This window comes from Vanessa cardui, chromosome 8 (genome assembly GCF_905220365.1).
Source record: "Vanessa cardui chromosome 8, ilVanCard2.1, whole genome shotgun sequence".
Classification (NCBI taxonomy): domain Eukaryota; kingdom Metazoa; phylum Arthropoda; class Insecta; order Lepidoptera; family Nymphalidae; genus Vanessa; species Vanessa cardui.
This window is the reverse complement of record NC_061130.1, coordinates 13201966-13346144: the sequence shown is the minus strand read 5'-3', so window position 1 is coordinate 13346144 and position 144179 is coordinate 13201966. Positions and strand designations below refer to the sequence as shown.

At 33.8% G+C, this 144179-nt stretch overlaps 6 protein-coding genes across 7 annotated transcripts in view; 4 read left to right on the top strand and 2 right to left on the bottom strand.

Moving 5' to 3' along the window:
- LOC124531873 (gamma-aminobutyric acid type B receptor subunit 2) overlaps positions 1 to 37253 on the top strand; it is a 164324-nt gene extending 127071 nt beyond the window's left edge. Inside the window, exons 3-17 of the mRNA XM_047106436.1 lie at positions 13785 to 13966; positions 14438 to 14581; positions 21486 to 21598; positions 22797 to 22959; positions 24270 to 24335; positions 25415 to 25591; positions 25855 to 26094; positions 30296 to 30356; positions 31189 to 31417; positions 32170 to 32305; positions 32744 to 32832; positions 33784 to 33973; positions 35296 to 35614; positions 35775 to 35998; positions 36159 to 37253. Of these exons, the coding sequence (XP_046962392.1) occupies positions 13785 to 13966; positions 14438 to 14581; positions 21486 to 21598; positions 22797 to 22959; positions 24270 to 24335; positions 25415 to 25591; positions 25855 to 26094; positions 30296 to 30356; positions 31189 to 31417; positions 32170 to 32305; positions 32744 to 32832; positions 33784 to 33973; positions 35296 to 35614; positions 35775 to 35998; positions 36159 to 37067 (3242 nt within the window). The 3' untranslated portion in view covers positions 37068 to 37253. The remainder of the gene's footprint in view (positions 1 to 13784; positions 13967 to 14437; positions 14582 to 21485; positions 21599 to 22796; positions 22960 to 24269; positions 24336 to 25414; positions 25592 to 25854; positions 26095 to 30295; positions 30357 to 31188; positions 31418 to 32169; positions 32306 to 32743; positions 32833 to 33783; positions 33974 to 35295; positions 35615 to 35774; positions 35999 to 36158) is intronic.
- Positions 37254 to 39265: 2012 nt separating this feature from the next.
- On the bottom strand, positions 39266 to 43521 carry LOC124532051 (probable ATP-dependent RNA helicase DDX28). Its single transcript, XM_047106679.1, has 5 exons — positions 42950 to 43521; positions 42273 to 42544; positions 41622 to 41794; positions 40174 to 40450; positions 39266 to 39554 (listed from the first exon to the last, which is right to left on the bottom strand). Exons 1-5 carry the CDS (start codon positions 43455 to 43457, stop codon positions 39303 to 39305), a joined length of 1482 nt encoding a protein of 493 aa, XP_046962635.1. The 5' UTR covers positions 43458 to 43521; the 3' UTR covers positions 39266 to 39302.
- A 14300-nt stretch (positions 43522 to 57821) lies between these two features.
- Positions 57822 to 60975, top strand: LOC124531797 (ecdysone oxidase-like). The gene is made up of 3 exons (XM_047106324.1): positions 57822 to 57828; positions 58692 to 58822; positions 59467 to 60975. Exons 1-3 carry the CDS (start codon positions 57822 to 57824, stop codon positions 60973 to 60975), a joined length of 1647 nt encoding a protein of 548 aa, XP_046962280.1.
- A 4578-nt stretch (positions 60976 to 65553) lies between these two features.
- Positions 65554 to 80837, bottom strand: LOC124532054 (transcriptional protein SWT1). Its single transcript, XM_047106683.1, has 12 exons — positions 80645 to 80837; positions 80331 to 80478; positions 79258 to 80060; positions 78493 to 78625; positions 77706 to 77864; positions 76393 to 76496; positions 75313 to 75498; positions 73979 to 74165; positions 71183 to 71396; positions 69277 to 69414; positions 67255 to 67389; positions 65554 to 66220 (listed from the first exon to the last, which is right to left on the bottom strand). The coding sequence occupies exons 1-12, from the start codon at positions 80771 to 80773 to the stop codon at positions 66130 to 66132; spliced, it is 2427 nt and encodes an 808-aa protein (XP_046962639.1). The 5' UTR covers positions 80774 to 80837; the 3' UTR covers positions 65554 to 66129.
- Positions 80838 to 83564: 2727 nt separating this feature from the next.
- On the top strand, positions 83565 to 91696 carry LOC124531937. Of its 2 annotated transcripts, XM_047106516.1 has the most exons (11): positions 83565 to 83852; positions 84400 to 84558; positions 84751 to 84870; positions 84946 to 85083; positions 86951 to 87144; positions 87549 to 87739; positions 88016 to 88244; positions 88956 to 89105; positions 89188 to 89256; positions 89668 to 89791; positions 90826 to 91696. In XM_047106516.1, exons 1-11 carry the CDS (start codon positions 83821 to 83823, stop codon positions 90992 to 90994), a joined length of 1575 nt encoding a protein of 524 aa, XP_046962472.1. In that variant the 5' UTR covers positions 83565 to 83820; the 3' UTR covers positions 90995 to 91696. The 2 variants fall into 2 exon arrangements, with proteins under 2 accessions (XP_046962472.1, XP_046962473.1); XM_047106517.1 differs by lacking the exon at positions 84400 to 84558 and having other exon boundaries at positions 83601 to 83852.
- An 833-nt stretch (positions 91697 to 92529) lies between these two features.
- Positions 92530 to 123380, top strand: LOC124532033 (histone acetyltransferase KAT7). Its single transcript, XM_047106659.1, has 12 exons — positions 92530 to 92700; positions 93246 to 94124; positions 94520 to 94686; positions 95422 to 95549; positions 96170 to 96363; positions 98233 to 98429; positions 99044 to 99221; positions 102100 to 102294; positions 117139 to 117232; positions 120085 to 120338; positions 121739 to 121922; positions 122690 to 123380. Exons 1-11 carry the CDS (start codon positions 92686 to 92688, stop codon positions 121829 to 121831), a joined length of 2394 nt encoding a protein of 797 aa, XP_046962615.1. The 5' UTR covers positions 92530 to 92685; the 3' UTR covers positions 121832 to 121922; positions 122690 to 123380.
- Positions 123381 to 144179: the final 20799 nt, after the last annotated feature.

The following is a 144179-nucleotide window of genomic DNA, read 5'->3' as shown; positions in this document are numbered from 1 at the left end:
ACAGCGTGGTGGAATATGTCCCAAACCCTTAACGGAAGAGGATGCCTTATCTCAGCAGTGGGAATGTACAGACGGTTACTTTTTTTGCTGTTTGGCTGTAAAATATACGATGGTGTTACCGAACCAGATTGACTTGATTTGACACACAAAGAATACCTACGTGGAGCACAGATTCTATAAAATTATTTTATCATAGTTTTATAATATTATTAACATCCGGCTCCGCTGAATGTAAGGCATCACATGTACGACCTAAAACCGTGCACGGGACAGGTGTGCTTCACTTTAATGTTGATGGTATCACCAGATATTCTTTTGCAAATAGCAAGGTATTAACAAGAAAAATAAACCTTATCACCCTTATCTATGGATATTATAAATACATTTTCAGAATTAAAAAATAATATTATATGAGTACAAAATGTTTCCCAAAATCAGTGAATTTTTAGAATTGGAATATTACATACATACAAACAGACTCTTTATAATATTAGTATAACACACTTTGAGAAACACAATCACCTAAGGGTTATTTCTTTTTATTATTGAAAATATACACTTACTTTATATTACAATTTCTAAAGCAACTCCATATGTTACCATATTATGCTTGAACCCAGACCCCTCTATCCCAGTGGGCACTTTGGGCAAGTGCGCAGGGCCCCTTGATCAAATAAAAATATCTGCATATTTCCAAAGTTAAGATTCTGGTAATAGATTAGTAACTAGCTATATATATTGTACAATAAAGTATTCGCAAATCGAAGCATAAAGTAAGTAAAGTAAAGTAAAGTAACAGCCTGTAAATTTCCCACTGTTGGGATAAGGCCTCCTCTTCCATTAAGGAGAGGGTTTGGAACATATTCCGCCATGCTGTTCCAATGCGGGTTGGTGGAATGCACATGTGGCAGAATTTCGATGTAATTTGATACATGCAGGTTTCCTCACGATGTTTTCCTTCACCGCCAAGCTTGAAATGAATTATAACACAAATTAAGCATATATATATATATATATATATATATATATATATATATAGGTGCTTGCCTGGGTTTGAACCCGCAATCATCGGTTAAGATGCACGAGTTCTAACCACTGGGCCATGTCAGCAATTAAAGTTTATCTATTCATATTAATATGTGGTAAATATTAATAAATCAGGTATATTTAATATACGTGATTTAGAAAAGATTTACAATCATTTAAAGTAATATTGTTGAAAAAATAGTAACTACTGAGTTTCTTGCCGGTTCTTCTCGGTATAATCTGCTTTCCGAATCAGTGGTAGCTTCACTTAATTGTTAAATGACGACTCAAAAGTACTTATAAAAGCCTACTTGAATAAAGTTTATTATGATTTGATCTGAAAATTTAAAATCATTCCATATCAATAAATAATATATTATTAACAAAACAAAATTACTTTTATAACAAATTTATTACAAGGATATAAAATAATAATAATTAACAACAAAATACTTCAATCAATTTCTGGTTTTCTAATAATATTACAAAACAGTAAAACAATGATACGCCTGACCGTATTTCGCGCCACCTCTCGCCAGTCCCGCCAAAAAGAGAAAGAATTTTAAAAGACATCCGTCAGCTTGACGCGTGACGTTCGGAAAGTCACACTAATTCTCCTTATACGGCCTCTCCTGACGTCCTGGCGTCCTCGCCAGTCTGAAGTCCATCTTCTTTATTAACTCCATCATTTTTGCTCGAAGGGGTCAGTTCATCTGTTTGGTCTACACCTGTGAAATGTATTATTAGAGCATGTAAATGTCAATAAGGTCTAGTAGACATTTAAGCCAGTCTAGACATAGCAACTTGAAGTTCTAGCATTCATATATGACTAGGCATACAAAAGTAGGGTCCAGTAAGTATTCACATAAGACTAGACATAACACAGCAAGGTCTAGTAGGTATTCACATAAGACTAGACATAACACAGCCAGGTCTAGTAGGTATTCACATAAGACTAGACATACAAAAGCAAGGTCTAGTAGGTATTCAAATAAGACTAGACATAACACAGCAAGGTCTAGTAGGTATTCACATAAGACTAGACATAACACAGCAAGGTCTAGTAGTTATTCACATAAGACTAGACATAACACAGCAAGGTCTAGTAGGTATTTACATAAGACTAGACATAACACAATAAGGTCTAGTAGGTATTCATATAAGACTAGACATAACACAGCAAGGTCTAGTAGTTATTCACATAAGACTAGACATAACACAGCAAGGTCTAGTAGGTATTTACATAAGACTAGACATAACACAGCAAGGTCTAGTAGGTATTCACATAAGACTAGACAACACAGCAAGGTCTAGTAGTTATTTACATAAGACTAGACATACAAAAGCAAGGTCTAGTATCAAAAAGAAGGAATAACTTACTATCAAAGAAAGCGGCACACTCATCAGGTGTCCATTCTCCTCTCCAAGGCACCATATACTGAGCAGCAGCATAAGTCAGCTTGCCATAGTCTCCAGCCACAAGTCTTAACTCATATCGTCCATTTTCAAGAACTCTTGTCACCTTGTAAGGACCACGCATTCCGGGATCTAATTTTCCTTTAGATTGAGAGTACTTAATGACAAATACGAAATCATTAACTTGAAATGCGCGAGGTGATTCACGTCCCTTATTGACATATTCATTTTGTTGCTTTTCATTTTCTTTGAGACGTTCGGCCGTCCTTTGCCTAGCTAACTCCCGTAAAGACTGGCGATTTGATCCCGAATAATCAGTAGCCACATCACGAACTAAAGCTTGTATCACAGGAGTAGTCCCTTCAGAACCAATTAAAAGATTCAATGGAGACATTTGGGTCGTCTTTTGCTTAGTAATGTTGAGCACCAATTGCAGGCGCCATAACTCTTCAGACCACTTATTCTTTTTATGACTGACCTCTATGCGTAGCATATTAAGTACAGTACGCACGTATCGCTCCACCTGACCGTTAGCGTGGTGCATCTCGGGTGTTATATGATGTATGTTACACCCGGAACTATTCATCCACTTTATGAACTCCGAGGACTCAAACATTCGACCCCTATCAGTGACGACAAGACGTGGCGTACCAAATAACGAAATAACATTTTTAAACACACGCTTTAGTTCATCTAGATCTTGTTTGTAGAGAGCGTACATGAGACAATACTTAGAAAAAGCGTCGATCACTATCATTACATGTTTATAGCCATTTGATTCTGGCAAAGGCCCTAAAATATCTACATGAAGCGTGTGGAAAACAGTATCCGGCTTAGGCCATGATGAGATAGGTTGTAATGGTGCTCGCGGGATTCTCTTATGGGATATACAAGTTAGACAATGACTTATGTATTTCTTCACGAATGTGAAAAGACCAGGGAACCAGAAGTGATTTATAATTAACCCAATCGTTTTCTCAACGCCTCCATGACAATTTTCGTCATGAAAAATTCTAAGCAAACTTAATCGATAACCTTTGGGTATGTAGCACAATAAACGCGGTTGTTCACCCACAGGCGTATATTTGCAATAAAGGATGTCGTTCTTTATTTGATATTGACTAGCATCTAACTGACCTTCACCTAACTGTTCCATAAGTTTTTGCATCTCTTCATCACCTGATTGCGCTATCCGTGCCCAGTTGCGTGGCCTATCGATGCTATTTACTACACGGATGGGATTGCGACTCAAGTAGTCGGCATGAGGCATTAAAACACCTTTTCGATAAACAATCGTAAAAGAAAAATCCTGTAAGTAAACCCACCATCTTGCGACGCGGGGTAGGAGATCCTTTTTATTTTGTGTTGCTTTTAAAGCGTTACAGTCAGTGATAACCTTAAATTCAATACCTATGAGATAATGACGAAAATGACGAAGAGCTTTGAACACCGCTAAGGTTTCTAATTCATAGGAATGATAACGTATCTCTGCCCCCTGCGTGACCTGACTATAATATGCGACTACGGACTTGCTGCCATTTTCACGAATCTGAAGTAAAACAGCACCATATCCAAGACTGCTAGCGTCTGTGTGAACTTCAGTTACTCGGTTAGGGTCAAAGATAGTGAGCACTGGTTCACTTGTCAAACATTTAATAAGATTTTGTCGTAGGTACTTGTTCCTGTTCTATACCCCATTTAAATTCAACATTTTTCTTTGTTAAACGAGCTATACACGCTGTTTTAAGGGCGTAGTTTTCTATGTATTTTCGAAAATATCCAGCTAATCCTAGAAACTGTCTAACCTGTCGTACATTTTCAGGCACCGGAGATTTGACTAAAGCAGTTATTTTTGACTTTGATGGTCGTACTTCACCATTCGAAATAACACGACCTAAATATTCAATTTGAGTGCTTAAAAACGAACACTTCAATAAATTTAAAGAAAACCCAGCATTAGTTAAGGTACGCAAAACGTCGTGCAAAAGCTTTAACCCTTCTTCAATGGTATCACTTACTAATAAAATATCGTCGATATATACCATCACCTTATTATCGTTAATAAATGAACGCAGCGTGTTATTAATATTACGCTGAAAAACTACTGGTGCATTAGCAAGTCCGAAAGGCATTTTTAAGTACTCATAATGGCCCTCGGGCGTGACAAAACCTGTTAACGGAATTGACGCATCATCTAAACGAATCTGGTGAAAGCCAGACGCCATATCTAAAGTTGTAAAATAACGTCCTTTACCTAAACGATCTATATGATCCTCGATTAACGGTAGAGGATACCTATCCTTAATCGTCACCCTATTTAATGCGCGGAAGTCTACACACATTCGATCTGTTCCGTCTTTTTTCTTAATTAAAAGAATTGGGCTGGCATACGCAGATTCGGATTCACGAATTATACCTTTTGATAAAAGGTCTTGTATTATTTCTCGGACTTTGAGTTTTTCATTAATTGACAATTTATAAGGTCTATAATATACAGGCGTATCACTGTTCAAGCGAATGTGCATGCTACCTGTAGTTACAGTAGAAGTAGCAGTTCCAACAATCATAAATTTTGAAAATTCCTTTAAAATTTTATTAAGATTTTCATAATCTTTACCAACCAACGGAGTTTTAATAGATTGCTCATTCGCTTTTACATTTGAAACATTTGTGGAGGCAGGACTGTAAGATAAGCGCTGAAAATATTTTGTACGCACGTATGTTACGCCTTCACGGTTGAGGACATCGATACCAATTATAATAGGTGCGTTCATACTGTCACTTGGCACAACCAATAAATCAACTTCAAGAGTGATGTCTTCAAATTCAATAAAGAGAGTAACATAAGAATACACTCTAGTGATACCTTGTCCGACACCTTTCAATTCACGATAAATCGGCTTCATAGCGCATGCTAAATGACTAACCACGGAGGACGAAATAAGTGACACGTCTAAAGCACCGCTGTCTATGAGGATATCAATAGGTATACCTTGAACCACTCCAACCATTACATCCCTAGAATTATTTAATTTAGGCAAAGAACAAAAATTAACGTGACCTTTTCTCTGATCGGAACGTTGCTTAGCAAAACAAATACTAATATGATGACCGAGTTTCTTACAATATGCACAAGTTATTTTTGTATTCGGTTTTCATCGTTATTGTTTATTGGTGACTTTTTATTCGTCGGAAAAACGGCTTGTTTGTGGCCCGTTTGACCACATGTAAAACACTTATATGATGTAATAAGGGGCATACGCTTAGTTGAATATGATTTTATTATGTGTTTGCGCGTTGAAGAGTTGTTTGACAAGAAATTCTCATTTTTAACTAATACTGGTTTAACGAAAGTTGACAAGAAATTAACTAAATCACAGGGCATAAGTTTTCCATTGCTAGCTGAGGCTTTTACATGTGGTTCATTAATTCCCCGTATCACAATTGCGCTAATAAGTTCCTCGCTTAAACCTTTACCATACGCAAACCTTACCATACGCAAACGTAGTAAAGATCGACGAGCATATTCGGCATATGTAGGATAATCATCCGAATTTGTACTCATGACGTCATACAATATATTAGCCACATCAACATTTTTAACACATAAGGATTTAAAATCATTTTTAAAATTACTCCATGAACGATCCGTGGTGACCCAATCGTCTAACCAAGACTTTGCGTCACCTTTTGACAGTTCCCTACGCGTGACAAACATTCTATATCACTCCATTTATTAATACTTTGTGCACGATCGACTTCATCAAACCAAGAATCAATATTGTGCACATTTGGATCAAAATTAGAAACGTAATAGTTGCGAGAACTACTTTTTAAATTATGAATAGCTTCAACTATCTTAGTAGCAGTATCACTTGCCGTATTATTATTTTCAACATTAAAATTAGATGATACGGGCACTGAGGATCTATCCTCTAGCGCATTAAGTCGAGTAATAATTGTATTCAATGACTCACATAATTCCGAGTTATTAGAAATACTACTAGATCGTGAACGGTGCGTAGAACGACTACGGGAACGATGACGACGCTTCGGAACGTTATAATCTTTAGAACGGCTACACTTGCGTTTTCCCATAGTTACAATTTAAATAAATACACCAAACAAAAACTCAAATTATGTTTAAAAATAAAAGCTATTAAGAATTATTAGAACCAGAAACCAATTAAAAAGTGAGTTTGAAATCCCACTTCTGATATTAACAAAACAAAATTACTTTTATAACAAATTTATTACAAGGATATAAAATAATAATAATTAACAACAAAATACTTCAATCAATTTCTGGTTTTCTAATAATATTACAAAACAGTAAAACAATGATACGCCTGACCGTATTTCGCGCCACCTCTCGCCAGTCCCGCCAAAAAGAGAAATAATTTTAAAAGACATCCGTCAGCTTGACGCGTGACGTTCGGAAAGTCACACTAATTCTCCTTATAATATAGATACAAGTATATGTCGCAGCATCAGTTAATTAAATACTTTGATTATAATCACTAAGCTTGGAGATTTGATTCTTAATGGCCAACTGTCAAAAATGGATACGAGATATAGTGTCGTGGCTTATAAAATATTGTAAAAAACAATATACGATAATCTAACTATACATTTGTTGTATTATTTCCTGAATATGTATGTCGAACCTTGCCGGCTCCCCTTCATTTATCTTATTTCGAAATTATATATTGTTATACGAGAGTAACCCTAGCCTTCAATACGGTGTTATGACATTTGATTCTATATCAAAATTAATATCACATTATTATTGCATATTATGAACATAGCAGGGGCTATTGAATATACTTTATTATATACAATTATTATTGTAATTAATTGATCAATAATTTGTAAAACTGTAATTAATATTATTTTATATGGCATAGCATTTAAAACTAGCATGTAACACTATTTCTTATTTTAAATATGATTGAGCTGTCATTAGAAAACAATTGGACGATAGCCTGGCATTCTAACAAAAGATAGATTGAAGAATTATTGTAAAACGATAATATTATTTTGGCCATCCTGAACTACTGAAATTACAATATCTTACATCAAAATTCATATTGTATTTACAGGACTTAGGTCAGTCATGTATGTACTACATATATATTGTACTAGTCGCCTCAATAATGCTCATGCCTAACATGTATATACCTAGTGTCATATGTTCGAACGGAAACTACGAAACTCCACTTGAACCACTTCGAAACCAATTGACCTAGAATCCTTCCTCACAAGATCGCAAAACCAATAAAGGTTTGCTATAGTACGAATTTATATTCGAATATTCAAAATATTATAAGTTAGTGTTGTCTGGAGTTAAAAAGAAAAAGACGCATCAAAGAAAGAAAGAGTCGAGATGGCCCAGCGGTTATAACGCGTGCATCTTAACCGATGAATGCGGGTTCAAACCCAGGCAAGCACCACTGATTCATGTGCTTAATTTGTGTTTATAATTCATCTCGTGCTCAGCAGTGAAGGAAAACATCGTGAGGAAACCTGCATGTGACAAATTTCATAGAAATTCTGCCACATGTGCATTCCACCAACCCGCATTGGTATGGCAACAGCATGGTAGAATATGTTCCAAACCTTATCCTCAAAGGGAGAGGAGGCCTTTAGCCCAGCAGTGGGAATTTACAGGCTGTTGTTGTTGTTATTGCATCAAAGAAATGTGACCGTAAAGTGTCTGGAAATAACTTTGTGCTGGGAGACCGTCTAGTTAGGTAGGACACTCATTGTAATGTTCACAAGATCGATTTACCAAATAGATTAAATAGATATTATATGTAAATATCAGCTCGCTTTGCACATACACCGTCTTTACAGCGCGCCCATTCTTTATATACTCGTATGTATTCTCTTTTATCGAGTGTCTCTCGAGATGACAGATCACAGATGCATAATTATACAGATAATAAATATATTTATGAAAAATATAAATCTAATATTCAATCATATGTTAGTACAGATCTGTGTACACTACATCCCTCCTTTGTTAGGAATATAAAATATTTACTTTAATTGCTATACAACCAAGTAACCAAAATGAAACCATTTTACTGACATAATTATACAGATAATATACGAAATATACATCGAATATTCAATAATATTTTAGTACAGATCTGTGAACACTACACTCATTACAAATTCTACCGTCAAACAACAATACTCAGTATTGTTGTATTCCAGTTTGAAGAGGCAGAATTAAAATAAAACAAATCACATAACATTAAATGATACCACTATATTAATTAACCAATCGATGCATATCTTAATTATCACTTTTAGCCAATCTCAGAACTTCGTTTTCAGTCCTCACTCCCCTTCAAAATCAACCGCCATTTTTTCTCGTGCCAGGCAGTACCATCTACCACGCCACGAGAGGAAGTGACGGGAGTCCCGCTGTACGGTGTCGATAACCGAATCAATAATCATACTGGTAAATGTTATTTCAATTAAAATTATATAAAGATATTTAAAAACACAACATCTCATTTCTCAAGGTTGTTGGCGCATTGGTATGTTGAGATAGATGGCGCTATCTACTTATAAAAATATTCATCAAAATTTATGAAAACTGTCCATAAATTTTGATTAATTCCATTGGTAGAAAAAGCATATTATTCGATCCAAGATTTTAAAGATGATAAAAAAGCGTGGAGTTACCTGTTGACTTCCAAGCAGGATATATTAATTTGAATAATTGTATGTAACTACCATGACTGTATTTTTTAAATCCGAACCGGTGGTAGCTTCACTTAATTGTAAAATGACGATTCAAAAGTGCTTGTAAAAGTCAACTTGAATAAAGTTTATTTTGATTTGATTTGATGTAAAATATTAATAAATATATGATGAAAAGCTTGAATTTCGTTACAAAAGTGTGTAGGTAAACATGTGTTCCTTTCACTTACAAATCAGTAGATAGCAGCAACAACAACGAAGACGGTATAAGAGAGCCGTATGCAATAAAAAATGAGCTGAGATGGCCCAGTGCATCTTAAAAGATGATTGCGGGTTCAAGCCCAGGCATGCACCACTATACATATATGTGCTTAATTTGTCTTTATCATTCATCTCGTGCTCGGCGGTGAAGGAAAACATCGTGAGGAAATCTGCATGTGTCTAAACCCGCATTAGAATAGCGTCGTGGAATATGTTCCAAACCCTCTCCTTAACCCTTTCACCGCCAGACTTTTTACCGATTGGCGTGCCCCCAGAGCCCGGCACATTTAACAATAAATAATACCTACAACAAATAGGGTTGTGGGTACATTTTTCAATGTTAATGTCGATATTTCGCTATAATAATGATATTGTATTTACGAGCTTGGTTAACCAACAACTACATCTATACTTACCTACTACAGTATACTACTACTACTGAATGAAAATTTTAAAAATGATACATTACTATTATTAATATAATTTTTATACAACTAAGTCGACAAACAAGCGTAGGGCTCACCTGATGGTAAGTGACAACCGTAGCTTGTAACACTAAAAACTAAAAGCACCGCAAGCGCATTGCCGAACACCCCCCCAGGAGCTCTGGTCACCTTACTCACCGTCAGTCTACTCCATATTTCGAGGAGGATATGTCCTGCTGTAACCCTACCTCAGTTGAAATAACACAAAAAAATAACTAAAAAAAATTAATACAAATTATAACAAAATTCATCAATATTGAATTTTGTCTAGAATCCGTATTAATGCTTCAGCAGTCGTCATGGGAATTAAAACAGGAACATAAAACTATTACAAAAACTCGCGCAACACTAATCGAAAGTTCCATACGGTTCAACTCGGCTGTGACGTCATGAACGGTCGTGTTTATCCGACACAGGCGCTGGCTATATTAGCAAAATGGACACAGTCTAGGGATGGGAATTTTAATTTATAGTTATCCATACATAAATAACTAAATCGCTAATTTCTTAGAAAATTATATATTTACACAGATTAAAAACCACACGTTATTAAATAACAATAACATAATGTGCTTTTTTATTAAATTATTATTATTAACTTGGTATTTAATACAATATGTTTGTTTAAAAATATTCCATATCTTATAAATTCTAACATTATGTCTCCTCACTACGGTCGGATAAATACGACACAGGCGTTGGAAGTCAATGCATTTTCTCCTGAATAATATTAGTAAATTTACCGTAATGAAATAGTATTTCATTTTGTTTCTTGATACAGTAAATGTGAATTATAAGACTAAATAAAAGGTTGAATAGATAAACTTTCGAAAAAAATATGTATTTTAGGCTAAAACATCATAATACCTTTAGAAATTGAACATATAATAGACAGGGTTTTGTGTCGGATAAATCCGACTCAGGCGGAATGAGCTCGAATTGTTTTGTCGGATAAATCCGACGCTGGCGGTGAAAGGGTTAATGGAAGAGGAGGCCTTATCCCAGCAGTGGGAAATTAACAGGCTGTTTCTTTTTTTACTTTACATTATGCAATAAAATAATAAAAATATACAACAGAATCCAATCTCAGTCAAATTTTTTCGAATTAATAGGTATGACAAACACTACTCCTGTCCATATATCTTTAAAATGTTCCACAATAAGAAATTACCTTAAATGTAAAGTTTACGAATTTGATAGGTAATAAAAACTAAATTGAAGGAACATTTTTTTAGTTAAATACATTTTCCAACGCGTAATTTTCCATTGAATGCTTTTGTATTCATTTCATAACAATCATTTACGGGCCATCTTTTCTTGTCATTGTTCAAAAACGTACACATTCAATTCTTTTTGACGGCTCAAGTGTTTGAAAAAAGAATGAAATCTCTCTCAATAGAGGCATTATTCTTTTATCTTAAATAAAAGAAGTTGATTGATAAAACAAGTTAACTAAATAGATTATCTATACATATAATAAAATTGTAGTGTCAGTTTGTAATATTAAAATAGCCCTTTTTGTCTCAATGCATATTATGTATGTATTCACGGTACATATACCAAAATAACATTTTCTACATTTTCTTTTTATCCGTCTGTTTGTTTGTCTGTCTGTTTGTTCCGACTAATCTCTGGAACGGCTGCACCGATTTTGGCGGGACTTTCACTGGCAGATAACTGATATAATATGGATAAACTTAGACTACAATAACATTTAGTTTTGTTAAATTTAAACGCGTACAAAGTCGCGAGCACAGAAATAGTTATTAATAGTTATTAATAAAATTATAAAATATTCTTCTGTAATGTGGGTTTTTTTCAGTAAACTGGTCAAATACTACCTAAATTTATAAAAATAGCAACTAGCTACCCGCCTCGAACTGGTTTAATTTATGAATAAAAAACTATTGTATAAATATAATTGTGCTACAACACTTACCATTACTTCCGAAGACCTGCCCCAACAAACAAAAAAATATTACATCACTCCCCTAATCCAATTGAACCAAACCAAACAAAGTTAATTTCCAGTTTCAAACAAAATAAATTTTCATTTATATAACTAATTAACTATATAATCTGATCCAAAAGTATTTAGGAGTGAAAAGTTTAAATTCAAAGCTCTAGTGGAATTCTTATTAGACGTCCTTTACAAGAAAACTTCGCAGCAAATACGGTCAGAAAATTTAAAACTATATATCTCTGGCTTCAAGAACAACAACAGCCTGTAAATATCCCACTGCTGGGCTAAGGCCTTCCTCTCCCTTTCAGAAGAAGGCTTGGAACACATTCCACAACACTATTCCAATGCGGGTATACACATGTGGCAGAATTTCTATGAAATTAGTGACATGGATGTTTCCTCACGATGTTTTCCTTCACCGCCGAACACGAGCATGCTTAAACACAAATTAAGTACATGAATATTCTGTGGTGCTTGCCTGGGTTTGAACCCGAAATCATCGGTTAAGATGCACGCGTTCGAACCACTGGGCCATCCCGGCTCTCACTTTCACGCTCTTCTTCAACAAAATATACTAAATTCGAGTAATATTTATCATAGCAATATTACTTTACCGCGTTAAGGTACAGACTTTGAAACTGCATTCATACTTTACAAACTACAGCTTAGACTGTTTTAAAATTTCGTCCTCCAGTTTAAACAGGAGCTTAACGACTGTGAGTTTGCTTACTTAATTTTTCTTTTATCCTGCTCAAGGATTGAACACAGCTGCGAAAGGAAGTGAAAATAGTTACGGTAATTATATGTAAGTCTACAGTTACATCATTGCGACAAAATTATTTACCTTTTTTTAAAATAATGTGATTAAAAAAAATAAAGGTCATATCATGAAACCAGAGATAAATGAAGCATACCAATCAGTACAAGTTTATATTAAAGAAAAGAGAAATGGACTAAACAGTGTTTATTGAATTCTAGGCAGGATAAATGTATATAATGTAAAAAATAATAGTGTTGTTTAATGACGTACCCTGTAAATGATGGAAAATAGAAACTACTGAGATTCTTTTCGGTTTAATCTTATTTTCGAACCGGCTTTTTTTTATTCTATAGGTTGGCGGACAAGCATATGGGCCAACTATTAGTAAGTGGTCACCATTATTTATAGACAATGACGCTGAAAGAAATATTAACTATTCCTTAAATCGTCAATGCGTACTAACCTTGGAAACTAAAATATTACGTCCCTTGTGCCTGTAGTTACACTGGCTCACTCACCCTTCAAACCGGAACACAACAATACTGCGTACTATTGTTTGGCGTTCGAAAATCTGATGAGTGGGTGGTACCTACCCGGACGGACTAGCACAAAGCCCTTCCACCAAAGTTGTAGCTTTGATGGCGATTCGAAAGTTTAACTTGAAACCAGAATATTTTGACTTTGATTTAGATTATGGTCATAATCAATTTAAGATAGGCAGTCCCATTAAATTGTAGTGTTGTTGTCCAATAGTAGCGCTGCTTTTATAATTTTTATTTGTTCGATGTGTTGTAGGTATCTATCTCACTTGTAATAATTTATACTTATTTGTTATTAATTTTCTAGCGTGGTTTTCTTTATTTACATGTACAATTCGTCTCGTGTTCTCAGCTTCGGTAGGTGGACATAAATTTATTTTTTATTTTTTACCATTTGTTGCTTTTTCCGACATGTTTAACAATTGTAGTTTTATTTCAACAAGTTTACACAAAAACCTGGACAAATTATATACTTAAACCTTCCTCATGACTGCCTCTGTCAATTAGTAAAAAACCGCATGGAAATCTATTCAGTAGTTTTGAATTTTATCGCGAACAGGGGGACTTTGTTTTATAATATGTAGAGATTATGATCTAAATAGAATCTTTCTCATCAGATCACCAAAGAAACACGAGTCGTATCGTCTCAATACTGGGACTTTTCGAGCTGTCGGTTGGTGACCACCCAAGAGCTGACGGGATGTCGGAACTGGCCGCTGCAAAGCTAGCCGTGGACCATGTCAATAGAAGATCATTGCTACCTGGGTACAGGCTTCATCTGATAACCAACGATACTAAGGTAAGAACTCTGAGAACCGCTCAAACCATACCAAGCATTTTAAAGTTATTATATATACCCTTAACAGACCATTACCTTATGGGGCCAATACTTTACGAAAAGTTCAAATCCTGTATCCATGTTTTGTGGATACAGGATTTGAAATGATTGATGTTTCACTAGGGAGTTTTGTATCAGTTTATAAATAATAATTAATTTGTGTCTATTCTTTTAAATTAAAATATATTTCATAGGTCCCAAAGTGGTCTGAACATTGAAGTTCTACAGTATTCTGATAGTGTTTATATGTATGGAAAGTCTGCTACAAAATAATTTTACTGTTTTGCGCTTCTGTGAATTAATTAGCTACCCAAAAAGGATGATATCATTTAATCTTTTATGAAACTCATTTGTATCCTCTTACGCCAGATTACCACTTGTTCAATCACGATCACTTAATAAAAGATTAAAAATAATTACACGTTTGTACAGTGCGATCCAGGTGTAGGCGTGGATCGATTTTTCCACGCTCTCTATACGGAAAGGCAGTCGAGACTAGTTATGCTCCTCGGCACTGCCTGTTCTGAAGTCACCGAGAGCATCGCTAAAATTGTGCCATATTGGAACATTGTTCAGGTAAGACTTTTGCAATATTAAACTGTTTATTATTTTTTCTAGCGTTCTAGAACACGTATAATGTCCGTTTTGAATTTTAGGATTGGTTTAATTTTATGACATTTTTTTACAAATCTGAAGTCAGGGGTATGTTTGACTCACCAGCGCCAATAGCGCGGCAATACCACTGAATACCCAGTAGTATCTACTCCTTCTTTTCTGGGGGCGTCACGGGATCTCTTGCGCATGCTACCTTACCGCTCCAGCCCATGGATTGCCTGTAGAGGCCAGTCTCTTAGATGGATATATACCTCGGGACAAAGAAAACCCCCTCGTCCCGGCGAGATGTAAATTATGTATGTGTATGATGAAAATCTTCTATGTGTGTATCAACCAACCCGCATTAGAGCAATGTGAAACTAAAATACGAGGTATTAAGCAAAAGATTTCAAACATCAGAATTTCATTCAAGAAAGAAAATACTTTTTCTTGCTACGCTAAAACACATTTTTATGAAAGGGTGCTATTTTCGCCATTCGTGCTAGAATAAGTCACTGAGGTCACTAAAAATTTCACGCCTTACAAAAGAATGTTGTAGTGCCTGCAGCGAATATTAGCGGGGTCTTTGAAATGCGCCACGCTTTTAAACGTCAATGCAATGCCTCATATACATTATACAATCCCCTTAATTCAAGTCTTAGCTAATGACTTTAATGTATAAACTAATGTGCTTTTCTATTATAATATAATCACTGGGTTTTTTCACTCTTTGCGTGATAAGTGTATAAATTATAAGAAAAAAAATGTTATTTTAATAAAATATGTTTAGTGCCCAATTCTTTAAGGATTCTTAGCTATTAGGAGCCTAACTAAATAAAATTAAGTTTGACCATAACAATCCAAACTAGTCGATCTCACAACGAATCTCATAAGATATTTAAAAATTATAATTTAAATAAAGCAAATTAATATATACATAAGAATTACTAACATTTAGGCCTTAAATATATACAAATATGGATTAAAAATGGATACTGTATAAATCTTGAACGGGTAGAATGGTGGCAAGAATGTTAGCAGCATTTCACCGTTGGATCGTAATTCCAATCTTCTTAGCAAAAAACAAATCAGCCCTTCTGTCACCAGTGGAGGCAATAAGGCGAGGTGTTATACTTTTAATAAAGCTTTGTGCACTACCACTCTATCTAGATCCAAGTGTTTCGATAGCAAATGGGACAAAAAAGTATATGTGTTTATCAAAATTATAAAATAAATTATGAATTCTAAATGTAGTATGTATATATCACGATAACATTACAAAATTCTTTAGATTAAAATCTATCCCGTCAGATTGTAAACAGTCGAAATATTGTGAACCGTGAAATATGATTGCAATTTAACGCATTATTTTTCTCTATATATATCGAAGTTAAATCGTTAGATTACAATCTGCCCCGCATTAGATTGTCAACTGTCGAAAGCTCTTTCTGATTGGGCGGTCTGTAAGAGCGGCCAATCACATGTCACCGTTATTAATCGGTAGTTTACAATCTATCGAAGTAATTACGGTGATATATATATCATTAAATGTAATGAAAGTATTTATGTGTATATAACATAATTGAAAATAATTACTGTTAAAATCAAGACCGCCCAGAGTAATGGTTTGTAGACACGGAATCTCGATTTACTCAGCGATAAATTAACCAGCCTTCCTGTCACCACTAAATTATTTCCTTCTGTAACAAAATATATACTAGATGATTTTCCACCCTATACATCCTAATTGTTTCTCTCGAATAATCGTGGTCTAAAATTTTATTTGTTTTTATAGCAATTGCCTATAGACCCAATTAAGAACCAGTCTAAAGGGTAAGCTTGCTTGCTAGATATATAAATTCGTTCAATTACCTTGAAATTTCGCGCAAGTTAAACCACAGAGTGTAGCTGGTCTTTCATAATCATAAATAAAAGTGTTAATCATTCTATAGATATCATTAGTTTGATCTCACAACTTATCAGTAAAAAATTGAAGTTTTTTAAGGTCCGTTAAAACCAGGGTTTGTTTCTGCAATTGTATGCTGACATCATTTTTCTGAAACTGACATATACGCCACGATACTAAGCCGAGGTCACCAACACACCGACAGATACCCACAGGAGATCGTTAGTATCGAAAATGCAGAGTGAAAATAGAGTTTCAAAATCGACACCTACGTAATAATAATACTTCATGTACACCTATGTTATAAATGTATATATTTTTACTAGCGACCCCCGGCTTCGCACGGCAATATTAACCTCTATATTAAATTCACAATATAGTTAAGGTACTTAATTGGTTAAGGATTAATGCTCTATTGAAAGCAAGCCGTTATTTCTCGTAGTTCGTTAGTTCTCGTATTAAAAAGTAAATATTAAGAAATGGTAATTGTGGGTTAACCATAAGTGATAAACTATTGCGGACTTTTTAGAAAATCTTCGTAAGGTGTACAGTGCTGTAGTACATCATTTTCATCTATCTCGTAGTTTTTGCGAGGTAAACGCAAAAATGACTTGTACCAATGACACAATTACACAAAGCGGCAGGCAGGAGCTGGATGCGAGTAGCCGGAGAAAGGCAACAGTGGCGTGCACTTGGAGAGGCCTATGTCCAGCGATGGACAAAAACGGACTGATGATGATGACAGGACTGATCATTTTCGAAACCTCTAAAATTATCTGCGTTTCTCTACTACATATATCGACATGTATTATATACATAAACCTTCCTCATGAATCAATCTTTCTATTAAAAAAACGCATCACATTCCTTTGCGTAATTTTAGATATCTAAGCATGCATATGGGGAGGCAGCGGTAAAAGACTTTGTTTTTTACATCTAATGATGATATTCGATATAAAAGATACAGATATAATATAAGATAAGATAAAGAACTCATAGTAAAAGCAACCGTTCATTGTTCTATCGAATAAAGTTATACTTTGACATTCGTTAAAAGTTATCGGTACGTCGTTAGTGATACGGGAAACTTATACAAAGTAGTTATTTAAGAGGAAAAAACGGTGAAAAAGTAAGATTAGACGAATTGGAAAAAATGTTGTTGTGTTAGGTTTTTTGATGCGAAACGTCTATTGGCGCGGAAAGCGGGTAATACTGTTTCACATGGAGGGATGTCTGACGGCCGTGACGACAAATAGCACCATATTCAATATGTATAGATAAAACCATAATATATGTATGCATCTTTCCTTCCTGACTCAGCAAAACCATCATAAAAATGTATAGCATTTTCTTTACCTGTAACTAGTAGGTGCGCGGCTTTGCTCGCGTTTTAGCGTATTGGTTGTTTTGTGTTAAGCAAAAAAAGTAGCCGATGTCCTTTCTTTTTAAAGATTGCTTCATACCAGATTTCATCAAATTCAGTTCAACGGTTTAGTCATGACAGAAACTCAGACAGACAGAGTTACTCTCAAATGTATAATATTAATATAGATAATAAGATTGTTCAATTCAATTCTTAGTTTAACAGCTTTTAGTTGTGCCGGGCACACATACAGGGCACAGATTATTTCGCCAATTTCACTTAGGATGGAGAAGACACGAAAGAGATTGATTGTTACGACTGAGGTCTGTAATTGTTTACATGATTGGTATTATGACAGCATTTTTTTCTTGTCGTTGTCCAGAAAGATATGACACCAAATCATTTTGACTAAATAGTATACAAACACTACGTATAGTCTCGAACGCAAAAAAGTTTCCAATTTTTCAGCTATCATTAAATATAATCTGTTCTTTAGATTATTTAAAAAATATATTGTTAATAAAATATTCTTAGCAACGATATCAAAATAATATATTCACTTAACGTCGCTACCAAAAAACAGATGTAAAAAAAACTAAAATGGAAATCGATGATTCTTTTGCTATACAAAATCTTCTCTTATTTTGGATCGAAATAATATATCTCAAAACTTAATTTATTTGACAGAAAAGCCTTACTGAAAGCGATTCATACCGTCTAAAACACGCCAGGAAACCGTTTACGTGCAAATAATCCGACTGTGCGAACTGAAATGGGTTTGAATCATTGAAATACCCAAAAGCTGAGGGAATGTGTTTTCTGGTAACCTTGCTGCGAATTAAACTTGGACACGTTCTCCGAATAAAGAATCTTTGCTATCTTCGTGACATTTCGATAAACACTTTCCATCAATCTATGTAAAACAAATCGAATCGAATAGAGTATTCGTTATTTCTTTTGGCTTATCTATAATATTGAACAACATCACATAAATTACTCTGATCCCAATGTAGCTAAAGCACTTGTGTCATGGATAATCAGAAGGAACGACGATATCACAAACACCAAGACTCAAGACAAATTTTTATGCATCGACTCGGCCGGGAATCGAACCCGGGATCCTAGATTGAACCGAGGTGACACTGTGATTGGAAGTATTCCAGTAGGCCAATGCCTGTAGGTACTAAAACACCATTAAACCTCTATAGGTTAATTTGTGTTTATGATTCATTTCGTGCTTGACAATGAAGGAAAATATGAAATTCTGTCTAATGTTTATTCACTAATCCAACAACGAAAATTGAAGTATAGTGGCGTATTTTGCTCAAATCTTCTCAAAAGGTAACGAAGCCTTAGAAACGGGATTCTTCCGCGCTCTTAATTTACTTTACTTCATTGAAATATCTCGTAATATTTCTAAAATTACAAATTCAATTAATGTGCTATGCATGAAAAGCGAAAAATTGGACCGTGTGTGTAATATGATGTCGTAAATAATGAAATTCTGTAGTATATTTAGTATCAGTAATGCACCCGTATGAAGCCGGGCCAGGTCGCTATTGATATTTATAACAAAAGTTTAGTGTACGATATGGCTCACTTTACTGTAGATATTTTGTAGAGCTCCAAGTCTCTTAAACAAAGTTTTTGTGAATCAGTTCAGTGCAGTTTGACTTCGAACAAAATTCTCTTCGATCAAGATGTCATATTAAACTACGATTATAACTCATACAACACATGTTATATATTTTTATCAATCCTTTTTTGTAACATAAATATTATCTTTATATATTCTATGTATGGTATTTTAAAAATCCATACATTAATATGACAATGGCTTAAGTAAATTTCATGGACCTATTTGCAACTTCAGCAAATCTGTGCAACGTTATTTACAAGAGATGTCTTCCTATATTTCAGTTTTGTTTTGTTTTCGCCCGCAATCTAGTTGCCTTAAACGCACTTGATTTGGGATCGGTCGACGATAATTGACTCATGTGGACGCTTTGCAACCAAAACATGTATCTTGAAAAAGTAACTATAGTCTAAGATTATATAAGACAATGTATTACAATTCTATTTTGGATATATAAGACAATGTATTACAATTCTATTTTGGATATAATCAACCATATATTTAAAACAAGCTGTACCCGCGACTGAAATAAAAGACAAACAAAAATTGTAAAAATGTTATTTTGGTATGTGTGTTTGTGTTGTGTGTGTTTGTATACATTAACATACATATGCATTCAGTAAAAATTGATTATTTTTATGTAACAATCGGACACTCTAATTGTATTATAAGTATAGATGATTTAACGAATTTATTTTTCTACAAGTATTTTTAAGTGATAACTTTGTATGGAAGGGTAAGTCACTTCGTTACGTAATGCGTTACGGCGTCTATCTGACTTCCCTTTCTCTTACGCATACGCAGCGGTAGGCAAGTCTCTCACTCATATTCACGGTGCTAGCCATGTATATGTAACCGTAAGATTACAAACATCATTAGATTACAATCTATCCTGTGAGATTGTAAACTGTCGAAATATTGTGAACCGTGAAATATGATTCACTTGGTGGTAGGGCTTTGTGCAAGCCCGTCTGGGTAGGTACCACCCACTCATCAGTTATCTATTCCGCCAAATAACAGTACTCAGTATTGTTGTGTTCCGGTTTGAAGGGTGAGTGAGCCAGTGTAACTGCAGGCACAAGGAACGTAACAACTTAGTTCCCAAGGTTGATGGCACATTGACGATGTAAGGAACAGTAATTATTTCTTACAGCGTCATTGTCTATGGGTGATGGTGACCACTTACCATCAGCTGGCCCATCTGCTCGTCCACCAACCTATACAAAAAAAAAGAAAAAGAAAAAAAAAAGATTACAATTTAGATTATAATCTATCTAGCGAAATTTTAAACTATTAAAGATTGTGAACCGTAACATATTTTACAATTAACGGATTACTTTTCGGTAGATTATAATCTATCGAAGTAAATTTCATTTATATTGTAATCAAACGGTATATACAATTTGCCTAAAAAAATAAATGCCTCTTTGTTGGGCATCCCTATCCGCAGGCGTATTTGTTTTTATTCAACACCAAATATCGTAGATAATAAATTCCCTTAATTCACATACGCATGCGTAAGTTGTTATCTTAGTCCCGCTCTTGAAAATAAAGTAACTGTCAGGAGGATTGATTGACATGCGATGCTTTGTTTCAGCAAAAAATCGTTTTGCGAAACACTACAATTTCGTTTACGTTGGGGTTTTTTTATGAAATTATTTTCGGTTGGCTATTTCAAGCTGCAGCAGCTTTTCAGCGGAATTGGCTTTTGTTTAGAACATACATGTTCCTGTCAGTTGGTGTCGAATTAGAGGCTCCTTGATTATTATAAATAATAATTAATATTTCTAATAGTCCGTTGGCAGTGGTCACCACCATTAGGTAGTCTATTGGCCAGTACGCTAACTTATATTTCATAAAAAACAAATCGCAAATCTTAGCGTTAGCGTCGAATATATTTCCCAGATGGAAAGGTCTTAGTCCAGCAGTAGGATATACAGGAAAGTGCTTCTTTATTTAATAATACCAAACTCTGTTGCAGGTATCCTTTGGTTCAACATCACCAGCGCTGAGCGACCGTTCCGAGTTCCCATTATTTTGCAGAACAGTTGCACCTGACTCCTCACATAATCCCGCGAGAATAGCTTTTATAAGGTAACGATTTAAAAAGACACCCAACTATCGATTTGTGTCTAAATATATTTTACATTGTAAATTATAAATGCGGAGCCAATAATGATCCTTTATTTTAACGGTCTTGCAATTGAATTTCGAATAAGAATATTTCTCCTTTAGCATTATAAAACCCTTAGTCATTAGAAATGTGCAGCCAATAATCCTTAGGCCTATAACTGGGGGGAAATTCTACTAATTCATAACGATAATGATACATTCCCAATTTTTTTCCGATCCAACTTAGACAATTCATCACAAAAGTAAACCTAAGCTTAATCATAACTGAGGGTATTTTCAATATTTTCAATGTATATCTGTTACAATACGATTCCGATTATACTTCGATACAACTTCTATACGTATAAAAGGCACTAATTGCTGAATTAAATAAATGCTTTAGATTCGATCGCGATAAATTGACAATTTGTCTCATTGAACACTGCACTAAAAACTATAAATTCAGTGGATTAAAATTTAGTGGATGCTATCTTTACTACTCGATCCTATGATTTTATTTTCATAATAATAATAATAACGTAAATCCACGCCAAACTTTCTTGACAATATTTTTTCCAACTGATTTTGTATTACTATTTTAATCCGTCAAGGATCAATAGGTCAACAGAACTTAAATAAAACATAATTTCACACTTCAAGTCGTTTTTCTGCTAAGTTTGTCCACCTATGGACGTTGGTAATTTATTTTATTTATTTAACCATTAACAACTTATTTAAATTATAAATCGAAAGTAGGTATAATAATATAATACATAAAAAATAACTACACTCAAATAACTAAACAATTTTACTCACTTTTTAAATAAAAACCATAGTATTTGCCACTCACTAGTGATTTATTTCAGACTAGCTATGTGGCGTATTAGATCTTATCTGTACTGTGAAAAGCGAAAATAACAAAGAATAATCAAAACAACAACAAATTCTTAATAAGTTATTTTCTATTTAAGATTATGAAAACTTAATTTAATCATTTTTGTACCTAATTCTCTAGTTTCATTATTGTTATTATTTGATCTCGTGACCTGATATTTGATTTTTCATGAATAATATGGATAGTTGCAAAACTCCTTTGTTCAAATAGATTCGTTAAACAATGTAGCTAACACTAAACTGTAAGATGTTAACTGGTTATACAGAATATGCCATAATTTCGCAGACAATTTGGATGGGACACGGTAACTGCCTTCTCCCAAAACGAGGAAGTGTACTCCTTGGCTGTCAATGAACTTGTGACCCAGTTGGAAGCCGCTAATATCACATGTGCAGCCTCAATTACATTCGCTGAAACAGACTTCAAAGAACAGTTACAACAACTTAAGGTACCTGTAACATTTATAATTGCAGACGAGCGTCTAGGCGTTTTAGTAATAAGTATTTTCGTACCATAGGAACAAGGTCCATTTTGGCTAATTCGGAATTTTTGTGTAACGTCCATTGTGCCTTCGGTTAAATAAGCCATAGCCATAGATATGGCTAATAATATAAATGCATATCTGTCTATCTGACTGTTGCTCTTTAACGGCCGAACCACTCAACCGAATTTGATAAAAATTTGATACAAAGCAAGCTTGACCTCTAAGAATGCACATATATGACTGACAGCTAGACGTTTGTAATTTGGTCTTCATATCGAACTAAAATAAAATTGTCCAAAAAATAAGACAGAAGAGAGTTATATTTGCCATCTTGGATTGGTAAATGACCTTGAATGGATTTTACAGAGGTAAATTAAAAATATCAATAGAACGTTTTAACTTTAGGGTATCAATTTATTTCCCATAATAAGACCAAAATCGTGATGTCAAAAAAATAAAATAAAGTAGCATATTATCCAAAGATACTGAAAGAACTCTTGCTACCTTTGAAATAATAAATGCGATAACGAAGTATTTTTTCAATCCCCTAAGGGATACAGGTATTATCAAGGGTGATGAATATTTATAACCTAACCACTTTTCTTGCGCTTACGTCAGACAAACGGTCCTGGCTTCATCTCTATTCTTAGGAGAATCAATTTATATAAAAGCTTCAATGAAAATAAATTCAAGACTTGAAGAAAATTCAACGTTAATTTCGTTTAATATATAAACTTATTTTATAACGCTTACAGTTATTTTTAACTCAATAGATTCTTTTATCATCTCGTTTGATTTAATTATGTTACCAATTTCAAGAAACGATTTGTTTTTACTAACGGATTCTGACGTCGGGTAAACAGCAAAATCAAAATAAACTTTGTTCAAGTAGGCTTTTACATGGACTTTTGAATCGTCATTTGACAATTAAGTGAAGCTACCACCGGTTCGGAAAGTAGATTCTACCGAGAAGAACCGGCAAGAAACTGAGTAGTTACTCTTTTCCAATATTTAAAAACTACAGTCATTTACGTAAAATACTATTATATATGTGTTTGTAATATATCCTGCCTGAAACTCAACACGTATTATAAAAAAATCATAATCAATGAAAGAAAACATCTCTATGGAATATGTTATCAATTGTAACAGCTCTTAACTCAAGTATGATTTCTCAGGTATCTATAATAACGACCCATTTAATTCCTTGTTATAACAGAAAACATTGCGACAGTTACAAAGTACGATTATTACAATGGATTAAATTGTTACAGAAGCTGGATACCAGAATCATCATTGGAAGTTTTTCACAGGAAATGTTACCAAAAATATTTTGTGAGGTGAGCCGTTTTTTAATTACTTCTTGTGATACACAGATACGGTTGGAGTAAAATGAAGTACTTTTTGAATTATCAAAATGGCATATAAAAATATTACGTTTATTTTAACTAAAACATAGGAAAAATACTTTATCAGCAAGCCCTGATCGCCCGATGGCAGGATGATCTGGGGACTCCCACGGCGGGCCTAGCGACAGTGGAGGCGATCCGTCCCCACTTGAGTCGCTGGGTCGAGAGGAAGCACGGCACACTGTCGTATAGAATGACGCAGGTACTTACCGGACACGGATGCTTCGGTAAGTACCTGCACAGGATAGCGTGGCGGGAGGAGTCACCCTCCTGCCACGAGTGTGGTGCGCCAGTGGACACGGCGTACCACACCCTGTACGAGTGTGCTGCGTGGGGGCCCCAGAGGCACATCCTTGCGGCGACTATAGGCGGAGACCTCTCGCTACCGAGCGTTATCAACACCATGCTCGGTAGCGAGGTGTGCTGGTCAGAGATGCGCTCCTTCTGCGAAAGTGTCATGTCGCAGAAGGAAGCAGCGGAGCGGGAGCGGGAAAAAAATGCCGCCGCTGACTCGCTCCGCAGAAGACGACCGGGGAGAAGGAAAAGGCGCTACGCGCATCTTCTCCCTCCGCCTCAATAGGCCCCGTAGGGACCAGGGGGAGTCCCAGTACCCTGGGAATCCCCCCTAGCTGTTGAAGGCCCGTATAAGCGGGCCGACCGTCAGGGCGTCACGGTAACATGCGTAAGCGATCCCGTGGCGTCCGCTGAAAGACGGAGAGGGTACCGCTGGTTTTTTAGTGGGTAAACCCGGTGTGCTTGGGCGCACTCGGCGATCAGGGCTCCGGGGAGTCCCACAAACCCCTCCACTTTCCATCACGTGGGGGAAGCGCGTAAAGCGTTTTTCCAGCGTAATAAAAAAAAAAGGAGAAATACTTTATCATATTATCTAGATGACAAAATATTATTAGTGCTTTTTCTTTAATATATTACGTGTTTGCTAATATATAAGCTTACTTATTTTAAGACACGCAAATTGCTTAAATGATATTCACTAATTTTTCGAAGTGCAGGCCTACCAACTGGGCATGTTTGGAGCGGAGTACGCTTGGCTGGTAGCTGGCGCGCCGCCGCGGATACGGGGCGTTGCGCCGTGCGCACGAGTTCAGCTTGCCAGAGCTCTGGAAGGCCTGGTCTCTGTTACTGCGCACAGGGGGATCGTTGGTGATGTAGTTTCATATTCTGGACTTGTGAGTGAAACCTCATTCAGATATATATTAACAAATTGATTACTGATCACATACACAGATAGTAAAAGAAATTGTTTATTAATTGGCCTTTTCAGCTACGGTACGATCAAGAAAGCTATCATAATTACAATTATAATGATCTAAACTATAAATAGTAGCTGCATTTAAAACTATTTAAATTGATTAACATAGAAATATATGCATTTAAAAATCGTATTGATAATTAAAAAAATAAGGCTTCTGAATAGGTAAATATTTTACAGACAAATGAAAAGTTCCACCGCGACATGCAAGGGTTGGGTGTGCCCATATCTCCTTACGCGCCGCACACTTACGACGCGGTGTGGGCGATTGCCTTAGCCCTGAGCCGAGCTCAAGAGCTCTGGCAGAACTCTGAAACAAACACGACCAAACTGGACCTGGAACACTTCGACTACGATAGGAAAGACATGGCAGAGGAATTCTTGAATCAACTGGCGAATCTAAGTTTTCTCGGCGTTTCGGTAATTTGGTTACACATCATATATTTTTTTTACAACAACAACAACAAAAACAGCCTGTAAATTCCCACTGCTGGGCTAAAGGCCTCCTCTCCCTTAGAGGAGAAGGTTTGGAACATATTCCACCTCGCTGTCCCAATACGGGTTGGTGGAATACACATGTGACAGAATTTCTATGAAATTTGTCACATGCAGGTTTCCTCACGATGTTTTCCTTCACCGCCGAGTACGAGATGAATTTTAAAGACAAATTAAGCACATGAATCAGCGGTGCTTGCCTGGGTTTGAACCCGCAATCATCGGTTAAGATGCACGCGTTCTAACCACTGGGCCATCTCGATATTTTTTTTAACAACTCGTAAATCTTATATTCGATTCAATTCTTAGTTTGATGCCTTTTATTTGTGCTGTCAGGGCACAGATTCTATAGCCAATGTCACGTAGTATATCTTGTATTGACTAGATCATGGTAAACGTTTACCAATCTGAGATATTTGTATTCGTCACGAAAAATTGCTTAGTAGTCATATTTTCCAGCATTTCAGACTAAGATATATTGTAGGTCCTCTAGCATAGTAGTTAAGATGATGATCGACAAAATCAAGGTCTAATCCGTAATATCAAAACGGTTTTTTAAAATTACTATTCGATTTGATTTGATTCACAATATTTATACAGTAGTGCTATAATTTCTGTATAAAACGAGTTTTTACTTAAACTTTCTAGATATGTTTAAAACAATTTGCTTTTGAAACAAATATTATATTAGTAAAGTTTCGTTTCGCTGTAAATCAATTACGTCAGAAGACAATTCTTTCTTATCCTATAACTTGGATAAAACTTTTTCAACAACGAGACACAGGGACGAATGACCTTTGACATTGGAATAAAAAAGGAAAAAATAATATATAATATGTTATTGTAATAAAATGTTGACTGACGTTTTGAACCTGTATAAAATAAGTTTTGGATAACACAATCGTCTAGGTCTATACATAATATTAATGATCTTAGAAAGAATTTTAAGTTCTAAATCTATAGTAATATTATAAACTATATAAAATTTACTTGGTTGTAGGGCTTTGTGCGAGCCCGTCTGGGTAGGTACCACCCACTCATCAGTTATTCTACCGCCAAATAACAGTACTCAGTATTTTTGTGTTCCGGTTTGAAGGGTGAGTGAGTCAGTGTAACTACACATTGACGATGTAAAGAATAGTTAATAATTCTTACAGCGTCATTGTCTATGGGTGATGGTGACCACTGAGCGTCAGGTGGCCCATATGCTCGTCCGCCAACATATACCATAAATAAAAAATAAAAAAAAATATTAAAGTAACTCTGTCAGTCCGTCTGTCTGACGCTCTTTCACGACCAAACCGCTGTACCGAATTTCATGACATTTCATATGTATTTCATATATATGTATGAAGCAAATTTCAACTCCAAGAAAGTAGGTACTTAGGCTGCTTTTTTGTCTAATATATGTCAAGTTAAGTCTAATACATGACTAGTAGTTACTCATAAATTTGGAATACTCTCGAATTTTTACCGAAACAATTAATCCAATCTATTTGCCCTAGATAAGCACCTTAATATAGATTAGACATGTGAATTATATACATAAGAGCGCCTAAAGTGATGTTGTATTAAAATTGCAACATATTACACACAAACATTTGAAGAAACTTACAAACCATTCTTGAACATTGAGTTATATGATACAATATTGTCTTGAAGCGTACTTGCTTGATACGGATATAAAGTTGATGATATAATAGAGAAATTTAACGTGGCGGAAATAAAGCCTTTTAAAACCCTGCTGTATAAAGAGTACTTGCTTCGAACACGATTCTTGCTACAAATCTTCAACGAAGTAATTGTCAGTATAGCTTTCTTATTTACAACTTATATATGTCACTGTAAGATTACAAAATTCGTTGATTACAATCTGACGAGACAGATTGTAAACTGTCGATTTATTGAGACCTGTGAAATATGATTGCAATTTAAAGTAATATTTTAAACCGTTATGAGCCTTTTGTGAGCCACCCCCGGATTGTCTCATAACGTTCAACCAATCAGCGCGCGACATGCCGTTCTACGCCAGTTCACAATTTAACCGCTTCCCATCGATAGATTACAATATAGCGTTAAATTGCAAACATATTTCTCGGTTTACAATCTCTCACATCAGATTGTAATCTAATGAATTTTGTAATCTTACGGTGACATATAGGTACATGTAAATATCATCTGGTACGAAATAAAGCATTGAAAACTATTCAAATATATATTCGTAAAGTATTCTCGATGATATAACACGTAAATAAACACCGTAATTGTAAACAATTTTAGTTAGATTTGTGAGTATTTCTAGAGTTTGTGGTACAGAATGATATCGCTTGAGTGATTTATTGCAAAGAGTCAGTGCCTAAACATTCAGGAATATTCAACCGTTCTACCGTTAATATTTAATTTACAAATCTGAATGAATTGATCGGTGGGGTGCCCCAGTGGATTCAACGCGTTAATCTTAACCAAAGGGCATGGAATGATATAGGCTTGTATTTATAAGTAGCTATGTGTAATTTCAGTAGTTCGGGATGGCCAAAATAATATTATCGTTTTACAATGATGCTCCAACCTCTCTATCTTTTGTTATCGCTATCGTCTAAATGTTTTACATGCCAGTATTAAGTGCTATGCCGTATAAAATAATATTAATTACAGTTTTACAAATTATCGATCAATTAATTACAATAATAATTACAGTAAACTCAATAGCCCCTGCTATATCCATAATATGCAACAAAAATGTGATAAAATCAATAATAAAAAATCAAATGACAACACCGTATCGGAGGCTTTAGGCGTAAGTGTTAAACAATTTGTGGAAGAGTATCCATAATTTGTAAATTCATTAACCTTAACTTTATTGTAACTGTTCCGAAAAGTTCTTACCTTATTCCACAGGGCTGGCCAAATGCACCAACCGTACACTTTAATACACATGGACTACTACACTGGACTTTCACTAGACACATGTAAGATAGGAAGTCTTACATGTGTCATGATAGAAGACTCCCTTTACTGTAGAATTCAAAATAGTTTATCACTACATATGAATCAAAGTCGCTTTCTATGTCCCTATACCCCTATGTATGCTTAAATCTTTAAAACTACGCATCGGATTTTGATGCGGTTTTTCTTAAATATTGATTCGACAAAAAGGTTTTTATATATAATACATGGACGGTTTAGTAAAGAAATACTAATAAGTTTAGAAGTTTTAACTGCACCCGTGCGAAGTCAGAGCAGGTCGCTAGCTAATCGTAACCTCGAAACCAATTCAATTAAATGAACTTGCAACACAATTGAATAAAATGAAATTACACGCAGAGGATATATAAAACGATTTACGATATAATGTATAAAAACAGTCTTCGCATTTATTATTTACTCGGGGCAGCCGACCTATTCGTTTATCTTCCAAGGAATTGTCAGGGGAAAATCTGTCCAGAAAGTTGAGTTTATTTCTGCGCTGAGAGAAATCTATTCTAAGTCCTAACCTCATTTATATTGACGTCACTTGGTATGTGAAATACGTGTGAAATTTTGATATATTAGTACCAAGAATAGAAATTATTTTATATATCAATGCTCGCCAAAAGAGGAATATTCGATCTCTCGCTATCGTATTGGGTCATAAGCAAGCGGTCACGACACGTATAATACGACACAACTTAGATGTAGCATCGGCAATATTCCTAAAACCGATCACAACCGATTTAAGTAAGCTTTCCCAAATTATCAATATTTATTTCTTACGTGAATATGATATTTACACAAACGTAATAACTTGTAATATCATATGACCTAATATATTCGTCAATTTACACGACGATTTACAGGCACTTGCTTCTCGGGTTGAACTGACGCGAGGATCTATAGCGACGAATAGCTATTTCTATTGGTTGTATAAATCAGCAGTAATCGGTTTTATTGAATTTAACGATGCTACATCTAAGTTGTGTCGTACTATTTGAGATACTTTGACAAAACATATCATATCAACTTTCGTAAATAAGAAAAATCTTGCCATTAATTCAATAAACAATGGATGAATGAATATCATTCATTGTAATTATATTTTTAACACAAATTAAATTAGCTCAAAATTTGATTATAAAATATTTTTCAGGGTCCAGTATCGTTTAACGGAGCGGACAGGATAGGCATGTCTGCATTCTACCAGATACAAGGTACGAGGTAATTAATCTACTGCACCCCTTTCCTGACATCCCCTTTATTTTAAAACATTTTTAGCCGAGCGAAATTTATTACGACGACCATAAATCCGAGTGAAGTGTTAATGTTGTCCACAGCGAAGTTAGGAAGACAATAGTTACATTACGTGAAAAACATTTTCATTGGTACTTTGTTATTTGTGCTTATCAATTACTTTTATACATAAATAATTGTATTTAACTAACATGACTTGGTATTTTTAAATATTGAAAAAGAGTAATTACTGAGTTTCTTGCCAGTTCTTCTCGGTAGAATCTACATTCCGAACCCGTAGTAGCTCCACTTTATAGTATAGTTAGTCAAATGACTATTCAAAAGTGCTTGTAAAAGCCCACTTGAATAAAGTATATTTTGATAGATTTTGGTTCTATTAACAAAGATAAATAGTATTACTGTTTTAATAGTGTGATACATTAGAAGCCTTAGAGACATAACCTTTTTTCCATTGGGTTAGACGCGAATCGACGACTTTCCGTGGTCGAGTAGTGTGTACACCGGTTTTCATGGGTATTCCACTCCGAGGTCTCAGATTGATTCCCGGCCGAGTCGATGTACAAAAAGTTTATTAATTTTCTATGTTGTCTTGGGACTGGGTGTTTGTGGTAGCGTCGCTACTTCTAATTTTCCATAACACAAGTGCTTTAGCTACTTACATTGAGATCAGAGTTATTGTGATATTATCCAATATTTAATTTAATTTTTAAAGTTAATCTTTGGACGAATAAGTAAATGAATGTGTTAAGCAAAACGCTTTGATATGATGAAGTTAAAGCGATTATTTTCAAGGTGGTCGTCCGAAAACAGTTGCCCTCTACACGCATGGTCGAGAAATGACATGCCCGGAGTGTGCTAGACCACAATGGGCAGGAGGTATTCCAGCTGCGAGAAGAGTTCTGGTCTTGCGAGTGGATTCTGTGTGGGCGCCCGCGAGGCTCGCAGTCGCTGCCATGTCAGCGGCTGGTGTTGCCCTCGCCTTGGCATTCTTGGCGTTCAACTTGCATTACAGCAAACGAAGGTACATGATTGCTGATTAATTATAATTCGTTTAAATTAAAACTTGATCCGAATTTGACATTTATAAATATGCAATGTAGATTAAATATTTAGGTAGGTAAAGTTGAACGCGACTTGTAACACTTGGGTCCATGCCTTATAACGTGAGGCATAAACTCAAATAATAACAAATTATTACCGATCCAAAGTTAATAGATTTGTTTAAAAATAATAGAGAAATCAATAACTTCATTTTATAATAACAAATAATATTCACCAATTGCTGCATTTTAACTGAATAATTGTTAATAATTAAAAAAACAACTAAAAATATTATTTTTATGACTCAGAAATAGTACCCAAACTTCGTGCCACCGACAAATGCTTCTGTGACAGGCAACCGCCCATTTTTTTTAAATGTATCACGCCAAACGGTATCAGATATTAGGCGGCAAGAAAATAACATGAGACATACTCTATGACTGTTAGATTCTACCCAGCAATAATACTACGCTAAGTATTATTGCGTAAAAATTAATATGTGTCAGATTTGAATGGTGAGTAACCTAATTTAAGTAAAGGCGCAAGGGACTATATCTCAGTTCCCAAGGTTGCAGACACATTAACGATGTAAGGAATGTTTATAAAATTAACGATGCCATTATCTATGGTCAGTGGTGACCTCTTACCATCAAGTGGCCTATTTGGCCGTCCGTATGCCGTATAGAAAATGTGCTGTACGCTTCATGCAATTTAGGTAATTTTGTTTTACAGATTTATAAAACTTTCCTCGCCCCGGTTAAACAACATGACTCTAATAGGTTGTGTGCTGGTGTACACGGCTGTTGCACTTTTGGGTGTCGACAACGCGATCCTACCTTCCTACATTCCATTTTCTGCGATGTGTACTGTAAGTACTGTCTTAACATATTATATGCTTGGCCAGGTGGCTTTACAAGCCCAGAGCGACTTATATGACGTTCATGTAAATAGTATCTAATAAACTTATATATGTAAAGTTATTTATATAAATATTTTGATAGTATAAATAATATATTTATATTATTAATGGAACTTCATCTCATGCTCGACGGTGAAGAAAAATATCGTGATAAAACCTGCACGTGTCTAATTTCATTGAAATTCTGGCAAATGTGCATTCCACCAACACGCATTGGAACAGCGTGGTGGAATATATTCCAAACCCGCTCCAAAATGGGAGGGGAGGCCTTTGCCCAGCACTGAAATTTACAGGCTGTTACTTGAAACTAACAAACATTGCAAGTCCAATAAAAAGTTGTTAAAATCAATAATGAAATTACATAATATAGTATATTCTTGCTTGCAGGGCAGAGTTTATATACTCTCGGCTGGATTTTCACTCGCATTCGGATCGATGTTTGCGAAGACGTACCGAGTTCATCGAATATTTATAAGGTGAGTTATTAATGAGATAAGTCTAAACCACGACGTCTTAATTCACGAGTAAGCGTATCTTGTTTTAAACTTTGTAACTAAAATGTGTAATTATTAACAATGTTGTAGTGTTATGTAAAAAACCAACTGCTCCTCTTTGTCGATCATAAAATACTGCTTTTAAAGCATTTGTCTGAAAGTGGCTCCCAACAAACAGGGCGTAAGTGCTACTTACTTACTAACTAGATGCTTAGTATCGCTCCACAATAAACCCATTTTAACTATCTGAAACACTGTATATAAATAATATACATTTAAAAGAGGAAACATTTATTATTATTTCGTTCGATGCTAATTATGTTCTTACTTGTTTTTTTTTTTTTGTTTTTTCATGTATTAATTCCAAATCAATATTTACTTTAATCTTTTGTTGTTATTTTATCGGCTCCACACAAAAATATGATCTATTTTTTTATGATATAGTTTGGCGGTGCATATGGGCCACCTAATGGTAAGTGGTCACCATCACCCATAGACAATGAAGCTGTAAGAAATATTACAATTCCTTACATCGTCAATGTGCCACCAACCTCGGGAACTAAGATGTTATGTCCCTTGTTCCTGTAATTACACTGACTCACTCACCCTTCAAACCGGAACACAACAATACTGAGTAGTATCATCTGGCGGTAGAATAACTGGTGAGTGGGTAGTACCTACCCAGACGGGCTTGCACAAAGCCCTACCACCAAGTTAAATTTATTCTTAATTATGTACACAAGCACTCGTATACAATAACTGTGCGTGTCTAGGTTATTAAATGAAAAACATATCATATACACCATATCTTGGACCCAAAATTGTCATGATATAAAAACCATATAATATATTATAGCTTAAATAACTTTTCAATGTCGAAAAAACGTTCTAATTAGCATTATTCCTGTTTGTATATATCTTATATGATTACAGCAATCGTAGTGGTGTGTGTAAGACAAAACTCCTTCAAGATACTCCACTTATATCTCTGGTGTGTGCTCTACTCGTGATTGACGGATTGATAGTTACATTGTGGGCCATCCTCGATCCGATGGAAAGACATCTCAAGAATCTGACCGTAGAAATAAGCTCTACCGATCGAAGCGTAGTTTATCAACCCCAGGTTTGTACAGCGTAATTATGACAGTATAGTACGACACAACTTAGATGTAGCATCGGCGAAATTCGTAAAACCGATCACATCCGAATTAAGTACGCTATCTCAAATTATCAATATTTATTTCTTACGTGAATATGATCTTTACATAAACGTAATAAGTTGAAATATCATATGACCTAATATATTCGTCAATTTGACACGTCAATTTACATGCATTTACTTTCTCTGACGCGAGAATCTATAGTGACGAATAGCGTCGAATGGCGCGATAGGGAGCTATTTCTATTGGTCGTGTAAATCGGCAGTAATCGGTTTTATTTTCATTCCATTGCATTTTCCGATGCTACATCTAAATTGTGTCGTACTTTAATTATGACAGTATAGTACGACACAACTTAGATGTAGCATCGGCGAAATTCGTAAAACCGATCACATCCGAATTAAGTACGCTATCTCAAATTATCAATATTTATTTCTGTGTATATGATCTTCACACAAACGTAATAACTTATAATATCATATGACCTATTATATTTGTCAATTTGACACGACGATTTACGGGCACTTGCTTTCTCTAGTTGAACTGACTGAAGAATCTATAGCGAAGAATATGTAGCTATTTCTATTAGTTGTATAAGTCAGCAGTAATCGGTTTCATTGAATTTCTCGATGCTACATCTAAGTTGTGTCGTACTATACTTTATTCTGATTATATTGAAGAGTGACATTTTTTTTAATGCGACGTGGTTTAAATGCAATTAATGTTTTGAACTTGATAGAAATTCGGTCTTTAAATGTAGATGCACCCTTTTTGTAGTTATGGCTTGTTTCGAAATATCTAAAGACGAAACCAATTCTTATTCAAATAATTACTTAAAAATTCCAAAAGACTACAAAAAAAATACTCGTACTTTACAAAATCTACCCATGTAGTCTAGTCAGTAAAAAAGAAATAGCATTTTTATATTTGTTTTTTTTTTCTAAACGCATCCAACACGTAAGGTTCGTAACCATTATTAATTAATGGGAAATCAGTCGATGGTTTATGACAATGAGGGAGACAATTTAACTACAAGTCCATGAGATAGTAAGTGACTCGATGTTTGAGAGGAAGAGAATTACAAAATTACAAATAACGTTTAATTTCTAATCGAGATTAAAATATTTATGAACACAATTAAACAAGCTAATGATGATATAACTCGCATAAAATATGTTTAAGTTATATTTAATAAAATGAGATTTTTTGTAATTATTTCTTATCAAAGACAAATCGTTAGATCTTTGATGCTGTTCAAAATGTTAAACCGAACATTATTTTTCAGATAGAAGTCTGCAAATCACAAAATACAACCGGTTGGCTTTGTGCACTCTACGCCTACAAGGGCCTTCTGCTTATCGTCGGTGTATACATGGCCTGGGAGACGAGAAACGTGGAAATATCGGCCTTAAATGACTCCAAATATATCGGCATTAGCGTATACTCTGTGGTCATAACAAGTGCCAGTGTTGTAGTTATCGGGACTATCATTTCAGAGAGAGCTACTTTGGCTTATATAACGATAACTAGTTTGATCCTGATAGCGACTACGTCCACTCTTTGTCTTTTATTCTTGCCGAAAATTATTGCAATAAGAAGTAAAGGTAATTAATAAAATCTTCCTTATGAATATTCTTTTATATCAATTTACAATCTTGAAGTTAGTTTAAAAACGAGTGAAAAAATCGTTCTAGACTTGTTTTCGATCAAAGTTTCCCCTTCAGTGGAACAACTGTTGCTTAATATTCATGGAAAACTTTTTAGCCGAAGATGATCCCGTTATTCAAAGTATGGGACTGAGATTGGAGTGTAAAACTAGACGTTTCGTGACTGACGAAACTCGAGAACTACACTTTCGTATCGAAATACAAAATAAAGTTTATAAAAGAGAAGTTGCCGCTTTAGATCGTGAAATAGGGAGGCTGGAAAAGTTATTAGCCGAACCTCTGGACGTGGGCTCCAATGCTTCGGTTGTTTTACATAAACGAGTAAGTTGTGTTTTTCTTAAATACATAATACTATAAGTACTTCGAACGTTGAGATTTGTACGAAAACTTTGGCAATTTGCGAACAATGCAGCATTACTTTTTCGGCATTTACATAATGGTTTACAAAATCATATTTAAATAAATTATGAACTTTTTTTAGACGGAACTTAATACAGTTGAAGAGGAAGGTCGTCCCCCCGATGCGGAACAAAGGACGCCCAGCATCAGTGGTGGTTTGCCAATGCTCCTTCTTTCCGTCCTCCCGCCCGTTATACCTCGTGCAAGTTGGCCATCCGCCGAAGCGTGCAGAGGTAGGAATTCTGTCAGCTTCAGTTCCCAACCCAAACTAAATTATAGAAAATCGCAACCCGCGATCGACTTATACAACCTCTGCCTAAACAGACGGGAAGAGAATCATGGTTTCTTAAGTAGATTAAAAAGTTTTTTTGGTAGTAGATCGTCAAGCAGAAAGGAATCGACAATTTCTATAGCGGACCCTACCGGTCAAAGTATCGCCGCCGCTTTAAAATTGCACGTGGGAATGATCGCCGGACTCGTGCCAGGTAACAGAAAGCACTCAATGGTTCTGTCTTGTAACACTTTGCACGTCCCTCATCCCGAAATGAAATTGCGGAGGGAATCCTATGCGAGGAGTGGTCCAATAATTCGAATAACCGACGACGAACCGACGTGTTCGAAATACGTCTCGGAAAAAAGCATATCATCTGGTACGCATAAATATGTTGCAGAGCCGGAAACTAAAGTCAATTTCGTGTTGCCAGCGATGCATAAAAGGCCAATGTCTCAACAAAGTTCCTGCGAGAGGATAAAGGGTTCCCCGAGGTTTCCCCATCGAATCGCACCAACGGCTACCAGCTTAATAGCTTTACATAGTAAGAGAAAAACAAGCGCCGATAGCGTGTTTCATATATCAGATGGTGGCTTTGATGAGCATCGAAGGTATAGCCACCAGAATGTTAGCAACCAAGAGTACAAAGGAAACACGGCGCTGGAAAGCCGATGGAGGTCCACAGAAGACGCGAGACCGGGACCATCAAAAGGGAATTGATATTTAGGGGTAAGAAATGATGTGCCAAATGTTTTCGTTTTCATAGGTTTTGATCGTGTAGCATCAGTCACTCTAGTGTGTATACTGTAACATGATCATCGTTATTCCAAGACTTTAATATGGTATCAACTCATCAACGTATCTCTAATATTACAAGTAGCCCCTTATATCTGTAGTAAGTGTAATTGATAAATACATTATGAAATTATGAATATCGTAAAACTGTGAGAAATAACACCAAAAATATAGATATAGATACGATTAGTCTTAGTTGCTAAATTAATTCATTTATAATGATTGTGTTACCATTTGTTACGTTACTAACCATACGAATACAATCTAATACTTTTCTAAAACGGCGTTTTTGAGAATTGTTGTAATAGATAGAATTTATAGCTATAGTATAGAGGTTTCGGTGTTTTGTTTGTACCCCACACGTGTTGTATTTTGTAGGGTAGTCTTGTATTTTATGTGCCTTGATAAATAAGTTGACATTTAAATCACCTGATAATATTTAAGTTGTGGTCATCGATGGAAACGGAAGCTTCGTTTAATATAACTTTCGAAGCTGATGTCAATGGACAGCCTTGAGCCCTTACTTTATTCAAACTTAGTAATTTAAAAACTGTTTTGAAAAATGTAAAGTCCATTCCAAGATATGAGCTACAAAGGATTGCTCTTGTGCGCTCATTGGTTGAAAAAATAATGTGCATGATTTTCATTGGCCAAATAATTTTCGAGAATTGTCAAATTCAATTTGCTTATCTCTTGTGTTTCGTCCAATGAGGTGCGAGTGTTTTGAGTTCACAGTTTTGAATCGTGAAATAGATTGTAGTAATCAATGAAAATGAGATTTAAACATAGACAATTTTACTACTTCTAATTTGATATATTCCTAGTACTGGACTACAATTATTAACTTTATTATTTATATGAAAAATCGTGTGAGTATTAATTAAAAAATAAAGTATGTGTTTACACATTATTTGTTAACTGACATAATGAACAATTAAATGTAATCCATAAATATATTTATATTTCATGTAACTATAGTCTACAATCATATCAAACTATGATTTAAATAAATTTAATTTAAAATATTAATAACTATGATTACCTAGTAATATTTATATTACTATTAATAATATACTAATGTTATAAAAATACATAATTTAGTCGCTTCTTACTAACATTGTACGTTATTTTTTATAGATTTTAAGATATTTTAACATAGTGTAAATATTTATATGAAATAACTGACTCAAAAGCAATATATTGAAAAAAAGAGTATTAATTAAGTATTAAGAAAGACCTATTTTTCAAGATATATCGTGTAAGTTACTTTTAATTGAAATACCTAATAGGCAAGTGTGTTCAAATTTTATAAAAAGAAAATAAATATATAGAACTAGATCTGAAAATACTATTTTAGAATGTACCTACTGTGTGAAACTATTAATAAACTTTTTGAACTGTGTGATTTTATTTATTTATTATTAATTATTAATAAATATTCCTTATATCCACTATTTACTTTCAACGGGAAAATGCTGCTAGCATTCTTGCCACCATTCCACGCGGTCAAGATTTCTACAGTAAGTAGTTTTACTTCATATTTGTATATATTTAAGCATTTGATGTTATTAATTCTTCCAAATGTTTAAGTTCTTTCATTTACCGTTATGGTAACAGTTTCAGTGACAATCAAAGCGCCATTTTTTGGAAGACGAGTTGCCAATACCGCAGGTAATTTTAAATCTCGATTATTGACCAATAATGTCAAGTTAATTCAAGGTCTAGCTGAATATTATTTTTTTATTTTCGGAATAGACAATATAAAACTGAAGATATAAGAATTATTTATGGTATCTATACATAACCTTAAATTGGAGCATCGTTTCTATTATTAAAATACAGCAGGTATTTTAACTTACTTACTTTACCATGTATTATTCTACTCTTTGCTCTTTACAAACGGCTATGTACGTATACAAGGTACATATACCAATGCAACATTTTTTTAAATTTTTGTCAGTCTGTCTGTTTATTTCGGCTAATCTCTTGATCTTGACATCAGAAAGCTGATGTAAAAAGAAGTAACTTTAGCAACAAAAACTCGTTTGTTAAATTAAAACGCGTACGAAATCGCGAGTACGGCTTAACAGAAATAAAACACAAATCATTCACGTGTATATATATATATTACAACTGACATCTAAACAACTTTATTATTCACTAAAGTCCTTTCGAGGACATCTTTGCTATCCTGGCTTCAATTTGCCGTCTTATATTCGCATTCACGTTCGGTAGTTCATTGTTTCTCCTGACAGACATCTCGATTTTCTGCACGACTTGTATCTCCCTCGGCCAAGCTATGAAGTTAGTTACGTTACAGTCGACATCCGAACCCAGCCTGCCGGTTCTCCCACAGCGATGTATGTAATCCGCAGTGTATAGAGGAAAGTCGTAGTTTATGATGTGACGCGTCTGTACAGAAAAATATTATTTTTAATTGGCATTGACCATAGACAGTGGTTTATGTTAGCTGTGGATGTAGAAGTTGCGCTTCGTCATTTTCTGTCCTGTATTGCAGAACTATCGATAGAGAAAGATAGAGGTGTAGAGGTCAACTATCGACAGCTTGACTATCGATTTTTAAACTCTTAAAACTATTCAAGATATCTATATATAGTATTGAAACGTGACAACACTATCAACAGTCGACTATCGATATACAACACTAATTCTGCCATACACCGAATTTCAGGATGATTATTTAATTAGCTAGTATAAGCCTACAGAGTTATTAGTAGAGAATGATTTCAGGGATTTTTTTGTTCCAACTACACTATATTTTTTCGTAAAATGATGTTCTTTGGTAGGGCTTTGTACAACTATGTTTGGATATTTACTATAAATGTTATTACTTAGTATTGTTGTGTTCAAGATTAAAGCGAGTGAGAAAGTGTCATTACAGGCACTTGGGACATATTTTCTTAGTTCTTACTGTAGCAGCTTCAATAGAAAGTGCTGACCACTAAAGTATAATTCAACAATGATTAATCAAAACTAATAATCGAATAAAGTAACCGTAGATTGAACTCACCCTCAATATATCGAGACCACGTGACGCAATATCTGTGCACGATAAGACATTAACTTGGCCATTTTTATACATATCGAGCTGTCCTTGCTTCAACGGTACCGCCATTTGTCCGTTAATGTTAATGCATTCGATATTATTCTCATTAAGAAACATGGAAACGAAGTCGCACGTCGACGTTTTATTTGAGAATATCATAACAGGTCTTTTTAAATTGACATCCGCTTGTACTAACTTTAACAGTTCCACTGGCTTTTGAGCCTTGCCGAGTCTTAGAAATCTGAAACACAAATTTATTACTGATGTAAGTCAATTTTCACTGGTTTATTCTAGTAGCTAGCTCATATAATGCTGACACCGAGGACCTGGGTTAAAACCCTGGTCATTTATTATCAATTATTATTAATAGCGTAAGATAATAATTATAAAGTTTAGAGTCAGTAGGATTCACGTTCTGAATCAGTTAATCAAATGAATAAATTTATTAAAACAAAATCAAAATAGAATATAAGTTACAAACAAATAACATCTATCATCATATGAATCTAGAAAGACAAATATGTTTGTATATACAGGGTTATTGGTCACTCGACGTATATCCGTTAGGAGGTGATAGGTGTGACAATTTGCAATAATTTTAATGCATATGCATAATCCAAAAGTGACCCATTTTTGAGATATCATGTTTTTTAGCTTTTTTCAACATTTGTCAAAAATGCACCTTCAAAAATGTATTTAAAAAAAGTATCAATTAAATCTATTTTTTCTTTTGTTTCATAAAAACGATTAAACACTCGATATTTGTCAATATTGAAACAATAATTATCGGTCGAAATTTAAAAATGCCAGACGAAAAATGATTTTTTTTTCAATTATTTGTAGATTTTTTTTTCTCAAAAATGCCTTAAAAACTAAAAAAATCATTATGAAACTTGGCCTGCAGATTATTTTAAAAACATAACCGTTTTCTTAGCTTTTTAAAAATGTATAAAAAGAAGGAAATTATTTAAAATCAATCGAAATAAAATGATCAGAAAGGAAGGCTGGTGGAAATTCGTAATCGAAAATGAACGAATTCGTACTAAAGGTCGTTTATTAAAATTCTCACGAAATTAACTAAAAATAAAAACCAATGAAAAAAAACTTACTTATTAAACTGACATATTTAATACAAATTTAAAATAAAATTTAGAAACAGAAACAGTTCAATAGCTAAGTTATAAAAAAGACATTTTGTAATATAGCCTAAATAAAGTATGAATAAGCGAATCCGAGAAACTCTCTATAACAGAGCACAGCGCACACAGCATGCTCTACAATGAATAATGCAGGATTCTATCCTTAAATTATTTAAAGAAAATAATTATTTAAAGAAAAGAGACTTCTTTGTGAGGATAATAATCCTACATACATACTTTGTATGAACATGAACTTTTGTGTGTAATACTTACTTATGGGGCACATGTGGTAATAACTTGTGTATATTACTAGTAGTCACAGTGCGTATTGACTGAGGGTCCATGAAGGAGTTGACTGCTTCTGGTAGTTCATGGGGTAGAGTTGCGCTGACCAATGTAACCTGACATCCTTTTGGAGGTGTCTTAATTTCCACTTTAAACTGAATCTGTGTTTATATAAAAAAAATAAAAAATTACAAATATATCTAACATACCACATAAGGGACATAACATCTTAGTTCTCATGGTAAGCACATTGGTGACATAAGGGGTGATTAATAAATTTTACAGCACCAATAAGATATACTAAGGCCCATCAAAAACTCACACATTTACAATTTATGTTTAATACATGATGGAGGGACAGTTACGATATTACAAATTTTTGATCTCATAAACTTCTAGATTGGGATAGACATAAATCTAATTGATTTATATTCACATATATTCACAATTTAGTGATTATTACTCTTATATATTTCATTCCATTCAGTCATGAGTCACTGGCAAAGTTATTAAAGTAAATAATTATATGAAGATATTAGGATAGTTTATACAACATATATATTATTTTTTATTGAAGATCTTAAGCCATAATGAATGTCCTAAATCAATGTCCAAATCCAAAATCAATGATTTACTTACTGCAAATTTCCTCATCAAATTAGCCAGTTTATCTATAAAACTATCGTCTAACAAAGTATCTGCTTCGTCCAGAATAATGTGGTGTACATTGTGTACTTTGAAGATACCAGTCGTAACCAGCTTGCTATAAGCACCGAGTGTGGTTACAAGTAGATCACAGTACTCCACCGGAGGATCTAGTATTTTTTTTTTTGTTTTCCCACCGATCAGTGTTGACACATTTATGTTCAAATTCTCTGTTAACTTTTGAGCCACTTCTCCTATCTGTGTTGCTATAAAACAAAAAATATTTTTTCATCACTAGCTAATCTACACAAGCGGCAAACAAGAAGGAAAAGGTTCTGCTTGGAATTTTTACTATGTGGGACAAACATTCACAGAAACAACTTGTATTTAAGGCTAGATTCACCCGAGTTTCATCACAATTTGCTGAATAATTTAGGAATGCATAACAGCCAAGTATAAAAGACCAAGGCCAAAACTGCAAAATGTTTTTTTTTTATTGAATAATAAGAATCTACAAAAGTATATCTTATCACTAAGAAAGCAATCTCTTTAATATAAAGGCATTTCTTTAAACATGAGACTCGACTCTAGATCATAGTACCAGTGGTCTGAAGTTATACACACTTGCTATTAAACTTAATTATAGTGGTACAATGTTGATAATACCTTACCTAATTCTCTACTGGGTGTTATAACCACAGCCATAGGACTATTAAACTCTTCTGGAACATGAGCCTTCCATTCCATTATATGCTGTAAAACTGGTAACAAGTATGCCAAAGTCTTTCCACAACCAGTTTCAGCTGTCATTACTGTGTTATGACCTTGGATAATTGATGGAAACGACTTGGCCTGGATAGCGGTGGGTAAAGAGTAACCTAAGTGTATCATAACCTCCTTCAATTCATCACAAAGTCCAATCTCTTCGAAACTCTTCTTATAAACCTCCTTTTCTTCTTTTTTATTAGCATTTCCATATATAATAAAATAATCATTCTTTGATTTTGCATTCAACCAGCCATGTGAAGCTAGTTTTACACCTTCGAACTTGCTATAACTTTGGCCCTCGTAATGATTAAACTCGGTTCGTTTACACGATATAATCGGTAGCTTCTTCTTTACCTGGGCACTATAGTACCGACAATAGGAGAGCTTTAATAGTTGCCTTAATTTAGACATAACTATGGAGGTTCATATGATAAAATTACACTACTTTGATAAAAAAAAATCTACTTCACCGTACTATACAGTAAACACAATTTTGAAGTTTGAACTTTGACAGCCAAACGTCAATTTCGTTTCGTAGATACGTCTTTTTACTCTAAAATAAAGCAAAAGTATTGCACTATACAGCTTTATCCATTTATAAAGATATTTTTTTGCTCAATATACTATCAAATACTAACTAAACTGATACTGTTGTTAACAGATTTAAATTATTTTTCGTAATGCAAGGTAAGTTGTAATTCTTCGGTCTTCTGTATTATTTAAATAAGCGTGGTCTGCGGCACAGAAGTCGTTTCGAAACTTCGCTTTATCAACGGGTTGGAAGTCATCAAATTTGCAGGCAAGAAGTTTTATTCCCCGAAAACCACTTATAAGCATAACTTAAATGTACTGTGTTTGTTAAATGACTTAAATGGGGCGGTAACTTTTCAACATGACTTTTCTTGAAAAATAACACCACCACACCTTGTTTTTGCGGAATAAGTTGTTTAAGTTGGTATAACATTAATTCCGCATTTCTCTCAGAAACGGTGTAAAACGCTTTAAGAAATTCTGAGGTAAACCCGTCATCTGCTGGAGCCTTATTGTTTCTAAATTATCCAAGAGCAATCATAATCTCACCCAAGTTTGTGGTACCCTGCCGTAACCTGGATATTGTCAGTAACCCTTTCCATCGTTACTATGGTTAATTACTGGTGTTGAGACACCGCCATGATTTCGATTTCCAGAGCCTCGTTCGTTAATTAGCGAAATGAACCGCTGATGAGGTTGACGGTAAATAAGCTAAGATTGTTATTACTCCCTTACAGTTACATGTTTATATATATTTATTTATGTCATATAAATTATGTTATAAAAATAAATTAAATTTATATGAATATATATTACAACAATCACCTGACCAAGTGGTTTTTCTTTCGTTTCTTTTTTCCAAAAAGGTATACAGAACAAACAGCTCGGAACAATTTAACAAAGAATAAGGCTTCAGATTGTTGCACTTACACAAAAAAACATACCTACGCACATCATAGAATATTCATGTGCAGCAAAAAAACCTAAATTCATACCTAAGTCCAAATAACTACGTTCATTCGGTAAGAAATGTAAACATTCATTTATTAATTAATAACGGAATGTACTTAATTTTTTAGTGTCAATCTCACTCTACTCTATCTACCTACGTAAATCTTTGATTAGATTTGCGCTTGTAAGTAGAGTATACCGGATAAGTACCTATTCATAATTAAAAAAAAAACTAAAAGATTAGAGACAAGAAATCATGATTATTTAAGAAGTACTAATGATATCCTCTTTCCTCAAAGACCCCCAAAGGCTTGGTACCATCTTCAAAATATTTAATAGTAGGTATTACGGTACATAGCCCTGGTGTCAGTTCTAAGAGTTTTTGAAAGAACAACATCGTATTGTACAACACAACTTAGATGTAGTAAGTAATTCGTAAAACCGATCAAATCCGAATTAAGTACGCTATCTCAAATTATCAATATTTATTTCTTACTAGCGACCCGCCCCGGCTTCGCACGGGTCCAATACTGATACTAAACATACTAAAGAATTTGTTTGCTTACGACATCACATTATAAACTTCTACAATTATACGTTTTGGCATGTGTACCGTATATACATTCATGTCCACGTAGTAGAAAAATTACAAACAGACGACGACGACCGCGTGGCGTGGGAAATTTGCAAAACACAACGCAACATACACCCGATCAAGTACCAGTATAAGCTGACCCCCAATTCATATCGACAACCATATCAGAAAGAGCTCAACATAATTTGGGCGCATATATTTCCAAAACTTTGTATTATTTGCGGATAAAAAGTAGCCTAAGTTACGCCTTAGTACATTACCTACCCGCCAATGAAAGTCCTGTTCAAATCGGCCCAACCGTTCCAGAGATTACCCGGAACAAACAGACAGACAGACAGACAGACAGACAGACAAAAAACCTAAAAATGTGTGTTTTGGTATGTGTACCGTATATAAAGACAAATGCATGTAGCAGAAAGCGGTTATTTTAATATTACAAACAGACACTCCGATTTTATTTATTTGTATGGATGTGATTATGATCTTTTTTCAGATTTAGTTTGGCGGACGAGCATATGGGCCACCTAATGGTAAGTGGTCACCATCACCCATAGACAATGACGCTGTAAGAAATATTACAATTCCTTACATTGTCAATGTGCCACCAACCTTGGGAACTAAGATTTTATGTCCCTTGTGCCTGTAACACTGGCTCACTCACCCTTCAAACTGTAACACAACAATACTGAGTACTGTTATTTGGCGGTAGAATAACTGATGAGTGGGTGGTACTTACTAGTGGCACCAAGCCCTACCATCAAAAAACTTTACTCAAACGTAATAACTTGTAATATCATATGACCTAATATATTCGTCAATTTGACACGTCGACATGGTTGAACTGACGCGACAATCTATAGCGACGACTAGCGTCGAATGGCACGACAGGGAGCTGTTTCAATTGGTTGTATGAATCCGCAGTAATCAGTTTCATTGCATTTTCCGATGCTACGAGTACATCTAAGTTGTGTCGTACTGTACCAGTATAACTACTGCTAAACAAATAATGAAATGTTTAGCGATGTTTAGTTTATAAAGAACTACCGCCCCTCGGCTTCGCACGGGTGCATGGGTGATACCAAACATCATAAAGAACGTCTGAAAACATTCACATCTTTTTGTTCATTAGACAATAAAAACCGCTATGTCCTTTTATTTTAAATCTATAATATCTTTGAAAATATTCATTTAAATTACATGCTGTAAAGGGATCATATTGATCTAAGTATATTAAAAAAAAAAAAATAAAAAAAAAAAAAAAGGCCCCGACGAATTGAGAACCTCCTCCTTTTTTTGAAGTCGGTTAAAAAGGAAGGTATTTAATTCTATAAGGATTAATGCTGATACTGTATTGCTTAAAACTGCTTCGAAAATAATCCATTATTTCTCGTAAAATGTAAAGGGTCGTTACTGTGGGTTATCCCAAGAGATTACATAATATACTATAATTACTTATATACTTATACCATCTCGGACTTTTTTAAAGACCTTTTTAATATGTACAATACTGTAAAACACTAGAATACAATTCCGCAGACATTTTTAACTTTGCCGATTCGAAAATTCAAATCTTTTGTAAAAAAATACATTGGTGAAAAAGGCATATTATTCAGTACAAGATTTTTTAGATGATAAACAAGCGTGCAATTAATACATGTTGATTTCCAAACAGGACATATTAATTTAAATAATAGGTTATTTGACAATGCGAAAAATAAATTGTGAATTAAAGTAATCAGTGTATATTATGAGTTTAAAAATGTTTATTTACCAACGAAAGTCAAAAATAATACTTAATTTATTAAAAAATCCATAAATAAAAATGCATTTTCTCAAATGTTTGTCACGTGACACAAAACGTTTCTGATTGGCCAGGCTTATGATGAAGTCACTTTCTTGTAAACTTTGCTTTCCTACTATATGTACCACAGATTAAAATATTGGAAAGTGACGTCACCGACCCTATTGCAGCGCCATATTGTGCAAGTAGCGTTTTTGCGCGCTATTTAAATATGGAATTTTTAATATGATATTTTTCGGCAAATATGTACTAGAAATAAAAAATACAACTTTTACGGGATTCCTTAACTTCTACTTAATAATATATAAAATTGATTTTAAAAACCAATCAAATAGCCTATTGTATTTAAATAACATGACGTTTTTTTAAATTTTGAAAAAGAGTAGCTACTGACTTTCTTCTCAGTAGAATCTACTTTACGAACCTATGATAGCTTCACTTAATTCTAAAATGACGATTCAAAAGTGCTTGTAAAGCCTACTTGAAAAAAGTTTATTTTAATTTGATTTGATTTGATTTCAAACGCTTCAAAATGCGTTGTATAAATTTTAAGATAAAAGCACTGGGGCAAACAGCGGTAGGCAACTTTATTTTATACTATATAATGATAATACCGACACTAACAAAAAATGTTGTTTTTATTTTGGACCAAGCGAAGCATCATTGTATTGGAATAGGTCAAACATTAAAATTTACAAATATTGTTAGAAGTATTATAAAATGTTTTTTTTTTAAACTTCAATGGTTATAGATTTGAAAAGAGACAATAGATGTACATGTTTACATTTTGCATATGTGTATAGCGTACAATTATAGTTCGCCACAACTTAGATGTAGCATCGGCAAATTTAGTAAAACCGATCACCTCCGAATTAAGTACGCTATCCCAAATTAACAATTGTAATTTTAGTAGTTCGGGATAGTCAGTATAATATTATCGTTTTACAATGATGCTCCAATCTCTCTATCTTTTGTTAGAATGCCATGCTATCGTCCAATTGTTTTCTAATGAATAATATAAATAAATGGTAATAATAAAAAAAGAAATAGTGTTACATGCCAGTATTAAATCCATATAAAATGATATTAATTACAGTTTTACAAATTATCAATCAATTAATTACAATAATAATTGTATATAATAAATTCAATATCCCCTGCTATAGTCATAATATGCAATAATAATGTGATATAAATTATGATATAGAATCAAATGTCATAACACCGTATTGAAGGCTAGGGTCACTCTTGTAACACAATATTTATTTCTTATGTGAATATGATCTTTACACAAACGTTATAACTTGTAATGACCTAATATATTCGTCAATTGACATGCACTTGATTACTCGGGTTGAACTGGCGCGAGAATCTATAGCGTCGAATGGTGCGATAGGGAGCTATTTTTATTGGTTGTGTGAATCGGCAGTAATCGGTTTTACGAATTTTGATGACGCTACATCTAAGTTGTGTCGTACTATACGTCTACAAAGACGCGTCCATTCATGTTTAATTAATTAATTTTGAATATAAAAACTTAATATATATATATTCAAATTTGTATTGTTTTGCTGCCTTTATTCTTAGTCGTCAGTCACACATACTAATGCACGTTTATACGTAATACGTAAACGCGCCTCCGTAACTGAATATACATAGATAGATAGGTAAAGACAGATAGGTATATGTTATGGCAAAATAGACGGAGCAAATATTTTTACAATCTTAATGTTATGGTAGTAGAAAATGCGATATGAAGACCAACTCAGACAATAATTAGAACTCTGCCGATTAGTATTTTTTATAAATAATATGAAAAATACTCTCTCTCTCTCTCTCTCTCTCTCTCTCTCTCTCTCTCTCTCTCTCTCTCTACTAAAAATTGATCACTTATAGTTTACGATTTCGAGCAAAATAGATTTGAAAGATATTTCTTGAGATATTGGACGATGACTGACTAAGCGCTTGAGATGTAAGTTACACCTTGACAAGATAACAATAAATATTCCATATTTTACATTATTGCCATAACTAAAACCTGTTATAGTTTAAATTTAACGAAACTGATGAAGAAATATAAAATATCATCACAGACAGCCTGATTTATAAATGTATTCAACGGTACACCCACATAACTTCGTAGACTACCCTAACACGCTTTACTCTTCCAGGACCTTACTTTAATAGTCATCAACAACAAAAAACAACAACAACAGCCTGTAAATTTTACACTACTGGGCCAAAGCCTCCTCTCACTTTGAGGGGAAAGTTTGGAACATATTCCACCACGCTGTTCAAATGTTGTTGGTGGAATTAACATGTGGCAGAATTTCTATGTAATTAGACACATATAGGATTCCTCACGATGTTTTCCTTCACCTCACAATGTACACAAATTAAGCACATGAATATTTTTCAGTGGTGCTTCTCTGGGTATGAACCCGCAATCGCCGGTTAAGATTAGCGTGTTTAAACCACTGGGCCAATTTTCAATTTTCACAATTTTCTTGGAAAAATTTCGCATCTACCAATGTAATCTCTTCTAAAGTTTTGTTACGTCATCCTATAATACCTACTTGATTGACCTTCACCTACGTAAGATGATTATTTTATTTTGTAGATTAAATGTATTACATTATAGTAATTAAAGTTTTTGTATGTTTATTCACATACTTAATTAAGTTAGTTGTTATTTCATTCAGTAAATAAAATTTAACAAAAACTATGATTTTCAATTTAAAATATACGTATCATTAATGTACATACATGTCTGTGATTACCTATTACCGCCGAAAAGTAGTATGGTTGTGTTCCAGTTTGAAGGATGAGTGAGCCAGTGTAAGTATTGGCACAAGGTACAAAAAATCCTAGTTTCCAAAGCTTGGCGATGTAAGTAATCGTTATATAATATTTCATACAATGCCATTTGGGTTTGGTGGCCAATTAACATCAGATTTCCCTTGAATTTTGATTAAAGTTCTCAAAAGTTACTAAAAGCAAAAATACATTATTTTAATTGAGGTCTTGTATTTATTTCCCGAGATGGCCCAGTGGTTAGAGCGCGTACATCTTAACCAATGACTGCGGGCTCGAACCTAGAGAAGCCCCACTGAATTTACATGTGCCTAATTTGTATTTATAATCCATCTCAAGCTGAGTGGTGAGTGGAAAATACCGTGAGGAACCCTGCATGTGTCTAATTTCAACGATATTCAGTCACATGTGAATCTACCAAGCTCGACTAGAGCAGCGTGGTGGAATATGTTCCTAACTTTCTCCTCAAACGGAGAAGAGGCCTTAACCCAGCAGTGGGAAACTACTATTTATTTGTCGGCCTAATCATCAACAACAACAGCCTGTAAATTCCCACTGCTGGGCTAAAGGCCTCCTCTCCCTTTGAGGAGAAGGTTTGGAACATATTCCACCACGCTGTTCCAATGCGGGTTGGTGGAATGCACATGTGGCAGAATTTCTATGAAATTTGTCACATACAGGTTTCTTCACGATGTTTTCCGTCACCGCTGAGCAAGAGATCAATTATAATCAAATCAATTTAAAGTTTTATTTAAGAGGGTAGATGGCTGTGTACTTGTTTTAACCCATAAGAGTATGCAATCACCAGCGGGTGAAATAAGAACATGATGAAAAAAAACACTACAACAAATTATAAAATTATTTATTTGTTATATTACTTTTTTATTTTCGTTGAAACTATTAATTTCGTATGTGTTAACAACGAAAAAATCAATGTACAGATAAGATCGAGATCCAATAATGTTTTTTGTTAGATCGTTTCTAAGATGAGTCGAGATGGCCCAGTGGTAAGAACACGTGCAATTTAACCGATGATTGCGGGTTCAAACCCAGGCAAGCACCGCTGATTCATGTGCTTGTCTTTATAATTCATCTCGTGCTCAGCGGTGAAGGAAAACACCGTGAGGAAACCTGCATGTGACAAATTTCATAGAAATCCTGCCACATGTGTATTCCACCAACCCGCATTGGAACAGCGTGGTGGAATATGTTCCAAAAACCTTCTCCTCAAAGGGAGAGGAGGCCTTTAGCCCAGCAGTGGGAATTTACAGGCTGTTGTTGTTGTTTCTAAGAACAGTTGAACATAAAATAAAATGTATATTGAATGGATAAATGAATGCTAGACCATGATACTGAGACTTTTATTTCAGAAACCTCGACGTGAATATAGTATTATTTTATCTTTATAATTAATTTCGACCTCAGTGGTAAAGGAAAACATCGCTGGCAAATTAGTATCAACCAGGTAACCTTACCTATGTTCTAGAGTAGAAAAGGCTTTAATCCTACAGAACATTCACAGGATAGTTATCCTTTATACAAACAAATGTACTGTTTAGGACTATAAGCCTAATTGGGTCTTGCTACTAGTTTCAAATTCGCATATCAAAGATATGCTTAAGAGCTGTTTTTAGCTAAGTATCATTGAAATCGATCAACTCACACATACTTTGCTAATCGCAATTATACATCGCACAACATTCCACGACTCTTGTTTTTTTTAATATTAATATTTCATAAGCTAATTACTAAGTTCAATGTCGAAATACAATATCGCAATTTGTATAGATTAAAAAAAATGTTTAAAACTATTATCTATCTATACATATAATAAAATTGGAGTGTGTTTGTAATATTAAAATAGCCTTTCAATTAACATGGTTATTTTTATTATTAAAGTTATTAATTTCGGGTTATTTACCATGTTTTTTTTATTTTTGATCGGTGGAGCTCGATATTTCGACATTATCTATGAATGTCTTGTTCACAAGACTCAAGAGAGAGTAATATCCCGAAATTAATTACTTTAATCATTAAAATAGCCTTTTTACTCAGTGCATATGTATTGTATACACGGTACATATACCAAAATAACATTTTTTACAATTTCTGTCTGTCTGTTTGTTTCGGCTGATTTCTGGAACGGCTGGACTGATTTTGACGGGACTTAAACTGGCATATAACTGATATAATAAGGCGTAACTTAGACTACAATAATATTTTTTTTTGTTAAATTCAAACACGTACAAGGTCGTGGGCACAGCTAGTTCTATATACTTTGATGGCTTTGCAGTTTTTAAAGGTTCTTGAACTAATTTTCCTTAGTTTTAACTTCCTTGTAATTTTATATCGTAAATATATTTTTTTACTATTCGTCTAATTGTTTTTACGATATTATCATCACACTTATGTTAATGAGTATTGATCGTTATTTCATTGAATATGATGACGTCATCTCCCCTCTATATAGTATATCTTACAGACTGCACTTTTTGTCTTCCCATAGCATTTTTCTCCTGTTATCTATAGCGTATTAAATAAACTGGTTTTTGAATAAAATTTATTTCAATTTAGAGGCTACAAACGTTGTTTTTGTCGCATAATTTATTTACTTACGTCTTTTGTATATAAGATTTGTTTCGTTGAGAGAATTTTAGTATTTATTTAAAACGACTACAAGTAACATATCTAAATTATAATAAATATTAATAAAAATATCCCAAGGATTCATAAATAGTGTGCTGTACAAATTGGATATCACTACGCTAACAAAAGTGAATTAAATTACAATTTTGTTTTTATTTTTATTTATTTATTTTTATATAATGTGGTATTTATGGGGTAACTTCCAAGTTACCGTTCTGTTACCACTGGTTAAGTCCATTCAGATAGCTGTTATCGTGATAACATCGCTTCTGTATCCGCAGAATTATCCAGAAAATGCGAATGTATTAGGTAAGTTTTTCATTTAGATATTCAAAAAATATGATTTTGTTTTTTAAACGTTGAAGCAGTAGAAGAGTAATTACTAAATGTCTTGCTAATTCTCGATAGAATCTACATTCCGAACTGGTGGTAGCTTCACTAAATATAAATATATAATATAGTTTTTTAATGACGATTCAAAAGTGCTTCTTGTAAAGGCCTACTTGAATCATCATTATCATTTTATAGCACAAAACTAAGTCGCTTATCGCTGTCAGTCCGTACGTATGCTTAGATGCTTTAAAGGTACGCAACAGATTTTGATGCGGTTTTTTTTAATAGATAGAGTGATTCGAGAGGAAGGTTTTTGTATATTATACATGGAGAATTTAGTGAAGAAACACTGATAATTTTAGAAGTTTCTACTGTGTTGTTATATAGTGGCATCCATAGGAAGCCGGGGCGAATCGTTAAAGTATATTTTTATATGATTTAGTATGATTATTCTATGATCTATATCGTACTCTTTATTTTTCCTATAAAAAAACCATATGCATTAGTGTAAATGAAATCTATTAAATAAATTTATTCACATTAGTTTGCATACAATAGTTTTTAATTTTTTAAATTATTCAATTGTCTTCACAGACTGGTTGTTCTTTTTTGTCTTTTTTTGTTAGATTGTTTTTTTTTTCTTAAGCGATAAAATATTAAGTTGAATATGTTTCGTTTTTACCCAAACTTAGGATAGATTTTTAAAAGTTTCGTTAGTAATATAGTATGTATCAACGCATAGCTTAAACGATAAGAATTCAAATAGATTACCGTTCCATAATGCACAAGCGTTCAAGAACGGAGTCGAGATGACCCAGTGGTTAGAACGCGTGCATTTTAACCGATGATTGCGGGTTCTAACCCAGGCAAGCACCGCTGATTCATGTGCTTAATTTGTCTTTATAATTCATCTCTTCCTCAGGGTTGAAGGAAAACATCGTTTGGAAACCTGCATGTCACAAATTTCATAGAAATTCTGCCACATGTGTATTCCACCAACCCGCATTGGAACAGCGTGGTGAAATATGTTCCAAACCTTCTCCTCAAAAGGGAGAGGAGGCCTTTAGCCCAGCAGGGGGAATTTACAGGCCGCTGTTGTTGTTGTTGTTGTTTTTGTAAATTTTATTGAACAATACAGTTCAGTTTCGTAGTTTAAGCTTTTAGTATGTGAGTTAGTTGACCCAGTATCTAGAACAGAACATGTAAATATCGCATCGCTGTATTAATATCCTGATAGGACCCTAACTACTGTAAACAGCATTGTAAATTTGTTTATATGTAATTGTTGTTGTTCAAGAACGGTATCGTTAGCAATGATTTTTTTCCTTTAAACTAACTAATTCTGTAGCTGTTCGTCTACAATCAAAATAACAGGAATACAATTTTTAATACCTGAGATTTTCATAGCTGGCTTTCTTGTTGATCTTTATTTATTTATTTCATAACAACACATAGAATATATTAAAAATAAACTGAATGACATTGTAGCAAGGTTAACAGTCACTGATATGTACTATATGTCGCAGGCAAATACCTTAATTAGCCATACAATTAAATGTCTAGCCACTTAATTAAACGGTGCTGTTCAACCAGCTGCCTGAATGACCATCAATCAATTAATAGAATAGTGTAACTTTCGAATGTGTAATCGTTTTTATTTAATTTTATTTAAATTGTTTAAAACCGTCTGAATCTTCAGTCAGTTTTGTGCAATCAAGTAAAGCCAAGCCTTTCAGCAAACTGATGAAAACAAAGCACAATCTTATAATCAAGGACTTTACCATGTATAGCAGTTTGTTATCCCAAAATCATGCGGCGAATGTACCAAGAGTAGTTATAATGTCAAAATATATTAAAAATATTTTATTATAAGTATTTAGCATTTAACCAAACAATATTGTTACAATCTAAACTATCAATATAAATATGTTTATTTACATAAAAATGTGTTCTGTAATAATTATAGTATGAAATGACGTATGTCAATTAGACCACTGGTTAAACGGATAAACCTTTTAATAAAGCGTCTAGGCCGTTAATTAAAAAGCTAATTTAACAAGTTAGCTTCGACATTATACATCAATGACAAGCATTGAACACGAATATAAATTTAGTAGAAACGAAAAATACATGTCGTTTTTTAAAATAAATAATAAATAAATATTGGACAACATCACATACATTACTCTGATCCCACTGTAAGTAGCTAAAGCACTTGTGTTATGGAAAATCAGAAGTAACGACGGTACCATCAACACCCAGAACCAGACAACATAGAAAACTAATGAATTTACTATCTACATCGGCTCAGCCGGGAATCAAACGCGGGACCTCGAGTGGAGTACCCATGAAAACCGTTGTACACACCACTCTACCATGGAGGTTGTCAAACATGTTATATATTGCTATATAACATGTTACATATATCTTTATACTTATTACTATATACTATACTTTAATAGGATTCCGGATTCTTTCTGAATGTTATTTAATCAGCATTTCCGTAATGATGGCATGGCCGTGAAGGCTCAAAGCTAAATTATTTTATAATTATAATCTGATTAGTACGTCTTGCTATTTTTTATTTAATCTCTTCCTACTAATTTACGCTGATAATTGAGGCTCTTGATCAGTTTCTGTGACGTATCTTCCAGTGAGCCAGTGAACTACAGGCACAAGGGACATAGCATCTTAGTTCCCAATATTTCTTACAGGGTCATTGTCTATGGGTGATGGTGACCACTTACTATCAGGTAAAAAAAATACAGCATTCAGCAATATACATGTAATACGCTAAAATGCAATAGCGTATGTATAATAGCTTCTTAGGCTGGTTACTGAGTATCGCAATGCCGCTATTCGGATTTAAATGCAATAAATTTGTCATTACGATATCAGTATATAAAATAAAATAAATAAATATTGGACAACATCATATACATTACTCTGATCCCAATGTAAGTAGCTAAAGCACTTGTGTTATGGAAAATCAGAAGTAACGACGGTACCATCAACACCCAGAACCAGACAACATAGAAAACTAATGAATTTACTATCTACATCGGCTCAGCCGGGAATCAAACGCGGGACCTCGAGTGGCGTACCAATGAAAACCGTTGTACACAACTACACACCACTCGACCATGGAGGTTGTCAAACATGTTATATATTGCTATATAACATGTTACATATATCTTTATACTTATTACTATATACTATACTTTAATAGGATTCCGGATTCTTTCTGAATGTTATTTAATCAGCATTTCCGTAATGATGGCATGGCCGTGAAGGCTCAAAGCTAAATTATTTTATAATTATAATCTGATTAGTACGTCTTGCTATTTTTTATTTAATCTCTTCCTACTAATTTACGCTGATAATTGAGGCTCTTGATCAGTTTCTGTGACGTATCTTCCAGTGAGCCAGTGAACTACAGGCACAAGGGACATAGCATCTTAGTTCCCAATATTTCTTACAGGGTCATTGTCTATGGGTGATAGTGACCACTTACTATCAGGTAAAAAAAATACAGCATTCAGCAATATACATGTAATACGCTAAAATGCAATAGCGTATGTATAATAGCTTCTTAGGCTGGTTACTGAGTATCGCAATGCCGCTATTCGGATTTAAATGCAATAAATTTGTCATTACGATATCAGTATATAAAATAAAATAAATAAATATTGGACAACATCACATACATTACTCTGATCCCAATGTAGGTATTTAAGCACTTGTGTTATGGAAAATCAGAAACAACAAAGGCACCACAAACACCCAGACCCAAGACAAAAAAGAATATTAATGAACTTTTTATAAATCCACTCAGCCGGTAATCGAACCCGGGAACTCGGAGTGGCGTAACCATGAAAACCGGAGTACATTACTCGACCACGGAGGTCGTCATATTATACCTTTTTAGATAAAGTAAGATAAATATATATCTGACGGCGCCCGCCAAATGCCTTTATATATGTCACCGTAAAATTACAAAATTCGTTAGATTACAATCTGACGAGGCAGATTGTAATCTGTTGAAATATTGTGAACTGTAAAGTATAATTGAAATTTAACACATTTTTCTCTATATTGTTGTAATCTATTGAAGCTAAACTGTCAGATTACAATCTATCCCGCGTCAAATTGACTATTTAGTATATAATACAATGTGACATTGATTATACAATTCTTGCATAGGTTTTTTTCCACGAAAAACTGCAACAAAAAAAAGAAAAGCATCATCAATTTTCTGGAGAGAGAGACTTCTTTACGGCTCTAAAACAATCTTAACTAGTATGAATCTATTGAATGATTATATAGACTTAAATACTAACACTGATCATTTTAAATTACACGACGCCACGAATTAAAACTTGTTTTAATTTTTAATATCACTCTTTAGATCTTAGTGTGGAATAATATTTACATAATATAATTGCAAATCTATTTAATTTATGAATGTATTTGCTGATGTCTGAGCCTGGAGTTACCTCAACATATTTAAAATACATTTAAAAAACCAATAACAATAATTCTAGATGTAGACTTAACTATTGTTACGAGAGTAACCTTAGCCTTCAATACGGTGTTATGACATTTTATTTTATATCACATTATTATTGCATATTATTAATATAGCAGGGGCTATTGAATATACTTTATTATATACAATTATTATTGTAATGAATTGATCAATAATGTGTAAAACTGTAATTAATATTATTTTATATGACATAGCATTTAATACTGGCATGTAACACTATTTCTTATTTTAAATATGATTGAGCTGTCATTAGAAAACAATTGGACGATAGCGGGACATTCTAACAAAAGATAGACTCAAGACTGAAGCATCATTGTAAAACGATTATATTATTTCGGCCATCCCGAACTACTGAAATTACCCTATATATGACATTACATACTTGCTGTTATAAAAAAAATATGAATATTTATGGTAGCAACATTTTCTTTTCCAGACTAAAATATTTAATATTTTATCATCTTTAAATCAGCAGCGACAGTCTATAATTAAGATTATCAATTTTAAAACAAAAAAAAATCAATGAAATATTATTGTTTAAGTCAGTTCGTAACAATGGAAGGTCATGAACTTTACGACCTGATGTTAATAATGACAGTATGAAATTATCGCAAAATACTATGACAGTACTATGCTGTACATATACTTTTGCATCAATACTATCTCTATGAATTCTTTAAATTAGAACTAGCGCGCACTGGTAACTTTTGTCACGGTGACTGTTTCGTCACTCTTATCAAGTCTGTGAATATCGTTACGAACGTCGTAACGTGCGCGAAACAGTCACCGTGACAAAAGTTACCAGTTAATCTACAGGCCAATGATCATTATAGTACTTTTATTTTTTCAATTTAGATCGTCTTTGAAAAATCGACTTATTTTTTAATTTATTCATAGCAGAACATTTCTTTTCAATGTTTGTTCACCTGATCGAATATCCGAATTTGACATTATTCACGCCCCATGCGCTACTTTTTATTAGTAGAGCAACTAATCAACAAACTAAACAACAGCCTCTAAATTTCCCACTGGGCTAAGACCTCCTCTCTCTTTGAAGAGAAGGTTTGGAACATATTCCACCACGCTGTTCCAATGCGGTTTGGTGGAATACACATGTGACAGAATTTCGATGAAATTTGTCACATGCAGAGGTTTCCTCACGATATTTTCCTTCACCGCTGAGCACGAGATGAATTATAAAGACAAATTAAGCACATGAATCAGCGGTGCTTGCCTGGGTTTGAACCCGTAATCAGCGATTAAGATGCACACGTTTTATCCACTGGGCCAGCTAGGCGCAGTAACTAATAGAATCATATACATGTCTTGAACAAGTATTTTACATATTGGAAACATTGTATTAAAAAAAACACACACACACACATACTAATAAATAAAGAATTTAAAACGTCATAAATGTTTTAGACGGCCAAAGTTTCGATTTCGTGATCGTGGGCGGAGGATCAGCCGGCTGCGTGATCGCCAACCGGCTTACGGAAGCTGACACGAACGTGCTCCTCATCGAAGCTGGAGATGACCCTCCATTTATTACTGAAGTAAGTATCCAAACGTCAGGACTCCTTTACAACGAATGTTGTGCTAAAATCGGGACAGCAAACATCACCAAAATGAGAAACACCTGTTATTCTAGTATTTTGATATTTGATCAACTCAAACTCACCTTAAAACACAATCGTTACAATTCAGACATCGATATACGACTATAATAATAATTATAATTCGCACTTGAACTTGGCGTAATAAATAATGTGTGCATTTTTTTGACATTTAAAGTCTCCGCTCATCAAATAGGCATATCACTGTAGTCGGATTTCAACATTATATATACAATTTGTATTCATCATACAATAAGGAATTGCACTGCAAGTAAATTCAATACGAAATAAATGTTAAAATATTTTGTTTCAATAAATTTCATCGAAATAAAATTTTAGAGGATCTCATCATTTGTTCGGAAAATTAACTGGTGCTATTTAACGGCCAAACCGTACACCGTGAGCGCATATTGGTCAAATCAAATAGCGCACACTTATAAGGCTACCTGTTGCAGTTTCTTAATCAGTAGTATGTCATCTGTGTGAGTGATTTCGTGAACAGGGTCACAAGATCACTACCACATACTACGGGAAAGAGAGAGGAATTATGCTGTACATAAAAATATCCATTTAATTTATTTCAGATCCCAGGAATATCTGTGTTATTGGGTTCAACGTTACCCGATTGGGATTACTACACGGATAACGATGGCACTTCCGGCAGTGCCCATAAGTTGCACAAATTTCATGCCATCCAAGGGAAAATGCTCGGAGGATCGAGCAACGTCAATTACATGTATTACATCAGAGGAAATGAGCACGACTACGAAAATTGGGTTGAAAGGGGAAATCTAGGCTGGGATTGGAAATCCGTTAACGAATATTTTAAGAAAAGCATCTGTGATATTTCAAAAAAGGAAGCAAACTCTATAAACGAACCCAGAGGATGCCTCAGTACAACGCGACCTTTATGGAAACAAGAAACCGAGGGATACTTAAATGCATTCAAAGAAAATGGTCATGATATTATAGAAGACTTCAGCCAGCTCGGTTTTTCAACGGCAACTTTCACAATTTCCGACCGCCGTCGTCAAAGCACTGCATTAACATTCATCAAACCAGTTATGAGAAGAGAAAACTTACATTTTCTCAAAAATACTTTAACTACGAAAATAATTATCGATGAGAATAAAAAAGCCATTGGTGTCGAAGTGATAGATAATGGCGTTATGAAGAAAATATACGCAAAAAAAGAAATCATTATATCCGCGGGTTCTTTAAACACACCAAAACTACTAATGCTATCAGGAATTGGTGCAAAAGAACATTTAGAAGAAATGGGTATCGAAACGCTCGTGAATTCGTCAAACGTTGGTGTGAACTTACAAGATCATATGCTAGTGCCTATAATTTTATCAGGTGGAAGCAACTCAACGTTTTTCATTGATAACTTTACCGCCTTAAAACATGCAGACAAATTTCCTGTCGCAACAGTCATGGGTTTGGTGGCTTTGGAAAAGAACCAAACATATCCAGATTACCAAGTTACCGCCTTTCCTATATTGAGCGGTTCATTGCTACCGGCATTGATGTGCTCTGAAATTTTCGATTGGAATGATGAATTATGTATCGCTATGGCCAACTCCACTACACAGAAAGACATTCTATTTACGTTGATATCTTTCCTTCACCCGAAATCACGTGGAAAAGTTAGACTTAAAAGTAAAAATCCTTTAGACGGACCAATTATAAATACCGGTTACTTTTCTAACGAGGACGACTTGGAAAAATTTGCGAAATGCATTAAAGATTTCACACGAGTCACCAGTACGACTTATTTAAAACAATTACAATCAGAAGTAATCGATTTAAATGTCAAAGAATGTAAGGACATTGACTTCGGAAGTCAGAAATACTGGGAGTGTTACGTTTATAACTTGGCAGCGTCACAGTTTCACTTCTCAGGAACCTGTGCTATGGGTCCTGAAGGAGTGGGGGTAGTTGATGAGAGACTGAGGGTCAGAGGTGTGAAAAGTCTTAGAATAGTTGACGCGAGTATTATGCCTTCAATTGTGAGTGGAAATACTTACGCGTCTGTAGTAATGATTGCAGAGAAAGCATCTGATATGATTAAAATAGATAATGAATTATGACATTTATAGAATCACTCTAGATTTTTTGCATTTGTTATATTTTACAGAGAATTATTTTTCAGGATATCGGAGCGTTTTAGAGACAGTACAGGGTTCGTAATAAAAATATTTTCAAGAGATTCCTTTTCAGTTTTATTTTAGATCTTGACACTTACGATATTACAATCAGAAACGATACAAAGAAATCGAATGTTTTAGTCAATTAATTTCACCATTTCACACGAACTAACTCTCACAAACTTGACAAAAAATGCGTTTAATTTTTAATGACTGAATTAACTCATAGGAAAACTTTCCAATCAATTCGAAATATAGTAATGAATAGTTACATTGATAAATTAATATCTAAAATTAAAAGATTCTGAACTGAAAACGGTAAAATTGATTAATGAAAAACAAACGACCTTTCGGAAGTAAGTGATTTAAACTTTACTTACAAATACGCACAACTAATACTTCCTCGCGATCATTGAATCAGTTACATTAAGACAAAGCTTATTTATATATACAAAACAGTTATATATATATATATATATTAAAACTCCTTACAAATATAATATAGGATACAGTACAAAGATGAAAGGAGTTTCTCGTTTACACCTTAGAAATTAACACGTGCAGAATAAAATAACTTTATATACAAAACTTAACAAATTTACAAAAAAAAAAAACTTAAACATATGATTTATATCATACCCAACATCTTTAAGCTCAAATAACATCAGTCGCACTATACAAAAGACAAAAAAATTTCATTCAAAGTTATTTTCTTAATGTCATTATCATCATGAGTAAACACTTCAAACTCTTTCGTTTTGTAGTATCGTTTACAATTTATAATAAATATGTATAAACATAAATATTTGACATCACATACATTACTCTGATCCCAATGTAAGTAGCTAAAGCACTTGTGTTATGGAAAATCAAAAGTAACGACGGTACCACAAACAGCCAGACACAAAACAACATAGAAAACTAATAAAATTTTCTACATCGACTCGGCCGGGAATCAAACACTACTCGTCTACGGAGGTATGTATTATATATTAATTGAAAAAATATTGTTTGGTCAACACATACCCTAAAGTATCATAACATATAATAAAAGTACAGTACAGATTCATTGAAATTATTTTCAGGGAGACAACGAGTATCCGCTTTGAGCTTGACCGATGTTACTTGAGCTATATTAATCATACAGATGTTATATTACTGATAGATTCACTACAACTTATTTAAGGCGACATTCACCAAAATATAACGATTAGTCAGTCTTGGAAGACAATGAAGTTCCTTTCTTGTTTTTATGGCAAATTTTACATTCATTAAAAAAAATAAAAAAAACTATTTAATGACAATAATTTAAAAAGAAAAATAAATTGATCGACATAAGTAAAGAGGTTTTATACTTAAGACTTTTTTTTAAATTTTTAACCCATTCATTGCCGGGACGCATTTATCCTACTCATGATTTCCGTAATTAATTTTTTAATAAAAAAATTTCATTTAACTTATTAACGATAGCATTGGATACCAATGAGCGATTGCTTTGAAATTTATAACAATTAAGTTGTTTTAGAAGCGGCATTGAATGAGTTAATTTGTCAAACAATTTCAATTTAAACTAAAGATGTTAAATTACTGCACGAAAATTAGTCTGTATTTTTTTTACAAAACAATATAAACATTTATTATAATAATAATTTTACATAGAAATTTTCAAAATAATTTAACACTGTATCATAACAAGAACTCTATCAAAATCTGTTCATAATATCTGTATCAGATAGTTGACAAGCTATTTCATAGTTGTTTTTTTTTAATTTACTCTATGAAAGGAACTCCATAAATAAATCGAAGATAAATATTTTATACAAATTGTTCTAAATAGTTAAATACTTTTGTACAAATTGCGACTAGATACCGGTACAGTCACAGTCAACTGTTATTTTTTTTTTTAATTTTATTTTACAATATGAAAAAAGATATTTTTTACAATACGAATAAAGTATACAGGATAGTAAGATGCGTTTAAATGGTTTTGATCGTATATGTTAACAGATCTGTACTTTGACAGATCGTTTTATTTGAATTTCGAATACGGCACAGTTTCAAGGTCGACTGCGCTGTGCACTAATTATTATATGATAAGAAAGCAATGGAGTCGTTTTTATATTGATTATAAAAAAATTTGGACCAAAAGTCTTACAAAGAAACACTCACTAAATTTTCAATACAATCTGACCAAAGATTTAGGAACACATATAGGAACACACACACTTTTTTTATTTATACAAATATTCGTATGATTTATCTATGTATCATCCGACTTTTATGATTCAATAGTATGAAAATTAGATACTTTCAGAGGGAATAGACAAGATCAAGACTACATGCTTTTCGAGTCACGTAAATTTAACCCAGCTTGGTACTGTTGCTGCTTCAGAATAAAAACGTAATAAATATTGTAAAAACAAATTTGGGTGTTCCGATTTTTTTGGCAAAACACGAAATTTAATACATAAATTAATACATAGGGAAAGCTCAGTAAAGCTATCGTATTATGTCCAAACTATCAATGATAAAATGTTCAGAGATTGCTTTATATATCAACTTTTATTTGCAAAACAACATATAGAAAACGCAACTGATCAAAATGACGTATACCACACATTATTACTCTACTTCATACATATTAAACCAATGTTCAAGAACATTGGTATGTAATATTTTATATATCATTGTAGAAAAAATCTTAGTCTAGTCCTATGAAGGATAATGACAAATCAATCAAGTACACTCAGGGTAAGAAAAGGTTCGTCACCTTAAGATCTATTTTCGTGTGCACTGTATGAGAGATAATCTGCTTTACCGATCGAGAGTAACGTATTGCGTCGCAATGATTTGATGTTTAGATTCAAAAGGTACTAAGAGTTTAAGACTTGATAAAGGAATTAATTTGATACTGACGAAGGTTTTCTTACTCTGACTGTACATATATTAAGAAAACATACGAGCTTCTAGCCAATTGGTACGGTATTAATCGAAATTTAACTATAATAATTACATGTTATATCCTTCTGACCGATATCGACCGTTAAATTCATAGAAGGTACAAAATTGTTTTAGTAGACAAATATGAACACAAACTCAGTACTCACTCACTCAGTACTCTCAGTTCGCTAATAAATGTCAAAAGTTAGATTAATGACTTCAATCGCTATCCCAGACACAGGGTTTAAAAAAAAGGCTTTTTCGAGGTTCGAAATTAGAATATCAAGATTTGTAGGTGAGGCAAAAGACAAAAGGCAATAGTAAAATTCGTCTCATTAATCGATTTGAAATTTTAAAATCGATTTTTAAATTCTTGTACCAATTAAAATCGATTAGATTAATTAATTTGTTATCTATTATTAAAATGCTTACGATGAATAAAACCATTGAAAAATTCATCATTTATTAGTAAAATGTATTATTGTCGTAGAGATTTTTATTTATTATTTTATTTAATGAATTTATTCTAATGCTGTAACGAAACGTCGCATCATACCATCCTGTATTTATTATATAAAAAACGTAAATGTATCACAAAGTAGTGAATTTACTCGAACTACACATTTATCTACGGTAACATATACAAAAGACCAATGCGACATATAACATATAAGCTAGCGGCGACCCACGAATTTGTCCGTGTTCTAGGATAATATTAATTAATTTTTAAATTACAGTATAAAAATCTGCAATATTAATTTTTTTTTTTTGTATTTAAACGACAGCATTTTTCGTCACAGATTCCATACTTGTGATGAAAAAGCTGACCCTATAGATGCGCTCTCTTTATTATTTATTTTGATATTATTTTTATGTGGTTTTTTATACGGTATGGGCAACGCATATCCTCTAAATACGATAAACGCATGTTACACACAGTAAATTCTAGAATAAATTAATAAAAATTAAGTCCGGGCACATCGGAAAATTTGTAAAACTCCCACTTCTTGTTTTAAGAAAAACATTTTGTGTAGAGAACACAGCTCATCACAGAATAAAGAAAAATTGTATTTGATTCAAATCCAGTGAATCAGAGACACGTTCTTTCTATAGATATCTTTACAAAAAATCCCCAAACAAGAAAAAAGTATTAATTCATATTTAAAAAACAAAATTAAAGCAACAAAATAAATTCGACGAATTTTGTATACCTAATGAATATTGTTCCACATTAATTTGCTAAACCAATACAGGAAGGCCTCGACGGTAAATCAGTTTTGTGGCCACAATGTCTATGGTTAGACTGGTAATCCTTTTCAGAAAGATTTACCGATAATTTTTATATGTATGAATAGGAAATGGCTAAGCTACTTATGACTGTTCAACAACTGTTTTTATAAGGAGGGTCTTCATGTGTGGAACCAACCTTATTTTTCCACGAAGAAAGAAAAGATTTCAAACAGCTGAGTTTATTTGAATGCAAAACGTCGTAAGTAACAAGAAAGTTCCAAATTTAACTGTCAATTTTAATTTCAAAAAGTCATATGTTAGTTTATTTATATTGATGATTTGAATTTTTTGGAAATATTGTTAAAGATTGGTTTAACACGTATAGTGTTGATTTAAAATGTAATAATCAGGTTTTAATTTCAGATACAAAAACTCATATATCACTATGAAAACAGCGGAGAGAATAAAAAACAATAAGTATTATGCTCTATTGCACAAATTAATTCACATACGACCTTTCCACTATTACGATTTGATATTTACACCGATTATTTCATTTGTTTTTTTAATGAGTATTCAGATCAACCGAAATCATACTTTATATTTGTATGATGAAAAAAATAAAATAAGCCCAAGTTATGTTCTAGACATATAAGGGTAATAAATAATATTACTTTTTAATTATATAATCCATTGTAAGCAACGTTCAGTTGTTTACGAAAGTTTTGAAATAATTATATTATCTGTGTTATTTAAGCAAGTAACGCTCACAGATTACCACCAAAAGCTGAAATAGATCAAAGGGAATTTTGATATAATTCGACGTACTACAACAACGAATCGCGTTATGATTTCGAAATACATGAAACATTAAGATATTATAAATAAATAATGAACTCAACATTTGACTGCGACGATACAACGCAATTAATTCATATCATTGGAAAATCTACTCTTACATACATTCAATATGTCCGTCAGCTGGGAGAATTTGTTGTACGCTTCCTGTAGCATGTTTCTGAAAAATAATAAATAAATATGAGACAACATCACATACATTACTCTGATCCCAATGTATAGTAAAACACAAATTAAATGTAGCATCGGAAAATGCAATGGAATGAAAATAAAACCAATTACTGCCGATTTACACAACCAATAGAAATAACTCCCTATCGCGCCATTCGACGCTATTCGTCGCTATAGATTCACACGTCAGAGAAAGCAAGTGCATGTACATCGACGCGTCAAATTGACGAATATATTAGGTCATATGATATTAAAAGTTATAACGTTTGTGCAAAGATCATATTCGCGTGACAAATAAATATTGAAAATTTGGTATAGCGTACTTAATTCGGATGTGATCGGTTTTGCGAACTTTGCCGATGCGACATCTAAGTTGTGTCGTACTGTAAGTAGCTGAAGCACTTGTGTTATGGAAAATCAGAAGTAACGACGGTACCACAAACACCCAGACCCAAGACAACATAGAAAACTAATTGTAATCTACATCGACTCGGCCGGGAATCGAACCCGGGACGTAGTGGCGTACCCATGAAAACCGGTGTACACACAATTCGACCATGGAGGTCGTCAATAGTAACATTTTATTAAGTTGCTGGTTCTGCAAATAGCCATATTGTATCAGCCATATTACGTTTCTGAGTGTATCGTAACCAATAACATTGGTCCAATGCTTGAATAACATTTGATAATGTGCATATTGGGGATTTGCGAAAAATTGGCTTTTTAAACGTCGATGAAGCTGATATCGGAAATTTGGAAGTGAAATCAATACAACAATATGGCACAGTATATTATGTGCTATAAATAAATACATATTAATCAAGAACAAATTCTAGGGAATATGTAAACATTTTTTCTTTTGATTGGATTAAGACTAGAAACGATTTATTGCATTTGTTTTACTGCATTTTCTTGTAAAAATCAATTACAAAGTTCCCCGAATTAAATGTGTGTGGGGGGGGGGCTAATTGTACAAGGGGGCGAGTGCGACTACGGCTCACGGGGCATCACGGGAGCGCTTACCCGCAGTCGGCACAGAAGGCGGCCACGCCGTGCGCGGCGAGGGGGGGCGCAGGCCCGCACAGCGAGCGCCGCGCACGTTGCAGGGCTGCGTGCAGGCGCAGGGCTCCGTCGCCCGCCACGCCCACCGCCAGCGCGCTGCAACACCACACCCACAATGCTCCTATCTTTAGTAGCTCTTAAGTTGATATAGATTATTTGTAAAATTTTGTGTACTATATGGAGCGACGTAGTCCAAGAAAGGACCAAGCTCCTTAAATTAAAGAAAGAAAAAAAAAATGCTCCTATCATCGATATCCGATGGAGATAACGAGCCTCCCGCAATACCGTGCAATGAGTCATTTGAATAAGGGAGGGGGAGTGTTCTGTCAGTTCTCTCCTTCTCTCGAATACCGCACACAAAGAAATTACTAATGGAATTGATTGAAATAAATGGATCTGAACCCATTTAATAATGAACTGCTTAGTTTTTGGTATTTTATTTAATTTTTATTGTTGTTTAATTATTTCTTTTAATTTTCTACAAATGGCTGTTGGATCTTCTGAGAGCGATTAAAAATAACCTAATAAATCAATAAGTTTATGAAGACAAATCACACCATCTAATAATATGTCATTATTATTTAATCAAAATTTTCTCTAGACATGATCGTGCCTTAGTTTACAACAATTTTAATATTACTTGCATTATTTTCGCACAGAACTTAAATAATAAACCATGACAACTTGTTACATTTCCCATTGATAGTCTCCTACACATTATCCTTACTTATATTATAAAGGCGAAAGTAACTCTAATCATCTGTATGTCTATTGCTCATTTATGGAACCTAACTACTGAACCGATATATATTTTTTTTATGGTATAGGTTGGCGCCGAGCATTTAAGTCACCTTATGGTCACCATCACCCATAGACAATGACGCTGTAAGAAATATTAACTATTCCTTACATCGTCAATGTGCCACCAACCTTGGGAACTAAGATGTTATGTCCCTTGTGCCTGTAGTTACACTCAATAAATTGTGGTATATAACAAGCTTGACCCATGGAAAAACATGGGTACTATTCATCCTTTAAAACGCAAGCAAAACCACAAGCGACGCCTATGTGAAAGAAAGAAAGAAGAAAGAACACTTTTATTTGGGACCGTACAAAAATTATAAAAATATACATAAGTTACTTCAAAATTAGAAATAAATAAAAAAACAAACAACTTAAATTACCATTAACATATTCACGAAAAAAAAATTAACAATAAAAAAAGGAATTGATACAAAAAAAGAGTTAACAACAAACAACAAAAACAACTGTGTAAATTGCCACAGCTGGGCTAAAGGCCTCCTCTCCCTTTGAGGAGAAAGTTTGGAACATATTCCACCACGCTGTTCCAATGCGGGTTGGTGGAATACACATGTGGCAGAATTTCTATGAAATTTGTCACATTCAGGTTTCCTCACGATGTTTCCCTTCACCGCTGAGCACGAGATGAATTATAAAGACAAATTAAGCACATGAATCAGGGTTTGAACCCGCAATCATCGGTTAAGATGCACGCGTTCTAACCACTAGGCCATCTCGACTCGACAAAAAGGGTTAAAAGAAACAAAAAAAAAATACTATATTACAATAAACATATATGTCGTGTCCCAAATAGGCGATACCATTCAGCGATTAATAGGCGATATGTGTATAAGTGTAAGCTTTGTTTTAGTAGTTAGTAATTAGTAGTTGAGTCGAAGGAGGTTGACTCAGTAAAAAAAGATATTATATTTTTTTTAATGATATAAGAAGTGTCAGTTAATTTTAAAATATTGATTTAAGACATTCATGTTATAAAAGTATTTTTTTTTATTAATTAATGTTCATTTGGTCTCTGTTGTTTAAAAATTAAAGCAAGAACATTGCAATTGTCGATTCTCTATTTTAGGTTTGTAATACTAACAAAATTAAACTCTATTATAGATGAATCAAATTGCTTAATTTGAAAAACCCATCACCCTTATATATGTACTAAGCCCTTACCCTTTAATAGCCTGTGTGAGATCGGTGACGTGTCCATTGATAAACGTCCACTTGCTAGTGAGAACCGGCAGGGTATCGTTTCCTGGGAGTTTGTCTTCTATACTATGTGGAATGCCTAACGAACTCGCCAACTTAGCACTGCGAACAAACACATTATTATTAACCGGAGGTCTACTGTATTGGCTGTGGCTACAAAATTAAAATCGAAATATGCTTTAGTACTTATGGAGCCTTCAAATATTACGTAACGCAATTTTTGAAGATTTTTGATCCCCCTCTTGTAACGCACCGTAACGTTTTTCTGTATACTGTTGTAAGAAAGACCCCCTCCCGGCCCAATAACCTGTGACGACCTCAGTGGTCGAGCGGTGTGCACTGGTTATCATGGGTACGCCACTCTGAGGTCCCGAGTTCGATTCCCAGTCGAGTCAATGAGATTATTATTACTTTTCTGTTGTCTTGGGTCTGGGTGTGGTGGATTTTCCATAACACAAGTACTTTAGCTACTTACATTGGGATCAGAGTAATGTATGTGATGTTGTCTTATATTTATTTATTATTATTTATAACCCATCATAGCGTTTTACGACACACCCCCTCCCTCCCAAATTGCGTTACGTAATACTTGAACGCCCCCTTATCAAAATATAAAACGAACCATTTTTTTTAGTAAGAGTACATCTTCCTTTCGTTATGAACGTAAAATATAAAACAATTAATTTCAAATAACCTCTTTTTAACGCATTCGTGCTTTATTAGAAACACAGTCTCTTACTTATTAAATTAGTAAACATTTTTATAATCTTTCAATAGCATCTTTTTTTTAATTTAATTTACAACATCCACAGGCTCGCAGATGGCCATGCCTTTTTTTACATTTTATATTAAACATTTTGGCGTTTTATATTTTATACTAAACATCAGCAGATCTTCACTGGATTTCATTATTGTCGTCTTCTTGGGAGACGTGGCCCAAACATACATTTTTATTTTTTTATTTAATATTTAAAATAATATACACATAATCTACAATAAATAATATATAATAAAAATATCATATCAATAGCATCTTAGAAATTTTAACTATAGCTGAACTACATATGTATACATTTATGATATATACTTTATCAAACTACTATCGACCCGAACTGGCTTAGCGCGGGTGCAATGCTAATACCAAATATAGTAGAAATTGTCTAAATTATCAGCGTTTCTTTACTACATTATCCACGTATTGCATATAAAAACCTTCCCCTCTAATTACTCTATATATTAAAAATAAAAGCATCAAAATCCGTTGCGTAATTCTAAACAGACAGACAACGGTAAGCGACTTTGTTTTATACTATGTAATTAAGCTCCTTATGATTTCGAATCCATCACTCAGAATAAAATTGAATCTAAAGCTAATTCTGGTTCGAAATATAGATTGCACTGATACAAATCACCAGCAAAATCACTAATTACTTTTTTGCCCTATATCATCAATATTGATTATTCCGATGGAAAAATAATTAATTTACTATACTATGATGCTATCCAAGGGGAGCTAATGTGGGCCACACACATGACAAAGCTGAGATGGTCCAGTGGTTAGAACACGTGCATCTTAACCGATGATTTCGGGTTTAAACCCAGGCAAGCACCACTATATATATGTGCTTAATTTGTGTTTATAATTCATCTCATGCTCGGTGGTGAAGGAAAACATCGTGAGGAAACCTGCATGTGTCTAATTTCATTGATATTCTGCCACGTGTGCATTCCACCAACCCGCATTGGAACAGCGTGGTGGAATATGTTCCAAGCCCTCTCCTTAATGGGAAAGGAGGCCATTAGCCCACCAGTGGGAAATTTACAGGCTGTTACTGTACTTTACTTTACATGATATATATATCTGTCTCACCTATAACTCGACAATACGGTCCAAAGTCCCTCGAACGCATCGACGACACTATCCCTGTCCCTATTCTCCGTCTCGCTCGCACAGTTGCGCAACAGTCGCTCCACAGTCGCCTTAGCTAGTTCCATGTACTCTGGAATGATTTGACATCGCTTCGCCACGTCTAAGCATAATTCCTTGAAGTTTGCCACTTCTGATTGTGTCAGGGTGCTCGGATCTGCAACAATGTTTTAATTAAGAATGAGCCTTAAGGTTAAGTAATAAGGTTAATTTTTCATGAAGTAAGTCGGTCAGATATGTTTATTGTGATACTTCATTTGAAATAAAGCTGAACGAAAAATCGAAATTTATAGTCTTCAAAAACAAGCACTGAATATCAAATTATCATTTGCAATCATTAATAATAATTTCCTTGCTTTCCTACCATAAATCTACTCACTCATGAAGACGCAACTCACGAATCTCACCCTCAAACAATAAAAAACAAATGATATATTTTTGTATTTATTTTGTTATCTGTACTCTTATGTCAAAAAATCATACACGCTAAGAAATTTCGCGTCACTCAATACTAATAATCGCCGATATTTATTGTGGAGGAGCGCGCCTTCGTGAGTAAATAGATCTGCTCTCTCCGGTGGCAAAATTTACAAAAATACTCAGTATAGAAGTTTTCCATCTCCACACCAAATTATTATTAGCTTGTATTCGTGTGAGTGTTTCCTTACAATATGTCTGCGTGACATAACAACAGGCAAAATTTTTTTTTATTAAAGTTCATTATTTTAAAGCAGATTGGCTTTAATTTGGAAAAGTATAAAATATTTGCTGTCGTTATAGTACGACACAACCTAGATGTAGCATCGGCAAATTCAATTAAACCGATTACTGCCGATTCACACAACCAATATAAATAGCATCCTATCGCGCCATGCATGTAAATCGACGTGTCAAATTGACAAATATATTAGGTAATATGATATTACAAGTTATTACGTTTGTGTAAAGACTAGGGTTGTTGAGGAAGTGATTATGAGGAAGAGGAGGAGGAAGAGGATTTTTCGAACGCAAATTTAGAGGATGCGGATGAGGATGAGGATATTAGTCGAATAAGAGGATGCGGATGAGGAAGCGGCAGAGAGAGCGGATTAGGAAGATAGGAAAATATAAATACTAGCGGACCCAACCGAAAAGCCGTTGTCCTCTCTGTACATAACATACATACACTAAAGAAAGTGCAGTCTTTATATCTTTATTAATTACTTAAGTCAAATATTTTATTAATCAAAATAAAGGAATTGAATACTAATAAATAATCAAAATTAATTATAGGGAGGCTTTTTTGGTAAAAAATAATTTGGACGCTGTTTCCCATGACAAGCGATTTCTTAGCTCATTATATACTCGTACTAATCCAACACTGCTAAAACGTCGTTCGCTGGGCATACTTGATGGAGGAGAAGATAGGTATTGCCCTAAAGCTCCCAAATATTTCGGATAATTTTTCCACCATAAAAGACTGTGTTCATGCATATTAATTAGTTTTTTTTAATGTCGTTATTTAATAGTAGCTTAAGTAACACGCACCTCTTCTCTATTAGTAAACGTGCAAGCGGTGGGTGTGGGGTAGGATGTGTCTACTACAGCTCCAGATTCCTCATAAATTGCTCTTAAATTTTGAGGAAGCGATAGAGGAAGAGGATTTTTAATTTTTATTTATGAGGAAGCGGTATCGGTTGAGGAACCCAAAATATTGCGGAACTTTTGCATTATGAGGAAGCGGAAGAGGAATCCTCAGCAACCCTAGTAAAGACCATATTCACGTAAGAAATAAATATTGACAATTTGGGATGGCGTACTTAATTCGGATGTGATCGGGTTTACGAATTTTGCCGATGCTACATCTTAGTAGTGTCGTAGTACAGGCAGTCGACTTACGTCGTTTCGATTTACGTCGTTGCAAGTTACGTCCAACAATATTTTGACACTGTTCCTCATACATACGTCAACAACAACAACAACAACAGCCTGTAAATTCCCACTGCTGGGCTAAAGGCCTCCTCTCCCTTTGAGGAGAAGGTTTGGAACATATTCCACCACACTGTTCCAATGCGCGGGTTGGTGGAATACATGTGGCAGAATTTCTATGAAATTTGTCACATGCAGGTTTCCTCACGATGTTTTCCTTCACCGCTGAGCACGAGATGAATTATAAAGACAAATTAAGCATATGAATCAGCGGTGCTTTTTGAACCCGCAATCATCGGTTAAGATGCACGCGTTCTAACCACTGGGCCATCTCGACTTTAAAACATACGTCAATTGTTTCCATTTCCGGCATCGGAAAAACACTTGCGGCAAGATCAATGTCATAGGAAGAAGTAAAAAGCTAGTATGTCTCGACTTACGTCGTTTCGTAACCTAACAAGTAAGTACGAGGCCTGTATACCAACATAGCGATATTTGAATACTACTTGGTGGTAGGGCTTTGTGCAAGCCCGTCTGGGTAGATACCACCCACTTATCAGTTATTCTACCGCCAAATAACAGTACTCAGTATTGTTGTGTTCCGGTTTGAAGGGTGAGTGAGCCAGTGTAACTGCAGGCACAAGGGACGTAACAACTTAGTTCCCAAGGTTGATGGCACATTGACGATGTAAGGAACAGTTAATATTTCTTACAGCGTCATTGTCTATGGGTGATGGTGACCACTTACCATCAGGTGGCCCATCTGCTCGTCCACCAACCTATACCATAAAAAAAAAAAAAAAAAATAAAAAATGCATTGCAGGACATTACCCTTCCTCTCTATGGACGCCAAGCTGTTCTTGAGGTCGGTAATGAGCTGCTCTATCCGCGGGAACACCTCGTTGAACACAGCGAACCAATGTTTGAGCAAACATTGGAGCACGTCGGCCAACGTCCAGGGCGGCGCTTTGAACAACACGTGTTGCCAGAGATTGTTGTACTTTGCTCGCATCTCGTTCTGGAAATTTTGTTCGGGCATTGTTTAGTAAGTACAACAATATAATCCTACAAAATAAAAACTTCTGTATTTATTTAAGAATAACTAGTGAACCACCCCGGCTTCGCACGGATGCAATGCTGATACTTATTTAACAGAATTTATTTAATTACGATATCACCTTAAAAACTCATTAAATTATCTGTATTTCTTTACTATATTCTCCATGTATTATATACAAAAACCTTCCTCTCGAATCACTCTATCTATTAAAAAAATCCGCATCAAAATCCGTTGTTTGATATTAAAGATGTAAGCATACATAGGGTAAGCGACTTTTTTTTATATTATGTAATGATATCACAACTACCCGGCATGGTGTGATATTAGTAGTGTCTTTCTAGAGTGGTATGATTAAGCCAGATTTAATTCTCCCTATATATATGAAACGAAAAGAGATGGAGGGAAACAGATGGAGACAAAAAATATAATGAAGACTAATTTTTTTGGAAATCTATTGGCGAATTTTGGATTGGCCAATCTGACATTAAATCACCATCACCCACAAATATTGGCACCGTAAGAAATGTTAACCAATCTTTGCAAAGCAAATGCGCCACCAACCTTGGTCATTACGATCCTATATGCAAAATGAAACACAACCTTACTGAATATTGCTCTTTGATGGTAAAATATTTGTTGATACACTTAGTACCTATCCAGATGCACTTCAAAGCCCTATCACCTAGTTTTCCATCTAATTTCACAAATTGCCTTTTCAAAAATTAATAAATCAGGCATTTAAATAAAACTAGTTATAACGGATTTTAATCGCGTATATTAATTATTTTGGACATCCCGACGTTTCGAGCACTTTACAGCGTTCCTGGTCACGGGTAGACTAAGGTGGCATTTGTCTATTTGAAGAACAAAGAAATATTATTTGATATACCGCCAACAATTTCTCAATTGGTATCTTGAGTAACGTTCCGGTTGCATTTAATTTAATTTAAGACAACATTATACACAGGCAGCTAGCCTGACCTACCTGCCAACCAATATAATACATTAGCAATCTCATAACCAGACCGGTATTTAAGGCATTATGGTCTTTCTCTATTTTACTTTTAACAGCACTATACAAGATTTTCAACAAACAAGCACATACCTCCAATATATTAGCGAGCAAGTGGTAAATAGTTTGCTGGTAATGTTTGACACTCTCGAGCAGGTCTGGATCATTGTTGGGCTGCGGTTTGTTCTCAACGAGATCCTTTAACTCGTTAACATTGATCCTCTTCACACCATTTATACTGGCTTTGTTGCAGAGATTCTTGTCATTCGATACGAGAATCTGAAAAACGTAATACATTACTATACACATATTTTCAATAATATTCAACAACTTTTTGCATTCGAAGATTTGACTTATAAAATAGTCTATGGCCTTTCTTAAAGTCTTGCTTAATTTATGGCAGATATCGTTGAAATCAAGCAAGTGATTTAAAATCGGATCAGACTTACTTTTACAATTATAACACTGTTTATAGTAATAACATAAAATAGGTCTGCCTACCTACCTACTTAAATTAAATCTTAAGATTTAATATTCATAAGCATTTTATGTCAGAAGCAAGAGGGCCCAACGGTTGAAGCAAGATCGCCCAGTGGTTCAAATGCAAGCATTACTGAATATTCATATGCTTAATTTGTGTTTATAATTCATCTCGTTCTCGGCGGTGAAGGAAACCATCGTTAGGAAACCTGCATGTGTCAAATTTCATAGAAATCCTGCCACATGTGTATTTCATCAACCGACATTCGAACAGTGGTGGAATGTATTACAAACCTTCTCCTCAAAGGGAGAGGAGGCCTTTAGCCCAGCAGTGGGAAATTTACAGGCTGTTGTTGTTGTTGTATTTTATGATATTCTTTATTTTAACACATATTAAATAAATAAATAAATAAATATGAGACAACATCACATACATTACTCTGATCCAAATGTAAGTAGCTAAAGCTCTTGTGTTATGGAAATCAGAAGTAACGACGGTACCACAAACACCCAGACCCAAGACAACATAGAAAACTAATGATAATCTACATCGACTCGGCCGGGAATCGAACCCGGGATCTCGGAGTGGCGTATCCATGAAAACCGGTGTACACACCACTCGACCAAAGAGGTCGTCAAAATAAATTCAAAATAAGTCGACAAAACAATAAAATAATTACAGATGTAACTCACCACATTCCTGCCTCTCTCGATTTGCTGTAGACTACAATTTAATATCTCATCGTCCGGGACCTCACAGGGGTAGATGTGTGAATTCGCATCGCGTAACGACTGACCTAAAAATCAACTTGTATTCCAAATTACTATTGTACTAGAAAAGAGGCCTTTAATTTGGATAAAACTAAACACACATTTTAATATACTTAATATTTTTGTTAATAATATAATTTTTTTTTAAACAGAGAAGCCACAGAAATGTCAGGGCAAAGTATGTTGATTACAATTAGTGAGTCAATTCAATTTGACAGTGTAAGAATTAAAGACAAACATAGTTCTTCTTGCACCAGCAGCTCTACATACCTTATGTGCTGCTACGATTTCTATGACTGATATTTAGGGTTGTCAGCAAAATTTCAATTAATTCACTACATACGCTCATTAATAACGAATATATCTTATTAGTTATGTCTCTGTTTATTAAAGATATATAATAATACAAATAATACAAAACTTAGAATTTTTTTTTTTGGTTGTCAGGAATTAATTAAATAAATATTGGAAAACATAACATACATTACTCTGATCCCAATGCAAGCAGCCAAAGCACTCGTGTTATGGAAGATCAGAAGTAACGACCATAAACACCCAGACCCGATATAGAAAACTAATGAACTTTTTCTACATCGAATCGGCCGGGAATCGAACCCGGGACCTCAGGACGGCGTACCCACAACTGATGTATACACTACTCGACCACAGAGGAACGCTATGAAGCGATAAAGTCGCCAAAATTGTGCGCCTCTTTATTAAGAATGGTGTGTGTACAGAAAAGTATAAAGTTATGATTTATCATAATATATATCTACATAAAAAAGTTTTTGTGACAACCCTGGTTCATTTTAAATGTCTTGTTGCCAACCAGAGTTGACCTTTAACTATTATAATTTGTCTTATTATGGTTCCTTTTTATGTCCGTTTTAAGTAGACAATGGACAATCATTATTATCATCCTTATCATCAGAATAAGCCATTCCTAACAATTATGTCAACCTGTTAACTTATATATCATATAGAAACATGCAGTGGCAAAACTACTTAAAGATATGAGGTTATCACGGCAACAGACATAAGGAATGTTAACCATACATCATTTCCCTCGTATTCTTAGTTAAACTGGCTCAATCAAACTGGAACGCAACAATTAAGTATTGCTGTTTAGCCCACAATACTCTAAATCCAAACAAATGACAGTATATTTGCTATATTAGTATAGCAGACCTCTAAACACCTGCCGTGAAAGAATTTGCTACATATATAAAGCATACCTTTGATTCGGCTGTTCTCGGGCAATGATTTATAAAGATAATCCATGGCTGACTTTGCTCGTTTACAGAGAGCTCCATTGCCGTTGTTGTTGTCTTTGAGCCTGTCTAATTCATTTATAACACGCCATGGAACTAGAAGAGTTGGTTGTTCACTGTAACCTGCAATATGTATAAATATATCTTTAATCTATATTTTTACATTAATATTTTAAATGTGAAAGTAACTCTGTATATCTATCTGTCGCTCTTTAATGACCAAACCAATGAAATTTGATCTGAAGCAAACTTAAACTTCAAGGAAGGTCATAGGTTTTTGCCTTAACACATGACAACAAATCCCCTAAAAAGCGAGCGAAGCCACGGGCGATATATATCATGTAATTAACAGATTGGAGTAATTTAACCAATCAACCTCGCCTCATTGCCTTCGCATAGGTGACAGGAGGGCTGGATCATTTTTTGCCCAGAGGATCGAATTGCGATTCAACGGGGAAATGCTGCTAGCATTCTTGCCACCATTCCACGCAGTCAAGATTTATACAGTAAATAGTTTTAGTTCATATTTGTATATGTTTAAGCATTTAATGTTGTTAATTCTTATGTTAATAAAATAACCAATCAAAAATTCTTAATTAGGAATGTAATCAAATTATAGTAAGGATTTTTATAAAATCAATAAAGGTAAGCCTTGATCTTTTGAAAAAAAAAAATGGTTTCTAATGTTTATTATATATATCCTTTAGGATTAACTGTATAAAATAAAAATAATCTATTAAAATAATAATACCTTTTATATGAGAATTGAGGACATTCTTGATAAAGTCAAGTTCGTGTATAAATATATTTGTGTCTACGACCAGGACTAAATTTTCTCCGCCTCCAATACTGTCCCTCTGATTTGTAGGAATGATTTGTTTAACCTGTAATAAAAAAAACTTTGATTTAGTAATAAATAATAAATGAATATGAGACAACATCACATACATTACTCTGATCGCAATGTAAGTAGCTAAAGCACTTGTGTTATGGAAAATCAGAAGTAACGACTGTACCACAAACACCCAGACCCAAGACAACATAAAAAACGAATGGTAATCTACATCAACTTAGCCGGGAATCGAACTCGGGACCTCGGAGTGGCGTACCCATAAAAACCGGTGTACACACCACTCGACCACGGAGGTGGTCAAATGATTGAATGATTTAGTAGACAAAATAAAAGTATTTGAATATTTCAATAATCTAATATTTCATATATGTATCCTATCACCTTCAATTTGTAAATACCTAAATGTTAAATATCTAAAGTATGTGAACACTAACATACTGCTTCTAGTTAAATACATTGTTTTTGATAGTTTATCTTTTGTTAAAGTGAATTTTAGTGTAACAATACATCATAAGCGATAGATTCATTTTAAATTTTACTATGTTCTACTATAAGTTATCAATCACAATCTTAAATCTGACAGTATTAACAACTCTATGGTGATATACTCATGTAAAATATATTTAGAGTAACTCCTTTAGAATATTAAATATGTATACAAACCTCTTTAGTTTCCTCTATTTCCATAGCTTCCGTACTAGGTTTTGGTTCTGATTCAATACTATTACATAAAAAACTGCTATTCATTTCCTGTTCTGCCTCCAAACTCAAATTAGCTCTCAACATTTCCATTCTTTCTTTAGCTGATGAATAACTTTTTACACTATCCTTAGATGTAGAAACTTTGTACGCTAGTTTCGACTTTATAGCAGACACTAATTTACTCGCCTCAGAAAACTGTGGTGGTGTAGCTGGATGTTTGGAAAATGGGTACTCTGGGGTCTGGCTACAGATTCCTTTCTCTATGTCCGCAAATGTGTCTTTCTGTTTCTCCTTACAACAATATTCTTCAGGTAGTTGAGCTTTCATTGATGATATGATTTTGTTAGCGGCAAAAAATTGTGAAGGAGATGGCATTGACTGTAAACTATCACTACTGGGAGAATGAGCAGATTTTGAGTCATTCAAATTTGGACTTTTGCGGTCAGCTCTGCAAGTTTTACTAGGTGTTTCATTTGAACTAGTTTTTGGACTTATTTTAACTTTTTTGTTGTGAGCATCCAAATCTTCTTCTTCCTTAGCCTCGGAATTAAGTAAAGCTCGTAACTGCGACAATCTTGAGTTGGCCAAATTTTTAACAGGAGAATTTTTGTTTGGTGTTTCTGTCCTACTATTTGAAGTGCTTTTTGAAGGTGTTGTTTTTGGGGTGCTTGTACATTTTGGTGAACTCTCCTTCCGTCTTTTTTGTTGACATTGTAAAGAAGAGTCACTTTTATTAGCTTTATAACTTGCAGCGTCAGTTGTATCTAGCAAATTTAATAACTTAATATAAAAAATATAACTGTCTTGAAAGTTAACTAAAAAATATAATATATTTGCATATGGCAAAATTACAAATAATGATACATTTTAGAAGCTTACTTTGAAGGTAGTAATGATTTTAATTTTTAAACATATAATTTGTTAAAGTATTATGTAATGCTCAATAATTTAACAATTAAGTTTAAATGAGATTTTTTGTATATAACCCGTAAAATATTATATACCAAACATTTTATGAAAAGTTATTTACAGACCTTGTTTGGATCGTTTCTTTGAAGCATTGTCTTCATGACCATCACTTTTCCTCTTTGTACCCTTCTTGGCTAACTCTTCCTTTCTTCTCTTCTCCTGTTTTTTTAATTTCTCTTTCTTACAAGATTTCTTGTCAGACTTGTCATCGTCCTTAAAAAACAACATATTGAGGCCTATCGTAATAATAAAAGTTCTTTCAACTACAACTATATTTAGTACAATTGTAATTCAAAAATTTTACTGTATCAGTATATAAATTTTATAGTGAATATTTAAAACGTAATAAATTATATTAAACAAAAATTACGAAATTCACCTGTGGTTCCGACCAAGAAGATTTTCCGGTTTTCTTATTAAAATAATATTTCCTTCCCGGAATTGATTTCGATTTACATAAAACCCAGCCATCGGGTAATTTCTGGTCGTCATTTTTATGGGTATTCATAACGAATAACAACAAATATTTAAACAAAAACCATCACACCTAACAAAATCGTTGGATGTGTTGATCTAATTGACAAATAGAAATATTTAGTGTTGCTAGAAATATAGTACATTTATTTATTTATATGTAATATTTAAAATATACCTATTAAAACATTATGATAAAACTGATAAAATAACTTCTATAGTTAGTATTTGTGTATATCTATAACAAGTTTACTTAGGTTTAAAGAATACGAATTTATTGTACTAAAGTATTCAAAAATAACTAATTACAAATATTTAAAGAATATCAATTTTATTCGAGGAAACTACGCAATGAAGCGTTATTGAATCGTCGATAATTAAATACTACGACCGTTTTGGAAAACAGCTTCTCATCATCATCAACAACCCATATTTGTCCAATGTTGGACATAGGCCTCTCTAAATGCACGCCACTATGATCTTTCATCGACTACTCGCATTCACCTCCTACTAGCAGTCTTGCGTAAATCGTCACTCCACCGTGCGGAAGGACGTCCTACACTATGTTTGCCAAGACACGGTCTCCTCTCTTAAACATGTTTTTCCCAAAGGTTATCAGTTCTACGAAAAATATGGCTACCCCACTGTCACTTCAGCTTACTAATCCAGTGTGCTATGTCGATGACTTTTGTTCATTGACGGAGCGCCCCATTTCTGATACGATCTCTCAGAGAAACGCCGAGCATAACCCTTTCTATTGCACGCTGAGCGGCTTTAAGCTAGTAGACCAGCCTTATCGTGGGTGTCCACGTTTCGGCTCCGTACATCATGACGGGTAGGACGCACTGGTTGAAAACTTTCGTCTTAAGGCACTGTGGGATTGGCGATGTAAAGATTCCACGTAACTTCCCAAACGCTGCCAAACCTAGCTGAAATCTTCTATTCACCTCGTCCCCAACGTTGTTTTTAACTAATCGCAAAATCTGCCCGTAGTAGGCTACTTAACTTGGCAATGCTGCTGGGACTCCAGAACAGCCCAGATTTCAACCGAATCAAAGGCCTTCTCATAGTCCACGAATGCAAGACACAGGGGCCGATTTCGTCGAACTTCACGCAAGATGATTCGTGATCACTCTTGAAAACAGCTCATAGACGTGGCTCAGTAGTAATATGGGACGATAATTTTTCAGCAGCGTCTTATCTCTCTTTTTGATGAATAGGACGACCACACTCCCATTCCACGTCTCCGGAGTTTTTCCTTCGAAGAGGACAGAGTTAAAAAGCTTCTGGAGTTCCCTTGAGTACCGTTTTACCTGCTGCTTTTAATAACTCTGGTAACGCCGTCCTCTCCAGGGGCTTTTTTTATAAATGCAGTAGAAAATGCAGATCGATCTAACATCTCTACCCAAAGTCAAAGAAACAAGCTGGTCGGAAAAAATTTGATTGTCAATATTTCGGGTCGCTCTGCTTTGGATACTGAATACTTCCACCATTACCAATTTCCCGAGGTCATAGCAGTACGCCATATGAGACCTAATTATATCATATGTAAAGTGGCTGATAACAGAGGACGTAATTTATAGTTACTGCTAAGTAAGTTGCTATGCCATTACAATAAGACTGCATTTGCAATATAAGAAGATCGTCAGAAAACTGCTTGTACCTGAGCGCTTGCCGATTGTTGTGCTTTAGGCGGAGCTGAGAAAGTAGCTAAAATCTTTAGCTTTTGTAAAAGAAGAAACTTCAAGCAACTTAGAGGCCATCGTAAAAAATCGTGCATTTAAACGATTTCTCCTAAAATACAGCCATTCAGTCAGTGAGATGCTATTACAAAGTTTCAATGGCAAAATAATTATTTAGATTTCAAAAATAAAAACTTTTAAAAAGAAACGCTGCACCTAAAAAAATGAAGCTTAACTGTCTTTCAGACGAAAATATATTTGCTAATTCTTTACAAAACGGAATCGTGAAAGCATTAAATCTAACAATACGACGACACCGTACTGTACTTACATTTTATATAAACATAAATAAATTATAATTGGCTTTTAGTTGCGCCAACCAATTCAGAAAGGTTATATTTACAAATTGTTATCAATATAAATGTCATTTTCGTAAAGTAGACGTTATGATGTGCGCGACTGACGTAACGTGACGTAAGAAAAGTCTTAAGTCAGTCTGTACTGAAGTGATGAAGTCTCAAGTACTCAGTACCTACTCACTACTCTGTATTCAGAACATAACTATATATAACTATATACTATATTGTTATTAGTTACTAGTTTAGTTTCAGACTACATTTACTAGTTAGTACTCAAGACTGACAAGATAATAAATATTAAATACCCATAACGCCAGTATTACTTATGTGTTTAAAGAAAAAATGTATAATGTCAAAAAACTTAATAAATTCAAATACCTATTTAAATAAAACTAATTATAACGGATGAATCGCGTATATTAATTATTTTTAATTATTTTTAAACATCCCGACGTTTCGAGCACTTTGCAGTGTTCGTGGTCACGGTCTACCCGTGACCACGAACACTGCATTGCGATTCATCCGTTATAATTAGTTTTATTCAAATACCTACCCACTTTTTGCACAGTTCACTAGCAAGTAGCAAAGTGCAATTAAATATATACAATTAGATAATGAGGCTGGATACTAAATAATCACTTTATTGGATATATCCGCTGAATATCAAGGAAAATAATCTAGAGCTACGATAAACCTATTTATTGGTATTAGAACATTAGGTGAACTGATTAGAACTTCATAAATGATTGTTAAGAACTTTGCGGTACTTAAAAATATCGGCGTATCTACCTAATTTTCTTCTTGGTTTTCCTGTTTAATAAGTGTCATTGACACTACATAACGTTTATCTTAACACTATTGTTATAAAGGTATGAGTTATACGAAGCGATTGCCATTAACCCGGCAGCTTTCGCGCGATATGGTCAAATAAAATAATATAAAATAAAAAGTTTTTCAAATAAGTAAATTAAACAAAAGTGTTTTGATTGGACTGATAAAAGTTTATGTAATTACACTGAACTTTTAAATTGACTTAAGCAATGGATGAATTGCCAATTTTTCAAAATTTTTGGTAAGTTTTAATAGGGTATGAAGTAAAGAAACAATTAAGTATTAAAATAATTATTAATTAAAATAGTCAATTATTCTAAAATTTAAGTGTAATAATTGAAATATTGAAACATTTTCTTGTAATGTTATGACTCATAATTGTGTTGTAATAGATGCTTTAGCTTTAATAAATTAAAGTATTTTTAAAATGATACAATAACAACAAATAATGAGACTTAGATTTGTAAAAAGTTTATTAATACAATTAATTTTATTACAAAATTGTATGTTCAATTATTATTCAAAAATTATGATATTGTAATTTAGTCAACATCAAACAAGTTCAAACATGTTTGGTGCCTCAGTAGCATTACAGATCAAAGTAAAAAATTACTTCATTGTTCATTCATATGTTGCAATAGTTGCTTTAGATTTTATAAAATAAAGTATTTTTAAAATGATACAATACTCACCAATAAGAATAAACAAAAAGATTAATATTATTAGAAAGTATATGTTCAAGTATTATTCAATAATTATGATATTGTTATTCATTCAAAATCAAACAGGTACAAACATGATTGGAGCATGCCTAGCATTACAGACCAAAATAAAAAATTACTTCATCATTGTACAACTTTACCATCAATTAAACTGTCGGATGATGTGGAAGAAGTTATACAAAGGAGTAAAGCCTTCCCGGTTCGATTCCCTATAGAAACTGTTAGGTTTGTTACTCATTATTATAATGTGAATATGTTCTTTATGAATTTTATTGTTTTCATTTACTAGAAATAAACTTTCATTGTATTTTGTTGAGTAAAATTAAGATTCAAACTTGAAAGAGAAAACATATTGATTTGTGTCTGATCAGAGTAACAATAATACTTATATCTACTAATTTTATAATAAAAATTCAGGTTGGAATATTTAAAAGCTCTTAGACCAGTAAAAAGATTGCAAAGGAATATTACATCGACCTATCCACTCATACATGAAAGAATTCTAATTCTGATGGCAAAATTTTTGAATCACAAGAGGTATGATAATACATAATGATATATTTGTATAATAATACTTCTTCATTTTATTACTATAGAAGACTACTATTTCAGAGAATTTGGATCTGACATTGAGAAGGCTTTTTACGAAGACATGACGGTACCTGAGCTCATTGACAGGATATTAAAAAAAAGAGCTCTATTTTTTGTCGGACCATATGACAAATATGGACTCCTTAGTGGTGAAAAAGGGTAACTACCTAATTTAATGTGATGTTATTGATAGCATAGAGTTATCAACAGATAGGGAGCAATAGTAAATTATCTCATTAACAAATACCATTATCAATAAAATGATTTATACTTTCACAAATAAAACCTCCTACCTATATATATTATATTTTTTTAATAAAATAGTAGGTAATTTTATTCTTTTTTATATATTCATAAATGTATTTATTTGTTTTTTTACTTTTATTTTTATATTTATTTTTCTTAGGTAATGTAATAATATCAATTAACAATCTACCTAGCATTGTTATATCTCATTAATTATAGTCTGATCAAGTTACTACCACTAGTTACCTTGATCTTTTTGACAGATGTAAATTTTTCTGATCAACCTTTTCAATGACAAACATATTATTTTCTAAATTTAATGATTTTAAAAATTGTAATAAAATACATATAAAACAAAAGTCCCTAGTATCAGGCGTTATCCGAAAATTTTGACTTTTTGGTTTTAAATAAAATTTAAATAGGAACACTGAAAATAATAGACTCTTGTACAATGTTACATCGGTCGGACTGTAACTGTTATAGGCCGCGTGCGTATCGCGATGCGCCTACAGTTGCGCCATCTCGCGGAACAGTGGTGACAATACGTAGATGCCCAGATGGCGCCTTCCCAGTTCTCAAGTAGTATATGATTCATACACTCTTTGAGGTCATTATTAAAATATAAAAGTCGAAAATAAGTAATGTTTGACCTCGACGATAATCCAATGTGGTTTTCCATCAATCTATTTACATTTATTTTGTGCAAAATCTTTATCAAAAGGTAATGAAGAATGTGTTGTCGCTTATGAATTGAATTTTAGGTAAAAAACTATTCGAAAGCAGGCATGTCTCTAACGTGCGATAAATTATCGATGTAGATGATAAACATATCGAAGGAAAAGTTTTACCACCAACTAGGGTTACAAACCCTTCGTCCGATGTTACGTTGAGGGTATATAAAAAAATAATTGTAAATTGTATTATTGAGATCTGATTTAAACGACACTAAATTATGCATTTTTAGTTAGGTACTTGTATAAGGATAATTCGTTGTAGCAATTATGCGGGATCGTACATTCAAAATGGATATACTAGATAAGTATTTTTAAAGCAATTGTAGATTCTAGTTTTATAGCAATTTCACTAGCCTCTTGTACTAATTAAATTAATGCTATTTCGTTTTGGTCCTTGTGTGATCAAAAACATAATTTTTGTGATGATTTTTTTCATAGCTATAAATTAATGAACCATTCGATATTCTTTTGTATCCAGTGAACACTGAATATTTCATAGTATGTCTATTGTATAGTAATACTATTTTCCGATATTTTTACGTATTTTCACAAGTTCAATCCGTATGCACGAGTTCATTCCGAACGACTGTTGTCAACATATGGCCACGCGGGCATCTACTAACTTTCCAATTGATCCGCGAGGGCGGTTCCACATGCGATGCGCACGGTGACAATAATGTGATTAGCATTATATTCATAAAAAAAATTCGACCCTCTCACAGAAAACTGATCTGAACTTGATCACGTGGTTTTGGTCAATTTATTTTGCTAGGTCTGAATCTATTCACTTATCGACCCGTGTTTCTTTGGGAAAGTTGTTTAATTTCATGGTCTGAAACACTTATATAAATTTGGCGGGAATCCAAAATAACCCTGTAATATTAAATACTTACTTACTACGTAATTATTACGATTTTTTGCCTACCGTCGCTTTTCTACGTTGGACTGCTAGATATTTTCTGTTCCATATCACTGAACGTCTGTCAAAAAGATCAAGCTGACTTGTACAGTGTAAAAATAGTTGTTTATTTTACATTATATTTCAGAAGAGGAGGTTGGGAAGAAATAGGTACGTCGAAGGAAAAACCGCCTCTCGTACTGGAGAATTGTTTGAGTTATGATGAAATGAAAATTTCTTCCATGGTATATGTGAGCGGTTACACCGAATGCATCAATGATGGTACCAGACGTAATAAAGGTGTTTACAGTAACGACGCTGAAGAAGAAGCTGTAATAATAGGTGAACTAAAGCACTTTTAAAATGTATATTTGATATTTTCTTTCAATCAATTTTTCTTACTTACTTTATGCAATGTATTTTGGTGTGGAATTAGAAGCGTCAATAGCGCAATCGTTTTAAGACCGCCCAGTTTAAAAAGTTACAGGATTGAAACTAACCCATTGGGCTATCGAAACCAAACCTAACACAAGTTTTAAGTTAAAATGGAGGAATAATTAGGAATATTAGTAATTCGTTATCTTTATTTAATATTATAAATGTAAAAGTAACTCTGTCTGTCTGTCGCTCTTTCGTGACCAAACTGCTGAACCGAATTTGATGAATGGTATGAAAACTTAAACTCCAAGATAGGATTTCGGCTACTTTTTTGCCGACTACATGTAAAGAAATATTTTATGTCTTAGGTTTGATTGGTCCACGCTTCGTTCGTCCTGGTAAGATGGATTGTGAGGATATCCTCATAACTAAGGATCAGAATTGTCCTGAGAATGGGTACGGAGAAAAAAAGGCTGGAAATGATTTCAAAAAGTTTAAAGCAGACCCAGTTCAGGCAGCCAAGCAGAATTTAAGAGAGATTTGGGACGAATTCTATGAGGTATATCTCATTTATGGTATTTTAAAAGAGGCTTTTTTATGTATCCCTGATAAAAATATTTTAATAATATATCGTAATGCCAATAATATGAGTTTATTTTAATAATATTATAAATGCGAAAGTTTGGGTGAATGGGTGATTGTTACTCGATCACGTCAGAACGGCTGAACGGATTTGAATGAAGTTTGACACAGAGATAGATAACAGTATGCACATAGTTTAAATTCAACCTTACAAGCGGGAGTAAACTAGTTCTTATTATTTGGTTTTATTTAGACATCCACGCCCGTGTACAGCGAAAGTTTCTTTAACGAAATTAAAAATAAAACTAAGCAAGATACAAAGAGATATCAACACGTTGTGAAAGGAAAGAAAGTGAACGGAATATTCGACAATGAAGTGTACTACAAGAGGATCCGTGTGCTCGCCGAAGTTACTCTCATGGAGGCCGAGTCCAGGGCTAAGGAGAGCGGGAAAGATGCCTTTGTGAATGTCATTGGATGTGGTAAATATAAAATTTGAAAATATTTATTTGGTGGTAGGTATTACCTCGGTAGAATTCTGCCGCTATATTACAGTACTCAGTGTTATTTTGTACCGTTTTGAAGCGTGAACCAATGTAACTACACGCACAAGCATATTGCTGATGTAAGGAATAGTTCATATTTCTTACAGCGCTGTTGTCTATGGGTGGCGATGACCACTGACATCGGTAGGCTTATTTGCCAGTACGTCTTTCATAAAAAAAAATTATAAATAATTATACATAAAATAAAGCACTTATAATCGACATCAATTTAGATTAAATGTTTACTGAGGAGATTTTTTTATATTAGCAATCGGGCTAACAGCCCGTAATTTAAATAATGTGGCAAGGAAAAGACAAAATTACTTTATTTGTAAGGAAGTTTCTTCCACGTGGTTTACAGTTAACAAATATCCTTAGTTGACGTCACCTAAAGAAAGAGGGTTATGTGCTGTCAAATTTTTCTAGCTGTCTCTTTTTTAAAAACAGTTTTATTCACATGAACAAAAAAGGGATTGTTTTTTTTTTTTAAAAATATCTTTGCATTAAAACTATTCTTAAACTCTGTTAATTTATTTCATTGAGTATGTTGCACTCCTATATATTTTACTACACAGATTGGAACGCAGGACTCGTAATCTAAAACCCATATAGTATAACATAATAATACTTTAAAAATATATGTTTCAGGGCTCGGTATATGGATGATATCAAAACACCAAAACGATTCATACATTCTCACATTCTTGGAGAGAATGAGTACTTTTCTTAAGAAAGACATGTTGAACCATGTCACTGATGTCAACTTCGGCTATATCAAATGCAGTCGTGATATTGAAGGTGATTGAATTATATATTAAACAAGTCAAATTTATATAATTAACCTAATATAATGATGTATAACATATAAATTAATTTTCAGCTTTATTTAATGACAAAAGCGAGACAGGTGTGAAAAAACTGTTTCTTAAGAGTAAGACTCATCCAAAAGGTAAAATACTTTTATAAATCAAATCAAATCAATTTTATTCAAGTAAACTTCACAATGAAGCGTTTTTGAATCGTCAATAATCAAATACTACCACCGTTTCGGAAAGCAGCTTCTAGCGAGAAGAAACGGCAAGAAACTCGCATAGTTGCTCTTTTCAAATAAACACATTTACAATGCTGTTATTGACAGTAATTAGCGTCCTATGATGGAACCCGAGCCTAACTATATATATAGCCTATATATATATTCCACACATACAATTTACATATGAACTCTGTGCTGACCAAAATACGAAAGTTCAATATTTCAAAATACTAACAGGCGTAAGTGCCACAGAAGTAAACACAAAATTTACTATTAATACTAGGAGAATTGAAATGAATATGGCAAGTGTAGTTGTGGTATGTGCAGGCGGCATCAGCGCGCGGCTGGAGAACCGCGAGCCGGCGGCGCGCCTGCCGCCCGCGCATGCGCACAAGCTGCTCGTGCTCACCTACCCGTGGGACAGCAACGCGCAGCCCGGGAACGAGTTCTGGTCAGTATAAGTAACAGCCTGTAAATTTTCCACTGCTGGGCTAAGGTCTCCTCTTCCATTAAGGAAAGGGTTTGGAACATATTCCATATGCTGTTCCAATGCGGGTTGGTGGATTTCCATGAAATTAGATACATGCAGGTTTCCTCATGATGTTTTCCTTCACCGCCGAGCACGAAATGAATTATAAACACAAATTAAGCTCATATATATGTATAGTCAGAGTCGGATTTAAAGGTGTGGAGGCCCCGGGGCCACAAAGCAGTGAGGGCCCTAGACAAGCAGAAGCGTGAACACCCTAATAATTATATTATTGTGAATTAATTAGTTTTTTTTTAATTCAATCAGTAAGCTATGAATTGTTTCGTATTTGTATCGGTAACTTTTAAAATATTAAATAGTAACATTATTATAATTTGACTATATCTCAGTATTTGTTAACTTGCTGAAAACTGTGGCACCCTCTCATGTGGAGGCCCCAGGGCAGTTGCCCCGGTTGCCCTCCCCTAAATACGGCCCTGTATATAGTGGTGCTTGGCTGGGCTTGAACTCGAAATCATCGGTTAAGATGCACGCGTTCTAATCACTGGGCCATTTTGGCTCTTGTCAGTACGCGGCGAAACCTTTCACTGAGCCATCATAAGTATATTTACATATAGTCAAATAAATGACATTTGACCTTGAATTGCCGTGATATCATTGGTTGCGAGCTTGAGTGATCTATGATATTCTTTATGGTTTCCGAAAAAATGGCGTTAGACGGTTGACGAATGTGTTGACGTTGTTATCGGAACATTGGATGTAGAAGTTCATATAAGTTCTATGGAATAATGTTGTATCATAAACATATTCATCAAAAATTATAAGTAGTGCACTACAAAGTAATAACGTAAATCATGTTTATCTTTATTACCTCTATGATTGGAATAGACTATAGTACAGTTAACTAAAACTAAATAAAGAACTAAAAAACAATAATGTTTTGTTTTTTAGTTCTTTATTTCAAGTATATATACAACTGGCTTATAATCATTCAGGTACGGTAAGTTACACACATCCGGTGACCCGGCGGCTGCGTGTTCCACACAAGTGTCGGAGCTGCACAACGCGCACATCAACCCCGCCGTCAGTGCGCCCAACACGCGAATCGTGGGCAACGGCGGCCTCAAGACGCTCTCCGATTACTGTCTCGCTCTAACTGCCTAGGTCAGAACAGGACAACAACACCTCTATGCGTCACTTTGGCAATAGTTACTAATATATAGATATAATATAAAATTTCAGTAGCTATTTACAGTGACAATTTGATACAGTATATATATTGAAACAACTTGTGATAGTGTCATGTCACTCTAAAAACATGGTATTTAGTGAAATACAATATATTTGATTTTTAGTTAAGTAACAAAGTAATAGATAAATAAATAATACTAACAACAGTTGTGTTAACGCGTCACGTCCGTCCTACATCGTGGCTATTCATCGGTTTCATTCATCTTTATAAAAGGAATATATTTATACAAGTAATATAATAGATCAGAGATATGATGTAATTATTAACTATTTATAACATATGATAACAATTTTATTTGTATATGATAATTTTAATTAACAAGTGTGTAGATTAGGAAATTAACGACAAAAAAAAATTGAGAATTATTATTACTAACTATTTTTTGGCAACTTTGCAATCTATATGACAAGAAAATTATAATAAGAAATATATATTACATATAATGGTATTTATTTAAATAGTGTAATAGTATATATTATATACCAACGTTTAATATAACTCAAATTCACATTTTAGTTAAAAAAGAGAGAGAATACTTAAATTGACAGCTATGAGATCGCATGACATTCTTATTTATTATTAGTATATAATAAGCCATATACTTTATCTTTTTTTGAAGATATTTTTTGCAAGAGATTTTTAAGGCCTTTTTTAATTATTGTATTTTATAAGTGATAATAAAGAATATTAATATAAAAATTGTGTTTTCAATTATACCTATTGTGACTTCATATTGGCACACGAAAAAAAATCGTTTATAGCATATTCATAACTTTTCACATTCATTAATTTCAAATTTTCCACATTCCATCACCTTTACAAATAAAATGCAATATAGGATATTCATTCTAACGTCCTTCCAAAGTTACACCTAACATAATGTGTTTCTGTCTTCTGACAGTTGGTTTTGACTGCAAAAACATTGACCTAATATTGTAGCTCGGTAGATTTAAAAATGTTAAACGTTTTAACTTTTATACTCAGTTAAAACGTAAACGACTAGTTATTTGAATTTCAATATTTTTGATTAAAGCACCTTATATAATGTATCTTGTAGAGTTATCCATACAACAATCAATAATCATTATTATAGACATATGATATATATATTACAATTTGCCGTTAATAAATAATTAATAATTTAAAAATATTTTCTGAAAAGCTTGAATGGCACAGTAAATATTAAATACCTAATACTAATTTTCAAAAATTGATGACATTTGCTATTATAGGTCGCGTTGGCTATTCACGTCTTCTAATAAAATAAAATGAGCAAATTTTGGTAAAAATATAGATATACTGCAAATATAATCATTTATATCATATATTAGAATTGTTTTGTAATTCATTAAAAGCGAAATTAATGTTTTGCACAAAGTTTTTATATTATCTGTATTCTATACTTTCGTAAACGTCAACTCAAGTTGTCTCCGTTAATTGTCAAATACATCGCAGATTTGTTTGACTACTTTGCAAAAGGCGCTGTTTTTTATAGTTTTAGGTTTTGACAATTGTACCTAATGGTTTATTGAAAACAAAACAATTGTACGCTTAATTTGAAGCACCAAAAACATTACCGTATTGGTCTTATTAAAAAACCAAGATGACCAATCTCGATGTAAGTGTTTTTAATTATTTTTTTTTTAACTAAGAAACGTCTCTATTAGAGAAAGGTAAAATTTTGTTGTGGTCGATATGTTCTGTTTTAAACAATAATAGTGAAATAATCTTATAAGTATGCTCGTGCGTATTTATTGCTAATCAACTTGATAATGTCCCAAATAATGTTTCTCTTAGTTAAATTAAATCATATGTTGAATTAAACAACAAAGTGAGTGATACTAAAATTTATACTAGATTTGTTCATAATATATGATATGTTTAAGCTTGTAAGCCCGACATTTTAATTGAATTTGTTTATATATGGTACATATATGATTAATAACAGCTTTTACATATTAAAATTAAATGATTATTATATTATTATAGTTATTATAATATACTCACATATTTTTTGTTACGTGTGTAAAAATGATTTGAATGTTTAAATTATATTTATTGTGTAATTTAAAGTTATAAGTGATAATTTTAATTTAATAATCAATAAACATGTAAGAGATTTTTAACAGAATGATATGTTTAGAAATTGTATCTCAATTGCAGGTGAGCAATAGTAGTACTGACAGCAGTTCTGGTTCAACATCTGATTCTAGTACTAGTGGCACTTCATCTACCAGCTCAGGATCGGGATCCAGTAGTTCTGACTCAGAATCTTCCACCTCTGATACTCCGGCAGTTGCAACTGCCGCTGCTCCTACTTCCACTCCTGCTCCTGCCCCTGCACCAACTCCTGCCCCTGCTCCTAAGTCTCCCAAACCTGCACCTGTTGAGGAACCAAAAGTTGTCGAAGAGGCAAAACCAAGACGTACTTCTAAACCTAAAATATCATCATCAAGCGACGACGAACCGCCAAAACCAGCGACACCAAAGCCAGTTCCTCAGAGAAGACGATCGACAAAACCTAAAAATGCTGCTGTTGTTCTAGCGAAAGCAAAACAGATGCAACCAAGAGTAACCACTGGGGCTAAATCTAAAGCAATTTGTAAAACAATACCTAAAACACCGAAACCTGATGCCAACACATTAAAAAAGAAGAGTATCTTCTCACCTGACAATAGTTCTGAATCAGATTCAGAGAGTAAGGAAAGTAAAACATCAAAGCCTAGTCCGAAAACTTCACCTCGTAATAAGAAAGCATCTAGGAAATCCAGTGAAGAGAAAGATGCACCGTCATCACCTTTAACACCAGTTCAAAATGAGGATTCAAATTCGAATTCGAATTCTAAAGACAACACTAAACGAAGAGCTAGTAGATCGAATGGTCCGCCACCAAAAAAAACTGTGGAGGTAAAGAGTGCGTCCTCATGTTCGTCAAGTCAATCGTCCGTAGAATCAGTTTCATCGGAAAGTGACAGTGAATCAAATAAAAAAAGCAATTCGAAAACAGGGAAAGTAAAATCACCTTCCAATGCTAGTACTAAGGTTAGTTTATTTTCTTTTACTATTCATATAACATATCAGAGCCGGATTTAGGGAAGGGCAACCAGGGCCCTGGGGCCTCCACATAAATGGGGACCACAAAAGTTTTCAGTGAGTTAACAAATACCGAGATATAGTCAAATTATAATAATCTTACTACTTAATATTTTAAAAGTTACCGATACCAGTCAAGAAATACTTACTGATTCAAATTAATAAAAGCTTAAGCTAAACCATTAATCCATGATATAATTATTAGGATCTCCACGCTCCTGTTGGTCTAGGGCCTCCACTGCTTTGTGGCCCCAGGGTCTCCAGACCTTTAAATCCGACTCTGTAACATATGTATATATTACTAAATTCTTTAGTAAAGAGCATTTTGTCTAAAAATCTTTCAGCAAGAAACGACCGGTAAAAGTGGAGATTCCTGTGACTCGATAACTGGTACAATGCCTCGCAAACTGACGCGATCGTTATCCGCGCGTGTATCGCGAATGGCTAATGCATCCAAACCAACAAACACTGATACAGACTCAGAAGCCGATGACAAGAGTAATGAAAAGAGGTGAGATGTTATTATTACTACTACTACTATTGAAAAAATTGTTATGTAGGGGGACTTAATACTTTTTTCATTTATTCTAGTTAGACTTACTACTTATTTATATATCATGAGTCGAGAACCCAGTGGTTAGAACGCGTGCATCTTAACCGATGATTGCGGGTTCAAACCCAGGCAAGCACCGCTGATTCATGTGCTTAATTTATCTTTATAATTCATCTCGTACTCAGCGGTGAAGGAAAACATCGTGAGGAAACTTGCATGTGACAAATTTCATAGAAATTCTGCCACATGTGTATTCCACCAACCCGCATTGGAACAGCGTGGTGGAATATGTTCCAAACCTTCTCCTCAAAGGGAGAGGAGGCCTTATGCCCAGCAGTGGGAATTTACAGGCTGTTGTTGTTACTACTTATTGAAGTTTTTTAATACAGTATGTTTTAATATGATGATGATGATTATAGAGTATCATTTTGACAAACTCCATGGTCAAGTATTCGAGGTCCCGGATTAAATTCCCGACCGAGTCAGTGTAGAAAAAGTTCATTAGTTTTCTATGTTGTCTTGGGTGTGGGTGTTTGTGGTACTGTACTTCTCATTTTCAATAACCAAATGCTTCAGCTACTTAAAATGCGGTCAGTGTAATGTATGTGATTTTGTCCAATATTTATTTATTGGCAATCTTTGACTTAAATAATTTGGGATATAATTATTTATATAAATGTGTTGTATTCGCAGCAAAGATGATATAAGATTAGCTAAAGCACGGGCGGCCATAACTCGATCGCCGGCTCTGCCCCCCAACCCCATCACGCCTTCCGAACGAAGATGTCCCGTGCGAGATTGCGACTCCTCCGGACATCTTGGTGAGCATGCGCCTCATACGTCAATTTAGTCGACGGCCCTAAAGACGGGTTCGAAATCGCTGTATTAAACATCTACAATTCTACAGAATTAAAAATTCGCTTAATGGCTTAATACTAATGGGTTAAAAAAAGTTTCTTTAATTAATTATACTATAAAACTAAAAGCAATGTCCTACGACTTTTAGTTACAAAAGGCTATAGACATGACGAATGCGATACTATAAAGTATGGTGTCAATTATTGTGATCAGTTTATATTGAGTTTAAAAATGGTTTAATAATTTATTCAAAAATCCATAAATAAAAATGCATTTTTTTATAACGTTGTCACATGACACAAAATGCTCTCTATTGGACGGGCTCTAATGACGTCACTTGCTTGTTAACCTCGTTTGCCCACTGTATGTGGATTATATGTGTCACAGATTACAATACAAGTAAGTGGTATCACCATTGCAGCGCCATATTGTCAAAGTACCGTTTTCGCGCGCTATTTAAATATGGAATTTTTAATTTGATATTTTTCAGTAAATATGTACTAGAATAAAAAAATCAACTTTTGCTGAGTTTCTTAACCTCTTCTAAATCATATAAAACGAATGTCGCGGGTGGGTGCGCTAGGCGGCAAGGCGGCGCGTCACTTCACGTGGGACGCGTGCCCGGTGTACCACAACGTGACGGCGGCGTGGTGCGTGGCGGCGGCCGAGGAGCGCGCGGCGGCGGCGGCCACGCGGCGGCGCGCGCTGGCCGCGCTGCAGCAGCGCCCGCGCGCCATGCCCACCATCGAGCAGCGCGCCTACCAGCTCAAGGTCAAGGTCAGCGCGCCCGGACACTTTTGTAACATTTACTTTGGCCGCCCGGACACTTTTGTAACATTTACTTTGGCCGCCCGGACACTTTTGTAACATTTACTTTGGCCGCCCGGACACTTTTGTAACATTTACTTTGGCCGCCCGGACACTTTTGTAACATTTACTTTTTGTGACAATTAATAATAATATATTTGTCGGAGAAACATCATTCTTGTTGACATCGTCGTCATGGTTACGGGTTCGTGGGTTTCATTGGGGTGAAGAACCGCGCCGCCCGGACACTTGTAAATTGTAACATTTACTTTTTGCGATAATATGTAATAATATATTGGTCGGAGAAACATCATTCTTGTTGACATCGTCGTCATGGTTACGGGTTCGTGGGTTTCATTGGGGTGAAGAACAAGCACAAATCACAAATGACGACCTCCGTGGTCGAGTGGTGTGTACACCGGTTTTCATGGGTACGCCACTCCGAGGTCCCGGGTTCGATTCCCGGCGGAGTCGATGTAGCTATACCATTAGTTTTCTATGTTGTCTTGGGTCTGGGTGTATGTGGTACCGTCGTTACTTCTGATTTCCATAACACAAGTGCTTCAGCTACTTACATTGGGATCAAGAGTAATGTATGTGATGTTGTCTCATATTTAAAAATATTTATTTAATTTAAATTATAACGTTTATACAGTATTTTAATTACAATACAATCAACATTTTAACACTTTATCAAGTAACTACACCGAGCGTGTTCAGGGCACCGATCTGACCTCTATAAGCAATCTTCTACACTTTTCTAGATCCAACTAGATCTGTCTCCTTTTCCAATTCAACGAAATGTGTACGTCAAAACTATCTCAATCTCTGTCAACCAGATGGCGCCTCGACTCCGCTCGAGGCAAATGCTTCGCTCTGATTGGTCGTTACAAGAAATACAATAATCATAACTTTTATAAAATTAATAAGGTTTATAACTTCTTAAAAAAAAATGTTATAGTATTATATGTTATTGGCTCATATCTTCCTCCGACATATTAATAATTATTATATAAAATTATTTAAACCCACATTACAATTCACAGCTGTGTAAGAATGTGTATTATTTTTTTCTTAGTGTTGCTTGAAAACTGATCTGTTCTTAGACTGGCAATGATGAAACCAAAAATACTACATAAAATAACATAAATTTAACAGCAAACTATTAAAGGAATAAAATTATAGTCATCTTAAAATTATACTTGTATTGATTTATTATATCGTTATAAAAATGTTGGTGTTCATCTATTCGAAACTTTATCAAAGGTGTTCTACAAGGACCAATTTTAGTTCCTTTCTAATTTTTGGTATGTGTAAATGACTTTTTCATTTTATAGGTACGTAATATTGATTTATTTGCAGTAAATGCAACATAGTGCTTTTTAAAGTTGATAAAAAACTATTTATACGACATGATGACACGATTTTCACGAACTTTATCTTTAGCCTCATTTATTGCCTCCAACAGGAAGATATAGCCTGTGCAGATATCTAACTTTTTGAAAGTTAAACAACTTATTATTATATTAATAAATATCTGTTATATAATCTTCGTAATTTTTTTTTGATTCAATAAATATATTTGACGGAAGGATGACGAAGAAGAATTTTAAAGATGACAATAGCAGAATCCAACCAAGAGAAAGATTCATTGATTAGTGGCGGTTTGATCATTCGTCACGATACTTACGAAACAGAAACTGAATTATAAAGTGAAATTTAGCACGCCTGAAGCGCCCACATAAGTCGCATTATTTATTCCTAAGGGATAACTGTCCTTTATTGGCAATATTATTAAGTAATTACAACTGATGTGGTGACGCAATTTTGCCGTTTCAGGATATGCGGTCGAAATGGAAAGGCAGCCAAGAGCTTCGATCGATGCCAACAAACGAAGACCTAGGAGAAGAGAGGGAACCCGTGCTGGAAGGATTCGCCCCGGACTACGACCTCCGCTTGTTCAGAGACGCACAGGCACTCGCCGCGGTCAAGATCGAAGAGGAACTGGGGGACATATCGACAGATAAGGGCACGAGGTATTATACATATATATGCAACATAAAATATCTTGATAAATGAAATAATTAAGTATTATAAGATGGACCAGTGGTTAGAACTCGTGCATCTTGATCTATGATTGCGGGTTCAAACCCAGGCAAGCTCTCAATATTCATATTTTTAATTAGTGTTCATAATTCATCTCGTGCTCAGCGGTGCAAAAAACATCGTGAGGAAACTTGCACGTGTCAAATTTCATAGAAATTCTGTCACACGTGTATTCCACCAACCCGCATTGGAACAGCGTGGATGTGTTGCAGACCTCCTCCCTCCTCAAAGGGAGAGGAGGCCTCAGCCTTAGTGGTCGTTGCGCGTAGTATGAAGTAATACAGTAGTAAGGAGTGGGCGAACCCAGGCAAGCTCTCAATATTCATATTCTTAATCAGTGTTTATAAATCATCTCGTGCTCGGGGGTGTAGGAAAACATCGTGAGGAAATCTGCATGTGTCATATTAAATAGAAATTTGAACAGCGTGTTAGAATGTGTCCCAGACCTCCTCCCTCCTCAAAGGGAGAGGAGGCTTTGGCCTTAGTGGTGGTTGCGAGTAGTATGAAGTAATACAGTAGTAAGGAGTGGTCGGGGGGGTCGCAGGTACGTGGTGATGGGCAAGTACATGATGGAGGTGTGGTACCAGTCGCCGTACCCGGGCGACGCGGCTCGCGTGCCGCGGTTATTCGTGTGCGAGTTCTGCCTCAACCACCACAAGTGCGCAGTGGGCGCCGCGCGACACCGCGCCAAGTGCGTGTGGCGCCACCCGCCCGGCGACGAGGTAAGCCGCTGAACGGTCAATGCACGAACATTAAGTGTACATAACGACACATTCGCTACTGCCCATCGTAGTAGGTACTATAGTCTGTTCGCGTTAAGAATGCAGTGAGTTGTCATTGGTGAGCCAGTGAACGGTCAATGCAAATAACGGCACATGCGATGCTGCCCATCGTAGTAGGTACTATAATTTGTTCGCGTTAAGAATGCAGTGAGTTGTCATTGGTGAGCCAGTGAACGGTCAATGCAACGGTACATTCGCTACTGCCCATCGTAGTAGGTACTATAGTCTGTTCGCGTTAAGAATGCAGTGAGTTGTCATTGGTGAGCCAGTGAACGGTCAATGCAAATAACGGTACATTCGCTACTGCCCATCGTAGTAGGTACTATAGTCTGTTCGCGTTAAGAATGCAGTGAGTTGTCATTGGTGAGCCAGTGAACGGTCAATGCAAATAACGGCACATGCGATGCTGCCCATCGTAGTAGGTACTATAGTTTGTTCGCGTTAAGAATGCAGTGAGTTGTCATTGGTGAGCCAGTGAACGGTCAATGCAAATAACGGCACATTCGCTACTGCCCATCGTAGTAGGTACTATAGTTTGTTCGCGTTAAGAATGCAGTGAGTTGTCATTGGTGAGCCAGTGAACGGTCAATGCAAATAACGGCACATGCGATGCTGCCCATCGTAGTAGGTACTATAGTTTGTTCGCGTTAAGAATGCAGTGAGTTGTCATTGGTGAGCCAGTGAACGGTCAATGCACATAACGGTACATTCGCTACTGCTCATCGTAGTAGGTACTATAGTTTGTTCGCGTTAAGAATGCAGTGAGTTGTCATTGGTGAGCCAGTGAACGGTCAATGCAAATAACGGCACATGCGATGCTGCCCATCGTACTAGGTAGTAGGTACTTGTGACATTTCACGATCGAGTATTTTGACGAATTTGTTATAGCTATATTTGAGATATCGTAAATGGAATCGAAATATTTGTCATATTGTAAGTAGCACAGAAGATTTGACTTGAATCTTGTTAAAATTAGGTCGATTGCGTTTTTTTCGATAAACTACATATTTCGAATTGTCTAAATTCGAAATTTTTCGCAAATTCATAATAAATATCATAGATTATTCAAGCTTTTGTCGAATGATATCGCGTCAATTCGCTTTCAAATGTGGTTTGTTAGGGTTTTGTACTATTTTCGTTGGAATTCTTCTTGACAACAGATTAGGGACTGCGACTTCATAGTTATTGAATGTGTAAATACGATGCGATGCATAGCTTGATTGAACCAACAATCGGTGATGTGAAACGTCACCATCAGAATCGGATTCAGAAATCTGAGGGCCCTAGACAAACAGAAGCGTGAACACCCTAATAATTATATTATTATGAATTAATTAATTTTTTTTATTTGAATCAGTTAGCTATGAATTGTTTCGTATTTGTATCGGTTACTTTTAAAATATTAAATAGTAACATTACTATAATTTGACTATATCTCAGTATTTGTTAACTTGCTGAAAACTGTGGCCCCTTCTCATGTGGAGGCCCCCTCTCATGTGGAGGCCCCAGGGCAGTTGCCCCGGTTGCCCTCCCCTAAATCCGGCCCTGGTCACCATGGTTGGCTAATCTGACAATCTGGTCTTACTTAAATAATAAGACACAATATATCTTTTTATCTATTTTATATATAGTAATGTTCTTGTTTTGGTTACGTTTATAAATTCATTTTTTTTTACACATATGTTAAAAAAGTACGTCGTTATAAAGCAAATTGGGTGAGTTTAAGGCATGGCAAGTATATGTTAGTTTAATTATTTTAGTTTGTTTTGTAATTTATATCGTACTCGACCAAGAATAGTTAATAGTACTTCTTGTAATGTTTGAACTTGATTAACCTTATGAATGGTGATGTTTCACATCACTGACTATTCATGTTTTGCTAAGCAAGTTATCCAGAGTCAAAGATCCGACAAACAGTTTTTCACTATTATCTCGTGAACGTTGTATGAAGTTTGTAGCACATAAAATTACCAATAAAAAAGATTATATCACTTTGACTCGGAAAACCAACCGTTTTCGAGAAAGAATTATTTCAAACGTCGTTGCATATACTCAATCTACTCCTCGAGCATAAGGTAAAATCAAAATAAACTTCATTCAAGTAGGCTTTTACAAGCACTTTTGAATCGTAATTTTACAATTAAGTGAAGCTACCACCGGTTCGGAATGTAGATTCTACCGAGAAGCACCAGCAAGAAACTCACTAGTTACTCTTTTTCAACATTTAAAAAATACAAAGTCATGTTAGTTAAATTCAATTATTTAAATTAATACATCCTGCTTGGAAGTCAACAGGTATTTTATAGTAGTATAGGCAAAGAAGGGTATACGGCCAAACTTTCTCGTTCGTCACACGACCTTAATGAACATCTGCGTACCGAATAAAAAATAAAATTGTAAATGTGTATATTTTAATCCAATAGTCAATGATGTTTTAGTAAACAGATATATTATTAACGCGCAAAAAGTGAAGACTAGAAAACGTCCTAATTGGGACGTTTGCCTTTTGTCGTTTTACGTAGTAATACGTTATAATACATCATAATTACATATTAATACGTTTTGCGTAATTAAAACATCTAGTTATCCCTTTTACTTATTGTTTTGATCAAGCTATCCTTTTTACTTGTAACGAAATGTAAAAATAAACTAAAATAAACGGTCCCCGGCGCGGCACACTTTTTTCTGTTGTTTAGTATGGGTTTAACATATCTGTTTATTAGAATATCATTGCCATTGCATTCTGTATTTATTGTATTATCTTTCCCTTTCTAATATAAGCCTTAAATGACGTAACAAATGTCCCCCCCCCCCTTAGGTGTACAGGAAGGATAACCTGAGCGTGTGGCAAGTGGACGGTCGCAAGCACAAACAGTACTGCCAGCAGCTCTGCCTGCTAGCGAAGTTCTTCCTCGACCACAAGACGCTGTACTACGACGTGGAACCCTTCCTCTTCTACGTGATGACGTGCGCTGATGAGGAGGGGTGCCATATTGTCGGATACTTCAGCAAGGTTAGTGGCTTATAAAGACCAAAACATTAATTATTTAACGTTAAAATTTACCTAACAAATATTAATTAGTTTTCGAGCAAAGAAAAATTATATATAGAAGTAAATATTTTATAATAAAAAACACGCCGTCCTAGAGGAGACTAGCTGTTGCACTAAACAAAAACCCTGCCGATATTTTCTTGGTGGTAAATGGTACCATCTACACATTAAATATTCTACCGCCAGCAGTACTCAGTATTGTTGTGTTCCGGTTCGAAGGATGAATAAGTCAGCATAACTAGAGCCTGTGTATGTAACATAGGTACATTGTTGATGTAAGGAATATGTAATGTTTCATACAGCGCTGTTGTCTATGGGCAGTAGCGACCACTTTCAGGTGGCTCATTTGCTCGTTCCCCTACATATATCGTAAAAAAAAGATATCCTTTCTGATTTTCTTCAGTTGATAAGCACTACCTCTGAGATAAGCAAAAGTGTGAATAATAGTCGAAGAAAGTTGTTTAAATATATTATGTTTTTTGACCTAGAAATCGTCTGTGTCCCGGAATTTCTTATCCATCCGATAGGCGGGACTTTTATCATCGTTTGATTACTTCAACTTATTTGCCCTTTATTATTCTCTATTTTTTTTATGGAATGGGTTGGCGGACGAGCACATGGGCCACCTGATGGTAAGTGGTCAGCATCACCCATAGAGAATGACGCTGTAAGAAATACTAACTACTCCTTACATCGTCAATGCGCCACCAACCTTGGGAACTAAAATGCTATATCCCTTGTGCCTGTAGTTACACTGGATTACTCACCCTTCGAATCGGAACACAGCAATACTGAGTACTGTTATTTGGCGGTAGAATAACTGATGAGTGGGTGGTACCTACCCAGACGGGCATGCACAAAGCCCCACCACTAAGTAAATTAAAAGTTAATACTAGATTGACTTATTTAGACAAGAGAAACTGAATCAGCCTGTAGTTACACTGGATCACTCACCCAACACAACAATACTGCTTAGTACGCAGTATTGTTGTGTTCCGGTATGAAGGTACGCAGTGCGTACTTTTATTTAGCGGTAGAATATCTATTGTTTCTACGTAAGGATACGATATATCGTAGTGGTTTGATTATTGGCAGGGTTTGCTAACCAACCCGAGGTCATCGCTTTAGTTTAGTCTTAACGAATGTTTTGGGCCCAGGTTATAAATTGCACGAATAGCCCTTTTCTGCAGTACAAAAATAGTATTAATGTCAGCTGCATTACCCCAGAGTAGGATATCATACGACATAATAACGTGGAAATAACTAAAATACACAAGGCGAGCCATTTCCAAATTAGTCAAAAGTCTAATCTTTTTACCCCATGAGCTGCAGAGCTGAGTCTATTCGCCAATTTATTTATATGGGGGCCCCATTGGAGCTTAGAGTCTATTGTCATACCAAGGAACTTTGTTGATTCTATAACATCTAATGCTTCCCCGTTCGAAAGTACATTTGTTTTGACACATCTTACATTGAGTCGACAAACCGAGTCAATTAATTGCCTGGTCGAGCGTTATTTTTACTTTATTTTTCCCAGGTAGGAAATTCACAGGTATTTTTGGATGCATCTTTCCGAGTTAGCCTTTTTTTGTCGCTGGAAAAATGCTTTACGCGCTTCCCCCACGTGATGGAAAGTAGGGGGAGGGGTGGATGTGGGACTCCCCGGTTCCCTGGACGCCGAGTGCGCCCATGTCCACCGGGATTACCCACTAAAAAACCAGCAGTACCCTCTCCGTCTTTCGGCGGGCGCCACGGGATCGCTTACGGATAGTACCGTAAATTCCGAGCTAGCCTACGTCAAGATTATATATAAATTTAATGTCAAAGCTAAAGTTTCAATTAAATTAAAACATCAGAAAACGACATGAAATTTTTTGATGGTATTCCTTTGTAAATTCTTTCAATAGGAAAAGCCAACACTAAAGAACACCGTGTCAGACCAGAGCCAGCCATAGCCAGACTATCCTGGCTTACGGGGGTTACAATTATTATGAAAAAAATCTTGATTTATATTTTAACGGAAATCAGGGTTTATCTCAGCCACACTCCTCTCTCACTCTTGTTGAAACTTTAAGGTATACTGAGATCATATAATACATTGTTATTGTTTATATTTACTAAAACCTCGGCTTATACCTATTATAGTGTATATACTGTATGTCTGTAGAGCTATTAAATCTGTTTTGAATCATCCACGTCTTGAATAGACGAGTGGATATTTTTTCTACAACAGCTGCCTTTAGCTTAAGGGTGGTAGGTGTCGGAACTCTTGCTTCGCATATACATAAAATAGGTAGGCTATTTATATATTTTGAATATACATATCTCAGTAGACGTAGGACGAAATATCTGGTAAAGATTGAGTTATTTCGTAAATTTCCATGCTTTTTGCATTCCTTTAAATAAACACAGTTTTTTTTTTATTTGGAATGGTATTGCTTTCTTACGAATTTACGAGTTGTTAAAGATAAATCAAATCCAGATTTTATGTAATCACTATGTTTAATCAGTGCAGTTATAATAATTGACTCAAATATACGGCATTGTCTTTTTTTAATTGGATGGTGTTTTGACAACCTCTGTGGTCGTGTGGTGTGTACACCGGTTTTCATGGGTACGGTTCCCGGCTGAGTCGATGTAGAATTTTTATTAGTTTTCTATGTCGTCTTGGGTCTGGGTGTTTGTGGTACCTTCGTTACTTCTGATTTTCCATAACACAAGTGCTTTAGCTACTTACATTGGGATCAGAGTAATGTATGAGATGTTGACCAATATTTATATTGATAAGACCCCCTTGTTATTCACACATTTAATTATCAATTTGTATTTCTGTATTACGGTTTGAAGGATGATTGACCCAGTGCTAGAATAATATCAGCCGAGTCTCATAAGTTATACCATAATTATTATTATTACCACCCTACTCAATGTTTTTATTATAGTGTATGTATGAATGCCGAGCCGAGATGGCCCAGTAGTTAGATCGCGTGCATCTTAACCGATGATTTCGGGTTTAAATCCGGGCAAGCACCACTGAATGTTCATGTGCTTAATTTGTGTTTATAATTCATCTCGTCCTCGGCGGTGAAGAGTAACATCGTAAGGAAACCTGCATGTGCATTCTACCAACCCGCATTGGAACAGCCTTATGTTATGTGTTGCCTTGTTCCAAACCTTCTCCATAATGGGAGAGGAGGCTTTAGCCCAGCAGTGCGATATTTACAGGCTGTGGTTGTTGCATGTATCAAATCTGTAATATTTGGCACTTAGACATCTGATATGACGTTTGTCCTCTTTAGACGCTATTGCCATTACTCATATCGACGCCTTTGGGCTATCACCAGTCAAAAGTCTAAAGCTGTACTTCAATTGTCTTACAGATCAATCACTATGTTCTCTTCGAAAACAAGTTTATTTTTACGTACCTTAATGGTAGTAAAAGGGAATAATCTCTCGCACTCTTTTAAAAGAACGTTATATAACAATTAAAGAATACTTGCAGTTGTATTGAACCAAAAATAAATAAAGATACGACTACTTCTTTATTAGTAAAGTAACTACTTAATTATATACAAACGAGAACAAACAGACCGACAAAAGATACAGGAAGGGTGTAAATGTGTGGTTTATGATACGTGAAAAATATGCGAGGAATATTATAAATACACAGTTTAAAAACTGCAGTATCTCAAATATCTGTTCTGTTTCTATTTGTCTATTTATTTTAGTCTGTGACATCAGATTATTAAAACTTTAATGCATATCAATATATGATTATTATATCTAAGATATTGCCGTAGTTCTTTACTCAAATCAAATCAAAATAAACTTTATTCAAGTAGGCTTTTACAAGCACTTTTGAATCGTCATTTTATAATAAAGTGAAGCTACCACCGGTTCGGAAAGTAGATTCTATCGAGAAGAACCGGCAAGAAACTCAGTAGTTACTCTTTTTTAACATTTAAAAATACAAAGTCATGTTAGTTAAATACAATTATTTAAATTAATATATCCTGCGTGGAAGTCAACAGGTGTTATTATTATTATTGCAAATATAATTATAGAAAAAGAATAATAACCAAAACTATAATATATTGAATGATATTGGATGTTTTAATTATGCAAGAAATGAAATAGGCCCATTCAATATATCGTGTTTATTAATGGTACGATACAAAGTTACAGCATAGTAATCGAAAATACGTTCTCATTAAAGTTTTTACCCCGTTTATAAACATATTCGTACGTTTTAGTGTACTACCATTGAGTCGCGTCAGCTGTGGGGTCGATGACCGGGCACGCCCCCTACGGGGTGGGTCTAAATTTTTCGATGTTTTATTGTGTGCCTAGACGCGTCGGACGCTTGATGTCTGATTTATATGCGTAGTTAATAATAGTTTTAAGTTAAATGCAAAAGAAACTTAAGTTTTTTTTTAATAAAAATAACATATTTCATGTGCTAACACATTTTGGATACATTCTATATTAATATTATTGAAAAAATAAATAAATTCTTTTATTTCTTAAAAAATTATGTTTTATACCCAAATTTCTAACAAAATATTTTAATAATAATATTAGAATCACTATTTGTCACCAAAAAAGTATTCGAAGGAATAATACATAAGAAAAACCATTTACCATTAATATTTTTTGACTTACATACTTAGACAATAAAAAAAATAGTTTATACACTGAAACATTATATAAACAAATGAGTTTTTTAAATGTTGTTACAAAAACATTTAAAAATAACACAAATATATATTGTCATATTGTCAATAATTACTAATCAATTCAAAGCACCCAAGATTATGAAAGATTTACACGCAATACATTTTAACCTCCAAACTTCCTATATCATGACAGTTTATTTTTTTTACATAAGAACAGATTAATTATAATTCAAATATTATTTTATTTACGAAGGCCTCGTTCGTGTATAGAGGTTCTATAGTTTCAGCCGTCGTACTCCCCTTAATCCGGCCCTGAATAGGTAGTTAAATAGAATATTGATGCTGTCTGCGCTCGGTCGGGAGTCGAGACAGCTCATAGATATAACTGACCTAGGTTACCGAAAATAAACACAATCGATAGGGTACGGCGCGCCCGCGGTGCGTTGTGTTCGGGGAACGTGAATTTTCAACGTGACCGTACGAATGCTTCGACAAATGAAATGGTTTTTTATTCTCATCTTAAATTTTACTTGAGTATTTGTTTCATTGCATCAATATGAAATTTTCAAAAGTTAAATAGCAAATGCGAACTTACAACAACAACAGTTTGTAAATTTTCCTCTAAGGGTTAAAGCCTCTTCTCCCTTTTGAGAAGGCTTGGAACATTCCATCACGCTGTTCCAATGTGGACTGGTGGAATACACATGTGTCCTCACGGTGTTTTCCTTTACCGCCGAGCTCGAGATAATTAGAAACACTAATTAAGCACATGACTATCCAGTGGTGCTTGCCTCGGTTTGAACTCGTAATTATCGGTTAAGATGCACGCGTTCTAACCACTGGGCCGTCTCGGCTCTTTATAATACTCTATTATTATTTAAGAGATAATTTGTATAATAGATTACATATAAATAAACTGTTAGTTACAGTTATTGAAAACAAAAATGATTAGTATTGAATCACCGATGATTAAAAATAGATCAAGACTATTTTCTAAATGCAACCGAGTATTGTGTGTTATCAGTTATCTGTGTAGCAATTTCAATTACACGGATTTCTGAGCCGATCCCAATCGCGTCTGCCGGTGAAAACGGGAGTCGATAACGATTGATCAGTTTTATTGATAACGCTTCGACGAAATTTTCTTTTTTTAATTCTATTAACTGTTTTTTATTGTTATTCAATTTATCAATGTTATTCTTATTTATGGATTATTTGTTTCTAGGTATTATGTAATAGTAATACAATGTGTGCCGGTTGTGTATTGATTTTCAGTGTATGAAATGGCATGTATCTGAATATTTCATACTAGTTTACGCCTATTACATTACTTCGCTCGCGTTTTTTGAGATTGGTTGTCATGTGTTAGGCTAAAAAGAAATCTTCCTTAGAGTTCAAGTTTGCTTCATCCAAAATTTTAGGTTACTTTATTTTCGGTTCAGAGATTGGGTAATGAAAGAACGACAGACAGACACACAGATAGAGTAACTTTAATTTATAATATTAGTAAAGATTGCAAGCAAATTCGTTATCCTGTGCTCTTCACTACCAGAAGTTTTAAAATCGCTACGTTGGTTCGTCTTAATTTTTGTTTAATAAATACAAATAACGCTATTTCGGTCAACGATTTAGTATTAGTATTAGGCTTCCCGTTTCTATTTTCTTTAGATAGTTGAAAACAGTTTTGTGTAATTTTTTAATCGACTTCAAAATATGAGGTTTTCAATTCGACTGTCTTATTATACTAACGATGACGTCACGCCCATATTTGAACGATATTAAATAACTTTAAAATTAATTTCAGCTATATGCGCGACAGATTTAATTGCCAATGTAAGTAAAAGCTCCGTTAGCTCGATTCCTTAGAATTTTTACATTTTATAACAGCTAACTTACGTGAACACAAATTAGTAGCGCGTCAAATTTTTGTATGGACTATACAATTAAACGATTAAGGCATGATTTGTCGATCTTTATCGTATTCTAAATATATGGTTTAGGTAATATATCCAGATTCGAACATTTGGTAAAGAACGTGCATTTTTAACGCTTGTGTATCCAAAATTATTATCGCACCATAAAAATAGTGGGCGCGTTCCCGTCGAGCGCTCCTGGCGCTTTGACGCTGTGAACACGCTCTAAAATAAAAACGTACCTCACCATAATTTATGTTTTCCTATTGTAGCTTTATGTCTTAAATAATTTGACTGAAGAAGTTTATCAAGCGTCATCCCGATTTGAAAATTAAAAGAATCGTAATTACATTTGATTATTTTTTGAAACTATTTGTAAATGTACATGTGTATCTTTTTAATAAAATTTCGATTCCACATCTAATGAATGAAGTATTTGTGGTAATGTTGGCGAAGGAGTTTTTAGAACAAAGCATTACGCGTCATGATTACAGGAAGAGATACAAAATAATACTAGCGCGTTTGTTATAAAGGGTAATAAAACATAGGAAGGTCTGTTCATATCACCAATGCGCCCCCAACATTGGGAACAAAGTTTTCAATTTCCTTGTACTTGTAGTATTGGCTCTTTAAGCCTTCAAATGGAAACACAACAATATTCAGAATTGCTTTTGTGGGTAGTACCTAATTAGTACTAGTACTTGCACAAAGTCATACTACCAAGGTGTGCCATTTATACCAAGTATGTACTATAAAGATCTGAATCACGTTATATTATAGAATATTTAAAATATCTTATTTTGTGAGAAACAAAGTGTATTTCAAACATATAATATATTTGGAGTGTCGTTTCGTCTCGGTGTTAAAGTAATACTGCACAGTTAATGAGCTTGTATAAGCAGTAAGAACTATTATGGAATTTGGAACCAGCTTTCCTTTGTCGGAGACGCAGTTTTTTATTTATAACATAAAATTATTTGTTACCTTTGTAAATGAGATTAAAATAATTGTACATAAACAGTAACAGCCTTAAGGTCAGTTATTGAAACGGCTTACAATATTCTCAAAATAATCAAATGATCTTGATGTTAAATTACCGATACAATCAAGCATATAATACAGTTACATGGTTGTAGGGCTTTGTGCAAGCCCGTCTGGGGAGATACCACCCACTCATCAGTTATTCTACCGCCAAATAACAGTACTCAGTATTGTTGTGTTCCGGTTTGAAGAGTGAGTGAGCCAGTATAATTACAGGCACAAGGGATATAACATCTCAGTTCCCAGGGTTTGTGGCACATTGGCTATGTAAGGAATGTTAATATTTCTTACAGCTTCATTGTCTATGGGTGATGGTGACCACTTACCATCAGGTGGGCCATATGCTCGTCCGCCAACCTATACCATAAAAAAATAAAATTAAAATAAACAGTATAACAGTAACAATAAAAACCTCGTATTACGTTTGTTCGAATCCCTATCCTTTATTAGAGTTCGTATTCTACTAGCGACCCATCACGGCTTCGCACGGGTGGACATAAGTTTTTGAAGGTTTTTACCTTTTATTTTTATTTCTACGAAGGGATAAGACATAATACAGCGTTTCCGATAAAAACGGTGACGCTTTGATTTTTTTCCGACATGTTTAACAATTGTCGTTCCATTTGAACTCGTTTACACAAAAACCTTAGTAAATTATATACCTAAACCTTCCTCTTGAATCCCCGTGTCTATTAGAGAAAACCGCATGAAAATCTGTTCGGTAGTTTTGGAGTCTTTTGCGAACATACAGACAGACAGACGCGGCCGGGGCCTTTGTTTTATAATATGTGATGATAGATGCCCATTCACTCGTGATTAACTTCTGACTTGTCAACTTAGAACTAGCGCGCACTGGTAACTTTTGTCACAGTCACAAGTCCGTGAATATGTAGAGATGCAGACACAAATGTCACGTCGTAATGTGCGCGCACCTCCATACATATTCATGGGCTCGACAAGAGTGACGAAACAGTCACCGTGACAAAAGTTACCAGTGCGTGCTAGTTCTTAGATCGCTCGTTAAGGTGTGTGAGTTTCAAACACAAACTAAATGTTTGCTTTAGCGATTACATAATCCATCGAATAATGAGCAACGTCCCTCGGGAATAATTAACGATGGCGTTTGATTAGCAAACAGATTTAACCGTTCCAATTAGTACGTACTAGTTATGACTAATGTTCATTTTGTTTACGTACATTTTGACTATACTAAAATGTTTTATTCACATTATTATGTGGGCTTGACAATGTTAGTTCGTACTTGATTGTCGAAAAAAACAGTAGTTTGTAATCCATAGAAAGATCAAGATTTATAAATGATATTATTCGTGGAATGTTTTTGAATGAACTACATACATAAATTATATACTATATACTAATATGTTAATTATATAAATACTTATACTTTTTAATTTAATTGTCATACTATATGTATAAATGAATACAATTATAAACGCTAAGGAATGTCTTGTCTTTATTTCTACTGTTTCTAAAAATAACGATTTGTGCGCCTGAAATAATGAATTTGGTTATAACTCTGTAACTATTTTAACTTAAAGAAATGCTGCTAGTATTCTTGTCACCATTCCACGCGGTCAAGATTTATATAGTAACGTATACATTAATATACGTTTACGTATAGCATTGAATGTTATTAATTCTTATATTGATAAACTATGCAGCAAATATATTCTTAAAGATAAACATTAAATAAAAACTTAGTTACAATTAAATTATATGACAACAATAAATATATTTCAGTGCATTTTGTCGAACCGCATATACATATTAATCAGCTCATTTTAAAAATAATATATAAATATGTATGGTTATGGAGTGTTAAAATAAATATTTAAAATTACTTTTTTTTAATAATGGAATGAATTCCTTTTATTTGAAAAGTGTATGGATTTGAAGGGACAAGTATAGCACATAAAATAAAATCACTTTTTATGAAATGAAATATTATGTTTTTATTTAGTTCATAAAATCATTTTAAGTTTCTAATTTCTTCACGTCAAATGAATTAGTTACAATAATAACTGTTATGATTAATTTAATTATTATAATGTAAATCTAATAAAAGAAAATATAAACGTAAGTGCTGGCATTTTTACGCTCATTAATACCCTTTTACGAGCTACGTCGTAGCATCGTAGCACTACCGTAACGTGAATGTGACAGCTCGTAGACGAGCTACGCCGTAGTAGTATACTTTGTCTTGCAAGTAAAATACGTACCTCTTAGGTTTTAAAATATAAATGTTTAATGGTTATATTTTTTATTACATTTCAGTATCTTGCTTTTTAATTTATATTTTCTTATAGTATGTTTCTTGAATTGTTTTTATAGTTCTGTGGTACTGACGAACGGATTTATTAATATATTAATATATAGACGCCCTCCATGGGCGAGTGGTGTGTACACCGGTTTTCATGGGTACGCCACTCTGAGGTCCCTGGTTCGATTCCCGGCCGAGTCGATGTAGATTACCATTAGTTTTCTATGTTGTCTTGGGTCTGGGTGTTTGTGGTACCGTCGTTACTTCTGATTTCCATAACACAAGTGCTTCAGTTGTCTCATATTTATTATTATTATATTCTCATACTTATTTGTTATATATTATTATCTGTTGTATACTATCAAATAATAACAGTTAATAGACAATTAAATAAGACATCTTTGTACAAACATAAGCACCCAGAAACGAATCCACTTATGTACATCCCCCTCAGATAAGACAAGGTTTCGGTAATAATTGTACATCGGCCACTCAGACAGTTGAAAATCAATAGCAGAAACATAGTATGATAAGTGTCTCGGATGAAATCCATATATATAAAACTGGAGACGTCGAGACAGCTAGGTCGACGCCCCCACATCCGGACACACGGTTGTTGTAAAACCGGAAATAGATTAAATTCGAATTTGTTTTTCCTAAAAACAACCATTAATATGTAAAGTGACCAAATTATAATTACATATACATTTGAAAGTCTTTATAATACGTTAGTAAATTTTTCTATTTTGTAATATTATAAATCAATTTTTGTAAGTTGGTACTAATAAAAAAATAAACAAGAAACTGTTTAGGTATACTGTGTCGTTATTAATATACACGTAATTAAGGTTAAAATTAAATTTATGTATGTATAGCCTATTCCATTGGAAGTAGGAATAAAGATTAACAAACCGTAGATTAACTTATTTAATGCGATTTGCAAATAACTCAGCTTTATTTTGCAGTACTAAGAGTTTTTTTTTTTTATTAATATATCTTTATTAGTAATACATAATATAAAAGTTAACGAGTAATTTCCACTATAATTTTACTTTCAAAGTTTTGATAACAGTTTCGTCGATATTCATATAATATATTTTTGGAAATCCTTAATGAATATCACAGATCAATGAATCTCTCGACTATTGATACCGCGTCAATTTGCTGTCAAATTTTGTTTATTTGGCTTTATGTTTGGAAAAGAGAATATGCGTCCTACACCAAGTCCAAATACTCCTCAATTCTGTACTACATCGTCTATATAATCTTGTACCGAATAATATACATACATTATTTACTTATTTCAAATTTCTTCGTAAATTTATTATAGAATCGAATACCCTGCTGATGTCTTATTATTATATATATATATTAGTATAATTATTTTAAACTTAAAAATGGAACTAAATTTAATTGTTTAGCTCTTTTTTGGTTCTATATTGAAAATATCTATTTGCATAGTGTTTCTTTCCTGCGTACGTTACAGTAAGTAACGAAAATTTATTAGAATAAAAAGGTCTGAAGTTGTATTTTACTAAATAAATTATAAACCCTATAAAAATGTTTATGTTTAATATTACACGTCGAAATATTGAATTTTAAAATATAAATTGTTAATATAACAAAGGCGAGTGTTCCCGCTACCTCTGTAAACACAGACGGACGCATCGAACGATTATTTCGCACAAGTTGTACGAAATGTAGACGGCGGGCAGACTGGCTGACGGGTCGTCGAACCGGGGGGAACGCTTCCCGAATCTTTGACAACCTCTGACCCGACGGAACTTTGGCCCTTACTTAAAGGTATTTCGAATAAAATTAGTTTCGAAGTATTAGTTTTTAATTTAAAAAAGTTTTTGATTTAAAAAAATGCTAAATGAAATCGTAATCGTAAATATGAAAATTTGCTTTGCATACATATTGCGTGCCACAGCTTTGTTCACTTTAACACTTACGATTGTACTATAAAATATTATTTCACTTAGTTTTACTCATTAGCCCTCTGACTGTGTTCTGTTCTATAGTATTTTGCATAATTGCTCTTATTATTAAACTCGAACGTTTTCAGTTGCAATTTCTGCTAGATGTCATGATCATCAAATTAATTTCATCAACCGTTTTACCTATTATAACAAATTGTTTCTTTAATAGAGCACACTTTAAAGAAACAAATATTTATATTAAAAAAAACACAAAGCAACACTAAAAACAATTTTACGATTATGTGCAGTTTTTATATAGGTATATATTTTTATATAGATATAGATTACCTTTGTCTATTATACAGATTACTACTCTAAGTATGTATGGATTTTTATAAAAATAATTACAAACCCTGTAAGTATCATTCATTGATCACCATCAAAGATATTCAATATTATATATTTTTGTTATAATATGTTTAAAATAAATGATAAAACTGTAATATTTTCAATCATTACTCCAATGACATCCCACGAATAGTCCAGACATAAACAGCCTAACAAAAAAAAAAAAACATTCGTCAAAAGGAATCGCAAACAATTTGAACATTTTATTAATACTTAATATCCTCACGAATACATTTTAACGACTTATTTATACCCGCACGTCCTCATGGAGTCCCCTCAAAAAGACATTTGAAACGTCCCACATATAATATAAGCGTACCCTCGCTCACCCCAGTGACAATTTACGGATGTAAACATGTTCCCCAGACGTCTAGACGGCGCTGGTGTAACGTAATAAATCTAGACGTCTGTTCTGAGTCTTCATTAAACCCCACGAGGGCCGCGGGGCGATACGAAATTGGAAAGTTCTTTGGAGTTTTTGGATTCCTTCGACGTTGGATCCTCTAGCGCTGATGCAAAGTATTAATATTGCTATCTATACACCTTTTGTATGATACTTTATACGTCTTCCTCTGTAAGTATCTTATGCTGCTCTAAAGAAAGAAACAATTTTATCAAGTAATTAAGTAGAAAAAGAAATCAACACTTTGTTAAGATAATATATTGTTATAAATATTTTTATTTGTCAACTTAATTTTAATTGCTTTTAATATAATTCAGAATTTTGATTGTATATATTCTGTATATTATATATGTACATTGTACATATATGTATATCATCATTATAATTTTCATTCTTGAGATAAATTACGTCATAAACGATAAAATAATCAAACAAATGTAAATGCTATAAACTTTTAAGTATGAAAATGTGTATATTTAAGTATGAAACTAAAAAAACGTTTTTATTACTTTCATTTTATATTATAGTATACTATCGGCTGACTCGGACTTTACATGAAATGTCGAAATTTAATTGCTATAACCTGCATATGAATATTTTTTGGTTGAAAATAATCGGTGATATTTTCTAATGTTTTTCTGTGTCTGTAAGTAGCCTTTCTCTACAACTTCTCATATGCCGCCGAGCTATGAAAATTTCCAATCAATAAATTAAAAGCCTTCAGTGAAAAAAATGTTTAAATTTGATCATTGTTTCTATTTTGTAAATTAATACAAAAAAAAAACAACTTTTTCTTTTTATTTTCTTTTTTGTAATAACTATAATAAATAATCTGTGTTCGTGTTTATATGAGTAGGTACATGCAGACATAGGCATACGCGGACAAAGTAACTCAGTATCGCTATTTTTTCTGGTTTAAGTAATATGTTATTTCTGGATAAAGGTTTCGAATGCTATACGGTTATTAAAGTATATTTTCTGAATTTATCGATTAAAAACAAACACAATATGTTCACACTATTATCATTTACCTTACCTACCTTTATTTAATACAGAAGCATAACACTTTCTTATTGATTGTCAGATTACGGATTCGGAAAATAAAATACCCTTACCTGAGAAGAACCGCCGAAAATAACCGGACTATGATCGACGTGTTAATATTATTATTTATTTCGATTCGATAAATTCGCAGGACACATACATACATATATGTAGTATAGTATAGTCACAAGGACAGGTGGAACTATTCCCTTACTCTCGTAATCCGATTGGACGCCATTTAGACTCAATCGGAGAGAGCTTAGTCGCAGGACCGGCCTTAGACATGCAAAGGGAATCACTTAAAATGTATTACGATTTGGAACATATTTTTCCGGATATTTATAAGCTATAAAGTAATATAAACTAACTATGTGTTCGGTGCCAAATGAGTTCAGCGAACTATCCTTTATATTATAGTTTAAATAATTGAAGTGTAAAATTTGTATGTTGTTTTCAAAACGTCACTTCGATTTAAATACGTAGCTTTTGTGAGTTAAATATTTATTTTTTTTTGGATTTAAGCTATCAGTTTATGCGTATTGGGTTGAACTGTTTTATCCCTGCAATTGGCGTTGCTCGACAATATAGACGTAACAATTTTATTATTTTTTTTTAAATGTTTTTCTCCTTTTCATGTTTTGTTTTTACTACTTATTTATTTTAATATTTTCAAGGACTCTTTTTTATGGTATATGTTGGCACGCGATCATATGGGCCACCTGATGGTAAGTGGTCACCATCACCCATAGACAATGAAGCTGTAACAAATATTAACTATTCCCTACATCGTCAATGCGCCACCAACCTTGGGAACTAAGGACATAATCCTTAGTGCAAGTAGTTACACTGGCACACTCACCCTTCAAAACGGAACTCAACAATACTGAGTACTGTTATTAGGCGGTAGAATAACTGATGAGTGGGTGGTACCTACCCAGACGGGCTTGCACAAAGCCCTACCGCCAAGTAAGGTATGGTAGGACTTTGTGCCCATATGCTCGTCCGCAAACTTATACCATAAAAAAAATATTCTAACTAAAAATTAATGTGTTCCCAAATTACATTAAAATATCAATCGTTTCAAATAAAATAAAAAACACATTATTTTTGTCAACAGGAAAAGAACTCCTTCTTAAACTACAACGTATCGTGCATACTAACACTTCCGCCGTATCAGCGGCAGGGGTACGGGCGACTGCTTATCGACTTCAGTAAGTAAAGTATAACGCATACTAACTACTACAGTAACACACAGACATTGTCATTATATTAAGCTTAAATTTCTCCTTAATGTAATAACACTGTATAAACAAAAAAAATCTTAATATATTAAGTGTTGTAATTGAAAGTTATAAAAAGTAACACAAACATTAAACATATATAGTAGCCAGTTACGACAAATCCTATAATATTATACTATACTACCAGTAAATAAAACGTACATATAAAACTACCAGTAAATCTCCTCTTATTATCTTATGGACGAGGATTCGAGATTACTCAACTATGGTGTTACATCAACAGGATTTCATTCAATCGATGCAGGTTTCCTGACGATGTTTTCCTTCGAATAATAAAAAGGACGCTTTGAACTTATTCCAATGCTGTGTTCCACTGCGGTTTTCCAACTGACATAAGATAACACTCATTTTATGATTTTTATCGTCTACTTTACGCTTTGGTTTTATTAAGTAAATAATAATAATAGTAAATAATAGGGACGCCTAATTAGATAAATTAAGTATATGTAGGATTCATAGAAAGAAAAGTCCTCATCGAAGGAGTTTTGTAAGCCGTTTTAAATCGTCGCTAGGTTTCAATTAAGTGTACAAAGAGACGTAATGACAGTTAGGAGTTAAGAATTTCTCTCATATAGAAAATATAATACACTTTATGTATACGGATTCAATAATGGAACATCATGTCTAGAACTGTGGACTATCGTCGTATTTACAGTTCATGTGTAGTTTATATTATTCCTAAATTGAAATGGTATCTCTACATAACAACAAATGTATTGCAAATTTTTTAAAATATCTATTTTGCTTACATTAATTGATTTACATTTTAATGTATGCAACATACCATTATAACTCAGCATAGGTATACAATGAGTTAGCGTTCAATAACTTGCATTATCGCAAGAACGATCTCTGCCAAGCAACCTATTTGACAGAAAATGAATATATTATTGTTTAAAGATAGGGTACCTAATGCTTATTTATACAATAACAAAAGATTAAATAAAAATAAATGACACAATTATTTTTTATTAATAATTATATATATATATATATATATATATATATATATATATATATATATATTTATATATATATATATATATATATATATATATATATATATATATATATTGTGACATAATTAAACAAAAAAATTACAGTCAAAACAATCAATAATAGTTACTGATGATATTTAATTATATTAGTAATAGCAATGGAACTAGTTTTATCAGCGTTGTGTGTTTTAACTTTAATCTAGTTGAACTGTGGTAACCATTCACGTGCGTTCCATTGTCTTTGGGAACATTTTCATTCATTCATTTCAATCGAATATAAAAGACCTATATTACGATCTAGGACATGATTAAATCAATCGTGAGTATTTTAATTCACCTGACGTAAAACAAACAAACAAACAAACAAAACAATAAAAATATAAGTTATTGATACTTTAAACTGAAAAATTTAACGCTTAATCTACTGTTTTTTTTTTTTTCGTAAAAAGTTACGCCATCGACTTATCACTAAACACTTAAAAAAAAATTAATATGGGTGACATTCGATGTGATACATCTTTATAGGAGTAAAAACAACTTTGACGTTCAAAAATAGAAACCAGACTAATCTATGTAAAATATAAAATCATATTTTGCGAACTTTAATATGATAGAAATCACACCGTTAGCCTCGTTAGTTAAATTAGCCCAATGATTACGTAACAAAGTCAGTTGAAATGGGACGAGACAATATCAATTGGCAACACTTGCTAATAGTAAACAATAATTGTGATGCTCGAAGCGTGATCTATACGAATCGTACGTAGCTCAGGTGAGCGGTCAACAGCGTAGTGGGGTTTGTTTTGCCGGGGGTGGCGTCGCGACTCGGCCGTCGACCCGACCTGGATCGATGAACTGCAGTATGGATCGGTCTGTAGTCTAGACACCCCCACGCCTGTCCCACGGAGGTTTCTGGATGCGCGGAATTTTGATAGCCGTGTTAATTTGTTACGTTCGAGTTTTAACTTATCGTCTGTAATTGGTTAAAAGATTGAACGATATTTTTCACGTTTGCATTGCTGATTTTTGTTATGAGAGAATGTCGTTGTGTAATTCGATTATGAATAATTGATTTCATTGCTATTTTTGCTAAAAAAACCATTAATGCTTTTGATGTTTTTTTTAAAGGGACGATAGGTAACAGATTTTGTCAATAATTACTGTTTGCAATGCATTAGTTTTGTTATAAGTATCCGACGGTATTGCTTAATAAAATTTAAATAAACAAATTCATATGAACCTATTAAAGTAACATTAATTATTATATAAATACCGATAGCTATAATTATTGTAATTATTAATTGTGTGGTGTAAAATATTTTGGATGTTCTAAATTTAAATTTATAATTTTTAACGAAATATTATTTACATATGAGTCTAGGACTATAATACTCTTCCTAATGTGTACTGACATATTTATAACGATGCTTTTATGCTAATAAGATTACGAAGTATACAATGTAACTATCAATGTAAGAATATATACAAGTAGTATGTACTATAATAAATAAATATTGTAATCACTTATAATCCATCCAGATTCTTGCCTAAAATAAATCAATAATTATTACTACAATTAGTCGCTAGCTTTGCTTTTCTAATAAATAAATACAAACATTATTGCACTTATAAATGTGAATACATATCATTAACATAAAGAAATTCGTGGAACGGAACGTACGTTTGTTCGAAAGCAAATTGTAATATTCGATGAGCGACACGCGCGTCTCCGTGACCTATACCAATGTTTTTTTTGTTAACTAGGTTATCTCCTCACGAAAGTCGAGGGTAAGGTTGGGTCGCCAGAAACGCCGTTGTCGGATCTGGGTCTCATTTCGTACCGATCGTATTGGAAGGAGGCACTGTTGAAGCGATTGTGCTCGGCGCCCGGCTCCACGCTGTGCATACGTGATCTGAGCAAAGATCTGGCGATCGCGTCGTCGGACATCGTCTCGACGCTGCAAGAGAGAGGGTTGATGAAGTATTGGAAGGGAAAACATATCGTGTTGAAGAAACAGGTCGGTAGCGATTGTTTTTACTATTTAGAAAATCATGTTGTTACCTTGTTTGTCTTTTTTATGAGTTTATTTTGTCATGCCATTTTATGTATACTTTGTTGCTTTCTATAATAAAATATTGAGTTTAGTTATTCTATACAGCAGTTAACTTCTGTCTAAGATAATAGTAAGGTGATTAATAGTATGCACATAACGTCGTGTCATTATCATAAAAAAGACTTATCGATGTAAAGAATAGATCATCAAGTTTTCTAATTTTCTAGATCTTGCAAATGTAATTGAAAGTATAGAATCTTTTTTTTATCGGTGTCAATATCTTTATATTAAAAACAACATTACCTCAGGAGAAATTCTGAAAGAAGGCTCTCACTCAAGGTGAGTGTAGAGCCTATTTGTACTAGGTACTAATGTAACCGTGATTTCGAATGTCTCGACCTCCGTGGTCGAGTGGTGTGTACACCGGTTTTCATGGGTACGCCACTCTGAGGTCCCGGGTTCGATTCCCGGCCGAGTCGATGTAGATTACAATTAGTTTTCTATGTTGTCTTTGGTCTGGGTGTTTGTGGTACCGTCGTTACTTCTGATATCCATAACACGAGTGCTTCAGCTACTTACATTGGGATCAGAGTAATGTATGTGATGTTGTCTCATATTAATTAAGGCAGTTTTACCACAAGGTACATTAACTTACCTGAATGCGACCTTCGTGATTATTTATGAACATCGAAGATCTAAGATCGAGAACACTGTCTTCGATCTTGGATTTTCGATTGGGTGTTCATGGTCGTGCGCGTGCAGGAGGTGCTAGAGGAACGCCGTGTCATTATCATAAAAAGACTTATCGATATAAAGAATAGATCATCTAATTTTCTAATTTTCTAGATCTTGCAAATGTAATTGCAAGTACAGAAAGGTTTTTTATCGGTGTCAAAGTCTTTATGTTAAAAACCACATTACCTCAGGAGATATTCTGAAAGAAGTCAGGCTCTCACTAAAGGTTGGAGATTGAAGGATTGTAGAGTCTATTTGTACTAGGTACTAATGTAACCGTGATTATTTATGAAAATCGAAGATCTAAGATCGAGAACACTTATGGGCCACCTGATGGTAAGTGGTCACCATCGCCCATAGACAATGACGCTGTAAGAAATATTAACTATTCCTTACATCGTCAATGTGCCACCAACCTTGGGAACTAAGATGTCCCTTGTGCCTGTAGTTACACTGGCTCACTCACCCTTCAGACCGGAACACAACAATACTGAGTACTGTTATTTGGCGGTAGAATAACTGATGAGTGGGTGGTACCTACCCAGACGGGCTTGCACAAAGCCCTACCACCAAGTAACACTGTCTTCGATCTTGGATTTTCGTATGGGTACTTAATGTCGTGCGTGCAGGAGGTTTTGGAGGAAGCGACGCGTCGTGCGGGGCGCGCGCGCTGCGTGGACCCGGCGTGCCTGCGCTGGTGGCCGGGCGGCGCGGCCCGCTGACGCCGCGCCCCGCGCGCGCCCCGCGCCCGCCGCGCCCGCGCCCGCCGCGCCCGCCCGCCCGCCGCCACCGCGCGCTCGCTCTAGCCGGCAGGTGGGCGATGCTCTTACTTATCTCATACCACGGGCCTGATAGGCTTTGGACTCCAGACTTATTCCTCATCTCCGGGATAAGACGATCCGGCTGCTGAGAATTTCAACAGTTTTTTTAATACTGAGATTAGGGCCCTGGACAAACCGGCTGCTGAGAACTTCAACAGCTTTTATTATTCTGGGATTATTGCCCTGGACTTCATGATTTACCCATTTACCAAGTAGCCGTTGGACCACTGGGTCTTATCGGACCGATACACAATATATATTTTAAGAATCATGGAAAATGTCCTGGTCCTTTTCATGTAAATTCACTACCAAACTTTAAAAAAAATTGTGATAGTAGCAACTCACTTATCCTACCAACTGCTCATGTTCAACGTTTAATTCATATCTGGTCCAAATCCCGAAATGCAACTTGCTTTATATGTACATCTAGATCGTCTTCTGATCGCCGGTGATGTTAAACATCTTGAGGACATCTGCTCGTTCCGAATGTAATTCTCTAACATGGATGTACCAATCCATAGTTGACTCAATCATTCCCAACTAATTTGTTGACTGAATCTCTTGAAAATAAAAAGGTCGAGTCAGCGTTCATTTCAGCGTCAAATGTTTGCCATTTTTGCTCATTCGCTTGAAAACCGTAAAGTGGATCTTAGTGAAAACTTCCATCGTGATACGACAGCGTCTAATTAATTAACGAAAGATTTTACCAATAACAAATGTATCAACTTAAATTCAAACTAAAAACAATCTCTCTCGCAGACGGTTCCCCGGTCGTCTGGCTGGCGTTCACTCACACTGGCGACGTTTACTGGACCGACTATTTCCGTACTTGAAATGTTTTGATGGCATTCGAAACATTTCGCGCAGATCGCAAATAAGCCAATGTTTGGAAGAAGAGAAAATCGATGCATGGTATGTAAATAAGGAATGATGGAATTGGTCGTCGTTGGTCGAATTTTATTTGGAAGATTTGCGCAAAGTCTCTTGAAACGTTGGAAGTGTAAAAGTGTGTGGAGTTTATAGCGATCGGGGACTTGGGGCGTTGGCATATCAAACTGTTTGACAGTCTTAGTGTAATAGTAAGTAAAGTTTGGCGCCAACATTGGGCCATTGTTTGACATCATAGCAAGATGTTTTTCGAAGACGATATCAAATAATTTAGTATAGTATAGCAAAGTGTATTATAAGGTTTAAATTATAGTACAGAAAAGAGTTTTGATAATTGTAATTCGAACTTTTTTGTAAATACAGATTATTTATTTTAATTAATAATAAGTTCATTTAAGAATTGTTAGATTAAATTAAAGGTAATTTCGTTTAGTAAGGTGTAAATAGTAAAATTGTCATTTTTAAATTTACTAATTAGAAGAACTATTTTCTCCATCTAAAATGAATAGAGTTAGTATTATTAATAAACGCCACGAAAAACAAGTGTTAACTGATTACGTCAGAATGCGTAAAAACAAAGTAAAAATGGAACTGTCAATCTGAACCAAATGACTAGTGCCCAAACCTGAGCAAGCCCCATTTGGGCTTAGAGTTCATTGCGTGCGGATAAAAAAACATGTGACGTGTATCTTATATTTACTATAATATATTATATTTGTTTCGTTTGATATTTCACACGATTATCTTACCTAATAATTAACACATTTGATATTATATAATTTCATTGTTGCAATTATTTTTTAAGTTGGCAACATAATAGAAAAAATAAATATTATTATTAAATGTTCTCTTCAGGATACGTTGAAATCGAGAGCATTGTTTTGACTTGATTTTACAATTATAAGGACATTTTTTATTTAATTTTATTATATAATTAATAATATTATTATATGATACTTTAGTTTGGTTAAATTTTACTTGACGTTTATCAATTTGACAGATAAAGCAAAAAAAATGACGTTTATTAATAAGAGCTAACAGCATGAGTATTATTAATTCAACCCTAAATATAATGATGTTAGTAATAATTAAATATAAAAACCCTTCGTGTTCTGATATTATAATTATCTATCTTTAAGAAATCTAAGAGAGATTATGCCGTTTATATCTTTGAATAGAATAGATAGCGTGTAAAAATAAGGTATCTTGTAGATGTTATTTGTTATACACATATGTCGTTTTATATAAATGTGTTGTGTTTTGATAATATTGTCTTTATCAATTGGGGTAAAGGCAGTTCACAATATTTGGATTTGGTTATATTTGTCTATATAAATAATGCAAATCGAAGTGATTATATGACTCGAATCGATTTGAATGACTACTCGATTAATTTTCAAAATAAAATAACGGTTATTTTAAATTTGAATGACTGTCATATTCGAATCATTCGATTGTATCGATATGTCGTATCGATATCGCATTGCAGTTGAAGAATACTTAACTAAAAGTGGTTTATGATATAGTTATAAGTATAATATAATAAATTATAATATGTAGTTTAAATTTATGAAATTGTATGAATGAGTTTTTATAGTACTTTAGGAGTTCTGATATTAGAACTTTTTTTTTTATTTATAACGTCATGTGATTATGTAAATAATGTCATGTGCTAAATAATTTATTAAAACTGTAAATATTATATATCATTAGTAATTAATACATTATATATTTAAAATATCAGAAAAATTAACCAGAGTCCATCATTCTCATGACATACTATGTTTTTTATAAGATACCATTGTTGATGAATATATTTTTGTATTTCTTTGTCTGTATATGTTTTTTTTTGTTTTGTTTAATATGTATTTGTGTATATATTTATAACAATTATCCTTGATATATTTTTACAAAGTTTGATAAAGATTTCGAAATGAAGTTAGTGTCTGTAATTTATTTTTCGGTATTAAACTAATTACATAAAATAATGAGAGTGTTAAATACTATAGATACAAAATTATTATAAAATACAATCGAAGTAGCAGCAAAAATAAACAAATCTACAACTTATAATATTATGTACTACAGACAGTTCTTATTTAATACAATTTTAAATAAAATACAATACTAATCGACTTCCAAACTTATATATGGGAGACCCGAAGATCCAGTTCCGGCTTAGGAATGACGGTTTTTTATGGAGGAAATTATCGTGAGGAAATCTGCATATTTTTATGTGTATCTGAAATTGATCTGCGTGGTGGAATAAGATCCAAACCTCCTCAAAAGGAGTAGAGGCCTTGAAGGAGAGAGACCCCAGCACTAGAACATTTAAAGGCTGTTAAATTTCTATACATATACATATTAAGTTTGCTTCCAAAGATCCGACGTTCAAAACGCCATATTACCGTGAATCCATAAAAGTAAAGTAAAGTAACAACCTGTACATATCCCACTGCTGATATAAGGCCTCCTCTTCCATTAAGGAGAGGGTTTGGAACATATTCCACCACGCTGTTCCAATGCAGGTTGGTGGAATGCACATGTGACAGAATTTCAATTTAGACACATGCATGAGTCTAATTTCATTGAAGTTTGACCACATGTGTGTTCCACTAACTCACATTGGAACAGTGTGTTGAAATTTGTTCCGAACCTTTTCCTTGAAGGGTGAGGAGGCGTTAGCCCAGCAGTGGGAAAATTACAGGCTGTTGTTGTTGTTATTGTAATTTACAATTGAAATTTAGCTAAGCATATCAAAATAAACAAAATAAAAATTTAAAAATAGAATCAGCCGTGACCTGTTGTCAAATCGATAATCCATTCGATATAAAAATAGAACACTTTCACAGATAATTAATTGATTCGGCAGAAAAATATTTTCGTTCAAGATTAGATTTAATGGATCGAATATTTCGACAATTAAATAATTATTCTCAAAGATTACCGCTAACGTCACTGCAACTGATATCTGCGAATAGAAAATCAATTTATTTCGGTTTGCGATTCGCATATTTTAATTATCTTGGTCTGAAATATTCATTCAAATCACATTACTAAGTGTTTATAACGTAAAGGCGAGATGGCCGCATGGTTCGAACGCGTGCATCTTAACCGATGATTGCGGATTCAAGCCCACCACTGAATATTCGTGTGCTTAATTTGAGTTTATAATTCATTTCGTTCTTGGCGGTGAAAAAAAACATTGAGGAAATCTGCATGTGTCAGATTTCGTAGAAATTCTGCCACATGTGTATTCCACCAACCCGCATTGGAACAGCGTGGTGGAATATGTTACAAATCTTCTCCTTAAAAGGGAGAGGTGGTCTTAGCCCAGAAGTGGGAAATTTAGAGGCTGTTGTTGTATTGTTATTTATTACGTCTATTTTGATAGAATTGTTGTGGATATAAGCTTGTTTTTGAATCAACTTAAGAATCAAACGACTGAACGCAACATTAATTGTCAATACACAATAGAATCTCAAAGATTATTTTATATTTATTCCTTAGATCAAAGAGCTATTGATAACGATATGTTTTATTAAACTAAGTTCAGAACATTCTAGAAATATATCCAACAATAATGTTGACATTTAATTAACATTGACGAAACTAATTTACCTATTTCACATTTATAATAAACGTATTTTAATTTGTAAGTGATAGTTAAATATTTTCAAATGACACGACGCCATGACAGCACGCTTGACGTCACAAGGCTACTAACGAGATTACGTCATAATACCAATTAATACAAAATGCCATAATCGATTCCAACACAACAGGAATAAAGCCAAATAAACAACTTTGACATTGAATTGACGCGATATCATTTTGAATTATTTATGATATACATACATTATGGATGCTCCATCCAGATAGCAGAGATGGCCCAGTGGTTAGAACGCGTGATTGCGGGTTCAGCCCAGGCAAGCACCACTATGCATATGTGCTTAATTTGGGTTTATATTCAGTTGTCTGGGTTTAAACCAGCAATCATCGGTTAAGATGCACGTGTTCTAACCATTGGGCCATCTCGGCTCTGTATCGGCATCATAAATTTTTTTTTCTATCTTAGCTAGCCGAGAACAGTATAAGAATTGGGTCAATGGGTTTTTTTTAACTTTTGATTTAGTATCAATTTGACATTTTGTCAGTTTATGCATACACTAAATTAGTTGCAACGTTATATAGTTCCGTTAAAAATTAATTCGGGATTGATATTTTCACGTAATCTGTTCCAAGGCAGATCAATAACGGTCGTTTTCAATGATCTACCTATCCCAGTAACTAAAGATAACCAAATCTATCCTTCTGCCTTTACTTTGTTTTCAATTACCTATCAACAGTTAGCATTTCCTATCGATACTGGCTATTTGTCATCGGGAGGATAGATAGCATACTAGAGATAGAACGCTAAATAAATAAATTGCCTACTGGACCGAGTATTAAAATCTTAACCGCGCTGTAAGCACCGCATCTAGCTCAAAGTAGTCCGAATACTTATTTCCCGGATCTGTATTTGTGCAGTCGATCGTGACTAATTTCTGACCGTTCAACTTTGATGGCGCTTCCTGTAACTGTGATCTATACTAATAATATTATAAATATGAAATTGATTGTCTGTTTGTTGCATTTGATAGCCAAACTAGTGATCCGAATTGGATGCAATTTGTATTAAGCAAGCCTGAAGTCCAATGAACGACATAGGGTTTTAATAACCTAACTTAACCCTAAAATCAGCGGGGTTAACTTGTGATATATATATCAAATCAAAGCAAATCAAAATAAACTTTATTCAAGTAGACTTTTGAATCGTCATTTTACAATTAAGTGAAGCTACCACCGGTTCGGAAAGTTGATTCTATCGAGAAGAACCGGCAAGAAACTCAGTAGTTACTCTTTTTTAACATTTTAAAAATACAAAGTCATGTTAGTTAAATACAATTATTTATATTAATATATCCTGCTTGGAAGTCAACAGATATTAGCTCCACGCTTTTTTATCATCTATAAAATCTTGTATTGAATAATATGCTTTTTCTACCAATGTATTTTTTACAAACGATTTGAATTTACTAAACGGCAAAGTTAAAAATGTCTGCGGAATTTTATTATAGAAGCGGATACCTTGCCCTAAGAAGGACTTATTAACTTATATCGTATTGAAACTCTAAAACTATAGTTCTGTATGTATATTATATAAGTATTTGTTATATATGTATTGATTTTTGATCAACAATGGTTCAGATTCATTCAAATACAATCTGTAAATTAAACTCATTTTGACTGGTCTGAAAATATTTCTATTTCCTTTGCATGTGTGTTGTTGAAAAAGGATAGCAATATTACTACAGTATTACTCATTTCTTAATATAGTGTACTTCATGATTATATTTAAATTGAATCTTTTGGAATATATATTTGTAATATAAAAGAGAAAGAATCTTCTGAAATGTGAATGCATTGTTGTTAAAGAGAGATAGATATATGTCTCTTTGTATATCCTTGCATGTGAAAGAGAGACCCAAAGTACCCTCGTGTTTTGAAATCAAATGAATTTGATATTGTATTTGTAAATAAATTAGTATTAATTTCTATGAATGTTAATATTAAATAAAGAATATTAAATATTTGATTTTGGTTTAGGATGTAAGTGGAACAGTTCTTTGTAAGGTTTATGTAAAATATTAATGACGTACTTTTCTTTTCGAAATATTTAACATGGACAAATTTTTTTTTCAGAAAAAACTTCATTAATTGATATCAGTTCAATTATTATCAATAAGCATATTTTTATAATTAAAATATTCTTTTGGTTATATATTTCATTTTCACGCATACTTTATAAGCGTTTAATACATTGGCGAATTATTATAAAAATGAATCGTATTGAATTTCCAACTTCTGCTTAGAAATAAATATATATTAAAATATATATATGTCAAATACCAGAAGCATATTTTTTTAAATAAAATCAAAGTTATTCCATGTCTTAATTTTTTTATTGTCACGTCGGTATTTTTTAAAAATTAATTATATTATAAGTTAATTAAAACAAATTGTAAAATACATTTATTGTACAAAATGTAGATTTAAGATGGATTGAGCCTCTTTAATATATAAAAGTATTTGTTATATATTAGAAATACTGTTGTTTATTTCAATTGTGAGAAAATAATGTATTTTTTATTTTAAAATGTAATAAATGATCTTCTTATTTATTTTCACACCTTCCTTATTATTAAATATTAATCACTATGTCTTGTTCCGGTTTGATGAGTGAGTAAACTAATTGTAAGTAGTAGTAACAGGCCCAAGGTACAAAACATCTTAGTACGTGTACGTACTTAGTGGTAAGGAACGTATACTAACATTATAAATAGCAAAGTAACGTCTATATGTGTGTCGCTCTTTCACTACCAGACCACCGATCCGAATTTAATGAAATTTGGTATGAAATAGCCCGTCTGAGTAGGTACCACCCACTCATCAGTTATTCTACCGCCAAATAACAGTACTTAGTATTGTTGTGTTCCGGTTTGAAGGGTGAGTGAGCCAGTGTAACTACAGGCACAAGGGACATAACATCTTAGTTCCCAAGGTTGGTGGCACATTGACGATGCAAGGAATATTTAATATTTCTTACAGCGTCATTGGTGATAGTGACCACATCATCTATGGGTGATAGTAACCACTTACCATCAGATGGTCTATGTGATCCGCCCGCCAACCTATACCATAAAAAAAATTAAGCTAATTTGAACTTCAAGGAAGGATATAGGCTACTTTTTTCCTAGCACATGACAACCAAATCCCTACTAGTCATTAAAAATTATTTAAAGTACCAATGTCTCTTGACAGTAGTGGCAACTATTATACCTATTGCATGTTTATATATGTCACCGTAAAATTGTGAATATCGTTAGATTATAATCTATCTCGCGAGATTGGGAACTGTCAAAAGATTGTGAACCGTAACATAAAAGTAAAAAAAAGTAAAGTAACAGTCTGTAAATTTCCCACTGCTGTGATAAGGCCTCCTCTTCCATTAAGGAGAGGGTTTGGAACATATTCCACCACGCTGTTATAATGCGGGTTGGTGGAATGCACATGTGGTAGAATTTAAATAAAAGGAAACCTGCATGTGTCTAACATGCAGGTTTCCTCACGATGTTTTCCTTCACCGCCGAGCACGAGATGAATTATAAACACAAATTAAGCACATATATATAGTGGTGCTTGCCTGGGTTTGAACCCGCAATCAGCTCAAGAGAGCTGAGATGGCCCAGTGGAACCGTAATATACTGCTTACAATTTAATGCATCATTATTCGTTTTTAATCATTATACGATTTAAAGTTTATCTATGAACTGTCTAAATTGTAAATATTTTATTGTAAGTTTAATAAATCTTTCGACAGTATACAATGACGAGATAGATTATTATCTAGCGTTATTTACAAAATAACATTGCTATATATAAATAGGCAATGATTTTGGTTGGTACCGACCTAGACGGTCCAAACCCCAGGTAAACCGAACTCTGCCAAAAAAATAGAGATTTCTCTTTTTCATCGGATCTTCAAGTATCTACAGAAAAGTCACCAACAGTATATTATTTAATAGATAACGCGCAGTATTATTGTTTTCGCTGTCCATGTGTATGTTTCCGGGCCCCTGCACAGGTTTTATTAGTGGTGACCGTGAAGTGTGAAGCGTTTATATATTTTTTATTATCAATTATAATTATTTAAAACGATAACGCAGTCGCACATTTACAATTTAATGTCAACAGTTTTATGGAACTTGGAAAATATACTGAGACTTGAAACGTCTAGATGACTTTATAATTCATACAAAAATCCTGTAATGACAACTACAGTTTAATATTTATTTTTTAACGAGTAAATAAAATTTTATTTTAAAAATACGATTGCTCTGGAACCTTGATTTTATACCATACAGATGACTTAAGAAAACCTAGCCAAGCTAACAGTAAGAGCTAGCTAGCGCAGATAGAGGTATGCAGTATTATTAATTCGCTTAAAACTTGGAAGCAATTTTACAGCACCACCTTGATGTCCGAAATCCACATTAGCGCGATTTTTAAGATATTTTCTGCCTCGCACAACCACTACATATGTGGGACCAATTTCGCTGGCGGTTTTTCCAAACAGATGCGACTTGGGAATCTTCAAGAAAAGCGTGTACACCTTTCTAAAAGGCCGGCGACGCACCTGCAAGCCCCCTGGTGTTAAATATATTTATGGGCGGTGATAGTCACTTTCCATCAGGTGAGAGCACCACTACTATAAAAAATAAATCATCTAAGGAAAACTACACGCCAACTTAATGCTATATTGTAAATAATAAAATGAAATCAGTTATTGTGATGTATTAATAAATGGCTACGCTTTCTTCGTAATGATAGAAATTATTCAACGTGCGTGTTTCACGTACGATCAATGTGTAAACGATAGAAAATTAATAAACTCAAATAGGTTTTGATGAATCTATATATAGTATGATAGTAGATGTAGCATAGGCAAAATTCGTAAAACCGATCACATCCGAATTGACTACGCTATCCCAAATTATATTCTTATATGAATATGATCTTTGCATAAATGTAATAATTTGTAATATCATATGACCTAATATATTCGTCAATTTGACACGTCGATTTACATTCACTTGTTTTCTCGTGTTGAACTGACGCGAGAATCTATAGCGACGAATAGCGTCAAATGGCGGGATATGGTGCTATTTCTATTGGTTGTTTTATTTTCATTTCATTGTATTTTCCGATGCTACATCTAATTTGCAAAATGTCATGTTTTAATGTAAAATTATATTTCGCACGTGACATTGGTGACATAATCTGTGCCCCCTCGGCCGAAATTTAAAAAAAAATTTATATAGTACTGACAGTCACAATGTACATTCAGAGTAAGAATATCTTCGTCAGTTTTCAAATTCATTCCTTTTTCGAGTCTTTAAACTCGTAGTACCTTTTGAATCTAAACATCGAATCATTGCGACGCAATACGTCACTCTTGATCGGTAAAGCAGATTATCGCACATACTGAGCACACGAAAATAGATAATAAGGTGACGAACCTTTTCTTACCCCGACTGTACAATGCACAACGTATCCAACTATAATGGTTCGCTACAAGGATGTCACTGAGATCCGATCTTCGCTTTCCATCAGTCAATTTGGGTATGTCATAATTCTTCATAGGTTTGAAACATTCTGTCACATGACATTACTAAAATATATATTTTTTTTTAATTTTCTTTTGTGCCCTTTTGTAAATTTAACTAATTTCTGCACTAAGTTGCCTTACCCGTCATTTTAATAGTTTTGCTAACCCCTAATACGTCACTACAGTTTACATTTACAATCTAAATATTGGTTTAAGTGTTAAATAAAGACTTATTTTATAATGTCAACGATAATAAGAAGTCATCTTGAATTCGCCAGCGTCATTTGGAATCCTTTTTACAGCTCAAACTCTCAACGCGTTGAAGGAATACAACGTGCATTTACTCGACATTTGGCCTTCCAATCCAGCGGTTTCTCACACAGGCAGCCATACAATCAGCGACTAGCTGAATATAAATTAATGTCTCTTCGAAATAGGCGGGATATTCTCGATCAATGTTTTTTGCATAAAATTATACACAACAAGGTTAAGTGCTGCGACCATTTACATCGAATATCTCTTACTGTTCCTCGCAAACATCCCCGAAGTTACATAACAAAAATATTCCATACTCCTATCACGAAAACTCGTCTTGGGAAACTGGCTCCGATAGTGCGCATATGTGCTCGACATAATGAATTGACAAAAGTTATACATGGCATTGACATCTTTCATGATAGCTTCATTGCTTTTAAAAAAAAGCTCATGGATTACTTTTTGTTAGCTAAATAGTGCGTTACATTCCTGTTTTTTTTTCTTTTTTTTTTCTGTTATATTATTTAGTTATAGTTATTACGTTTATAAACGACGATAGCATAGGTAATTTTTTTTTTAATTGTATAATATGTTTTATTTTCAACTTTAAACAAATATGTTGACACGATACACTATGAATGTTATGTACACTTGTAATCGATGTACATATCAGAAGTTGTTTTTCTTTTTTTGGATGTTGTGTAAGCCATCAATTAATATGTATATTGTTAGTGTACTTATTAAATAAATAATATTATCTTTATCTCACACCAATGTTATTTTAAGATCTTATTAATATAGTAGCTACTAGCAGCCGTCTCGAGTTTGTAGGGGTAATTAAGAAACTAATCAAAATAATCTGGAACTGGACGCCGGAGCCTTTTTGGTACGTGACTCTAAGGCCCAATGTTTACCTAACCATCCGACATGCTTAATACAAAAAATATGTTCAAATTTGGATAATCTTTAATACCAAATTTTTATTTAACATACAACAACTTAACATTTAACAGCTAGTTATTTGACCAGCCGTTTTGTAATGGAAGATTTTTGCGTTACACATAATATTTTGTAAACGATAATATACATACATATTCCAAAGTGTTTATTCGAATATTAAAGTGAATAGGTTTTAAATTATATTAAATTCCCAAGCAAACAAACATATTATTCTGAATTTACTTCGAAAATGACCTACACTTTTTTTTATAATTTCACAGATTTGTAGGCTTCATTGAGACCTTACATTTTGTACTGCATTGTTTTGATGTACTTCGTAAGGTTTTAGCCAGAGTTTTGGATGAAAAGTCAATAATAAACTGCTATTTTGTACTAAATTACAAAATATTCCCACAATTTTTTTAATTAATTTTTTTTAAATTAAAGAGCGATAATTCTTCTGTGAAAACTTTATCAAAATTCGTTAAGTGGTTTTAAAAATAAAACGAAATTACAAACAGAAAGTGAATGTCTTATGCTATGTGTCTACTCATATCATTTAAATACGATCTTTTTTTAAAATCGTAATTGATACATAAGATATATTCAGTAACGAGAAATTTCCGGTTAGCCCGAGGCACAATCACGGTCTTTGGATTGTTAATAAATAATTTTGTCTACGAACCAGAAATCATCCGATAAAATAGCTGCTGTTGATATTATGTTTGGCTAAAAGTAAATTTGATATCTTTACATTTTGTACACGATATAATTACCTATATTATTATTTAAAATTAGGAAGTCAATTAAGGAGTGATTGTTTTTTGTATTATGTCATTTAATCTAAATAAATAATACGTTGATAGTAAGTAATTTTTAGAGCAAGCGGTAATTGCCTATATCTGGAAATGGAATTAGCATATACACATATGTAAAGTGCATGGAATATGTCAATGTCTTTTTGGAGTTTTTTATACAAAAAATAAGCTGTTCTGATGCCGGTTGGGGTATACATAAAAATTGTACATATAGCAGCTATATATTATACAGCATGATCCGACACATTCAGGTTTTCAAACGATATTTTTTTAAATATAAAAAAAAATATCTGAAGAATTAAAATAATCTATATCTGAATCTTGAATTATAAAACAATACACCTTAATATTGAGGGGTTCTTAAACGGATCAAAATTCACGTTTTCTAACTGACCTACGTTATTTAGATCGTAAGTTTTAAAGCATTAGGTACATTAATTGTCCATCTCCTCATCCGTAAAGAAAGTTCGATACTAATATATTAAAAAATAAATAACGAAGCACTTGAAATTAATTATTTATCAAAAGTTTAACAGTTGAAATAACACTATATTTTCAGAATAGCCTACCTAATAAACAGTAGGTATGAGTTAAATGAACTCGTCTTATAAGACATAGTTTTAGTATAAGTTGCACAAAATGTTATGAAACGATTTGTCGAAAATTATGTATTATCTTTAATAGCGTACTCCAGAAGCTATAATAATGGCTGTTATCCTAGATTTTTTTGGCAAGAAAGACAGTTTCACGAACACGATCTATAATATAAAAAAAAAAAACTATCTAAATCTCCTGCATTTTTAAAAACAAATTATGCACGAAAATCATAAATCAAAAGTAATCGTTTTGAATATTTTACGGAACGCCTAATTACGGCCCGCTAGTTTTTCTCACTCGCTAGCGTCGCGTCAATACGCTTCAGCGACTTCGAGCCGTTACAACGATGACAACAGATTTCGTAGATATCATTAATATTATATATTAGCCAACTTTACACATACATTACGCCGTTCCTCATACTTATAAGCATTTGTCACAATAAATGATTGTTATGGCGGTAATATTTGCTGTTATTTATTTAAAAAGACTCCAACGGAAGTATACTTACAATACAAAAATACAACTTATTTACGAAAATGTTTAAATAAAACCCCAATTACCGGAGAATTTAACATACTGTAATAGTGATGATAGTCATAATATTACTTAAATATTAAGTGAAACATATAATCATAACTAAACTAAGCAAAAACTTTGAACAGATTAACATTAATTAATTAACTACGAGATTAATTATAAATATCTGTATATGAGTTTGTAATTATAGGTAAGTGGCCGTAACTTTTTTAATTTAGCATTTCAACCTGAGAAAGCCCAAGATACGACATTATTAGTCCGATACATTACGATTGGTCTTCTCTCATTGATTCTGACTCAGGAGACCTGTATGGGATGAATTTAATTGATAATTATTATTTTTAATGATTTAAAAGTTGATGAAATACTTTTGGTCGATTTTGGAAACCGTGGTCATTTTAGAGGATAACTTGCCAACTGCTGTGCACAGGTCATATAATCTGTATGTGTCTGCTCAAAGACACATCTTACTTAGATCTTTTTGACAGTCTCAATATTTTTTTATCGATCGACTTGGGTTCGAAGTAAGGATCAGCAGATTTTTATCCAGCCTCTAGACCAACGCAGCTTATGAAGTTATTACCCTAATTAATGGATGCTACTAAAGGCAGCTACTGTGTGGTAACTGCTAATATAAGCGGAGCGTTGTGCAGTATTTCATAAACAGAACACCGTTAGATTAACTATTTTATAATTGCTTACATTTTCTTATTATTATCATTCATTTTTTTTTAACCGTATATAGGCAAAGATAGAAAAAATTAAATTCTTGTTCTTCTACTCAATTTGTCAATATTTTTTTTCAATTTTGACGAACTTAAATGTCGCCACAAATTTTAAAAGTGTAAACATAAATGCGTTATGTAAAATGCGTAAATATGTAAAATTGGTGGTAGGGCTTTGTGCAAGCCCGTCTGGGTAGGTACCACCCATTCATCAGTTATTCTACCGCCAAATAACAGTACTCAGTATTGTTGTGTTCCGGTTTGAAGGGTTAGTGAGCCAGTATAACTACAGGCACAAGGGACATAACATATTAATTTCCAAGGTTGGTGGCGCATTGACGATGTAAGTAATAGTTAATATTTCTTACAGCTTCATTGTCTTCGTTATTGGGTGATGGTGACCACTTACCATCAAGTGGCCCATATGCTCGTCCACCAACCTATACCATAAAATAAATAAAATAAAAATAAAATAAAAAAAATATTTAAGGAAATACCTAATAGTTTTTTTTTTATTTTAATGGCCCGTTCGCAATGATCCCATAATGACTATGATTATTCCATATAATTATGCTATTCCTGTTCATTCAGTCGTGACGTAGCGGTAAAGTACATAAAACGTTAAAAAAATATATTTGCTTCAGTGATATTTATGAATATGTGCATACAAATGGTGAAGTTCTTATGTTGTTTTTAAATAAACTTTGTATTTCTCTGAACACAAGCATTACGTGTTATGTAAAAATTAAAGGTAACGTTGGGGTCTGTATATAACAGGTCATCGATATAGTAATGCTAGAAGAGGTTATATTATTTTAATTATTTGAAAATGTTGAATATATTTTATTTATTTAAATAGTATCATACGCACTATTGAATCGTGGTACTTGTAAACCGTATATATGAGTACATTGGGTTTATTATAAATTAATTAAATTAGATAAATGGATTTCAAACACAAATTAAGCACATGAATATTCAGTGGTGTTTGCTTAAGTTTGAACCAGCAATCATCGGTTAAGATGCAAGCATTCTAACCAGTGGGCCTTCTCGGCTCATCGAGATGTGCTCATAATTCATCTCGGGCTCGGCGGTGAAGAAAAACATCGTGAGGAAACCTGCATGTGTCTAATTTCATAAAAATTCTGCCACATGTGTATTCCACTAAGTCGCATTGGAATATGTTCCAAACCTTCTCCTCACAGGGAGAGGAGGCCTTAGCAGTGGAAAATTTACAGACTGTTGTTGTTGTTGATGTTGCTAGATAAATGGACGTTTTGTTATTATTCTTTGTTGCAGTTTGTGTAGCTTCTGACCAATTTGGCCGCGCGGGAAATTTTATAGAATATGTGTGAAAACGCAAGACCCATCTCATAATCTGATGGAAAAAGATCAGACAAAAGACCGGGCTCTACATGTGTTTTCATAACTGATTCTGAGAATTTCTCGGTAAAACCCCCAATATTTTATTGTTTGACCTGGGCTTGGGCATTGAAAAAATAAAGAGAATTTCAATTCGATTGTATTTTTTGTTTCATAAATCTGTCATTTGTGAACTGATTTGAATTTTCTTTTCTAGGGACCTAGTTTTTATTGTTATATGGGGAAGTATACAATATGTCTTCAAACAAACAAACTTTGGGCACTCGAATTTTACATGCAATATATTTTCTCAGTATTATTTGTTTTTTATTTTTTTATTTTATGAGCTCTATAGATAACATCCAGCGTGTTATGCAAAAATTGCAAATGCCCTGACAGGCAAGGAGGTCTTTGCCCACTGGGGCATTCATGGACTGAGAATAATTGTCATATTTACTGCTTTTCGTGGTCGCGATAGTCTGTTGATAAAATTAAATTTTCCAATTAATAAGTCACTGACGCGAATTTAATTAGGATGTCCGCATCACGGTGACTACACATCCAGCCAGCGTTATGTATAGATTACACTTAAATTATTCTTATTTTATTATATTAAAAAATAAAATTATATGTTTGTATTTTTTTTGTATAAGACTATAAATAGAATGCATTTTAAAATGACTACAGAAGTTGGAAATGAAACAATCACCTTCTAATCAATTTCAAATAAAAATAGAATTTTATTAATTGTTAACAATGATTGTCAACAAAGATAAAGTATATTGTTGCTATAATATGCTGATTCTTCTCACAAATTTTGGCATTCGTTAGGCTTTGGGCACATTATTGTACAAAATGACGTGAAACATGTGTTCTTATAGCAAAAAATAAATAAATAAAAAAGTAAACTTTAACATAGATAAAAAATACGTTATGACGTCATTAAACTTTCTCGTGCACTCGCCCGTATGTTGAATTAATTTTTAAAAGGCTTAACCTTTTTTTGCAACCATCTATACGTCAATACTTATTCGATATGATTAATTAATGAGTAAGTGTAAATTAAATTAAAAAATGCTTCTTATACTGATACCGAAAACCTTTTGACGTATTATAATTGGTATTCAATTTATGTTTTGATAAACAACATTAAAAACGTGTTCCAAAATCAACCTGATGGAACAAGACTTGATTATCCTCGAAGACATTATCGATGTGACATTTTAAATATAATTATTATATAATAAGTACAGTTTAGTTTGCTCAAGGGTAAATGCTCTTGCAACTGTTCTATATAATGTCATAAAAATATATTATCAAAATCAAAAATCTTTATTCAATATAAGTAATATACTATGTTTACACTTGCGTATTGATAGTGAAAAATCTACCACGGGTTCGGAATTTAACACCTGGACCTGAAGAACCGTCAAAAGAAACTCCTGGAGATATATATGTCATGTTACATGTGGAATAATAAACATATTTTTGCTACATCAAATAGCCTGGAGTTATCAATCTGCCCTATATGATTGCATATAAGAAGGTCCCAGGTAGGAATCCTGGGTGGGGCGTTTTGGGTTTTTCCATCTGTCCCATTCTGGTTGTTGCATGGGACTACGCATTTCAGGGAATATGAGTTTAAATTTGTTCAATGACCTGCCTAGTTGGCTACTATATTATCGGGTATTATCATTTAAATAACTGTTAGCTAGTGTGACAGGAATGAGAATACTGTTTTCTCTTTGTGAAGGATTAAATGGAATGTCAATCCTGTTGAATTCGTTCAGTGATCTATAAATAAAGGTTTAATATGCATATTTAAAAAAAAAACATTTTAGAATATTTAATTTTTTTTAAAGAAGGTTTAATATCTGTCCAAAAAGTTTTATATTAAACTAGTGACCCGCTCAGGTTTCACAGAGGTGCAATTCTTATACTAAATATACTAGAGAAAGAAAGAAAATAAGAAAATGAGAACTTTGTATATAAAGACATTATAAACAATTTTTCTCATTTTCTTGTCAATAGACAAAATAAAAAATACTAAACACTTTTTATGCTTTAAAAGATTTTTTACTTTTTTATCATATGACTCACCGGTTGTAACGTGCTGGCTAAAAAATGTTTTTTATAAGTTGGCGGGTAGCGCTGACATTAAGTGTGTCACTTGAGAAATAATTGTAGGCACATTGTAGGTTATTAAAAAAAAAACTTTTTTAAAATTATATTTAAGTACTAGTTTATTTGTGTTCTTTCTTATACTAACTGTTATAAGCAATTTACGAAATCGAAATTTCGTTCAAGGTCATGAAATATATCTTGACTTTCACGGTCAATTGCTTTAAAAACACCCGTTAGATTGATTTATCGAAAACTAGAACTGTAGAACAGAATATTACTCATTCTAAACATTACGTACATACAAATATTGTTATATAAATAATAGTAGGACCTGGTAGATTTTAAAGGATAAATATTTAAACTATAATTAATTTGTAAGAAAAGAAAAAAAATTTTAATGAACATCATTGATTTTAATGGAATTTAATTAATATAATATATCAAAAGATATATATTCAATGTTTTTATACATTAAATCTATTTTAAACTGGAATAACTAAACTCGCGTGTAGTGGTTTTGTAATTAGACTTGTATTTTGCCAATGTTAGTAATTACGACAGAATTATGAAAAACTCAATATATATACGTGTTTTTATTGAATACTATTAGTCGCCCGCGGCTTCGCTTGCATTTAAGAGTGTTAGTTTTTATGTGTTAGGAAAAAATAGGCATTGTCGTTTCTAAGAGTTCAAGTTTGCTTCATACCAAATTTCATCTAATTCGGTTCAGCGGTTTATTCAGATAGACAAAAAGACAGAGTTACTGTCACATTTACAATATTCTAACATAGAAATATAGATGATTGACTGCATACTTACTTCATTAGAACTCATTATATTAGGACAAGCTCTCATTACAGAATACGTCAAAATTCAGATAAAAATGGAGTATGTCCGTCCAAACTCAGTTTCATACGCGTGTGATATGAACTTACTTTTACAGAACACTTTAGTTTACAATAGGTGGCGCGTTACTTCCGTAGATTTTTTTTTTACAAAAAAGACTGAACAGTTACACCTAACAGCCCAGACAATACGTAGATGTATTTTAAAAAAACACGTTGAAAATAAGAAAGAATTATTTAAAAAAAAACCATTAAAATAATTGCAATTATTATTTAAATGAAATTTCATAAACACAGGAAAAAAATTGGCATCATATAATTAATAGCCACGGTTTGTTTACATGTGTGTCTGTCCGGCAGTGTACTGTAACTAGCTTAATGGCAACACCGAACATTGAACCTGGACACGCTCGCGTCACGCTTAATTATGCTCATCGTAATCTTACAATACGAGAATGTTCGCGAAAAAAATACGCGGTAATATTAGAAGCAATAGGCTGGTCTTTAACATGCATATATATATATGAGACAAATATAAATATGAGACAACATCACATACATTACTCTGATCCCAATGTAAGTAGCTGAAGCACTTGTGTTATGGAAATCAGAAGTAACGACGGTACCACATACACCCCGACCCAAGACAACATAGAAAACTAATGGTAACCTACATCGACCTCAGAGTGGCGTACCCATGAAAACCGGTGTACACACCACTCGACCATGGAGGTCGTCAAATATACACATACATTAAAAGTCTCTGAACTTACCACTGCTTGGCTAGGGCCTCCTCTCCCTTTGATCAGAAGGCTTGGAGCATACTCAACCACGCTGCTCCAATTACTGTTGATATTGCATACAAATGTGGTAACATTTTGTTGAAATTAGACACATGTAGGTTTCCTCAACATTTTTTCGTTCATCCTCGAGCATAAGATGAATTATAAACACATAATTGTAAAGCTTGCACCGGTTCGGTATGCAGATTCTACCGAGAATAACTGGCAAGAAACTCAGTGGTTACTCTTTTCCACTATTTTAATTACAGAGTATGTCAGTAAAGATTTTTATATATTATCCTGTCTAGAAATCAATAAATACTCAGTAACATATTTATATTGTTAGGTTATGCGTATGATTTATCTTTTTCTTTCTCATATAATATCCAAAGAAATTGGAAACAACCTTTTCAAATTTGGGTTCGATTCCTAAAGACAATTCTATTCCAGACAATACAGAGTTTAAATATATGAAACATCGAAATGCAAAACCCACGCGAATCAAATCGTGTGCGCATATAAAACATACTAATCATAACAAATAACTCAAAGCGAGGTTAACAGTCGCGCTAGGACATTTGGAGAAGACAATGGCTCAAGGGCGGGATGACCCCGAGACTCGAGGTGTTTTTCAGAAGGTTGAAAGGGCAAGGGCGGTTAATGTACTTGCGACGATAACCTAACTTAGTAACGGATTTTTTTATTATTATTAGAATCAAACTAGATGTGTCAATTAACTATGATAGATATTATTTTAGGAAATATAAAAACTAATCAAATATGTGAGCCAAAAGGGTCACATTTCTGAGATCTAAATTGTGCATCAACCCATCTCACACATTTATATAGACATCTATTTACGACGATGACCTTTTGACCGAATTTATGATCGGAAAGTGTTTAAGTGCTTTACTTGCCCGGGCCGCGATAGTGTAAGAACACTGTCAAATTTAAAAGTGTGCGTGTATTTAAAATCTCTTAAAAAAACGTTGTGTATTAGTAATCTGTATGCAAGACCTTAGCACCTGCAGCCAAATATAACAACATAAGCTTAACACTAAATCAAAATTAAATAAATAAAAATTTTAACAAAAAGAAAAACAGAGTTAAAACAAAACACTATTTTAAAACAAATAAATTTGCACTAAAAAGTAATAAAAATAATTACGTATTCAACATATTTTTTAGAGTCCTCCTATGTAAAATGAAATTAAAAATATTAGACTACTTAAAAGTCGATTTACGATTATATGACGTAGTAATGAAAATGAAAATAAAACAATATCTATTATCATACATTTGCCATTTATTGATATCTTGATTAGTTTTGGAAATTATTATTATTATTATCGATATGTTACATACATTTAACATTTTTACCGCTTTTTTGCTCATAGCTCATAATTGAGTTTAGGTAGATAATGATAGATATACCATAGCAATACTAAATGTGAAATTCGTAGCCGAATAAAAATAAAACAAAACAAAAAGTTCTCTAACCAAATAACGCTTGTCAAATGAATACACAAATAAAACATAGTGTTGTAAATATTTAAGTTTAACCTCCGAAGACGTAGAAAACTGACAAACCATCGATCGTCTGCGTGTCGACATTAATTTTTCAAATCTTCAACCCCACGATGCTGCCAAGCTATTATATTTAACCTCTGTATGTTTTATAGAATAATTTAGTCGAAGGATACTTGTTTGCTAGAGATTTGTTTTGAAAGTCACACTAAGTTTAATCTGTTTTTAGAATTAAGAAGCAGAAACGAAACTCTTAATTAATTATTTATTCATGAAAATAATTATTTATCACTGATTAATTGACGAATTATTATTAATAATAATACTAATAATAATTAACTCAGCATCAACCGTGTAATACCTTGTTTAAATCAATATAAACATGTTTTTTCTGGCAATAAATAATCAAACCAAATCAGCGGCTCGAAGTTAAAAAGGGGGCAGTAGTAAACTACCCTTGCCTTTGAAAACAGGTACTTTAATTAAAAGCAAAAATTTTAAATTTATATTGTAATTAGTATTAGTAGTAGCCCCGCCGCTTTGCTCGCGTTTTAGATTGTTGATGACAATCACTCTGAATATCTGAATCTGACGACCTCCATGGTCGAGTGGTGTGTACACCGGTTTTCATGGGTACGCCACTCTGAGGTCCCAGGTTCGATTCCCGACCGAGTCGATGTAGATTACCATTAGTTTTCTATGTTGTCTTGGGTCTGGGTTTTTGTGGTACCGTCGTTACTTCTGATTTACATAACACAAGTGCTCAAGCAACTTACATTGGGATCAGAGTAATGTATCTGATGTTGTCTCATATTTATTTAATTATAAAAAAAAAATCACGACAATTTATCAGGCAGAAAAGGAACCTATGTCCTTTCTAGGATTTCTAGTTTGTTTCATACCAAATTTCATCATACTCTGTTCAGTTGTTTGGTCGTGAAAGAGCGACACACAAACAAACAGACTCACTATCACATTTATAAATAATATGGATGAATTATGTCAGTGCTAGCGTGGTAGTCAATTATGCAAATAAATCTATATTCGTGTTTCTCGGAATAAGCTCGTTCTCGTTTACGCCTAGATTAATAATTGTCAATTTATTTGTATTCCGATGTTAAAGTCCATCGAAGCCTGGTAATTGAAAACAATCAGTTTAGCCAATGTTTATATACTATTAGAAACTCAGTTAAATAGTGTTTTAATAACAGTAATCGTTTCTTAAACTTGGTATCATTTAATTTTACTAAATATTTTAAGGCTTTTATATTTAATGTCGAAGTATTATTACTTTAATGGTCTTTTATAAGGCTATTTTATTCTATATGCTAATATATTAATTATTATATGAGAAATATAATAGGGCTTGAACGCTTAATATCTTTTTCTATCTCTTTAAAGTATCTTCTAGTGAGATCTAGCTCTTTTAAAGACTCTACTATGAGTCAGCCTTTTAAACTCCAATATATAGAAATTAATTTTGTTTGAATAATATTGTTTCATTAAATAATTATTACAAAACATATATATACTAATATTATAAAAGTGAACGTATCTGTCTTTCTGTCGCTCTTTCACTACCAAACCGCTTAACCGAATTTGATGAAAATTGGTATGAAGCAAATTTGAACTCCAA

Excerpts from the sequence above, each read along its gene's own strand:
- LOC124532051 (XM_047106679.1), bottom strand. The coding sequence starts at position 43,457 with ATGTCTAAATTAAGGCAACTATTAAAGCTCTCCTATTGTCGGTACTAT. Across the intron at positions 42,545-42,949 it reads AACACCCAGTAGAGAATTAG|CAACACAGATAGGAGAAGTG; the intron begins GTAAGGTATTAT and ends TTTGTTTTATAG. Across the intron at positions 40,451-41,621 it reads TTACCACATGTGCCCCATAA|ATTTCTAAGACTCGGCAAGG; the intron begins GTAAGTATTACA and ends TTTGTGTTTCAG.
- LOC124531797 (XM_047106324.1), top strand. Across the intron at positions 58,823-59,466 it reads ACCCTCCATTTATTACTGAA|ATCCCAGGAATATCTGTGTT; the intron begins GTAAGTATCCAA and ends AATTTATTTCAG.
- LOC124532054 (XM_047106683.1), bottom strand. The coding sequence starts at position 80,773 with ATGAATACCCATAAAAATGACGACCAGAAATTACCCGATGGCTGGGTT. Across the intron at positions 67,390-69,276 it reads CTCACACAGGCTATTAAAGG|CGCGCTGGCGGTGGGCGTGG; the intron begins GTAAGGGCTTAG and ends GTGGTGTTGCAG. Across the intron at positions 66,221-67,254 it reads GCCTTCTGTGCCGACTGCGG|AAACATGCTACAGGAAGCGT; the intron begins GTAAGCGCTCCC and ends ATTATTTTTCAG.
- LOC124531937 (XM_047106516.1), top strand. The coding sequence starts at position 83,821 with ATGGATGAATTGCCAATTTTTCAAAATTTTTG. Across the intron at positions 87,145-87,548 it reads AGAAGAAGCTGTAATAATAG|GTTTGATTGGTCCACGCTTC; the intron begins GTGAACTAAAGC and ends TTTATGTCTTAG. Across the intron at positions 88,245-88,955 it reads TGTGAATGTCATTGGATGTG|GGCTCGGTATATGGATGATA; the intron begins GTAAATATAAAA and ends TATATGTTTCAG.
- LOC124532033 (XM_047106659.1), top strand. Across the intron at positions 94,687-95,421 it reads GACAAGAGTAATGAAAAGAG|CAAAGATGATATAAGATTAG; the intron begins GTGAGATGTTAT and ends TTGTATTCGCAG. Across the intron at positions 117,233-120,084 it reads GCGACTGCTTATCGACTTCA|GTTATCTCCTCACGAAAGTC; the intron begins GTAAGTAAAGTA and ends TTTGTTAACTAG.